This window comes from Olea europaea, chromosome 3 (genome assembly GCF_002742605.1).
Source record: "Olea europaea var. sylvestris chromosome 3, O_europaea_v1, whole genome shotgun sequence".
NCBI classification, from domain to species: Eukaryota; Viridiplantae; Streptophyta; class Magnoliopsida; order Lamiales; family Oleaceae; genus Olea; species Olea europaea.
The window spans coordinates 21864263-21968983 of record NC_036239.1 but is presented as its reverse complement, the minus strand read 5'-3'; the positions used below and the strand labels follow the sequence as shown (position 1 = coordinate 21968983).

The following is a 104721-nucleotide window of genomic DNA, read 5'->3' as shown; positions in this document are numbered from 1 at the left end:
TGTATTCTCCCCTTATGTTTAGTGAAGTTCGTCGTCTCTGCCCATGTGCTAAAGTGCCAATCCACGTAAATTCTTTGTATTTTATCTCCTTTACATTTTGCCTCGAACTCAATATGGGGTATCCACACAACAATCTAGGTTTCAAAGTTTTATAATTCTTTCGTATTAAACCATTTCATCTAAAAAGTTTAAACTTTGAGAAAAGTAAATTGTCTTCTAACACACACTTCGCAAGCATGCCACATTCATTTTTCTTCAAAATCGCACAATTTTAAAAGATGGTTGGATGGTAAGACTTGAAAACTTATGTCTATGCAAGTGAAACTGATTTTTATGCTGTTCCCTCGAAAATTTTCAGGATCTCGCGAGAGCCTTTGTTCAGGTTCTTGGTAATGAAAAAGCAAGCAAGCAAATATTTAACATCTCCGGTGAGAAATATGTTACCTTTGATGGATTAGCTAAGGCATGCGCTAAGGTTAGTCTGACTAATAAATATATTCCTGAAAGAAGAGAGTGTCTTGTGGCTTACTGGCAACGAAGTCATTGTCTATATGTTTCTAACAGGCCGCTGGATTCCCTGAGCCTGAGATAATTCACTACAACCCCAAGGAGTTCGATTTTGGTAAAAAGAAACCATTTCCTTTCCGTGACCAGGTAAATTTGTGTTATAAGCCTATTGAAGATCAGATATCAAAACACATTTTAATGGTGATCAAATATTGAGAGACAAATTTCATTCTGTTAAAAATTTCCTTGTTTATTTTCATATGTAAAATCTTAAATTTTCTTAATGTAAATGCAGCATTTCTTTACATCAATTGAAAAGGCAAAGAGTGTGCTGGGGTGGAAACCAGAATTCAACTTGGTGGAAGGTCTTGCAGATTCTTACAACCTAGACTTTGGTCAGGGGACATTTAGGAAAGAAGCTGATTTCGAGACAGACGATATTATTCTTGGAAAAAGTCTTGTTCTCCAGAGTTAGGTCATTGGTTTCTCTTCTATTGATTTTATCCTTTCTTTTATCATGGTCGTGCTCTTTCGCAAGTTCAATATTTATTTGTATATGCAAATTTGTGTTCCCTTCTTTTCCTTTGTTTTTCTTGCATTTTTTATTTTTTGATCTAGTGATTCTTCGTGCATTCTTGAGATTAATGCTAATTCCTCGGCTTAACAATACTAGTCAATGTCTTGAAACACAGATAATACTAGTCAACTTCATTGGAAACCAAGAAAATCAATTGAAAAGCAGTTCAATTATGAGTTAAACCGTTCATTAATTAACCTATATATAAGTTACAAATATGACACACTTTTTGGACACCTTCGAATCTGTTGTAAATACTTTTACGATGGTTCAAGAGCCGGTGTAAATATATGTAAATAATAAGTTACGAGTAGCTTTTTAAATGGTTTGAAATACTTTCAGGGTGACAAGTTAAAAAAAAAATGCCTCCATATCGGGAAGAAGTAAGATTAAATATCACAATGAGATATGTGCTATCGTTAAATATGTTCATGTAAAATTTTACATCGGTTAGATCCAAAATAATAATAATAATAAACAAACGAGATCTTGAACTTATAAATTGAATTACTTGGGAACTTCAAGCAGAATCACCATAAATGGAATCAAAACTTTACAATGCATCAATGGTATTACTACATGATGAGTTGTCTGACGTCCCTTAAAAATATAGAATTAAAATATTAAATTTAATTAGACCGAAATAAATGAGCAAAGACCGCAAATCCTCATTTAAATTAAACTACAATAAGTCCAATTGATTACATTATATATTGTTTCATAGAGTTAAGAATCAATATCTTTATTTCATTCTTATACTTTGTTGATTCATCTACTTTAAGGAATGTTAGACAATGAAAATAAAGTTGAAGATTGGGAGTCCATAACCTAATCAAGAAATTGTAAAGTTTTAGTAAGTAGTTGAGCCTCTTTGATAGAATTTATTTGAGAATAATGAGTTATTGAATAGTATTTTTTTAGAAAATCTGTGGTTAAAAAATAAGAAAAACTTTATTGGTTTGTGTGTAGAATATTTTATTGTGTGAATATATGGTGGAGAATGATCATGCAGCAAACAATTTAAATTTTTAAAGGGTGAAATATATGGGCTAATTATCCCACCATTTAAATTTTAATAATTCTATGAAGCCAAGTTGGTGCTAAACTCTTAGTCGAGATGTCAATTAAGCTGCTTGTTTGTTTAATTTTTCTTCAACATGATGATGCTTAGTTGACTTTTAACCTTGTTATGGAAAAAGAGTTATTGTTTGAATTATTTTACTTGTACAATCTTTGTGTACGTCATGGTTAATATTGTGTGAGGTGTAAAAAATCGAGGTTGTTGATTGTTCTTGTTAAAATCAATGGCAATATAATGTACTACATCACACAATATTAAACAAACAAAAAAAAAATCGTTTACCATGAATGTACACCAAACAAAACCGATTTTGTTTACACATTATTCCCTTTTCTTTTTTTATTCTTTTTTTTTTAATCAAGGTGTCCGCCTTCGACGACTATTCCTTAGGTCTGTGATCCGGCCCCCTCTTCACACAGACCAGTTAAACCGTGGGATGTGCCTCCAACTAACCAGGGTCCGAACACCTCTCCAACTGGACTGTCAAAGTGCCTAGTGAGCCAACTCATGTTGCGTCTTGCCTTCCAAGACACTCCTGCCTTCCAGTATGTGCCTTGCCTTCCAAGAGCCCTAAGAATCAAACCCACGATCTCTGATCTGCCAGTTTTGAGAGAATCCGTCCTTTGCCAGTGGAGAAGTGTCCCGGGGGGCATTACACATTACTCCCTTTTGAATAGGAGGAATGCATTATGTTAAAAAACTGCATTAGAATATATAGTGGAATTTTTATTAAATTCAAAAAATTACTTAAAAGTAAATAAGTAAGTTTTAAATTTTTAGGTTCAAAATAAGTAATTTTTAATTGTAAAGGACAAATATGTAACTTTTTAAAACACGTTTGAGTTTGCTTGCATATGACTTCTGTTACACCCCTAACTGAACCACTTCGAAAAGTCCACCACCACATCATACGAGGTGTGGAACGCTCATCCGAAATGGTTCCGAAGTGACTTCACCAATGGAGATGATCTGCTATCACTATACGAGGCATAGGTAATCCTGCAGGACTGACTGAAACGCCCTCTCCCCCTGAATTCGAGGCGAAATGAACCCTAGGGACCTCGGCCAGGAGATCTATCGCAAATTTCAGAATGAGATCTTTGTCAAGATCTTTTCTGCCCCAAGGTTTAAAGTGATTTGACGTCTCCATGAGACTAGTTGATGTGACCTATCAACTTTATGTCAACTCAATCTATAGACGCGGCTGATTGACGCCTATGAGCAGACGCCTCATACCGTTCAGATATAAACACGTGTCTCACATCCAACGGCTCTCCTCACCTATAAATACCCAAGGCTTGGCAAGAGGTGAAGGTAATGAAACTCTTTCTACTTAACACTCCATAGCAAGCAAACATATATTCTCCTCCCCACTATTTTGCACAACATTGGTACTGTTCGGATCACCTGAGCCTAACATGACCGTCAGAGTGTATACGGCCGCCGTCGCCCCCGCTGGTTCTGGCCGTGTGCATCTGACCGTGCGTTGATTGTGCGCAAGGAGAAATACGTGGAGTGGCTATCGGTTGGCCACGTGGAGGGTCCAATTTTCGAGATCAACAGATTGGCGCCATCTGTGGGAACTTCCCGTTCAAAGTTCTGCATTATCCAACGGAGAAAACACCAGAAAACTAGCGACTTACCCTGAAAATGGCACTTTGTTGAAAAAGAACATAGTCGAGTTATATCCCAAATTCTCATCACCATGAAGACGACAACCCCATAAGAAAGGCCTCTGAAGAGAAGGTGCTCCATAACAATGTCACTCACCAGAGACCCCATCACCGGCGTCACCGAGGTGAAAGAACAGCCGTGCTCATTGAAAGGATGGGTCAAATAGCGGCAGGCATGAGAGACATCGCAGCTCAGAATATGACTCTGCATGAATTTCTCATGCAAGCCCAAGGTCAACAGAGCTATCAAATACCCCAAGGATCTTACCCACTGCAGGAAGCCCCTGTATCTCGTTCCCGAGGCCATATAAGCCGACACAAAGAATGCCCCCTCGAAAGAGAAGTGGGCGCAGAAGCCACATCTTATGTGCAAGGAAGCCAGCCAGCAAAACCACAGCTAGGGGACAATTCCCCTCAAGAATATGAAGAATAAAGGTCAGTAAGCGTCTTCGACCGAATAGGATAGGATCCTAGTAATAGGGCCCGCTCAGTGCGAAGATCAATTCGGCAAGACCAGGAATAAGAACAGGTGCCTCCTCCTAGAAATAGGAGGGATAGAAGGGATCTAGTCGATTGGGAAAGCCGAGGAGAAGCACCTCCACCTCCCCAGGATATTCAGGATGATGAAGGGTCAGATGGGCTCTGTCGATCTTATGAAATCGATGACGATGATGATAACATCCCTTTTTCAAGGGAGATCCGAAGCTTCCCAATGCCGACGAACTCCATGCCCTCTAAGATCCCCAAGTATGAAGGAAAGGAGGACCCGGAGTAGCACCTCACCAAGTACATGACACAGATGAGCCTCAGGGGAACCTCACCTACTTTGAAATGTAGAGCCTTCCACTTAACACTGGGTGGAGCTGCTGAAGTATAGTATAGCAGACTTCCTCCCCTGAGCATTAGGAGTTGGCCAGATTTGAAGAAGGCATTTTTAAACCAATACCTCTCATGCAGGGAATGAGAGACCCCAGTGCAACTCCTGCAAGATATGAGGCAAGTCCCTGGAGAGATGCTGAAAAGCTATCTCGCCAGGTTTACAGACGAAATCACATACTGCGAACAGGTTACTGACAAAGAAGCCCTTTCGGCTCTGAAAGGCGGCCTCAACATGAACACTTTGTTCTGGAGGGACGTGCGCAGCAAGAATCCTGCCACCTATGACGAGCTGGTGGAAATGATGAAAGTGGAAATCGTCAGTGAGGAAATGATTAATCACCGAAACCGTGCCGCGCAATGACTCCCTCCGCCTCAGGGCAGGTAGGTCGAGGACCCGCAGCGCACCTTGTCACTCAGCAATGGACTCAAGCAAGTCATACAATAGCTCCCACCTCTAGACAAGCACTGGCTTCCGCCACATTGAATGCAGTGCCGGTATTGGCATACGAGAATGCTCCTGGAGAAGTAGGACCATCAGAAAGAGCTGATAGTAAGAAGAAGAAGAAGAAGCGATCAAACAAGCCTTTTGGAAGGGGCAAGGTTCTGCACTTTCCAACAACTCTATGGGCATGACACTAGTGAGTGCCGAGACGCTAATCAACACTCGGATCGAAACAACCCACATCCTTCCAGCAGGAGCGAATATCCTTGCAGATCCGCCTCCCTGAACAGGAGAGAGAGGGCATAGAGAACAATCACCCCAGAAAAGAGAATCAAGGGACCGAGAACAGTCTAGACAGAGAGATCAGGCCCCATTCTCTGGGAGCCAAGTCGTCAGGGAGATCGACACAATCATTGGGGGACCTCACATCGGTGGCAACATCAGGAACGCCCAAAGGAATTATACAAGGGAAGTAAAAGACTCGCCAATAATTACCTACATTGTCAACGAGTCACAAGCGGCCAACAAGATGGCCTCAATCACCTTCTCCCAGGAAGATACAGAAGGAATTCACCACCCCCATAGTGATGCATTGGTTGTAAGAGCCGTAGTGGCTAGAAACAGACTCAAGCGCATGCTCGTCGACAATGGAAGTTCGGTGAACAACTGTTCGGCTCCATCTTCGACAAAATGCAAATTGAACATGGGTTGATCCCCATGACCGACCCACTATTTGGATTTACTGGAGACAACATCGTCCTACGAGGGTGGATCACTCTGCCCGTCGAGATGGGTTCAGCACCCCTAGTGGCTCAACACTTCATGGAATTCTTAGTGGTAGACCACAGATCGGCCTATCATGGAGTATTGGGCAGACCCGCTTTGAAAGATCTTTGGGCCGTCACATCCATCCACTACTTGTGTATGGAATTCCCAACTGAACATGGGATTGCTACGGTCCGAGGCGACCAGGTGGGTTTCAGAGCATGTTACTTGAACTCTTTGAGAAAGTCGGAGCCCCGAACTGTTAACGTGATCATAACTGAAGTTGCCAATGAAGCCAGTATGGACGTGGAAATGCTCGACACCCCTGAACAAGGGCATACCTCCGAACAGGAGGAAGACATTAACATGGAAGAGGCCCCTGAACAAGGACACCTTCTTGTTGAGTTAGATCCCCGGATAATTGACTCTGAACCAAATGCAACCCCAATAGAAGAACTAGAAACTTTCTCCGCCAACCCAGAGGACCCTAGTCAGGTCTTGCGAATAGGAAAGGCACTGCCCCCTGAAACAAAAGAGCAGATGATAAGTTTCCTGAAAAGGAACTTGGATGTCTTCGCTTGAAAGCATGAGGATATGGTGGGAATAGATCCAATGATCAGTTGCCACTATCTTAACATCAACTCCTCCTATGTCCCTCATCGGCAGAAAAGACTTTCCCTCAACCCAGAAAGGTACGAGGCTCTCAAAGACGAAGTAGGCAAGCTTAGCCGCAGTGGTTTCATAAGGGAAGCCATCTACCCGAATTGGATATCCAACCCGGCCCTGGTGAAAAAGCCCAGCGGGAAGTGGAGGATGTGCGTAGACTTCACCAACTTGAATAAGGCGTGCCCTAAAGACAGCTTCCCACTTCCAAGAATAGACCAACTTGTGGATTCCACTGCTGGACGTGAACTATTGAGCTTCATGGATGCATATTCAGGGTACAATCAGATACACATGTTCCGACCTGATGAGGAAGCTACATCATTCATCACAGACAGAAGACTACTGCTACAAAGTCATGCCCTTTAGATTGAAAAATGTCGGATCCACATATCAGAGACTGGTCAACATGATGTTTGCCGAACTCATTAGCAAAACCATGAAGATCTACGTGGACGGCATGCTAGTCAAAAGCCTCCAGGCAAGCGAACACGTAAGTCACCTCGACAAAACCTTTCAGATACTTAGAAAATATAAGATGAAGTTGAATCCCCTCAAGTGCACCTTTGGGTGGCTTCGGGTCAGTTCTTGGGGTATATTGTTAACCAAAGCGGAATTGAAGTCAATCCAGTAAAGATAACAGTCTTGCCAGAAATGAGGTCACCTTAGAAACCAAAGGAGGTCCAAAGCCTCAATGGTCGAATAGCCGCACTCAGTTGTTTCATCTCCAGGGCCACTGATAAGAGCTTACCCTTCTTCAAGGTGCTTAAGCAAGGAAAGAGATTTCAATGGACGTCTGAGTGCGAAGAAGCCTTCCACGCGTTGAAAAAACACCTTGGAGAGGCGTCCCTTTATTCAAAACCTCAACCCGAAGAGTCTCTGCTGCTGTCTTTGGCAGTATCGGACGTGGTGGTCAGCGTTGTCCTAGTCAGAGAAGAAAATGAACGATAGTTGCCAGTGTACTACGTCAGCAAAGCACTCCTCCTAGCTGAAACACGGTACCTAGATGTGGAGAAATTGACACTTGCCCTCATCACAGCCTCAAGGAAACTGAGGCCATACTTCCAGTCCCACTCGATCGACGTTCTCACCAATTTCCCATTGAAACAAGTGCTGCAAAGGACAAACGCATCAGGACGCCTGCTAAAATGGGCAATCGAGCTCAGCGAGTTCGACATACTGTTCCGACCTTGACATGCCATCAAGGGCTAGGCTCTTGTAGATTTTGTGGTTGAGTTCGTGAAAACTCCGAAAATCGAGGCAATAATGGAACCAGCTGAGCCCCCAACATGGAAACTATTCGTAGATGGATCCTCAGGAGAGGCGGGCTCCGGGGCAGGAATTGTCTTGGAAAGCCCGGAGGGTCACAAGCTAAATTGCACAGTAAGGTTCGGCTTCAAAGCCTCGAACAATACTGCCGAATATGAAGCCCTTCTAACAGGCCTTAGACTGGCAAGAGAAATACAGGTCAGAAGGCTCGTAGCCAACAACGATTCTCAACTGATAGTGAATCAGGTCAGTGGAAGCTTTGCGGCCAAAAACAACAGCATGGTTGCATACTTGAAATTGGTTCTGGACCTAGTCCCTCAGTTTGAAAGGTTCGAACTGATTCAAGTCCCACGTCTAGAGAATACACATACAGACGCCCTTTCAAAATTGGCCAGCAGCTAGGATTCTGAACTATTAAAGGTCGTCCCTATTGAACACTTGTCGAAGTCGAGGTACTTTGGATAGTAGGCACCCCATTATGGATGTTGCCCATCATCCCCTATATAAAGGATCAAACACTACCTGCTTCTCGAAGCGAGGCGAGGAAGTTGAGGAGAAGGGCTACGCACTTCGTCCTGAAAGAGGATATGCTCTACAAAAGAGCCTTCGCCTCACCACTTCTCCGATGTGTGGGAGGCGAAGAGGCCACATATATACTTAGGGAAATCCATGAGTGAATCTGCGGAAATCACTCTGGAGGAGCGGCCCTGGCATACAAAGTTCTCTGTCAAGGCTACTTTTGGCCAATCCTGAAAAGGGATGCTTGCCAGTTTGTCCAATAATGTGACAAGTGCCAGCACTTCTCGAATATTCAAAGACAGCCTTCTCAGAACCTCTCCGTAGTAACCAGCCCATGGCCATTCGCCAAGTGGGGTATCGACTTCATTGGTCAACTCCCTAAAGGAAGAGGAAGCGCAACCTTCACCATTGTCACCATTGACTACTTCACCAAATGGGTCAAAGCTAACCTCTTGCGAAGATCAACGAGACAAATACTACAAAATTCATCTGGAAGAATATCATTTGCAGGTTCGATATTCCCCACTCCTTAGTGTCCGACAATGGGAAACAATTCGACAATAGGAAAATGCGAGAATTGTGCGACGAATTGGGGATAAAAAAGAATTTCTCAACGCCTCATCACTATCAAGAAAATGGACAAGTTGAGGTAGTAAACAAAACCATCAAGCATACCCTGAAAAGGAAGTTTGATACCTCAAAGAGGGCTTGGGTCGATGAACTTCCCCACGTCCTCTAGGCCATGTGAACCACAAGTCGAACTGCAATTGGGAAAACACCATTCTCAATGACCTACAGGGCCGAGGCCATGAGCCCGGTCGAGGTCGTGGTCCCATCGCACCGTCGAATACATTTCAATGAGATCGGTAACGACAAGGCTCGAGTGAACGAACTCCACCTCCTTGAAGAAAGGAGGGATACCTCCTAGGTGAATTTGGCAAAGTATCATAGGAAGATGACCCGCTATTATAACTCCAAGGTCAGAAATCGAACTCTTCGCCTGGTAGACCTCGTCCTCATAAGGGTCTTCTAATCATCAAAGCTAATCGGGTCAGGAGTGTTTGGACCGAACTGGGAGGGTCCTTACCGCATCCGCAGGGAATCCCGACCTGGCACTTTCGAAATTGAAGACAAGGCAGAGAAAGCACTACCTCATCAATGGAACATTGAACACCTAAGAAAATATTATCAGTGATGAGTTTTTGTTTCGATCCGATCTCAATGTTGTCTAATAAGTGTATGTCCCGATCCTATTTCATTTATAATTTTCCTATCTTACTGAGCGCTGAAAATGCCTCGGTAATGGGTAATGTAACTTTTTTAAGTATTGATACTTCAGTTCTTTGTCACATCGGTTAGCAAATTGTTACCTCAGTTCCTCAATATGTTTACTTGAGTGATCCCATCTCCTGTCATTAACTGATTATTGTTAAGAAGCACTTGATTATTACTTAAGTGATCCGATCTTCTGACTATTTTTAAGAGGCGCTTGATGATTACTTAAGTGATCCGATGTTCTGATTATTGTTAAGAGGCGCTTAGCCTTAAGTGATTGTCATTCATATATGTATAAACAGATCAATACGATAAGAAAGTAGAAGCAACAACACTTAGTAAAAAAATTTCATTTCATTCACCTCAAATTTACAGAAGAGGCCGAAGCCATTACAAAATAAGCCCTACTCTACAGGAGGCCCTTCCCCGCCCGCCTCGGGGGCTACTGGAGTATCCTCGACAAGCCTATTAGGCTGGCCTCCAGTAGGTCCCCAAAACTCTACCTGTAAAGAGGAGATGTCCAAAGTAGGGTGAACCTCTTTCAATCGACCCAATATGCCTTGGGCACTCCAGGAGGCCCAAAAATTTGCAAAGTCGTTGTACAGAGGATGCTCCTCGAAGTGGTCAATGAAATTTTGAATAGCCACTTCCCCTGCTGACTTCAGTTCCTCCTTCAAGGAGGTAATTTCCTCAGATTGGGCCTCCACCCTCTGCCTCAGCTTCGCCCTTTGTTTGTTGGAGGCCCCCAGAGCCTCCGTGGCGAGCCGGTGGTGCTCATTGGCGTGATCCACTCTTCGGGTCATGGCTGCCACTTGACACTTCACCTCGTAAAGCTCCTTCTTCAGCCACTTTGTGTCCCCTTTGGCAGTCGTCAACTGGGCCTCAGCTTCCTTTCTCCCTTTCTCTTCCTCCGTGGCCTTGGCCCGGGCCTCCCTCACCGCGTCCCCATATTGCATCGCCTCCTCGAGGCATTTGGCGAGGTCCTCCCTATTGGCATTGAGGTCTTTCACCAAGCCTTCGAGCTGGATGCTGGTGCTCAGAGCCTGGGCCACGCAGGCACTGTTAGCTGCCACTAAGTCCTCGGCTATGCAAAAGGTGGTATGGTCCCTCAATTCTTCGATCCAGTACTTATTGTGGACCACTACCACTGCAGCCGTTTCCGGGGAGAGAGCCTCCAGCACTTCCTTTACTGTCTCCTCGGAGTTCGTGCCCAAGAAGTCCACCTCCTTTGAGGGACGGGCTCTCTTCCTCTTAGGCTGCCCCGGCACCTGGACGAGAGGAACAACAGCAACTGGTGCCTTGGCCGGGGTAGGGAAAGCCTCTAGTGGCGTGGATGTCTTCTTCAGATGGCCACCCCGATAGGAATTGTGGTTTGCCTCAGAACAAAGGGTGGCCTCGTCACCGTTGGCCGCTTTGAAGGGGCAGCAGGTTTTTTGCCCTTACAAACCAAATTGGCCTCGGGATCCTCGGGCACCTCCTCCTCCGTTGGGGGCGGGAGCCCATTGCTGGTATCCACTAAGTCCTCCATTTGCTTCTTATAGGAGGAGGAGGAGGTCTTCAAGGCCCTCGCCTCGGCCATCATCTTTTGTATTGTTTTGAAGTCGGGCTGGAGAGGCATCTTCTTATTGAAGTTATCTACAAGAAATAAGTAAATTAGTACAACTGTAAACGACTCGGAAGTACTGAAAGGTATTCACTTCGAGATATTACCTTGTGAGGCCATCAGGTCATTCGTCACAAAATGGAGGTTCTTTCTGATCAGCCGATGGAACGACCTCTTCTTCGGAAGCAACTGATAGATGACGCAGATGATCTTGAAGTCGTCGAAGGACAGCTCACACCGAGGAAGAGTGCCTTCAAAAAATGAACATAAATGTTAGTTATAATCTGAATCGAAGAGAAATAAACAAGAAATACAACTACAATACTCACTAAGAGACGAGTACTTCGTGGGGACCGTAAGAGGTGCCAGGGGGTCCCCCTCCATCGTGTCCCATCTCCCGATAGTCCAGCACCACGAGCTCTTCCACTCCTTGATGGAGCTCGACAGATCGAGCACAAATGGAGTGTGGAAACCCCAAGAGGTCAGGTAATACCAGCCCCTGGTCTTATCCCCCCGACTGTTACTTTTGGAATATAGAGGGTCTGAAAAATGGAAAAGGACATCTCCACTCTTAGTGATGCCTCTTTCCATAACATCCAGGAGCCCACCATTTGGCTCCAGGAGTTCGGGTTCAGTTGGGTCGGTGCTAAGCCATAAGACCTAAGCACCATCCGAAAAAATGGGTGAATTGGAAGTCTAAGACCGACCCTAGGGATCGCCTCGCTTATCGCCACGCACCCTGGCCTAGGGTAGCATGCCCTCTCTTCAGGCTCGAGTAGGATCAGGTCTACACTATCGGGTATCCTATATTCAGTTCTAAGTCTTTCTAGGTCGGCCCCCTTTAGCTTGGAGGGGTAATCCGACGCCCCCAATGCACGGAGGTATCTACTGGGCTATCCGGCCTCTTCCAAATGTTCTCCCTCCCAAGTATCGCTTCGACTACTTCAGAGGAGGTCACCACAATTGGCTCGTCTATCCGTACTAACTCCAGCCCCATCCCTGAACTAGCACTACCCTCAGAAGCCATTTTTTAGAAAGGAAATGTCTCAAAATATTTACTGAAACTTACGAGTTTGAGTGTTCCCCAGCTGGAAATGGTCAAAAAGTGGTGTGTGGTCGTCGGAAAATCAAATTTCTCGTCGAAAATGCTTGAAGAATGCCGGAAATCGCAAAGAGGTTTGAGAGCAATGGGATTTTCTATTTTCGCAAGAGTAAAAAACTCTGAAAACGCTCAAGTCCGCTTTTTATAGAGCGCTCCAACTATTCTCCACCGTTAAATTCAAATATAATCAATCTTGGCCGCCCGTCGCATCATCAATCTAGGCCGTTGAAATGAAATGCCAAATTTGATCTACGTCTAAAATTTTACTGTGACCCTCACGCTCGCATATAACGCGTTACCTCGGTCACCACCAGTCATCAACAATAAGTAGCTGCATCAGCCTTTTAGGAGAATGGGCGCTGCATCCAACTGTCACCTTAGAAATACGCAGCAACTGTCAAATCATTTAACGTCAAATACGCCCACCTCGAGTCGAGCTCCTCACCCAACTTTACAAAGTTTAGGCGCACCTGACGCGGAGTCCCTTGTGGGTCATCGCCTTAGTCGCTGCGTTTTCTCCTAAACTTTACAAAGTTTTAGCCATCTTCCAACGCGTCGTCCCTTGTGGGTCAGCGCACCGGTGGCAGATGAACTCCTCACTCAACTTTACAAAGTTTAGGAGCACCTGGCGTGGAGTCCCCTGTAGGTCATCGCCTCGGTCGTTGCGTTCCCTCCTAAGCTTTACAAAGTTTTAGCCATCTCCTAATGCGTCGTCCCCTGTGGGTCAGCGCACCGGTGGCAGATGAGCTCCTCACTCAACTTTATAAAGTTTAGGCGCACCTGATGCGGAGTCCCCTATGGATCATCGCCTCTGTCGCTGCGTTCCCTCCTAAGTTTTACAAAGTTTTAGCCATCTCCCAACGCGTCGTCCCCTGTGGGTCAGCGCACCGGTGGCAAATGAGCCCTTCACTCAATTTTACAAAGTTTAGGCGCACCTGGCGCGGAGTCCCCTGTGGGTCATCGCCTCGATCGCTGCGTTGACCATCTCCCCACGCATTGTCCAACTCGTCAGCACCTCGACCTCACATAAATTTTTTCCCTCACTCATTGGCGAAGATTTAGCGCATCTGCCTAGGATCAACGCTTCGGTGAACACAGAAAATCAACCCTCAAGTTATCACAAGTCACGGTCCCCATCCCGAGGCGCACATACTCAATCGGGAAGACAAGTCCACCCATAATATAAATATTCGTACTTGGACTTGGGGGATCACTGTTACGCCCCTAACTAAACCATTTCGGAAAGTCCACCACCACATCATACGAGGTGTGGAACGCTCATCCGAAATAGTTTCGAAGTGACTTCACCAATGGAAACGATCTGCTATCACACTACGAGGCATAGGTAATTCTGCAGGACTGATCGAAGCGCCCTCGCCCTCGCCCCCTGAATCCGAGGTAAAATAAACCCCGGGGACCTCTGCCAGGGGATCCACCGCCAATTTCAGAATGAGATCTTTATCAAGATCTTTTTTACCCCTAAGGTTTAAAGTGATTTGATATCTCCATGAGGCTAGTTGATGTGACCTATCAACTTTATGTCAACTCAACTCGGGAGAAGTAACCACCTGCCCACACTCTATAGACGCGGTTGATTGACGCTTATGAGCAGACGTCTCATACTGTTCAGATGTACACACGTGTTTCACATCCAACGATTCTCCTCACCTATAAATACTCAAGGTTTGGCAAGAGGCGAAGGTAATGAAACTCTTTCTACTTAGCACTCCATAGCAAGCAAACATATATTCTCCTCCCCACTATGTTGCATAACCTTGGTACTGTTCCGATCACCTGAGCCTAACTTGACCGTTGGAGTGTGTACGGCCGCCGTCGCCCCCGCTGGTTCCGGTCGTGTGCATCTGACCGTGCGTTGATTGTGCGTAGGAAGGAATACGTGGAGTAACTATCGATTGACCACGTGGAGGGTCCAATTTCAAGGTCAACAACTTCTTTGAGTCGATCTAATTAGTTTTAAGAAAGATATTTGTTACCATATAAATAGTTCGTGTTCAATAAAGCTTCAAAAAGTAATTCGTATTTTACATTCAAAATAATTACTTATAAGTAAACTTTTTAAGCTTTAGCCACACGCTCTCTTCTGGTCGTTGCTCTCCCGCCATTTTTCTCATCTCCATTCCCCATTCCAAGTGCGCTCTCTCACTTTGTTCTTTGGTTGATTTTTCTCCGCTGCTCCCTCCCTCTTAAAGGTAACTTCTTTCGAACTTAAATTATTATGGTGTTTTGGCTACAAGATCAGTAGGAATTTTCATTTCGTTTTATAGAACTTCGAATTTTTTTTACATGTAATGGATTTGATATACTTGTTTCATTCCAGACTACATGGTGGTACAATTATTGTTATTTCTTTATTTGTTAACTTAATTGTTTATTTGCAATGAAAATTAAACTTTAGGTTGGATTCCTTGATTAGAAATTCACATTATCTATCCCAAGTACTTGTATAGATTCAAATCCTACTGTATATCCCTCGAATGTATTACGGGGTCATACCATATTCAACAATATAATTTTCCTTATCACTCATGTTGTAATTATTTCTATGATTTCCACTCCTAAATTAGCCTCAGTTTCTCTTTCACGTGTACTATATAAGTCTTGTGAACATTCATTCAAAGTTAATGAGAATTATTTCATTCACATATCAACTGTAACAGAATGTGTGTAGTGAACATTCATTCAAAGTTAATGAGAATTATTTCATTCACATATCAACTGTAACAGAATGTGTGTATATTTTGTATATTGTACTCTGTTAATAGCTCATTTTCAATTCGATTGGGCTTCTCCTATTGGTTTAATAGAGCTGAGTGGTTCTATGATTATGGATCTATTACTAGTTTTTAATATTTTATTGCATTATTTATTAATTCAATTAATCCCATTATGTATTTATTTATCCCATTAGTTAAATTCTAGGTTTCATACTCTATTAATTTCTCTATTGGGATAGTTGAATTGAATAGGTCTGTCTTTGCTTTGGTACAGTAACTCTGTTCCTTAATTAGTATTATTCAACAGAGAAGGTCCTTCCAACTCTGTTTGGGAATAACTAAATAGGTTTTAATGGCTAACCCTACCACTTTTGATACATAGAACTTTATAGCACCCCTTTTTTAACCACCTAGTGTTTTTGCTACAATTGAACTTGATAAAATGAAGAAGAGGATGTGTAGAAATTTTTATTTCTTTTTATAGAACTTTGAATTTTTTACATGTAATGAATTTCATGCACTTGTTATTCAAGATGATGTTATGGTGGTTTATTGTGTTTATTTGTCAATTTAATTAACTGAGTTAATTGTTTATTTGCCCTGAAAGTAAATTTTAAGTTTAGAGAATTAGAATATTACACTCTCTCCCCTAAGTACTTGTATGTATTAGTATAAGAACTTTACTATTTGTACACTGATTTTTGACACTTTGCTTAACAATTGCATTGTTGTCAAGTGTCAGTTGGATGAAAAAATTGTTTGAAATTTAAATTGTCCAATAGGATAATGATACGTGATAAAATGTAAACTAAAGTGTACACCATAATGTACATGTAGCAAGGTTCTTAGTATAAAGTGTTATAGGAGATTAGAGTCTTACTGTATATAATCAAATACGTGTGTATATTGTATAATGAATGCATTAACAAAGCAAGTCAGAAACTCCTTCAATTTCTCTTGTTCCCTTTCCCAATGTTCATTAACCCTTGTCCAATCCATCTTTGTTGTACTCTCGCTCTCCCTTACTCCCTTCTGAAGTTTCTCTATTTCTTTCGTTGTTTTCGCTTCTCTGATTAGAGGTTGTATGGTGGTTTGATGGCCTCCTGTAATTTTTTAATATCGTGCTGCTTCATTAATAACATACAATAGTATATTCACAAACACAATTTCTATAGGCAAGAATGAGAATTTGGAAGTAGAATTCATGAAATCTGGAAATATAAGATATAATACCTACTGTTACATTCGAACAATGACAATGGATGTGAGATTTAAATTTTTTTTTTCTATTTTGGTCATTCGGTAAAATTTATGACATCACTAAATAATTTTGTTATATACATATTATATACTCATAATATTGAGCTACCGTTTCATTAGACCCATGCTACACAACTGCACTCCTATAGTGTACAGAATAAAGCGATTTGTACGTCAATGTTTGTACATCATGGTTGACATCATACTTTGTGTTAAGATTTGATTGATGAAAAACCTGTTTTTTTTTCTTAATTTCAAATTATGTGTTGTCACGTGGAAGAGTGTAAAATCATGTGTACACTATGATGTACACCAAGCATGAATATTGTTACAGAATGTTGCTATGACTAACTTTTTTTAGCAACCACCGTAGGTGTTATGTCGAAGGTAGGGGTGTAGGAGACGAGCCATTTCAAAAAACCTATTGTGATGGTTTCTTCTCTTTAAGCAAGTTTTTATCTCGAATTTGTTATCTTCTTAATCTTTAATTATAATCCTCTAAGATACATATGGAGAAGAAAGCAGGAAAAGAATTAGAAGCAGCAAGTACATGAAATGGCGGTGAAGTATATATTTCACAATGTTCCTATTTTCAAATTACGTGAAATTGCTATTTGTAGGAATTGGTTCAAATATTAAATGAAAAGGTGTGTAAAAATTGGAAAATGAAAAGGTGAGTAAAAATGGAAAATGAAAAGGTGTGACTACGTGTCAACTTCGACCAAATATTCGGACTCGGACTTGATTCGATGGTCAAATTAAAAAAGTAAATAGACTAACTTATTCTACTCGTCGAGTAGATCGTCGTGGTATATTTGGAATCTCGAAACCAATTCTGGATGAATGAGAGATTGCGGACCAAAGTTGAAAGAAATGAAGTGTTGCAATTTTTCGAAAGGTGCGGATTTTGGCCAACTGTTGCAACTTTTTTGAAATGATGCATGTTTTGGCCCACACTACTTTATTTGCACCATTTCTACATCTATAAATAGAATCCTATGGACATGAATTTAGACACACCAATTGCATTGAGCATTCATTCTCCTCTTGCAATTCTCTTCTTTCTAATTCTATAGCATTTCATACATTTCCTTTGTGGAGGGAAAATTCTGTCAAAAGTTCGTTGGTTTCTTATGGTTTGAAGTGCTGCTACCATAAGTTGTGAATCCATTGTATCTTGGGAGATAAGTGTCATTCACCGTGAGCACCGTAATGGGGTAATTTGTCTTAAGGAAAGAGATAATGTCTCGCCTTGAATTATTCTCTATTTCTACTCCTTCTTAATCTTTGTTTTGCGTAATTTTTATAGCGAAACTCTGTCCAAATTTTCATTCATATAAATTGTGTTTTGATCACACTCTTGCGGGTTAAAACTGGTCAAACAAATATATCAAAAACCAACCCTTACATAACTCTTTTTATAAGTTGTCTCCAATAATCTTAAGACAAAATTGTGTGTCTTTGTGGTTGGTTGTGGACAAACATTACTTTGTTTGAATAGTGCTTTGTGTACTATTCCTCTACCGATATTATCACCATTTTGTTAAACTTCTGTTTGTGTAACAGAAATGACTACCATCGGGACTTCGTCAAGTCAAAATGGTTCCAATAATGTGGTACCACCCGTGGCCATACCGTTGCATAATACTACTATCCTACATAGGGCAAAGTCGAAAAAATGCAGGAGTAGACTTCAAGAGGTGGCAACAAAAGATGTTGTTTTATCTCACCACTCTTAATTTGGCTAAATTTCTAAAGGAAACTGTACCGGCTGTACAAGAAGGAAAAAATAATCGTGAATTGATTATTGCTTCGGATGCATAGAAACACTCTGACTTCCTATGCAAGAACTATATCCTAAACGCGTTGGATAATACACTATATGGGGTGTATAGTTCAAAGGAATCAGCTAAGGAAATATGGGATTTTTTGGAGACAAAATACAAAATTGAGGATGCCGAAACAAAGAAGTTCATTGTTGGCAAATTTTTGGACTACAAGATGGTGGATTCCAAAATCGTAATTAGTCAAGTGCGAGAGATTCAAGTCTTGTTACATGACATCCACGCCAAGAAAATGGAATTGAGTGAATCATTCCAAGTGGCTGCCATTATTGAGAAACTCCCTCCTATGTGAAGAGATTTCAAAAATTACCTCAAGCACAAACACAAGGAAATGAACTTGAAAAAATTGATTGTGCACTTGAGGATTAAAGAGGACAATCGAAAAATCGAACAGAGGTCGGTTGATCAAGATGGTGCAAATTTTGTTGAAATGGAATCAAATGCGACAAATAAGAAACGAATTGCTCCTAATTATGCACCGTGAAGAGACAATTCCAAGAAGGCTAAGAAATTCAAAGGGAATTGTTACAACTGTGGCAAGGCTGGACATCGTTCAAACGAATGTCGAAAGCAAAAGAAAAATGCTTAAGCCCACATAGTTGCAAATAACACTTTATCCGATGGACTGCAAGAAATGAGTTTATCTGCAGTAGTGTCTGAATGCAACATGATTGGAAATACTAGAGAATGATGGATTGACATCGGCGCTACTCGCCATGTGTGTGCGGACAAGGGGATGTTCTCCAACTATCAAGAATTGAATGGAGAACAACTATACATGGAAAATTCTGCAAGTTCTAAAGTTGAAGGACAAGGCAAAGTCACTTTGAAAATGACATCCAGGAAAGAACTCGTCCTCAACAATGTCCTTCATGTGCTGGATATAAGAAAGAATTTAGTGTTAGGGTCTCTACTTAGCAAGAATAGTTTTAAACTTGTATTTGTATCTGATAAATTTGTATTGTCTAAAAATGAGATTTATGTAGGGAAATGATACATGCGTGATGAAATGTTCAAGTTGAACGTTCTTACAATTGTACCGAAGCAAGTCGTTATGAATAAAACTATAAATTCTGTTTACTTGTTTGAGCCTTCATGTTTGTGGCATAGTTGATTAGGACATGTGAATTACAAATCATTGCTCAAACTAATGAATCAAAGTTTAATTTCGGCGCATAAAATCCATCCTAATCATAAATGTGAAATATGTGTTGAAGTAAAATTGGCTAAAACAGCGTTTCATTCAATATAAATGAACACAATCCCTCTTGAATTGATCCATAGCGATATATGCGATCTAAAATTTGTACAAACTCGAGGTGGTAAGAAATACTTTGTGACATTTATTGATAATTGTACAAAGTTTTGCTATGTCTTTCTTTTGAGAAGTAAAGACGAAGCCTTAGATGCATTCAAAACCTATAAGGCTGAAGTTGAAACACAACTTGAAAAATGAATAAAAAATATTCGTAGTGATAGAGAAGGTGAATATGGGGCACCGTTTGAAGACTTTTATTCTGAACATGGAATTGTTCATCAAACAACAACACCTTACTCTCCTCAATCAAATGGTGTTGCAGAGCACAAAAATCGAACACTTAAAGAAATGATGAATGCCATATTAATAAGTTCGGATTTACCATAGAACATATGGGGGGAGGCTATTTTAACGACAAATAGTCTTCTTAATAAAATACCTCTTAAGAAAATGGAAGAGACACCATATGAACTATGGAAATGCTATCCTCCGTTCTACCAATACTTGAAAATGTGGAGGTGTTTGGCTAAGGTTGAGGTACCTAAGCCTAAACAAGTGAAAATCGGTCCTAAAACGATAGATTACATATTTATTGGATATGCCAATAATAGTAGTGCATATCGATTTCTTGTACACAAATTCGAAATACAAGACGTACACGAAGGGGCCATAATTAAATCAAGGAATGCGACATTCTTTGAAAATATTTTTCCTTGTAAAGATAAGGAAAATACGAGTTCTAACAAGAGAACATATGAAACTACCAATGAAACTTCAAATGAGGAAGAACCAAGACATAGTAAAAGGGCTAGGACTTCAAAGACATTTGGCCTAAATTTTCTAACATATATGGTAGAGGATGATCCAAAGACTTTCGATGAAGCAATGTCTACCGGAAGCACCGCATTGGAAAGAAGCTATTAATAATGAGATAGATTCTATAATGCAAAACCATACATGGGAGTTAGTTGATTTACCTCCCGGTAACAAGTCTTTAGAATGCAAATAGATATTCAAAAAGAAATTGAAAACTGATGGGATCCATTGATAAATATAAGGCTGGATTAGTTGCTAAAAGATACAGGTAAAAGGAAGGACTTGATTTCTTTGATACTTACTCACCTGTAACTAGAATCACGTCGATAAGGTTGTTAATTACAATTGTGGCAATACACAATTTTGAGATTCATCAAATAGATGTAAAAACAGCATTCCTAAATGGTGAGTTAGAAGATGAGATTTACACGGAGCAACCTGAAGGATTCGTTTCTCCAAACTAAAAACACAAAGTGTGTAAACTTGTTAAATCCTTGTATAGATTAAAATAGGCTCCTAAACAATGGCACCAAAAGTTTGACAAAACAATGTTGTCAAATGGATTCAAAATCAACGAATGTAACAAATGTATATATATTAAACATACACAGTATGCCTATGTAATTATTTGTCTATATATGGACGACATGTTAACAATGGACAATAGTCATGAAATGTTGCTTAACATCAAAAAAATGCTAACAAAGCATTTCGATATGAAAGATATGAGTGTGGCAGATGTAATCCTAGGGATTAAAATATCTAGAACACAGGATTAAATTGTACTTTCACAATCTCACTACATAGAAAAATTATTTAAGAAGTTTGACGTGTTTGAAGAAAGTCCTGCGAGAACTCCTCTTGATCCGAGTATGTGCTTAGTTAAGAATATGGGAGAAAGCATATCACAACTAAAGTATTCACAAATAATTGGCAGTCTCATGCATATTACAAACTGCACTCGATCGGATATTGCTTTTGCGGTGAATAAACTTAATAGATTTACAAGTAATCCAACCGTGATTATTGGAAGGCTTTGACGAGGGTTTTAAGGTACTTGAAGTATACCTTAACCTATGGATTACACTTCACAAAATATCATGTGGTACTAGAAGGATATTGTGATGCGAATTAGATATCCGATATGAAGGATTCCAAGTCCACTAGTGGTTATGTATTCACCATTGGTGGAGCTGATGTATCATGGAAATCAACAAAGCAAACGTGCATAGCTCGATCAACGATGAAATCTGAGTTTATTACTTTGGACAAAACTGGAGAAAAAGCAGAATGGCTTCGAAATTTCTTAGAAGATGTTCCATATCGGCTCAAGCCAGTACCCGTGATAAGTACACATTGTGATAGTCAATCAACAATCGGAAGGGCTCGAAGCAGCATGTATAATGGTAAGTCTAGACATATTCGCCGTAGACACAACCCCATTAAGCAACTGATCTCAAATGACGTTATCTCCATAGATTATGTGAAATCAAAGGAGAATATTGCAGATCCACTGATGAAAAGTTTGCCTAGAGATCAAATGTGTTGCCTATCGAGAGGAATGGGATTAAAGCCTACTACGTAAGAGTTTTTGCAATGGTAAACCTACCTTGTTGACTGGAGATCCCAAGATCTTGGTTCAAAGGAACAACTAAGTTGTGAAAATTCCATGAAACACTTAGGAAATTAGAATTCCTAACTCATTCCTATGATACTAAAGTGATTTCTGCAGAGTAAATAAAGGCTAAGATTATCTTTTAATGATTTCTATATCTTGATTAAGTCAAGTAGAGTAGGGTAGGGTAGAATACTCTTAATAGGAGGTCACCTATGTAAGTGTAAAGTGGGTCCGCTTCGATAAGAATTGTTTAGGGTTTGAATTCTTTAAACACTTGTGAAACCAAGAAGGCTTTAGGACCAAAATGAACCAAGTCATGAGAACTAAGTACAGAATAGGGAAGATATTTGTGTGAGTACTGTTGTCTTGACTTACACCAAAGGCTGAGTGGTTCAAGACCTATGGTTCACCAATTAGCCGAATAAGTCCAATAATATTTCACTAAGGGAGGTTTAAGGCCAGAAGCCACCATCCCTGATGCAGTATTTTTTCGCACCCTCTCTCTATATTGCATCATATCATCGAATTTGCATATAGGTACCCGAATTTTCATTCATGTGGGGGATTGTGGGAATTTGTTTAAATATTAAATGAAGAGGTGTGTAAAAATGGAAAATGAAAAGGTGTGATTACGTGTCAATTTCAATCAAATATTCGGACTTGATTCGATGGTCAAATTATAAAAGTAAATAGACCAACTTATTCTACTCATCGAGTAGATCGTCATGGTATATTTGGAATCTCAAAACCAATTCCGGATGAATGAGAAATTGCAAACCAAAGTTGGAAGAAATGAAGTGTTGCAACTTTTCAAAGAGTGCAGGTTTTGGCCAAGTGTTGTAACTTTTTTGAAATGATGCATGTTTTGGCCCACACTATTTCATTCGCACCCTTTCTACATCTATAAATATAATCCTATAGACATGATTTTGGACACACCAATTGCATTGAGCATTCATTCTCCTCTTGCAATTCTCTTCTTTCTAATTCTATAGCATTTCATACATTTCCTTTGTAGAGAAAAAATTCTATCAAAAGTTCGTCGGTTTCTTGTGGTTTGAAGTGCTGCTATCACAAGTTGTGAATTCATTGTATCTTGAGAGATAAGTGTCATTCACCGTGAGCACCGTAGTGGGGCAATTTGTCTTAAGGAAAGAGATAACGTCTCGCCTTAGATTATTCTCTATTTCTACTCCTTCTTAATCCTTGTTTTGCGTAATCTTTATACCGAAAGTCTATCCAAATTTTCATTCATATAAATTGTGTTTTGATCACGCTCTTGCGGGTTAAAACTGGTCAAACAAATATATCAAAAATCAACCCTTACATAACCCTTTTTATAAGTCGTCTCCAACACTATTTTCATTAACAATGTTCCTATTTTCAGATTATGTGAAATTGCTATTTAATTGAATTCGGATCATTTGTCATTCTAATGGGTCAGTCCTCCTGAATTTGAAGCCACAAAACTTGTTGCTCGGTCCTTCCTCATTTTCAGAAGTTTTTTATAGTACAATTGGTACGATATAAGTTATGTTTGGTGTAAAGGATTTCAATTCATAAATGGATCGATTGAAGAAACAAAGAGGTAAGCGCATATTTAATGGTGGCATAAAATTTGGTTTAATTTGGTATATACAAAATAACTTTTGCATTCTTATTTATATTCCAGTGGATTTAAATTCAAATTCTACTTCAATGGGAATATGTAAATCCATTTATACCTCTTTTGGATGTTAAAAAAAAATGTAAATTTACTTCTTTCCAACAAAACATTTAATTTGTATTTTCTTCTCATCTTTTCATTGGAGAAATTTTCAACAACTTCGGAGATTTAAATCATAATTTAGATCAATTTTACTACACGATTGGAGATGCTCTAACAAATAAAAGTTTTGCGAATATCCATTGTTAAATTGTAATCTACAACCTTATGAAAATTTGAAGCAAGAATCGTATATTTGCTGCTAACATTTATCCCGTCAAAACACTCAAGTTGACAAAGAAAAATAAGAACATTGTTGATTGTTCAAACTTCAAGGACTATTATCATACCAAATCAATAGGTTGAGGGGTCCGTGCACAAAAGAGAATAGGTGGGTTGGGGACTATTTATGCAAAAATAAAAAATAAAAATAAAAATCCCATATTTACTTCGTTCCTCTGTGTGTTATGCTTTCCAGCTCTCCTCGAAATGGATAAGATGACGTGATGAACAACAAAAGCACAATTGATTTCTCTGAAATAAAAAATGTGGTACAGCTAATGTCTGCAGTTATGGAAACATCAATGGATTGTACTTATCTTTTTTCCACTCAAATTTATAGATCACCAAAAACATGTGATGGACTCCAAAAAGTTGGATGCCTCTTTTGATAAAATTTATAAATTATTTATAAATAATAAATTTTCATTTTTAATCATACATTATGATGAACCTACAAATGCTATTTAATTAGAACATACTCTTTGTTTTTTTTTAAATATGTAAATCATAATAGAGAATATTTTTCAATTTAAAGAGCAAGTAATTTCAAGCATTCCAACAATCCTTTTTTTGTTTATGATTTTCAACAATCACTGATTGTTTTTCCCTTACTTTTCAATTAATACATAACACCTAAAATGTTAAATATAATATCAATAATTTAAGTAGGGGATTGTTAAATTTTGCAATTTTACGAGGGAAACATGATAAATACAAATAAAGAGCAAGTTTAGTTTTCAAAAGTAGGGAGTGTTGAAATAAAGAATCTCTTATGGTCTTATAGTTTATTTACAAGCATTGACTTTTTAAATAAAGAGCATCTCATTTTTAAATATTATTTTTAAAATGTTCTTATTCATCGCTCTTTCCATCTATTTATAAACGAGTAGTTTTGTTGACACATAAAAATTCAGCTCAAATCGAACGGCCTAAGGAATGAAGCCCAATTGGAGGATCCCCAAATCAGATAGCCCAAAGAACGAACCACAATCAAACAAATCAAGATGAAGGCCCAAATAGGGAGGCCGAAGAACGAGGTAACGCCATTGCCCAAGTTTGCAAGTCGCCCAAAATCTGAGCAAATTGAGTGCCATACAGTCGCCCAGAGCTGTTACTCTATTCTCGCCCAAATCTTCAAGTCGCCCAAGGTCTTAACAAACATAAAGTATTGTGGTTATCAAGAAGTGCAGTTATCAAAACAGTTATTAAAGCAACTCTATCACGTTCCACGATTCAAGAAATTCAATCGAAAGCGGTTGAACGACGAAGAGTAATGGCAGCAGTTAAAAAAGGCAGTTTTCATGACAAGTTGGCCATTACGAGGAAAGTGGGCAGTTATAGGACGATCAAGCAGTTTTTAGGCGGTTGATTACAAAGAGATCGTCCATGAAGTATAAAAGGGAGAAAAGACATAGAGTAAAAGACTGAATCCAAAACTCTCGAACAGAGAACATGTAATTTTAATTTCCTTAGTTTAGACTTAAACTTTTTTCAGTAACTTGTGTGCTTGCGGCCCTTGGAGGCACTTTGTTTTTAATTTCCAATTGTAAAGTCATCGACAATAAAAGAACACCCCTTTTTGGGATTTTGTCTCAAGAGGTTTGTCCCTTACACAATCGTCTGATCCCTTTTAATTGTTAGCGACTAACCCGCGCGAAACAAGTTTATAAATTCTGCTCAAACAGATGCTAAAGAATTTTGTGTAGTCCATTATTTGATATGTTGTTTAAATGTAGAGAAGTTCAATCGAAAGATTAAGCCCCCCGTTTGACCCCTTTTCTTTCAAATTTAATGTTTGAAATAGTATTTTTATTAGAGAATATGTGATTAAAAAGAAGTAAAAAAATTCGATTTACGTGTAATATTATTTTATGAAAAATTATGTGATTGAAAGTGAGAGTAAAAAGAAAAAAATTGAAAGAGAGAGGAGGCCAAACGGGGGCTTATAGCTATTAATTAAGTCCTTATTTGAGCCCCATTTTGAAGAAAAATTGTATTTTCGAATAATGTATTGATGTGAAATGTGTGGTTAATAAATAAAAAAAATTTTAAATTTACGTATAATAATATTTTATTAAAGAATATGTGATTGAAATTATATCAACACACACTGTTCAATACTATTTTTTTTATATATATATTTTTTCCAAATAATGGCACACAAACAAGGCTGAGTTTTATATTTGGATTATCACGTTGTCCAATATCTAAATAATATGACAGTCATGCAAGTTGATGTTAACGTGGGACAAAGCTGTAATCATAATATTTTAGTACTATGTTGAATACTGGTGCAGATAATGTTGACCTTCATTGCAATAGAAGAGTAGAAACTAAAAAATCACTTTTTTCAAGTATCACTCATGAAGAGAAATAGCTTCAAACTCACATTTGACTTATCTTGATTTATAATCTAATATATTTTATAATTTAAATATTTTAAAATTATTATTCGTACTTACTGAATTACAATAGACAACTGTCCATAGCTTGACAATCAAAGCATTTGTTTTACCAAACTGACAAGTATTCATTCTCCCAAGCAAACCAAAAAAATTCTCAAGTAACGTCCAAATTGATTGCATCGTACTTCATCGAAACTTCAAAATGGTGCAATTGAATAGTATTATATCACATTTTGCACCAAATTTGTTAAAAGTCCTTTTTACCCTTTTTCATTTAGCACCAGATGATATCAATGGTATTTATATCATTTTACATCATACATAAATTTAATAATAATATAATTTATTATTATTAAAATGAAACTACAACAATAGCCACATACATACGTCACCCAACGATTCAAAATGTTTCATAATATCGGGATTCAAAATGTAATACGTTATTTTTTAATAACATGATTTAATATTTTATTAGTTGTGGTATTTTTAGTAATGATGCTACATTTTAAAATTTTAAACGAAAAAATAATTATTTATGTAGTAAATTAAATAAATAATATTTTTCACTAATACAAATTGTTAAGAATAAAAAATTAAGAAACTGATTAACGCTGTTCATTTTGTGCAATTTTTGATGCCATGGGTTGAAGATGATTTTTAGTTTGATGCAACATGGTGTAAAATTTGATGCATGGTTGGAGATTGCCTATTCATGTATGATAGTCATTATAAGGAGAAATTAAGAAAAAATAATATTTTGAATAGTGATTTTTGTAAAAAAAAAATATATATATACATATGATTAAAAAATAAGAAAATATTTTGAATTTATGTGCAACCTATTTATTGTGTGTATGTTGATTAAAAACGAGGATGAAAAATGAGAAGTTTTGGAATAATAGTTGTCAAACAAGGGCTTAATATCCACCTTGATCAGTATCTATCGAATTGTTCGACAAATCTCGCCTTAGATTTATCAGACTTTCATCAGCTTGCATTATTTTCAGTTCTAACTATTTGTATTTTTGGTCACAATGCTCATCGATGGTAACTAAAAACTTTAGGTCACTGTTTGGTTTAAACAAAAATTAGAATTTTAATAAATTTCGATAAAGATTGATGAAATATGTGTTTGAAAAATTGTGGACCATGAAATATTTGGTTACAATTGACTTTGACTTAGATAAAGTATGGATTTTAATCCTTACTAAACTGGGGCTAAAAATTGAAAGATTAATTATTTTGTTGCTTCGCAAAAATTCTCTTTTAACATATGTATGTTTGGTTCAACTAAAAAATTCAATTATAATTTAAGTTAAAGTTAATAATTAATTCCAACCACATATTTTATGGTCTACAACTTTTTAATCACATATTTCATTCAAGTTTATCTAAATATACTAAAAATTTAATTTTAATTCCCATCAAATGAGAACTTACTATGATTCATAACCAATAGAGTCATCCTTAAACGTAGCACATTTAACAAATGGTTAGTCACAGTTTAAGTCATGAGGTTCATGAAATATTGGTAAGTTGCATGTGCGAAAAAAACTTTCACGTTCGATTTCAAAGATATTTGGTCGAAAATCGGGATATAATAATGTCAAAATGGGTTGGGCAATCGGGAAAGAGGTTGACACTGGATGGGCCATGTCGAGATTCACAATATGGCCGTCAACACGTGCAATGAAAAAAATTAGTTGAAAAAATAAATTAATAACACATAAGGCATATAAGCATGTCTCAACCTATTCTTTTGCTGTCCACCTTGGGACGGGTGTACGAAATAAGACATGAGCACAACCAGTCACGAAATCCAAATTGACCCAAGCTCACTAGCCAGCTATTATAAGTCTCTTTGGTATGAAGCACGAATACTCGTACCAAGGCAAATGCCCACATACGATAGTATTATATCATTTTTTGATACTAACACTCCTCGGATATTTATTGTGTCCCACTTTTTGTTACTTTTTTCTGATTTTAAAATCCTAGAATGACACTCAGATTATTTTTTCTTACAAACAAATATCACAGTTAATCATAAACAAGATACTTGACCAATTAAATAATGAAGAGAATCTTAAGATTATTTATTTACAATAAATAAGGTACCACTACCTCATCATTTCTACTTGTTGCCATCTCCAAAGTCCACCCAATAAAATTCATCTTTCAATTTTTAATTCCAAATTGATTCTCTATCTGTCTTTCTTGTGTTCGGGTTCTTAGAGCGTGTTAGTGCATAGGTTTGCAATGGTACAAACCGGAATGGTGCGAAAGCCATATGTCATGTGATTGTGATTTTTGTGTATTTTATATATTTATTTATAACTTGTTTGGCTCGGATTAAAATCTAATTTTAATCTAAATCAAAGTCAAACAATCAATATTAACCGCATCTTTCGTAAGTTCTACAACTTTTCGACCACGCATTTCAAAAACTTCTATTACAATTTACTAAAAAAATCTAATTTTAATCCGCACCAAACACCCTCTTAAAGCTCTCGAGGCTCGCATTTTTTCATTTATATTTATATTTATGATTTAATTTGAAATTGAATGTTTTATTCCACGATTCTTAGCTCCTGTTTCATCAGGCTTCTGGGGATTAGAAGTTGATTCATATCATGAAATATGTAATTAAAAAAAGTTTGAAATCTTAAAATATTAAAAAAAAAAAAAAAGTTTGCTTAATGGAAGCTTAGGGTGTGTTTGCAAGTCGTTTTTCGTTTTTTAGTTTTCGAAAATGCCCAAAACGTATTTGATCTGTCGTTTTTGAAAATGCTTTTCCTAAAATAAAGAAAAATTTATAACTGAAAACTTAAAACGATTTTTTTTTTCCATTTTAAGTATTTTCAGTTAAAAAACTCAAAATGCGGAAAACACTCAAAACATACCTTTTTTATTTTATTTTTACTCGGGAGATGCTCAGCGGTACTTTTAAAATAAAAATGTTGTAATCTGATATAGTGAAGCGTGATAATTTTAAAACCCACAAAACATTTTTCAATTTTCATTATTGTTTTTTTCGATGATCAAAATTTGGAAAAACTATTATTTTCTTTTTTATTGTCCAAATGATAGCAAAATACATCCAGGAGGATGAAGGATGGACTAACTATTTTCTTTACAATGATTCTTATAAATTTATTATTTGTTATTTTATTTTTGTAGCAAAACAAAAAAATAGTAAAATCACCATGTTCAAAATATATATTATCTGCTAATATATTAGCATAAAATTATTATGATTTACTAAATAATCAAATTAACTGAATAAGTGTAATAAAACAATTTATAAAAATTTTAAACCAAATGCATTTTCCAATTTTTTGTTTTAAGAAACCGTTTTTCAACATGACAAACCAAACACTTTTAATATAATTCGAAAATGGTCACCCAGAATAGAAAATTAAAAATGAATTCAAAACTGAAACTAGAAAACAAAAACGAAAACCAAATGCACCCTTAATTAATTTCTAATCTCAATTTTTTAAAAATCACTTTCAATCGCACATGCCCTATTTGACACTTGAAAGAGTCGGCCTTCCCTTACTATTTGAGCCCTGTAAATTTTTTGTTTAAAAAAAGAAAAAAACAATTATGAATGAGACATAGGGTTTACAGGATTAAACATGGCTTGATTTGGCTCGTAGATGTAGCAAAGTGTCCTATTCGACCCTAGCCTTGAATTGGACTTTTTCGAGTTATTTCAAGGATCGAACCTTTGACACCCCAAATAGGGTTGGCAACTGGATGAGTTCCCCATCCCCCGCCGTCGAGCATTTTGCTTCCTCGTATTCGTTTAAGGTGGGGCGGTCAAGGGGCAGAGCATAGGGTTGACAACGGTTTGGTTCGGTCAAAATCATCACTGAACCAACAATTTTTTTGTCATACCACAATCGTACCATAACTACATAAGTAGGTTCGGTTTGGCTCGACTCGGGCGGTTAATAATCACGAAAATAAATTATTTTTTATAGGTCCAGTCGTAAATTGGAAAAAACAATTTATGAAAAAGGTTAATAAAAACAAAAACACAATACTAAACCAATTTAACAAACAATATCAAAGTGAAAATGCAAACAATATCACAATTCCCAAATGCAGAATCCAAATTTAACAAACAATTTCTATTTATGTAGTATGGTGAAGGGCTACTAGATTACATTAGCTGCACTTAGCAGATCGATAATGAGCCAAAATTTTGGCTTGGATAGAATCATATAAAGAATAATGGAAAGCTCAATTGCTCAATTAATTTTTTTAAATGCGTAATTAGTTTGGGGCGGGGTGACGCCGTAAATACCATATCCATCCCACCCCAAATTAGGGCAAAATTTAAATACAATATCTACCATATTACGCCATCGGTTTATTTTTTTGGTCCCATTCGGTTCGATTAACCTCGATTTTTGATTTTGATAGTTCGAATTGCCATCCCTAGCAAGGCAAGGCGGTTGTTCCGTTTACGTATCCGTTTAGTTAATTTTATTTTTTTTTGTTTTTGATAATTCATTTTATGGTCCAGATTCATTCAAGTGAGATAATAATATAGTTATTAAATTTTTAAAAGTTTAATTATTCTAATATATTTGGTAAACTATTGTTTTTATTGTTTATCATATTCCTTAAATAATTTTAGTTGTTATCTTCTATATATATATTTAAACGGGGCGGGGCTCTATTACCCGTACTCTTCGGGGTCGAATTCTCTGCCTCGTACCCTTCTCAATTATTCGATTAAGCTGATAATTTGAGCCTTGTTTAGGATGGAGCCTCACGAGTATCGAGTTTGACGAGTACTTTTTTTATCCTTAATCCCAAACCAAAAGTGCCTAAACCTTAGAAAATAAACAAATCACGTTAAATTAAGCCTCTATTTGATTTGACTAAAAATTATTCTTTAAAATTTTTTAATAAAAAATAATGAAATATATTATTGAAAGTTGACAAAATTTACGATTAAAAATAAGTTCAGGGGAAATAAATTTTGAAAATTTGAGATCAAAATAGGGGATAGAATTTTGTCAAACAATCCCTAAAGAAAGAAATATTAGGAAAAAGAGAAAACAAAAGAAAAAGAGAAAAGATTCTTGGGTTTAGTCTTCCAATTTCTGACAGACAAAGACAAAAGCAAGAATACTCTTTAAACACTGCAAAAACTCTGACAATCACGTGATCTCTCCCCCCATGTTCATTCGATTTTGTACCTCAAAACCTACGCTTTCCTCTCTCTATCACACCAACACCACAATTTTTGAACCGTAGTAAGAAGTTTGGGGTTCTTTTTTCTCCCCAGATCTGCCTCTGCTGGTACAGGTCTGTAATTTCGATGATTTTTTCTTGTTTTCAACTCCATTTTCTGTTCTGAGTGTTTACTAATTTCCCTTTTACAATTTTTTTTCGTGTAGAGTTAGTGTGGGCTCGATAACATTTGGAATTTTAATGGGTCTTTTTCGGCCTTTTCTTTTCTTCCTCTTTTTTTTTTTTTATTTTAATTTTTAACATAGGCTTCTCATTTTCCTTTTGCCTGGGCCAACGTATATTTGCAGGGTCGCAGTGCTGAGCGTTTCTGCCCCTCTTGGCTTCGCCTCTTTATAGTTGTGTTATTATATTCTCACTTAAAGGTGTATATTTTGCTTCTTTCGTTAGGAAGTTGAAGAGAGTTATTTTCGTTCTTTTTTTTTTTCATTAAAGATTTTTTGATTCAACGTTTTTCTTGTGTTTCTTCTTGATTTTAAGTTTAGTTTTTGTAATAGTGGTTGTGCATTATGAATTGATGTGTAGTTATGAAATGTGTGCTCTAAATTCTGGATATTTGGGTTAATTAAATGAGTTATTGATGGTTTTGAGTTAAAGCTAAAATCAGTATACTACTTTTTTTTGACCTACTGTTGGGAAATTGTAGGAAAATGGGGGTTATTTCCCGCAAGATATTCCCAGCATGTGAGAGTATGTGTGTATGCTGCCCTGCCCTGAGGTCACGGTCACGCCACCCCGTCAAGCGTTACAAGAAATTGCTTGCTGAAATTTTTCCCAAATCCCCTGTGAGTATGCACATTTTATGGTTTTTTGTCAAATCTGGATGGTTAGGATGGATCTTACTAAAATATTGTGTTGTTTGGTACAATGTAAAATGAGAAAAAAATGCTAAAAATCTTGTTGATGGTGGTTTCTGATATTGTGTACCAAATGTGCCATAGATAATTTTCCCTGCATTAGTTTTAGAACACATTGCACACTTTATTCCTGAGCTTAATAATATAATGATAAAAACATTTTATATAAAGCAGCTTTCTCTTAGTAATTTTAAAGTTTATTTTATTTTATTTTATTTTTTTCTTTTCTTCTTAGTCTGATTGCAGCTTCACATTCTAAATTAAAAATTAGCGTTGGCATTTGGATTTCCCTATGTCCAGTGGGATCCGTGCAGGATTATTTGCTTTCGCATGTTCGTGATTTATGAAATCTCATCTCAAGTCTTTAGTCTGCCGTGCTGTGTGTAACAATCCAGGAACTTCGAATATTGTACAGGATTCACAAGTCCAATATTTAGTACCTTGAGCTATTTTCTTTTTCTCTGTTACGTTATTTGAAATTAAAGTAGTTTGAACTGAATACTGACGAATGAAAACAATTGTTTTGAAGGATTTTTTATACTTTATTACATTGGGTTTTCTTAAAACTGAATCATAAGAGGTGCATAATGGGGTGTCTACAATGCTGGGGGATATGCTCCTTTAGGTGAGCCTATAAATAGCTAATTACTTTTAACAGTAGGTACATGAACATGCATTTAGAATTTAACCTTGTGCATAACCTCACTATGAGATGTATTTGGAACTGCATACTGGTATAGTCAGCTGGTGAGCAGCCAAGAGTTTTAACTTTTCCTTTCACTCTATCTTGCAGGAGGGTCATCCAAATGAAAGGAAAATTGTGAAGCTATGTGAATATGCTGCCAAAAATCCTTTTCGGATCCCAAAGGTGGTTGCTTTTTGAATTTTGATGTTTAAACATTTACTTATGCATATAGTTAGCAAGTTTTTATGTATTTCATGGGTGAAATTAATATATGCTTCTAATGCTTTATTGCCATTTTCTGTTCACACTAGATTGCCCAATATCTTGAAGAAAGGTGTTACAAAGAGCTGCGAAATGGGCATATCAAAATTGTTAGAATTATTGCTGAGGCCTATAACAAATTGCTCTGCATGTGTAAGGAGCAGATGTAAGGAGTTAATTTTGTTCATGTGATCATGCTAATTTTATTAGTTTAACTACTAATCCATTGACATCAATGTATGAAAAGAAAACGTTACTATGTTAGTAATAATGCATTAATGTTTTGCTATCATATATTGCATATAGCTTCTCTTTGTGGGTCGAGTTTCGAGAGACAGAGTTTGCTAAATATTATACCAAGTTTATATTCCAATGATTATGTAGATCTTTTGTTCAAATTGAAGTTAAGTAAGATTTGATTGACTATGTTCTATTTCAAATAATACTGCCACTTTTCTTTTATGTTTGCAGAGCATATTTTGCTGTCAGTCTGTTCAATGTAGTTAGTGAACTTCTGGGTGACTCAAAGCAAGACAGTGTCTTGATAATTGGATGCCAAACTCTGACCGCATTAATTTACTGTCAGGTATTTCTAGGCTTGGGGATTTTGAATTTTTTTTACCAAGGATAATCAATAAATTTGAGATTTCCCGTGTATCTTGGTTTCATTGTATATACTGCAAGGAGTCATCATCGTATGATTAGGAAATGATTTGTTCTTGTTATTTTAAAAGACCTATCTTTTGAGGAGCCAGTCTTTCCCCTTTCCACCCCCTTTCTATCTTCATCGGTCTTTGGAAGGAATGAAATGAATCCATCTAATTTTTGTCATAATTACAAGAATTAAAAATGTTAGTTCCTATTTATATAATCATTACATTGCCTGTGCTATGTTGTCTTATTTGTGATTTGATCTATCTATAGGTAGATGGAACATACATGCGCAATATTGAAAATTTAGTTCACAGAGTGTGCATGTTGGCTCGTATGACTGATAATGAACACCAAAAGCGCAGCTTGAAGGCATCAAGCTTGCATTGCCTTTCAGCTATGGTAATTGCACAATTAAAGCTTGTTCATTGCTTTTGAATTTCTTACCTTCATGCCTGTTAATCCATCCAAATTTATTTTGGCTTTATTCGTATGTCTTTTTTGATAATAAAATTATGATTAACTTCGTTTCTGAAGATTGTCCCTCTTCACCTGTTGCATCATTTATGCTTCAACTTTGGTATTTTTTTAACCTAACTAGCTGGGTTTTTTCTTCTTCAGGTGTGGTTCATGGCTGAGTTCTCTCATATATTTGTTGATTTTGATGAGGTTGGTCTCTTTTATGGGCTATTTTCTTGCTTTGCCGATTTGCTCTAAAATTTTCTGTAATTTCCAGTTTAGAGTATCCAATTCTACGTATTTGTTTTCACGAGCAAAAGTTTTTGGTATGCATTGGGTCTTGCATCCTTATGTACTCCAAACACTTGATGATAATCCTGTTCCTCTCTTTTTCTTCTTTCATTAAAGATATTTATGAGACCTGCTTCTTTGATGCTTACAAATTGGTTCTGATGGCCAAGCAATAGAAATAATATTGTTGCTTAGGGGGCGTTTGGGAGCCATTTTTATGTAAAAATGCATTTTGAAATAGTAAATTGATGGGAAATGTGTGGTTGAAAAATAAGGAAAAGTTTTTGATTTACGTATAATATTATTTTAATGAAGAATGTGTAGTTGAAAAGAAGAGAGAGAAAAATGTATTTTGGAAAAAATGGGTACCAAACGGGGGCTTAGTTATGTATTTGAACATTCCAGTTGGAAACAAGCGAAACAACTCATTTAGTTCTTCTGCAGTTTGTTTTATCTAGTTAATGAATCAATTCACATGCATAATGTGGCAAGCTGTAGTTCAAGTGACTTGTAGTAATTTTGTTAATTGACGAGATTACCAAACAGTGGATATATATGCTTGGAGCACTTTCTTTGTTTAAAGATTTCTTGGTTTATCTACAGATATTAATGACAATTATATAGGCTAACAAATCTCTTATCTGTATTATGATTTCAGATAGTGCACGCTACTCTTGATAATTATGAGATGGACACACAAAACGAAGAAGATGAAAGGGGGAAGGCACATCATAATTGGGTGGATGAAGTGGTAAGATGGGAGGGAAGAGGTACTCACAGTGGTGGTGGTGAATTTAGCCCTAGCCACATGAATATCAGACCACGCCCTGAAAAGAAAGATCCTTCTCTCTTAACAAGGTTGAAGAATTTCAATGTTGATAAAGCCTCTGTTCAGGAATCATTCTTAGCCCCTTTTTGAGCTCCATTAAAATGAGATTTTGGAATAAAATGTGTTTTGGTATAGTAATTTTTTTTGGAGAATGGTTAAAAAATAAGGAACTAGTAATTTTTTTGGAGATTATGTGGTTTAAATAAATAAGGAAAAGTTTTGGGTTCGTGTATAACATTATTTTATGGGAGAATGTGTGGTTGAAAATGAGTTTTGGTAAAATGCATTTTTGGAAAAATGGAGCCCAAACAGGGGCATAGTAAATTAAAAGTTACTTTTGCCACATAGTTAATGGTATTTGGTTTAAGTTAAATTTGCCAGCAGCATTTGAAGTAATAGACTCTTGCTTGCTTGTTTCTCTAACATGTTTCTAATTACCGAGTGTCTGTACATCATATGTTTCAGAGAGGAAGTTGAGGCACCAAAAATATGGGCTAAAATATGCATCCAGAGAATGGTTGAACTGGGGAAGGAGAGCACAACAATGCGTAGAATATTTGATCCAATGTTTGTTTACTTTGATGCCGGGAGGCACTGGGTGCCTAAGCATGGGCTGGCCACTATTGTTCTGTCTGACATGTCCTACTTGATGGAAAACTCAGGTGATTTGCCCTTCCACTTGTTTGGCTGAGCTTCAAAAGAGAGAGTTTCTTTTTGAAGACAATTTTAGAAGTTACTTCTTTTACTAGCCAAACGTATTTTTCTAACTTGCTTTCTAGCAAGCGTACTTTCTGCAAGCAGGTCTTGACTTACTTTCTAGAAAAGTAACTTTTCTGCTTAGCCTAGCATGCCCGAATCGTTCATTACTTTTGTTATATTCAAAGATTGCATACACTGGCTTTGTAGAGATTTATTGTCTGCTGGGAATGTGTGAGATCTAGAAACCGAGTTTCTTATAGATTATAGGTTAAGTTGAGTAACTTCTATTTAGTGTAGTGGGGTTGGGATATTCTGAAGTAATTGTAAAGCAGTATTTATGGTACTTTACATTTTTCCTGGATGAAGTAGAATAATTCTAATTGTTGGTTTGCTGAGTTATTTAATAATATTATCACTGAATTTGTCAAGAAGCTTCCTTGAGCTAGGAATCTTTAATGTTTCTATTATCTCTATGGTGCGATACATGGTAGTTTCTTAAATTTGGATACACACACACACACACACACATACATACATCAGGCTCTTGAGACTGCCATCAATCTTTATTTGAATGTATAATTTAAAATGCTTGCTTAGTTAGAAAATTTTGGAGACTGATCTTACTAGGATTTACAGATGGTACTTTCTTTTACTTCAGGAACTCAGCAATTAATTTTAGCTGGTGTTGTTCGACATTTGGACCACAAGAATGTGGCGCACGATGCCCAGATTAAATCTCATGTCATCCTAACTGCTAGCACTTTGGCGCATCAAATTAGGTTGCAGACTGTGATTTCTGATATTGGGTTTGTCGGTGACCTCTGCAGACACTTGCGCAAGAGCCTTCAGGCGACAGCCGAGTCGGTTGGAGATCAGGAGCTAAACTTGAATGTTACATTGCAAGCGTCCATTGAAAACTGCTTGTTGGAAACTGCGAGAGGGGTAATAACTTGAGGATTAAGTGCATGCTTATTTGGGAGTATTTGATAACACTAGATAGTATCAAAGAACATAAAGAAGTTCAAAGATCTTGTTCATTGTTATGTCTAGTCATATCTAGTAAGTAATATTATTTTTCCATTCACGCTTAATTTGGATGATATTTTATTTGTAATTTTCAGATTGTTGATGTTCAGCCGCTGTTCGATATGATGTCTGTAACACTGGAGAAGCTTCCATCTGTTAAAGTTGTTGCCCGGGCAACATTGATGTCGTTGATAATTCTTTCCAATGTGATCTCTTTAGCTTCTGTATCTACACATTCACAGCAGGTGGGAAGCTCTAATTATTTATAGCGACTTCTGGATATTCTTCTGTACTTCTGTGCTTCAATTGATGAGAGAATTATATCAAACTTTACATGCAGTTAGTATATTTTGCTCAAAAAATTATTAATTGTGTGTTCAGGTTAGACCAAAAATTCCATATAATTTTTTCTTGAATTTTGTCCTTTAATTAGGTGTTCCCAGAGGCTCTTCTTGTTCAGCTGATGAAAGTGATGTTGCATCCTGATGTTGAAATACGCATTGGAGGACACCATATATTTTATATGCTTCTGTTTCCAAGTTTTATACAAGCAAGAAATGATCCTTCTAACCATCCAAGGAGGTGGCATTCAAAAAATGCATCGACGTTTGCCTCGATTACAGCTCTTCTTGAGAAACTTCGTGGAGAGAAGTATCAAAACAAAGTAAAAAGGGGTAGTGCACAAGATGATTATAATGAGGACACTGTTGAAGAAGAGTGGAAGCATGGGTGGTCTCACAAGAATTCTCCTAATATTCATACATTAAGCTCCATAGTTGACAGAACCACTGCTCCATCTTGCTTGAATCAAAATGTATAAATTTCTATTTTTTTCCATTTTGCCAAATATTTTTGTAATATTAGCATGTTTGGATAAGCTTAAAAAATTATTTATAAGTTAATGAGTTTCAAAATAATTAACTTTTATTAGTGGTGAAACATTAAGCTAGTTTCTTGAAAATATCCTTTTTTTTTTTACTTAAAAGTAAAGAAAAGATATGAGTTTCAAAATAATTAACTTTTATTATTGGTAAAACTAAGCTAGTTGCTTAAAATAACCTCTTTTTTTTTTTTTAATACTTAAATGTAAAGAAAAGATAGCGTTTTAAACATATTTGGAAACAAGAAAGTTAATTAAATGAACTTTCACATTTTTAAGCTTTGCCAAATAAAGTTAGTAGTAGTTAATCTCTTACATGACATGACTGGTGGATTGTTTCAGGGACAATCTTTTTTGAGGTGCAATGAGGACCAAATATTGCAACTGCTGTCTGCTCTGTGGATACAAGCCAATCTTCTTGATAATCTACCAGCAAATGTTGAAGCTATAGCTCATTCTTTCTGTTTGGTTCTTATTGCTTCGTGCCTCAAGGTAAAAGCTGAAATGTAGACACATTTTTGTTTTTATTCTTTTTCCTGCTGGGAATGAACGACAGAGGGCACACTAAATGAAATTAAGAGCCTGTTCGAGCCCCATTTTTTGCCAAATATGCATTTTGGAATAGAGATTCGATGGAGAATGCGTGGTTAAAAAATAAGGAAAAGTTTTGGGTTTGCGTGTAATATTATTTTATTGAAAAATGTGTGATTGAAAATGAGAGCGAAAAAAGTTATTAATATAATTAATGAAATGCACAAGTAGGGAAGAGAGAACTGGTATTATTAAAAATCGTCAGGGCAGCATCATGTTGGTGCTTGCATATATTTAATTGCTTTATTGCAATTTTCATGCTCAGCATTTCTCTTCATAAATAAAACCATGTTTTGTTAAGCTTGAAAGTTTACTTATAAGTAAATATGTAAATTGTAAAATAAATATTTTTTCTATTAATCAAAGTTGGAAATGTTATTAATTTGACACCAAAGTAAGAGTTACTTTTTAAATAACTTGTTTTTAGTAAGCAAAAGGTAAGTTATACATGCACATTTAACAAAACATTGCTTGAAAGAAACTTTTCCTTCTTAGCTTAGCCATGTGTTCTCTGTCTTTAAAAAACGAAAAGAAAGAAAATCAGAATTACTTAGTTTCTCTTCCATGGGATTGATATTTATGGGTGATATGTCATGGCATCTCCCTTTTTGCTGTGTTGCAGAACTCAAACAATATTCTGGTAGTCCGGTTCTTTCAACTTCCCCTTTCACTCAGAAGGATAGCATTGGACACCAACAATGGTATGGAAAATTGCTTCACTTACGAACTCTTAGATATGAAAGAGGTAAAATTTTACAGCTGACATTCTTTTCACAGGTTCCTTACCTCCAGCTTATCGGAGATTGCTTCATGTATTATCCACTGCGATGTTGATGTTTGCGGCAAAAATATATCATTTTGCCGACACAGATAAGTTGCGCAACTTATTGTTTCCGTGTGATGTAAGTATTTATTTATAATTTTTTCACTTTATGGACATTTTAAGCTTGTCTTGTAATTTGCAAAGAAGTCAATTGATGTTGTTTGGTTGTCACACCTTTTTACTTTGACTTGTGATTTTTAAACGATAAAGCAAAGAAAAAGTATCTTGTATCAATGTTTACCAAATTTTCTCATCTGTAACACACCAGAAGTATTTGGTGAATTATTGTGATGAACCAACATTAGACCCATTTTATAAACATTACCACTATTATTTTTTTCTCTATTACTATGAAATTATGAATATAACACTGATATGCATCATGAATGTTATATTATTAAACATATTCTGAAAGAGTGTAGGTATATTGTAACGCAATCCTAAACGACTTTCAGTAAATTGCTTTGTATGATTCTCACTTAAACTTTTATGTTCATTGGTTAGTTGATATTCATTTGCGCCAATTTTGGTTCGAACTTGTGCAGTTCATATTTACTAGAATTAATTCTGATTGGTTACAAACTTAGGTTGATCCGTATTTGGGTATTAAAGATGATTTCCAAGTATATCTCAAGCCTCAAAGTGATCTGGGCGAATATGGTTGTATTGCTGATAATCAAGAAGCTTCATCGATACTCACTGAATTGCAGAAAAACACCATTGAATCTGAAAAGTATGTTCTAGACATCATAGTTGGAAGTTTATCTAGCATTACGAAGGTATGTCTGTTTTATAGCCTGAGCTTTATTTTCTTCTGTGTGTTTTCCTCTTTCCCACGTCTCTCCTGGGGAAGAAATTACCTCCATCTGATAAATACAATTTTTTTGAAGCTTGAGGAAGAAGACCTTTCTCAGCAGCTATCAGAAGGATTCATGCCTGATGACACTTTCATGTTTGGCCCACAATCAATGCTCAACATGGATCATATCCAAAAAGTTGCTCAGTCAAAGGGTTCACCCTCATTTGACGGGGTATGCTGGTTTTTCGTTTTTGTTTTAGACATTTTATTAACTATCGGGTTTAAGGTGCTTTTTGTTGTCAAACATCTATTCTTACTTTTGGAGGATATTTATGACTTCTAAATGCTTCCAAAAGTAGTTCAAATAAAGGTAATTAGTGGTCAGGCGAAGATCAATTGAGAACAATTAGTGAAGAACATTTTGGAGCCTATAGTTACTTATTATGAAAGATGTTGTGGTTGATATGGAATTTGCCTCTTGTTGCAGGAGTTTTCTGCAAATTCATATGTTGAAGATGACTCTGTCAGTATATCTTCGGTTGCTGATATATCTAGCTTCATCCCAAAAGTGCCTGCTTACTCGTCTCCTTCGATGTCTCACATTGTCAGCATTGGACAATTACTTGAATCGGTGATTCCCCTCTCCTCTGTGTGCTTATAAGCCTGGCTGAAAAGAACCAAGTGGACGTATATACAAGAAATAAATAGTAGACCCAAGTGTTTGCTCAGAAGCATTAATTGAAAAAGATATCTGAGTACTCAAAATACGAAATTCCTTCCATTTCTCAGCTATTAATCATTTAGTCATATAGAATAATAAAACTACCACGTTCAATTGAGAAGCTTGTTTAGCTTTCTTTATAGTGAGATAATTGATGAATCTCTACATGCATTTACTATTTGCATGCTAAAAGCAATTTTTTTAGGCACTTGAGGTGGCTGGTCAAGTAGCTGGAACATCTGTCTCCACTTCACCACTACCATACAGTGCTATGACCAATCAGTGTGAAAGCCTCGGCATTGACACGAGAAAGAAGCTTTCTAATTGGTTGACCAGTGAAAATCGATGTGCCAAAGCAAGTGATGTTTTTCTTCCGCCCTTTCATGCAGATGGGATGTCAGCAATTGGAAAGGTGAGCTTATATGATTTTTTCCACTAGTAAGTCCTGAAAATATTCTTGGATAAAAATGAAGAATATGAGCTCAGCCTTTCTGATATTTTACTGGGATACTAATTTCATGTTGGGCGACTATGAAGCTGAATCACGTTGTTCATTTATCCCCTCAACTGGGGATCTGCTTGATTCCATATTTGTATTGTTTGGGGCCCCTAATATTCCTAGATATATAAAAGATTTTTAGGGGAACTTTTATGAGACATGGACTAAGAAGAGCGATACATTGTTGTATTCTAATATCTTCATAGTGAAAACTTGCTGGTTAAGTTGAGGGGGCGAAGCTCTCTGACATAGAGGGAGAACCAGTATAAATCTGTATTTTTGCTTTTGCTTGTTTGTTTCTTTTCTTGTTCTTCTAAAATAGGGATTAGGACTTGATTCCTAACACTCCGTAGTATTCATTACGTACCATGTGACCATTGTTTTTGATGGACAAACTATGTTTTTTGCAGATAAGCCGCAACGATCAACCTATTCCTAGTGCTACGGTACCAGCAAGCCCGTGGTTGGCTCTTAGGTTACCTCCAGCGAGCCCTTTCGACAACTTCCTTAGAGCAGCTCGTGGTTAGAGTATTCCGCAGCCAGTATCGTCAAAATCTAATCTTGTAAGTTTTACTTGTTATTTTGGGACAAGCAGTGATTAGGGAGCTTCAGTTGTAGAATTTAGCATTTGTGGTAAAAAAATGCCTGTTTGTATGAATACATTTGACTATCAGTTAGCCGTATCCTATGTTTTGAATTGTCTTTGTAAATGTAGTTCTTGATTGCTGCACATTGTAGTGTTCTACCTTTGTGGTCATCTCTACCTCTTGCAGTTAAACCCTAACTTTTCAGCAAATGTCACAAACGTCATTATTTAGTATTCTTACTTTTCAACGAATATCGTAACCTATTAGGTTACAATTTAGCACAATCATTTGGCATCAACAAATTCTTGTTGGTCGCATCTAGAAATAAATTTCGAGATCAGCCAACTTCAATGATCTTTCAGAAGGCGAGCACTATTGATTAGTTTGAGGTGAACGAAGAAGGTGAGCTGACAGTCTTCAAGTGCCCTCTAAAGATGAGGCAGGCCTTAAAGATAGTTATACGTACGATTGGAATGAAGAGATTCTTGTTTTACAAAGATAGTCGGGACTGGCTAATTCACTTGCTCAGAAGAATAAAGAGCACTCGAACCACTTCAAAGATCTTTATGCAGGATATGTACGAGTGGAAAGAAGAGATTCATGTTTTACAAAGATAGTCGGCCTAGCTAATACACTCGCTTAGAAGAAGAAAGAGCACTCGAGCCACTTCAAAGATCTTTAGGTTCGTGTTTTACAAAGATAGTCGGGCCTAGCTAATTCACTCGCTCGGAAGGAGAAAGAGCATGCGAACCACTTCAAAGATCTTTAGGTATATGTAAGAGTAGAAAGAAGAGATTCTTGTTTTACAAAGATAGTCGGGCTTAGCTAATTCACTCACTCGAAAGTTGAAAGAGCGCTTGAACGACTTCAAAGATCTTCTAGATGCAAGAATTATTTTAGGAGAATGATTGGGACAAGGGCGCAAGGTTGAAGCCTTTGTAATAATTTTATTGTTAATATTGTTATCCTCAATGTGAGAGCTATGTCCTGATATTAATTTATGTTCTATACATTATTAATTTTCATACAAATATTATACACAATGAGTGTCCTAGATATGCACTAATCACTCATTAAAAATTAGGATTATACTGCATGTACAAATTTTTTTTACAGACTCCCTTACTTACTTTTAACAATGGGGGTGGGGACCATAAGTCGACATTTTTTAAATTTACGTGGGATCGGCTAATTTTGTGAGAGTGGTGAGTACACCGTTTTATCAACAAGATTTTGTACAAATATTTTTATCCTAAAAATTATACGTGTGTAACACAAGTAAAGGGACGTGTTGAATTTACTAAAAAATTCAAATTTTTGGATAAGATCGTCGGAATGTAATTTTCCCCCCACTCAAAAATTATTTGATGCACAAGTCCAAGATTCTATTTTTGGATAAGCTCGTCGTAAGTTGCAAAAATTGACCTCCATTTGATGTTACTAGTAAAATTTTTCTGAAGCTTGCATCATAGAGAGAGATTCGTGCAATTGATGACTGCAAAATTATTCGTACAATTAATTTGTTCGTTGTAGAATTTAATATTTAGACTACATTATTTAAATGTCTAAATTGTTGAAGAGAAGAGAAATATATTTATTTATATTTTTTCTCTACCTTTACCTGTATGCCAAATTTATTTACGACATTTAATGACATTAGGGTCGCAGACTTCAAAACTTGTGGGGTGTACTAGGTAGAAAATGGAGGTCTCTTAGATAGACTTTACGATCCCATTATATAATCTACTACTCCTTTGAACTAAATCGTTTAAAAGTTTAAAGAAGTCTAGATTCTGTTAGACGATACAACATTATCGTTCGAACATATGCGGATCGTACTTGTAATGGTTTTCGAGGATCCCATATCACCACCTAGATTTATTCTTTCACGATATTTTTCTACGAGTATTGTTATTCATAGTCAGCGATTGTAGTAGTGAGTAGTGATGTAACATGAAAATTCCTACATGACATAATATGAGAATTGATTCATGATTATTTACTAGTTACAAAATAAGATTGCTTCTCAACATAATATGTTATATAGGATGACTACCGCAATCTTTGACTATGAATAATACCATTAATTTTCTATCGAAGTGAGCGGTGACAAACTTGACCCGTACCTTTCTTGTGTCAAGTTATAAGGTGAAAATTTGAAGAAAACAGTTTGAACAAGCCCTATATCTTTACGTGAATTTTGAGTAAGCCTTAATCAAGAACATTAGATAATCACCAAAATGAAAATCAGTTAAGGATTATAACATGGTAAAACTGTATCTACATTCTACCCAAATTCCCATGTTAGTTATGTGATCTAAACAAGTAGCTCGCCTGTTGACTTTTTACCATTTGCAAATCAATGAAATAATAGCCAATTATTTCAAAGCACAAGGAATATAAGTAAAAATGATACACAACATTAATGCATATCAAAATATAACATTGAAAATTAAGGTTTAAAATTAGGTTACAATCGTTCATCCCAACTAATTGTTTCGCTACCCACCACGAAGGAAGAAAACACAAAAATATATTGGAATACATCGCTAGATTTTAAGGAAAAATGAGAAAAAAATAAAAATTCGGCACCAAGAATGTGCCTCCTTCACATCAAGTTCTTGAAACCCTAGCTTTTTTGCGCTCTATCTTCTTGCATCTCTATTTCTCTAGTGTCTATTCCCCTTTTTCTTCTATTGCATTCCCCTTTGTGCATCCCCGTAAGAATTTGATATTGTTTGGTATGAAATTCCTCTCTATGGTCTTCTATTATGTACTATGAAATCCGCCTTAATTTGACCTAAAATAGGTCTATATATATACATTGCTTGAATCCATCTTGGAAGTCATCCTCTCGAAAGGACCAAAATACTAACACACAAAAAACAAAATCATGGACGGACTGCGGGTCGACTGTGGTAAGCAAACAACGGCCAAACTCACAGCAAACAGCTCTTCGTCTCGACTGCTATCGACCACGGTTTGCAAATTGCTTCTTCTGAGCAATCTATAACTTCAAAATATATTGTACAAATTGGACTAATTTTGTTCTTTAAACAGATGCAATCTTTATAATATGGGAGAACTAAGGTTTTTATCTTGAGTGAAAACAATCTATCTGCGAACATTACGCAACTAAGTATTCACTTATGTATATGAATAACTAGATAAATCCGACAAATAATTCATGTACTTGTTAAACACAAGAATCATCTAGGGAGAAGAACCTAATAATTGAGTATTCCACACATTTTTTGAAAGCCAATCCAAGAAACAAAGTTTTTATAATTACTTCTTTTTCTTTTTTTCTTTTCTTTTTCCTCCAGAAAACTAACTAATCTAGACAAGTTTAAACACAATCAAACATGCTTGTGAAAATATCGGGGGTCTTAACATTTGATACAGAATGAGGAACATGTAGAAGATATATGGTAAAAAAATAAATTACTTAAAATTTCTAAACATTTAAAACATCGATCAATTAGTAAAGGAACTTAAAAACCAATGGTAAAGAGGTATGTTATTAATTTCTTGAAAGTAACGCAAACCACACCAAAATGGAGACATTCTGCAAGTGTCTCCAATGCATAAACATAACTGAAAACATAAAAATAATTCAGATTATTTGCTGGAAATCACCCCAGTCAGAAACAATGTAGAGAGAGAGGATTGTTCAAGACAGATGATCTTCCATAGCCAATTCCTCAATCATGTTCATCTGATTGAGGGGATTGAAGGCTTGAATCTCAGCGCATTTGCATGAAATCATCAAGGATCCGTTAATAAACCCGTGATCAATCGAATGTGTAGGCAAATCCAGAGACTTGCGAGCAATGACAACAGAATTAATAACCTCGTCTGTCGGATGGAACACTGTAAGAACCTCAAATCCTCGGAGATCACAAGGATCCACCACCGGATAAAGAAAAGCGCGCGCCCCATGGGCACTTCTCAGCATCAGCAGCGCCCCCGGCTTCATGTACTTGACCAAATGCTCAATGACTCCAATTTTTTCCTCCTTGTCCATTCCTACAAGTGCTGCCAAAAACACGACGTCATAGTCCTTAAACGCATCTGTCACACTCATAACATCAGTAGTGTGGAATAACATCCTTTTCGACAGATCAGGATCGGATTCCACGAGGCGGGACGCCATGGAATTGGCCGATGGATCAATATCATAGTTGTGGAAAGTAGTCGAAGTCATGTGATAAGAAGCCAAGACAATTGAGGTAAGAGGGAGAGGACCTGATCCTAGGAATGCCACGCGGCTCGGGACATCCGAGCAGTGTTGGCTAAGGATGTTATACTCGAGACGACTCAACTTTAGGTAATTCGAGAAATAGGGAAAAATTTCAAGATGGTCAAGTGGGTTGTCAAAAGAACCTAAGATCGTCGAAAAATGTTTCTCCAGCAGCCCTTCAGCTTCCCCACACAGTCTAATGAGATTAGACCTCATTTCTTGAATTTTCTCACATAATTTGGTGACATCAATTGGATATGGTGGCATGCACGTGAGAACAAGATGTGTAAACAGCGTGTCGACATCTTTGGAGGGTTTAAGGCTGTCGAGTCTTGAGATTTTCTCGCACAAATCACTCACTTTCTGCACCAAGGGATCCTTCAGACAAACCATGTCGACACTATGAAGTTATTAGGTTTCAAGAATCCTCCCTCTCTCTCTAGAAAAATAGAGTAAATTGTTGAAAGCACACTCTGTTTCTTGGGATGAGAGAGCTGTTGCTCTCCACAGGATGCTATTTAACGGCGCTTGTGGGACCCTAAAAGGAGGCTGAAACTTGCAGCAATATTATTCATCAGCGCATTCATTATTTATTGATTAAAATTTGTTTTCTCGCCGGTTAACAACTTCCTCATTAAGAAGTTTTGTACAGCCAGGCATTTTGACGCCCTAATAATTTGTAGCGTCATCAATCTTAATTCCTTCAAAGCTTTTTAATTTTGACTTTCCTCTTAATTTATATTCTTAAGTTATGCTTGTACTTTTATCACAAATTAGTAGAATCTATAAGAGGAAAATATTCGAAAAATATATTTATATGTACTTATTATCTTCAATAATTGTTTCTAGATTTATTTTTTCATCAAATTAAGGTCAAACAAGTGGATTTTTCATGGTTGTGCTACTTGAAGTCTAGAGATTTTCTAATCATGCTATCACATCGAACCATCTTGTATAAAGATTATAAGTTTTCAAGAGAGGAAATTTAGTTTAGTTTCATTTCAAGTCAACATATAACCTCACACAAACACCACCCAATTTATTTTTTAATTAATTGTTTAAGTCTTGAAATCTATATAAATAGGTGATGGTAAAACTTGAATACATAAATAACATTTTGATTTGGATATTGACATTGCAAGGTTTTGAAGACTCGTTTCTCAAACTCGCCTCCAACTCTAAATTCAAATTCTTATGAGGAACAAAGAAAAAACCAAAGAAAGAAAATAATTGTTAATTAATTGTCTCTGGTGAAGATTTCTTGCTTAGAGTGTAGTTCCCACCAAATGTGAAAACGAGACAACAATAAATGGCATGAAGCATGCATGCATCAAGAATCTATTATACAGACCAAATATGCAACATACTTTCACACGGACTTTTCCAATGATTGGAAGTCAAAACAATTTAATTATAAGTATCTCTGTTTTTTTTCTTTTCCATTTATTTTAACATATCATATTCTCTAAATTTTTATGCTTTCACATGGTTCGGATTGTAATAAAATTAACTCAATTTCTTTAGAACTACACGCAACATGCTGGATTATTCATGAAGTAAACTATGCTCCGGTTGATTTAGACTAAAAAAAATCAGATTTTAGTAAATTTTGATAAAAATTGAAATGCTTTGTTGAAAAGTTTTGAATTCCATGAAATGTGTAATTAAAATGGTTTTTTAATTTATATTTTAATCTAACTTTTTCTGGAATATATAGAATTTCCATTGATGTTGATATGATATAAGCATCCTTGGATTCACACTTGTTTGACTATTGAATATGATTAATGCTATTTTGTCATTATTTTATGCTAAAAATATTATTTGCGTTCAAGAATTTGTAACGTAGCGGAAGCTTATAGAAAAGAACAAAAAATTCACGTAAAAGAATGACGAAAATTAAAAGCACTAATCTTCACAATCAATTCTCAACAATGGAATTGAATTCCAAATTCATTCGCTAAAACAAAATTATACCAAAACCGAAAAACGTGTTTTTGGAGGTCTACACAATGGAAATTGATCGAAAATAATCGTACATCGAGGACACTCCCAAAAAATTTTTAGTTTAAACTGATCCCCCTTCCTTTTTTTTTTTTTTATGAAATCTTCTCCTTTCTATACCGCATCAATTTGGCAATCCACTAATTATCTAAGACAAATGACTAACAACGGAGATCAAGTCCTATCATATGTTAGGTTGGTGACTGAAATTACGAGTCCCTAGATATGCGTAATTTTACTTGGCTTGGAAAGAAATCTATTTGTGTCCAAGTTAAACAAGGAAATGTAAGGATTTTTTCCTTTACACAATTGTAACCTAATTTTTATAGAATTTCTTATTAGGACTCTTCTAGGATTTTTATACATGACCTATAAATATAAGGCTTCTCTGTCAGTTTAGTCGAAACTATTATTGCTGTCATGTTATAATTCTTTCTATGTTGTCAGTTTATAATACATCGTTCCTCTGCGATTAAATTTCTTTGTTTATTTCTTTACTTTCAATCTTGTTTCTTGTTGTGATCTTTATTACTTCATATTGTGTCAATAATCACATTCATTACAATTCCTCCGGGTCCAACAAGTGGTATCATTGCGCATCTCCAAGGTTAAAATTGTAACATAATTTTGACAGAATTTATTATCTATTAGGACTTTCCTAGGGTTTTTATACGTGGTCTATGAATATAAGGCACTTTCGTTAGTTTAGTTGAAGCTGTTATTGCTGTCCTGTTGTAATTCTTTCCATATTGTCAATTTATATTACATCATTCCTCTGCGATTAATTCTCTCTGTTTATTTTTTTACTTTTAATCTTGTTTCCTCGTTGTGATTTTCATTACTTCATATTGTGTCATTAATCTCATTCATTACAATCCCTTCGAGTTCAATAAGTGGTATCAGAGTTTGGTTCTTCTTTTATGGATTGGTTGAGATTTTTCAGAGATGGCTACCCAGAAATATGACATTTCGCTGATAGATCGCAATATAAGATTTTCTCTGTGACATGTAAAGATGAGAGCTATTTTGGCACAATTCGATTTAGATGATGCTTTGCTGGGTTATGAGAATATGCCAGCAGATTGGACAACGAAGGAGAAACAATGGAGAGATTGGAAGCTCTATCGCAGATCTACCTTCATTTATCCAATAATATTCTATAGGATGTTTTGAAGGAGAAGACGACAGTTGTCGCTTTGTGGTTGAAATTGGAGCAGGTATGTATGACTAAAAGTCTTATCAGTAAACTGGCTCTAAAGTAGAAGCTCTATTCCCATCGCATGGTGGAAGGAGGGTTGTTGGAAGACCATATTGTCGGGATCTGGTCTTGATTCTGTTGTGTTTGTTGCCTGGCTCTTATGCGTCGTTTCGAGACACCATCTTGTACAGTCGAGGTACTTTGACTATAGACGATGTTTATGATGATTTGCATTCGAATGAGAAGTTAAATCATTTTGTTGAAACTACATCGATGGACGAGGAAGCTTTTGTATCTCATGGTGGTCAACGGAGGGGCATATTGAAGGTTGACAATAATTTGTTTTGCTTTAACTGCAGACGGAAGGGACATATCGGAAGGATTTCGGTAAGTTGCAGGCTAAAGATGATTTAGCTGCAAATCAAATAGCGCAACCTTTGACTTCAAACGAAACAAATGTTGTTGAGGATTTTTCAGACGACGGAGATGAGATGTTGACCATGACATCTGATGTCGAATTTAGGCTTGATGACGAGTGGGTTCTCGACTCGAAATTTTTGCATTATATGTGTTTCAATAGAAATTTCTTTCAGATATATGAGACTGTACAGCAGGGTGGAGATGTAATGGGAAACAACCAATCTTGTCACATTGTTGGGATCGATCGAGTCAGATTGAGGCTATGGGATAGGACATTCAGAACAATTGTGCAGGTTCGACATGTTTTTTACCTTAAAAGGAATCTTATCTTGCTGATTGCCTTAGATGCAAAATGTTATAAATTCTCTTATGGAGGTGGACCCTTGAGGGTCTAAAAGGGTGTTCGGGTTGTAATTGAGGGACGGAGATGGTCTCAGTTATACATATTGTAGGGAAGCGCAAAACCAGTTAAGAGATATTTGGGCAATTTTAGTATCGTGGCGAATATTTAGTTTGGTACAATACCTCTTGTGAGGGCTCTGGGTTGGTTCAAAACATTGTTCAAGGAAGCGTTGGTGATTCCGCTTTACCACCAACATCAGCAGTTGCACTGTGTTCAAATGATAGGGTTGGACCATGGAGCGTAGGTATAGTGTTGTCGGCAATGTTGTGATGCTTTCAGGATCTTTGAAGGTGATAGTTTTGGCAAGGGACTCTTGTGCGATTTCTGTTATAGGGTGTGCTTTGACCCTGTTTGGTAAACAGTAATTCCTTGGTGGAATTTTGGAAATTCGGGAGTAGGGTTCAGGTGTCACTTGTGGACGCCGTGCAAAGGACGATGGTTTATATGGAGAATTTTGGTTACTGCATTGAGGAGATTGACTAGTTCATTTCAATGCAGACGGGTTTATTTCTCAGGTGGAGAAATTTTGTAGAGCTCTGCTGGTTGTACCGAAATTTGAGTCAAGATACCCCCCATTCCCCAAAATTCCACAAAGGAATTAATGTTTACCAAACAGGGTTGAAGCACACCTTGAAGCAGAAACCATACAAAATGAGTGAACAGAAGGCCCATTGCTAGAACTGTCACCTTCAACATCCCCAAAAGCATTACAGACATCACTGACACCAGGGTACCTATACTCAATCGATCAAACCCTAACAACTGAACATAGTGCAATCGCTGAAATTGGTGGTAAAGTGGATCACCAACGCTCCCTTGAGTAATGCTCTGAACCAACCTAGAGCCCGTCACAAGAGATACTGTACCAAATTGAATATTCATCACGGTACTGACTTGTCCAGATGTCTCTTAACTAGTTCTGCGTTTCCTTGCGAGATGTACAATTGAGACCTTCTCCGTCCCTCTAGTACAACCCGAACATCCTTTCGAACCTTCAAGATTCCACCTCCACCAGAGAATTTACACCATTTTGTATCCAGAGTACTAAGCGAGATGGGATTCATTTTTAGGTTTGGAACATGTCGAACCTGATCAATCGTTCTAACTGTATCATCCTGTAGTTTAAATTTGACTCGAGTGATCCCAACAATACGGTAAGATTGGTTGTTTCCCATTACAACTCCACCTTGCTGAACAGTTTCATATGTTTGAAAGAAATTTCAATTGGAACACATATGATGTGAACATGCCAAATCAAGAATCTACTCGTCGTCAAGCTTAGATTATACGTCAGATACCACAATCAACATCACATCTCCGCCGTCTGAAAAATCCTCAACTACATTTATTTCATTTAAATTCAAAGGTTGCGCTTCATGATTTACAGCTAAATCACCTTTAACCTGCAACTTATCGTAATCCTTCCAAATATGTCCCTTACGTCTGTAGTAGAAGCAAAACAGATTGATGTTATTTTTCGATCTACCCCTCCGTTAACCACCATGAGATACAAGAGCTTCCTCATTCCTCGATGTAGCTCCAACCAAATGCTTCAACTTTCATTTGAGTGCAAAGCATCATAGACGTCGCCTGTAGTCAAAGTATCCCGACTATATAAAATGCTGTCCCAAAACGACGCATAAGAGCCAGGCAGCGAACACAGCAGGATCAATGCCAAATCATCTACATCGTACTTAATCTCCAACGTCTCCAGATCTATTTCCTTGAACATGACAATATGATCCTTTAGTGACTCTCATTTCGCCATGCGATGAGAATACAATTTCTGCTTTAGAACCAGTTTGCTCATGAGACTTTTAGTCATATATAACTGCTCCAATTTTAACTACAAAGTAGCCGCTATTTTCTCCTTCAAGACACCCCGCAGAATATTGTTGGATAAATGAAGATGAATCTATGATAAAGCCTTCCAATCCCTGTGTTGTTTCTTTTCCGTTGTCCAATTAGTTGACATCTTTTCAAAACCTAGTAGAGCATCATCCAAGTCTAACTGCGCTAGAATATCCCTCATCTTTACTTGTCACAAAGAAAACATTGTATTGCGATCTAACAGAGGAATATCATACTCCATGGTAGTCATCTCTAAAAAAAAACCTCAACCAATCCACAGAAGAATCAAGCTTTGATACCACTTGTTGGTCCCAAAAGCGACAAGGATTGAGATTAATGACGTTGTATGAAATAAGTAATAAGATCATAATGATGAAACAAGATTAAAAGTAAAGAAATAAACAAAGAGAGTTAATCGCAGAGTAATGATGTATATTAATTGACAATATGTAGAGAAATTACAAACACAGCAATAATGCTTAAACAAAACTCATAGAGAAGCCTTGTATTAATAGGCCACGTTCCAAACTTTAGAAGAATCCCAAAAGATAAGAAATCTGTTAAAATTAGGTTACAATTGTGTAAAGGAAAAAATCCTTACGTTTCCTTGTTTAACTTGGGCACAAATTGATTTCTTTCCAAGTCGAGTGAAATCACGCATCTCCAAGGACTCCTAATTTGAGTCACCAACCTAACATTATACAATCCCCAGTCGCAACCTGCAAGCCTCACTTCACAAGTTGAAGTGTTAAAGTCAATCGTTAATTAAAATTCGTAATGTTAAGTTCAGTTGTTAACTAAAATTTGTAATGAAAGGACTAGTATTTGAAGTTATTTAATTTGGGCATAGCAAGTAGACGTCTAAAGATGGTAAAAATGATAGGTTATGAGGACTTTGAGAAGGAAAAGGACTGAAAAACTTAGAAATAAACCAGTTGCAAAGCACATTGTGGAAGACAACGGCAATGTGGGGTTTGAGAATCACACACTGAACGTGTATCTTTTCATACAAATTGTGTTGTAACATAAAAAAGTGGGGGACTTTTAACCTTTTAAAATTAAAACTTTTAGTTCTCAGTTTTCCTTTGTTTTAATTTTAGTTTTAGTTTTTAATTTTCAGATTTTAATCCAAAATTAAAACCTTAATTTAAAATATAAGTTAGATTGGAGTTTTTTAATACTTTATAAGAGGGATATTTCATTGAAAAAACACTTCGAAATAATTATTTCTATACATTTCATTTTATACTTATATAGTTTTGACGACTTGATAAGGCTAATTCTTTATCTCACTATATTCATGCCCATATATAGAGAACTAGTTGTGAGCTATAAGAGTTTTATTCTTGAACCATGTAATGTTGAAAATATCCGTACGAAGGGGAGGCCACATAATTTTAGGATATTGTCTTTGACATGACTTTCTAAAGGCTTTCTATCTAAAATCTAATATATTTCTTTGCATTATTTTATTGTGGAATATTTAGTATATTGTTATTTAGTTTATTGTGTTAATTACAACATATATACATAAATCACTTATTTTCTCCAACAAATTGTCTTCTAAATTTCTAATTGATGTGTCTAGGCAGTTATGCCCATTTCAGACTATTTTAAATAATATAAATATATATGTACCGTTTTGTATAATTTTTGTTAATTTAGGTTGTCATATTTCGTGCATTTTACATTCAATTCCACAGGAAAGTCTTGTATTGTTTTTGGGTCCAATTATCCCCAAACAACCCTTCTTGTTATTTTTATTTCGTGTCGTGACCAAATCTATTTGGAAGATATCAAGAGTCTACACATCTATATAAAATCAACTTTTCTAACTCTATTTGAATTGTTTAAATGTTTATTTATAATTTACAATAATCACTTCATTTTTATTTATTTTTATTTGGATACGTAAAAAAATGATTTGCCAATTTTATTTGTATAGATATAAAAAATAAAGGTTTGCAAGTGGTAAGATTCCAAAATACAATGACTTCCAATTATTACCACAAAAGACGGTAAAGTATAGATGTTCATTGTTTTTAATTATTTATTTCATAAAGCATCATAAAGTGCACAATAACACTAGAATGGTGTCATAGTGAGAACACCTTGCAATTAACTTTCACTAGTTGTAAATGAATATGTGTAAGTTGATGGTATTAACCTAAAAATTTGTGTGTCTACGTACATGTAATAAAGCATCATTATAGACATCAAACATATTATTTGAGTAGAAACATCTAAGGAACTAATTATATAAACCATATAAAATATCTTGTTTGTTAGAAACTTTTCAAATTTTCTTGGGATTTACTTCTAGGATTTTGAGTAAATTTGACAATATGTATGCACTAAATCACTAGAAGTTTATATATTTTTATCAACTAATCAAAACCCTTTTAATCGTAAAAAAACTAATAAAGAATCATACATGATGTGAAAAAAAACATTATATGTGTTGTTTTTTATTTTTGGTAACAAAGTGAGTCTATAACGAGTGACAATGCAATAATAAGATCTTGTCTTGGATGAGTTTGTTAAGCTTTGGAGCTCGATCATTGAATCATTAAGCAAATCTAGGATAGCGAAAGTAAAGTGTGCAATTTTTCTCTTGTCAACTTATTTTCATCACGGTGATTACTGCAACGATAGACGTGAGAGCATAGTCTCACATTGAGACGAATATTTATAAATCTTGCATGTTCTTTTGTGTCTTTATGTCTTTTTTACAATTTTATTGCAACTGATGGTATATAATTAAAGTTTCTAATTCTCAATAGAGATACACTTATTTAATGATGAAGAAAAAGAATATGATACCAATCTAAAAAATGACTTTTTTAGATTTTGTTATGTTAAACTTCTCTCAATTTACAAAAGGTGCCTTTTAATGAACCCTAAAGATTACATTGAATTATGTTGACATTTTACACCATAAAAGCTACATTCTTCGCAATTTCAAATTCCCAAGGTACCATTGTGCTCTCCGAGGTATTTTATTATTCTTTGCCTTTCCCTTTTATTCAACGGTGCAGACAAGAAGCCATCATTCTCTTTGCTAGTGCTCTACTAGTGATTAAGCACTTGTCTATTTATGTTCTTATTATATGTGAAAATGTCTGTCTGAGGGAGTGCATTGTCTATCATGATTTAAAAAGGGGAGAGGGATTCTAATTCGTCCTTGATCTTGAGATAAAATTAATCTTTTTCATCTTGATTGAAAAGAATCTGCATGTGTTCCTTTGGAAATTCTCAAAAATGAAAATTAAGCATATATTGTTCTTGTTGCTGATTGAAAAGTTTAATTTATTAGAGACGTGATATATATATTTATTTGAATATATATTAATTTCAATAATTACAAGATTTTTAACTATATATGCGTCTAATGTGAGATCAATTCACTATTTGTATAACATAATTGAGTTGAATGTTATGCATAGAGCCGACTTGACCGTGAAACCATCTAGGCGACAGCCTCGACCTCGTATCGATGGAAGGCCCCAACATTTTGTATTTTTTTTATTTTAAAATTTCCCTCTCTTTTAAATAATGAATATGTTAATAAAAAAAGAGGAAAATCAAAATAAAATATAACTCAACCCTCACAGAATATCCAATTCACAAGGCCACCAATCAAAGATGTTTGTTCTTCTCCATTTTTTCTCGTTTCTTCAGCTCTTATTCAACCCCTAACCACCACCAATTTTTAGATTATATTCAAAGCAATGCATCTCTCAACTACAATTTGCATCAGAACATCAATGTTATACTTATTTTAAGGCGAGTTTATCTTGAAGAATGTTATGCTTTTAATTTTTAATTTTTATCTATTTATCAATTATATATGTGTTTAATAAATGTTAGAAGGTTTTTGTTTTCTTATGTATTTGTTTCTTCTCTATTATCAGACATTATGGTTTAGTTGAAGATTCTATTGAATGATCTAATATTAATCTGTGAGTTGACATTATATTTTTGTTCAAGACACACTACTGTTAAAAGTTTGTCCTTCTGTGCTTAACTGAACTTCTACTCATTTTCTTGTTTGATTTCATGAAATGCCAGAATTTTTCCCATCGAGAAAAGAAGTATTTATTATTATTATTATATTTTTTTAATCAAAAAATATTATTTTTGAGAAGTTACCCATTCAAAATTTTCTCCTGAGACCAAAAGTTAGTTGAGACGACTCTAGTTATGTATCATAAGAATTTGCCTCCCGACAGACTAGTTTTTGTAAAAGACTTGAAAGCACGATATGTACCATGACAACTTTATTTATTATAATTTTATGAAACTTTAAATCTCAAGAACTTGACAACTTAATTACTTTACTGTCAAGATCATTCAGTCAAATCACCAAGAGAATTATTAAATGCAAAACTTACTTTAATTCATTGGAAATGATTATTTATTACTGGATCTTGATTCCGAATCTTGAATCATAGAGATCAACTCGATGTCTTCATGTTTGGTTTCCTAATCTTTAATGTTGAATATTGTCTCTTTTGATTCTTGAATTCTTGTTCTTGACTTTACCTTCTTACTCCATAATCTTGATTGCTTCAATATCTTATTTATAGACAATTTACATATACAGACCCACACGACTACTTAATAAATCCAACATTACTTTATTTACTTCCCTCTCGAGTTTTTATTTTTAATGCTTTAATGGAAGTCATCCATCTTCACACAGAAAATCCCATTAACTTTTCAAAAGACAAAAGCCACACACCAAAAAAGTTTTAACATGTGGACCAATTTGGTCCATTCCACTCTGAAAGTAAAGCTTAATGCGACTAACCGACGACGAGAAATAACACACTTTTATATCATTGGTTTCCTTTAAAGATACTCTTTGGACTTCTAAGACAAAGGATAAGAAATTAATAGTGGTGTTTCATTGAAATGTGTGATGACAATGTAGGTCTTATGATTTGTTTGGTAAAGTTAATTATAAGTTAAACTCATGTTCATCATATTGCTATGTTATATTTTAATATTGTATAATAGACATTTTTAAAGTTTATTTGATTCATCGAAGTGGATACAATAATAAACTAATATCTTACAAATCTGTCCTTTTTAGTATTGCTAATGCTAGTCATACATACTATTAGTTTTTCCGAAGTAGAATTGAAAGCTTTCCAATTATGTTCTTCAATTCTTTACTCGGAAGTGGACAATTTTTCATTAAGCTCAACACCTAAATAAGCAAGTTTGAGTCAATGTTTAGAAATCGACTTGATATCTTACACAATATAAAACACCTAGACAAAATAGAATAGATTTTTGAGCAGAGCTCGAACTAATTTCTTTTTTTTTTTTTTTTAAAAAGGCTCTTAAAATTGTTTTAGATTTTTAATTCTATATATTTCATTCTCAAGTTTATCACAAATGAGCTTCAAACCATCTAATGTCAACTTTTGCTGGCTTTTCTCTTCATTGGCAAGGTCAAGTTGTATGTCCCCTCCTATGTTTCATTTCTTTTCAATATTATAAACATTAGCTGATGAAACGCCCCCAACAAACATTTCATCTGTTATGGAAATCTCAGGCCCAAGCACTTAAGGCGATGATCAGAAGTTGCCTATAGAGTTGAATGTGTTTTGATTACCCCACTTCAAGAGAATAAATACCTTTTTCTGTTAACACAGCTGAATAGTAAAAAATTCCGCTTCCATTAATGACAAGCGGGCATAAAAAAGCTACCATTCATCTTGGAGGCCATCCACCACTGCACGTTGCTTGGCCAAGATGAAGTCAAGCTCATGTGCTAACTACATGACGACATGTGTTGTGCCTCACAAGTCAATTCGGACAAAACCCTTTTGGCATTTTTAGCACTGGACAATACTAATAAATGAAAAGAAACTAAATTCTCGTCTACTGTGCCGTCCAAGTCTAATACAATGCATGAAATGTGCACTTTGTGTACTCTCTGTATCGACAACATTATGCAACTTGGGATAGGGTCAAAGAAGCACTAGAATAAGAACACGTCAATCAATAAGAATAATTTTTCTTTCATCTTTTCTACTCTACTATGGAGATGGCTCCCAGTTCAATTTGGCCAAGCAACTGGAAAGCAGTTATCATATCGAAAGAAAAAATATGTAAATTCAAGAACTTCCTTTTAAGCGTGTTTTGAGGAATAAGCATTAAACAAGAACACAACTTCACATATATTCCATATGCCTCCTGATCATTCAACACAATCAACTGAATTATGCGCATGGGGAAGGTTTAGATATCTAACCAACTCTACATGTCGCACCATCCACGACCAGAAATGGTACCTTTTACAGGCTTCAAGGAGAATGAGGAATTCTTCTCAATTGGTGATAATCTAGCCTCTATACAAGAATTTCCCTTCTCCAATTGGCACAAAATGCAGGATTGAATTGTCACGAGAAACATATTCAGTTTCGATACTGATTCCAAATAGTTTGTACACGTATCAGATTGCATCCTCTGTGCTCGTCCAGGACTCCATCCAGATAATATCCCCACTTACCACTGCCTGACCATCGCTCCTCATGGTTTCCTTCGACAGCTTTATAAGTGTAGGGTACAGGCACCTGCATGATTCACAACATCCTGTAAATGGTGGGATTCAAAGTATTTTAAAAATTTTGGATGACAGAAAAATGAATTTCATGAATGTTTCACAGATTAGAACTAATCACCCTTTTATCTCTTGTTTACATCAATGTTGAACTCGTCATGAAGTGGTCAGTCTATCAAAAATTCCAAAATTGCTGAGATAAAAAATAAGGGACAATTGCAGTAGAAGCCCCAAACCTTTGAAACACTAGCAGACTTTTTCCAAACCTTTGATTTGTTGTGGCCGTCACCCCTAACCTTTCCAAACGTTGCATGTGAGGTTCTTTCGGACGATTTTCATCCAAAATTCTGTTAGTTGACCAAAAAAATGATTTTGACCACATTTTAACAATTTTTAAAGGGGCAGAATGATAATTTTACATTAAAATCAAGAATCAAAAAATAAAATTGGGCTTCTTCTTCCCTAACCCACTCCAAATCCACCCCCACCCTTGTGTCACTGCTTCATATAGCATTTTTTCCATTCTCTCTCGTTCTTTCGGACGATTTTCATCCAAAATTCTGTTAGTTGACCAAAAAAATGATTTTGACCACATTTTAACAATTTTTAAAGGGGGCAGAATGATAATTTTACATTAAAATCAAGAATCAAAAAATAAAATTGGGCTTCTTCTTCCCTAACCCACTCCAAATCCACCCCCACCCTTGTGTCACTGCTTCATATAGCATTTTTTCCATTCTCTCTCACACACACACTAGAAATAAACTCACGTTATACATTTATATAAATCAATGCGCCACAAGAAACAGTTTTTCGATGATATGTTTTAGGATTCTTTGAACCAAGTCTTGCTATCAATAATGAAGCCAGTAGTTACAGTAAACCAGATAAAAATTCACCAAGTGGATAGAGATATAAATTGTCCTATATGTTGGATTCTACAAGATTTTAATTATGCATATACGGTTAACTAAGCCCAAGTCCCAAAATTTACTTCATCCTGTTTAGATGCACATTTTGTCCACGAATTTTTTTTTATCTATTTATCACATTTTCATCGTGAAAAATGAAAAAATGGGAATAATATGCAGCAAAGGGCACATCACAGTTCACATTTTTGTACCATCTTCTCCCATGGGTTTCTTGGTTTGTTGTTGGGTGGGGGTGAATTTGGGGTAGGTTAGGAAAGAAGAAGACCAATTTTATTTTTTGATTTTTTTATTTTAATGTAAAGTTATCATTCTGCCCCTTTACAGATTTTGGATAAAAATCGTTGAAAAGAACCTCACATGCAACGTTTGGAAATATCATGAGTGATGGCTACAACAAATCAAAGGTTTAGGAAAAATTTGTTAGTCTTTCAAAAGTTTGGAGCTTCTGCTGCAATTATCCCAAAAAATAATGATAGTGAAAATAGAGTTACAGCACCACTAACAAACCCTTGTCGCCAAAAAATTTGGCGCACGATACATGTAGGGTCGGGCAAAACTCCCGAATCGAACCAAGCGGTTCTTCTTAAATTAAATACCCGAACATGTATTTGAATCGAGAATCGACGGTTCAATTCGGTTCTCAGTTCTAAATTAAGAACCGAAGAACTTCCTAATTTTTAATTTATTTTTTGAATAAGCCAGATTATTTTATTTTTCTAAATAAATTTGCTAACTAATTAATTTAGCTTAAATTCAAAAATAAGATTTTCATATTTCTAATTTTCAGTCCAAGCTCAATTTAATCAAATTGACCTAAGTTTTAACCAAATCTATTATTCTACCATAGTGCAGTTTCTACTGTTTTGGGAAAATCGAATTGAAGCTCGACAGCGCCTCTATTAATTATTGTGAGCTGACTATCTTCCTCTTCCTGTGATTTTAACAATAAAAACTATGAAGAACTCAGCAAAAAGAGATGCAATAAGCACATAAAATTGGCCCACATTATTTTATAAACACTAAGATTAAACATGATATTAGTAAAATCAATGTAGCTTTGTAAATATTAAAAAAATTAATTATAATACAGGACGTGGCAACTGAATGGAGCCGAACCCGAACGATTTCATAATTAAATTTGGACTCGACGGTTCCACTCACTAAATACCCGAAAATTTCGGATTCAGTTCCGAACCAAACCGTGCCCAACCCTAGATACATGAATCATTCATCACTATTTCGTAAGATCTACTAAATCTACAACAACTAGGTTGGCGGAAGGATTAATAATAACCAAATGATATCTTACGCTACGTGGCGTATATTTGACAAATGACACTCAGTGCAAAAATTGTGAAAATCTGGACTGGTCAGACTTCGCAACTCTGAAGGTTGGCACCACATTAAACCTATATACAGGAAGTCTATCAATTGAGAAAACCTCAGAAATATAGAGGAAAATTGAAAAACTCTCTGAAGTTGCTCTTCTCGAACAACAGCCCCAAACGGCTACACATTTTTCGACGTAAAGCTTATATGTGTTCTAAATTAAGTATTTTAATACCTACAACTAAGAAAAAATAACTGAAATATTAATGACTAACAGCATAATTCTAACTTAGAGTTTCTCAGTCATTAAAGAGCAGCACAGAGGACTTGTAGGGTTCAAACCATTTTCCTTATCAGGTGGGAAGAGAATTTATCATGAAATGTTGAGCCGCCACATAAGCAACAAAAAGGTTAAAACAAAAACACAATATTATGGCAAGTGAGCAAATTGGAACAAAAGAATATAATAAAGATAGAAATGAAACCGTGAACACTATAAATTGATCTGACATAAGAGATACCCAGATTTACCTTTTCTTGTCTGATAGTGAATCGAGCTCCACCATTGATATAAAAGAGAATCCCCCCTCATCTGCAACCCTGAATCGAAAAGAAGCAACCAAAGAGTTGTTTTCCAGAATCCTGTGGATTGGGTAAACATAATGGGAAAAGGGAAAAATATAGAAACGTACTTGAATAGGTGAATTCACCAGCTCGATGTTCATGACTTTGGTGGCCTGTAATCCTAGTCATGGTTATAAATGAAAACTCGAAGGATTTTGGTAGTTTAAGCAGGAAGAATAAATGATCCTAAATACAATATGTAAAAGCCTGGTAGATATGGTTCAAACTAGTTTTGGTTCCCGCACATCTTACAGTTGATATCAAAAGAAAATGGAATGTTCATTCCCATTAATATTTCTCAAGCTTGGAGATTTTACTGTCATTGTAGAGATGCCCATCTATGCTAGGAACAAATCCTTTTTCCATCATTTCCTCCTTAATGATGTCGTAGGTTATCCGGTTAGGTATCAATCCTTTCTCTAACATCTCATTAAGAAATCGGTTTGCTTCTTCTAGCTTGCCTTTCTCACACAATCCCTTAATCAACACATTATATGTCACAACGTTTGGTGATTTTCCTTCTTTCTCCATTCTTCTCCTCACCGTCAAAGCTGCATTTGGGTTTCCTTCCCGGCAATAACCAGCCATCAGAGCGTTATATGTTACATGACTCGGAGTCAATCCCTTCTCAGACATTTCATCAAGAAGTCTAACTGCCTTTCTGGTTTCAGCATTCTTGCACATTGCATCGATCCGTATGTTATAGGTCACTACATCAGCTTTTATGATCTTCTCCCCCATTTCATCTAAAAGCTTATTTGCCATTTCTTTGTTTCCATTGAGATAATAACCACCAATCAAACAATTGTATGTTGAAACATTTGGAAAAACCATGCTCTCCGACATCATATCTCGTATGGCCATTGCTTCTTCCATTTTTCCTGCTTTACAGTAGGCATCAATCAATGTGTTAAATGTTAACACATTGACTGCCACCCCTTTTTCCACAATATCATCAAATAATTCCCTAGTTTCCTTCAGCATTCTCTTCTTTGAAAACCCATTCATGATTGCATTATAAGTAACAATGTTTGGCTCCAAACCGAAATCCACCATCTCATCCCTTAAACCAAGTGCTTCATCAACTTTGCCATCATCACAAAACCCATTAATCAATGAATTATAAGTAATCACGCCAGGCCTCAGCCCTTGCTGCTTCATTTCCTTGAATACCCTCACTCCTGCCACCAAATTATCATCCTTACAGAACCCATCAATAAGAGTATTATAAGTGATCTCATTTGGGCACACCCTCCTCTCCACCATTTCCTTCAATAAGGTGTCGGCTTTGTACATCTTCCCCGGCCCACCTCTCTTACAGTAACCGTCAATTAATGTATTATAGGTTACCACATTTGGCATCACCCCATGGACCTTCATATCCTCTACCACATCACCGGCTCTATTTAATCTCCCTGCCTTGCACAACCCATTTATCACAATATTAAACGTGATCAAGTTAAACTCAATCCTCCTCCTAATCATCATCTTATACACAAATTCCAAGCTTGCAACTCTACCCTCCTTCACCAACGAGCCCAACATTAAATTGCACGAATATACAGATAACTTAAACCCGTAATCCCCCGCCCTCTTAAACGCCTCCAACGCGTTATTGTACATTCCATTATTGGCGTAAGTCATTATCAACATATCCACAATAATACTATTAGCACATGAATTGTCGCTAAAATTTAAAAGGGTACTAAAAAATGCAGAATTTGAAACGATATTCGCTTGTTTCAAGAGTTTATGCAGTAAAGATCGGATCTTGGGGTACCTTTTATCATTTGCTAATAGAATGAAGAGTTTGATGTAGTCTTCCAGAGAGTGGGTTACCTTAAAAGCGTGTTGGGACCATTGCAAAAAAGCGAGAATGATATCCGAGGGGAAGTTGAACTCAAAGAGTTGTTGGAGAAACTGGGTTGGGTTGGCTGGTTGGATGAGTGGTTCGAGTTTGGACCATTGTTGGATAGTGATTAGCGAGGAGACTTGTGATCGAAAGTTTGGGTCGGAGAGGCACGGTGATGTTAGGGTCGGAGGGTGGGTAGGGACCGTGTGGAGATGGTATGAGAATGAAGATGCGGCATGTGGTGTCGGAGCACGGAGGCGGCGGAGGCGGTGCATGGAGGTAACGGTATGAAATTCAGACCCAGATACGACACAGTAGTGCTTGGAAAAAGAAGGCGAGACTGGCGACTGCAACTATTCAAAAGTGGGTTTTGCTGAGGCTTAAAAAAAGGGGAAAAAATCTAATTAGTGGCGGAAGGATTATAAGATTTTAGGGTAAATTGTAGCGAACGTCCCCATTTTTTTTCAGTTTGCACTTTCATCCATAATCTATTTTCTGAATAATTGCATCCCCAACCTTTGATTAATTAGCGACAAACGTCCAAATGGATGAATATCATCCAATTCTCCATTAGTCAACTTTCAAATTCAAAAATTAGAAATGGTAAAATGGTCATTTTCATTATTTTTAATTAAAATACTCACTACTTATGCTCCATTTGTATTGATAGATTATCCTCCATTCGCTTAACTTTCACTACTTCATCGAGTTTGGAGCATTTTCTCATTTGGATGGCTGCTCCAATGCACTATAGATCTTGAATATAGCTTTATTGTCCTTCATAGTTATTAGACCCAACCTGGTGGTCGATTTGAAAAAATTGTATGGTCAACATGTCAATGGTTCAACCGATAAGTCAACAGTTCAATTAATGGGTTATTATTAGACTTTAATTTTAATTATATTATATTTTTGAAATAAAAAGAAAACTAGTTCATATGCTTACTTGACCAATTAATTCAGTTGGATCGTACCAAGATTCAGTTCGGCGATTCCCGATCTGGACCGGTCGATCCGATCTAGTTTTAATAACTACGCTGTCTTCCACTATTGAGATTAACTCCCATTTTCCCATATCAATGAGAACTCTAGCAATTGAAATGGAAAGGTCGTTCCAAAATCACCAATATGTCTTGGTTTTCTTCAATGACAATTACAAGAAAGTCTATCGAAAATAACAATTTGTCAACTTTGAGGAGACATAATTTTCCTCATATCTTGCGATGCTTGATTGACCAATCTATAAGCTGGAGCCATTGTTGGCTGGATCTTTTAACTTTATACGAAATTTTATTTGAGAGAATTGGACTGTACTCCTCAATTAAAACCGTTGTTCATAGCACGTCAATGTTCTTTTTCTTGGTCAACATCTTCATAAATTTTTGGTAGGTGGGCATCTGGGCTATAGTTTCTACAAATGGAATGTTGATGTTCAATTTCCAGAAATTTTTCAAATTTGTCCCAATGAAATTTCTTAAGCGTGTAAACTAATAGAATGAAATTGCCCGTTATCATTTGCCGACTCTTTTTTAGCACTTGGCCTCTTCACCTAAGTTTCTAGGAGTTGGGCGCACTACATATGGTAATTGCATTCATCTACTTCTCCAGCTGACCTCATTGTTACTTGGAAGGGTATCTTATAATTGTTCTCTACTAGTATCTTTGTTATTTAGGCAATTTCCTTTCCAAAATCTTCAAAGAGACAGTATGACTTTGCAAGATAGTGTCATTCTGCAGCATGTATTGAGATTGTTGATTTGCCATTTGAATTATTGCTTCCTCATATTTTGCTTTCATATCTCGTGCTTCACTTGCATTCGGTTGATTCTAAATATATTGAGTTTTGTTGTAGGATAGTTTAGGATGATTTCGCCAGACTTGATTATAACTTGAGAATATGGGTTGTTATGCTGACATTAATTTTTTTTGTGGAAATTACCAAAATAGTCAATTTTTGACTTTGCATTTACAAAAATGTCACTTTTTTTTAGGCATTGCAAGAATATCAATTTTAGACATATTTGCCCCTCTAGATAATTTCAAATACCCTATATGTCCTAATTAAATGAGCTTTGACCAATGGAAGAAATTGTACCAAAATTAAATAAGATTTGACTCAATGGAAGAAATTGTACAAAAATCTGCCCTGTGAATTTGAAAAAAAGGGAAAAATTAGACCCAATACCAATGGAAAAAGTTGTAAAAAAATCTGCCCCATTTTTTATACCCTCGTTCATATTCTTTTCCTCTTTTCCTCTCTCTATGCTAGTGCATTCGAAAGATCCAAGAAGGTCGAAAGCCCACTTCTCTTTTAAGTCTAAGCTTGCCGTCGTCGACTCTTCATCCACGCCACTGCCTGCCTAGCCTTGCCCTACCGGTATAAAATCTAATTTGTATGTAATATGCGTTTAGATTTCAGTATTTTTTCTTTTTTTGCATCCAACAATTTCTTAAGTGAAGTGGGCTGAATTAGGGCTATTTTATTGAAGTTTCGAAAACCTGATTGAAAAGTTTAATTTATTAGAGACGTGATATATATATTTATTTGAATATATATTAATTTCAATAATTACAAGATTTTTAACTATATATGCGTTTAATGTGAGATCAATTCACTATTTGTATAACATAATTGAGTCGAATGTTATGCATAGAGCCGACTTGACCGTAAAACCATCTAGGCGACAGCCTCGACCTCGTATCGATGGAAAGCCCCAAAATTTTGTAGTTTTTATATTTTAAATTTTCCCTCTCTTTTAAATAATGAATATGTAAATAAAAAAAGAGGAAAAATCAAAATAAAATATAACTCAACACTCACAGAATATCCAATTCACATGGCCACCAATCAAAGATGTTTGTTCTTCTCCATTTTTTCTCGTTTCTTCAGCTCTTATTCAACCCCTAACCACCACCAATTTTTAGATTATATTCAAAGCAATGCATCTCTCAACTACAATTTGCATCAGAACATCAATGTTATACTTATTTTAAGGCGAGTTTATCTTGAAGAATGTTATGCTTTTAATTTTTAATTTTTATCTATTTATCAATTATATATGTGTTTAATAAATGTTAGAAGGTTTTTGTTTTCTTATGTATTTGTTTCTTCTCTATTATCAGACATTATGGTTTAGTTGAAGATTCTATTGAATGATCTAATATTAATCTGTGAGTTGACATTATATTTTTGTTCAAGACACACTACTGTTAAAAGTTTGTCCTTCTGTGCTTAACTGAACTTCTACTCATTTTCTTGTTTGATTTCATGAAATGCCAGAATTTTTCCCATCGAGAAAAGAAGTATTTATTATTATTATTATATTTTTTTAATCAAAAAATATTATTTTTGAGAAGTTACCCATTCAAAATTTTCTCCTGAGACCAAAAGTTAGTTGAGACGACTCTAGTTATGTATCATAAGAATTTGCCTCCCGACAGACTAGTTTTTGTAAAAGACTTGAAAGCACGATATGTACCATGACAACTTTATTTATTATAATTTTATGAAACTTTAAATCTCAAGAACTTGACAACTTAATTACTTTACTGTCAAGATCATTCAGTCAAATCACCAAGAGAATTATTAAATGCAAAACTTACTTTAATTCATTGGAAATGATTATTTATTACTGGATCTTGATTCCGAATCTTGAATCATAGAGATCAACTCGATGTCTTCATGTTTGGTTTCCTAATCTTTAATGTTGAATATTGTCTCTTTTGATTCTTGAATTCTTGTTCTTGACTTTACCTTCTTACTCCATAATCTTGATTGCTTCAATATCTTCTTCCCCATTGTTGATTTTGATTGTGGGTTTTGAATCTTTCTCTTCAATATGTTTTTTTTTTGTTATCATTGTGTTAACTGGATAACACATAGAATAAGAATCATACCTGAACTGAGAACCATAACCTATATATATCCATAAGTACTTCGTCCATTATGAAATACAGCTCCAATGGATCTAGTCTTTACACATATTTAGGTTTATACTTTATTTAGATACCCAAAACCCATAACTATAATTCTTTATTAGATCACTTTAATTGAACTTAGCCTTAATATAATATTTATAGACAATTTACATATACAGACCCACACGACTACTTAATAAATCCAACATTACTTTATTTACTTCCCTCTCGAGTTTTTATTTTTAATGCTTTAATGGAAGTCATCCATCTTCACACAGAAAATCCCATTAACTTTTCAAAAGACAAAAGCCACACACCAAAAAAGTTTTAACATGTGGACCAATTTGGTCCATTCCACTCTGAAAGTAAAGCTTAATGCGACTAACCGACGACGAGAAATAACACACTTTTATATCATTGGTTTCCTTTAAAGATACTCTTTGGACTTCTAAGACAAAGGATAAGAAATTAATAGTGGTGTTTCATTGAAATGTGTGATGACAATGTAGGTCTTATGATTTGTTTGGTAAAGTTAATTATAAGTTAAACTCATGTTCATCATATTGCTATGTTATATTTTAATATTGTATAATAGACATTTTTAAAGTTTATTTGATTCATCGAAGTGGATACAATAATAAACTAATATCTTACAAATCTGTCCTTTTTAGTATTGCTAATGCTAGTCATACATACTATTAGTTTTTCCGAAGTAGAATTGAAAGCTTTCCAATTATGTTCTTCAATTCTTTACTCGGAAGTGGACAATTTTTCATTAAGCTCAACACCTAAATAAGCAAGTTTGAGTCAATGTTTAGAAATCGACTTGATATCTTACACAATATAAAACACCTAGACAAAATAGAATAGATTTTTGAGCAGAGCTCGAACTAATTTCTTTTTTTTTTTTTTTTAAAAAGGCTCTTAAAATTGTTTTAGATTTTTAATTCTATATATTTCATTCTCAAGTTTATCACAAATGAGCTTCAAACCATCTAATGTCAACTTTTGCTGGCTTTTCTCTTCATTGGCAAGGTCAAGTTGTATGTCCCCTCCTATGTTTCATTTCTTTTCAATATTATAAACATTAGCTGATGAAACGCCCCCAACAAACATTTCATCTGTTATGGAAATCTCAGGCCCAAGCACTTAAGGCGATGATCAGAAGTTGCCTATAGAGTTGAATGTGTTTTGATTACCCCACTTCAAGAGAATAAATACCTTTTTCTGTTAACACAGCTGAATAGTAAAAAATTCCGCTTCCATTAATGACAAGCGGGCATAAAAAAGCTACCATTCATCTTGGAGGCCATCCACCACTGCACGTTGCTTGGCCAAGATGAAGTCAAGCTCATGTGCTAACTACATGACGACATGTGTTGTGCCTCACAAGTCAATTCGGACAAAACCCTTTTGGCATTTTTAGCACTGGACAATACTAATAAATGAAAAGAAACTAAATTCTCGTCTACTGTGCCGTCCAAGTCTAATACAATGCATGAAATGTGCACTTTGTGTACTCTCTGTATCGACAACATTATGCAACTTGGGATAGGGTCAAAGAAGCACTAGAATAAGAACACGTCAATCAATAAGAATAATTTTTCTTTCATCTTTTCTACTCTACTATGGAGATGGCTCCCAGTTCAATTTGGCCAAGCAACTGGAAAGCAGTTATCATATCGAAAGAAAAAATATGTAAATTCAAGAACTTCCTTTTAAGCGTGTTTTGAGGAATAAGCATTAAACAAGAACACAACTTCACATATATTCCATATGCCTCCTGATCATTCAACACAATCAACTGAATTATGCGCATGGGGAAGGTTTAGATATCTAACCAACTCTACATGTCGCACCATCCACGACCAGAAATGGTACCTTTTACAGGCTTCAAGGAGAATGAGGAATTCTTCTCAATTGGTGATAATCTAGCCTCTATACAAGAATTTCCCTTCTCCAATTGGCACAAAATGCAGGATTGAATTGTCACGAGAAACATATTCAGTTTCGATACTGATTCCAAATAGTTTGTACACGTATCAGATTGCATCCTCTGTGCTCGTCCAGGACTCCATCCAGATAATATCCCCACTTACCACTGCCTGACCATCGCTCCTCATGGTTTCCTTTGACAGCTTTATAAGTGTAGGGTACAGGCACCTGCATGATTCACAACATCCTGTAAATGGTGGGATTCAAAGTATTTTAAAAATTTTGGATGACAGAAAAATGAATTTCATGAATGTTTCACAGATTAGAACTAATCACCCTTTTATCTCTTGTTTACATCAATGTTGAACTCGTCATGAAGTGGTCAGTCTATCAAAAATTCCAAAATTGCTGAGATAAAAAATAAGGGACAATTGCAGTAGAAGCCCCAAACCTTTGAAACACTAGCAGACTTTTTCCAAACCTTTGATTTGTTGTGGCCGTCACCCCTAACCTTTCCAAACGTTGCATGTGAGGTTCTTTCGGACGATTTTCATCCAAAATTCTGTTAGTTGACCAAAAAAATGATTTTGACCACATTTTAACAATTTTTAAAGGGGGCAGAATGATAATTTTACATTAAAATCAAGAATCAAAAAATAAAATTGGGCTTCTTCTTCCCTAACCCACTCCAAATCCACCCCCACCCTTGTGTCACTGCTTCATATAGCATTTTTTCCATTCTCTCTCTCTCTCTCACACACACACTAGAAATAAACTCACGTTATACATTTATATAAATCAATGCGCCACAAGAAACAGTTTTTCGATGATATGTTTTAGGATTCTTTGAACCAAGTCTTGCTATCAATAATGAAGCCAGTAGTTACAGTAAACCAGATAAAAATTCACCAAGTGGATAGAGATATAAATTGTCCTATATGTTGGATTCTACAAGATTTTAATTATGCATATACGGTTAACTAAGCCCAAGTCCCAAAATTTACTTCATCCTGTTTAGATGCACATTTTGTCCACGAATTTTTTTTTATCTATTTATCACATTTTCATCGTGAAAAATGAAAAAATGGGAATAATATGCAGCAAAGGGCACATCACAGTTCACATTTTTGTACCATCTTCTCCCATGGGTTTCTTGGTTTGTTGTTGGGTGGGGGTGAATTTGGGGTAGGTTAGGAAAGAAGAAGACCAATTTTATTTTTTGATTTTTTTATTTTAATGTAAAGTTATCATTCTGCCCCTTTACAGATTTTGGATAAAAATCGTTGAAAAGAACCTCACATGCAACGTTTGGAAATATCATGAGTGATGGCTACAACAAATCAAAGGTTTAGGAAAAATTTGTTAGTCTTTCAAAAGTTTGGAGCTTCTGCTGCAATTATCCCAAAAAATAATGATAGTGAAAATAGAGTTACAGCACCACTAACAGACCCTTGTCGCCAAAAAATTTGGCGCACGATACATGTAGGGTCGGGCAAAACTCCCGAATCGAACCAAGCGGTTCTTCTTAAATTAAATACCCGAACATGTATTTGAATCGAGAATCGACGGTTCAGTTCGGTTCTCAGTTCTAAATTAAGAACCGAAGAACTTCCTAATTTTTAATTTATTTTTTGAATAAGCCAGATTATTTTATTTTTCTAAATAAATTTGCTAACTAATTAATTTAGCTTAAATTCAAAAATAAGATTTTCATATTTCTAATTTTCAGTCCAAGCTCAATTTAATCAAATTGACCTAAGTTTTAACCAAATCTATTATTCTACCATAGTGCAGTTTCTACTGTTTTGGGAAAATCGAATTGAAGCTCGACAGCGCCTCTATTAATTATTGTGAGCTGACTATCTTCCTCTTCCTGTGATTTTAACAATAAAAACTATGAAGAACTCAGCAAAAAGAGATGCAATAAGCACATAAAATTGGCCCACATTATTTTATAAACACTAAGATTAAACATGATATTAGTAAAATCAATGTAGCTTTGTAAATATTAAAAAAATTAATTATAATACAGGACGTGGCAACTGAATGGAGCCGAACCCGAACGATTTCATAATTAAATTTGGACTCGACGGTTCCACTCACTAAATACCCGAAAATTTCGGATTCAGTTCCGAACCAAACCGTGCCCAACCCTAGATACATGAATCATTCATCACTATTTCGTAAGATCTACTAAATCTACAACAACTAGGTTGGCGGAAGGATTAATAATAACCAAATGATATCTTACGCTACGTGGCGTATATTTGACAAATGACACTCAGTGCAAAAATTGTGAAAATCTGGACTGGTCAGACTTCGCAACTCTGAAGGTTGGCACCACATTAAACCTATATACAGGAAGTCTATCAATTGAGAAAACCTCAGAAATATAGAGGAAAATTGAAAAACTCTCTGAAGTTGCTCTTCTCGAACAACAGCCCCAAACGGCTACACATTTTTCGACGTAAAGCTTATATGTGTTCTAAATTAAGTATTTTAATACCTACAACTAAGAAAAAATAACTGAAATATTAATGACTAACAGCATAATTCTAACTTAGAGTTTCTCAGTCATTAAAGAGCAGCACAGAGGACTTGTAGGGTTCAAACCATTTTCCTTATCAGGTGGGAAGAGAATTTATCATGAAATGTTGAGCCGCCACATAAGCAACAAAAAGGTTAAAACAAAAACACAATATTATGGCAAGTGAGCAAATTGGAACAAAAGAATATAATAAAGATAGAAATGAAACCGTGAACACTATAAATTGATCTGACATAAGAGATACCCAGATTTACCTTTTCTTGTCTGATAGTGAATCGAGCTCCACCATTGATATAAAAGAGAATCCCCCCTCATCTGCAACCCTGAATCGAAAAGAAGCAACCAAAGAGTTGTTTTCCAGAATCCTGTGGATTGGGTAAACATAATGGGAAAAGGGAAAAATATAGAAACGTACTTGAATAGGTGAATTCACCAGCTCGATGTTCATGACTTTGGTGGCCTGTAATCCTAGTCATGGTTATAAATGAAAACTCGAAGGATTTTGGTAGTTTAAGCAGGAAGAATAAATGATCCTAAATACAATATGTAAAAGCCTGGTAGATATGGTTCAAACTAGTTTTGGTTCCCGCACATCTTACAGTTGATATCAAAAGAAAATGGAATGTTCATTCCCATTAATATTTCTCAAGCTTGGAGATTTTACTGTCATTGTAGAGATGCCCATCTATGCTAGGAACAAATCCTTTTTCCATCATTTCCTCCTTAATGATGTCGTAGGTTATCCGGTTAGGTATCAATCCTTTCTCTAACATCTCATTAAGAAATCGGTTTGCTTCTTCTAGCTTGCCTTTCTCACACAATCCCTTAATCAACACATTATATGTCACAACGTTTGGTGATTTTCCTTCTTTCTCCATTCTTCTCCTCACCGTCAAAGCTGCATTTGGGTTTCCTTCCCGGCAATAACCAGCCATCAGAGCGTTATATGTTACATGACTCGGAGTCAATCCCTTCTCAGACATTTCATCAAGAAGTCTAACTGCCTTTCTGGTTTCAGCATTCTTGCACATTGCATCGATCCGTATGTTATAGGTCACTACATCAGCTTTTATGATCTTCTCCCCCATTTCATCTAAAAGCTTATTTGCCATTTCTTTGTTTCCATTGAGATAATAACCACCAATCAAACAATTGTATGTTGAAACATTTGGAAAAACCATGCTCTCCGACATCATATCTCGTATGGCCATTGCTTCTTCCATTTTTCCTGCTTTACAGTAGGCATCAATCAATGTGTTAAATGTTAACACATTGACTGCCACCCCTTTTTCCACAATATCATCAAATAATTCCCTAGTTTCCTTCAGCATTCTCTTCTTTGAAAACCCATTCATGATTGCATTATAAGTAACAATGTTTGGCTCCAAACCGAAATCCACCATCTCATCCCTTAAACCAAGTGCTTCATCAACTTTGCCATCATCACAAAACCCATTAATCAATGAATTATAAGTAATCACGCCAGGCCTCAGCCCTTGCTGCTTCATTTCCTTGAATACCCTCACTCCTGCCACCAAATTATCATCCTTACAGAACCCATCAATAAGAGTATTATAAGTGATCTCATTTGGGCACACCCTCCTCTCCACCATTTCCTTCAATAAGGTGTCGGCTTTGTACATCTTCCCCGGCCCACCTCTCTTACAGTAACCGTCAATTAATGTATTATAGGTTACCACATTTGGCATCACCCCATGGACCTTCATATCCTCTACCACATCACCGGCTCTATTTAATCTCCCTGCCTTGCACAACCCATTTATCACAATATTAAACGTGATCAAGTTAAACTCAATCCTCCTCCTAATCATCATCTTATACACAAATTCCAAGCTTGCAACTCTACCCTCCTTCACCAACGAGCCCAACATTAAATTGCACGAATATACAGATAACTTAAACCCGTAATCCCCCGCCCTCTTAAACGCCTCCAACGCGTTATTGTACATTCCATTATTGGCGTAAGTCATTATCAACATATCCACAATAATACTATTAGCACATGAATTGTCGCTAAAATTTAAAAGGGTACTAAAAAATGCAGAATTTGAAACGATATTCGCTTGTTTCAAGAGTTTATGCAGTAAAGATCGGATCTTGGGGTACCTTTTATCATTTGCTAATAGAATGAAGAGTTTGATGTAGTCTTCCAGAGAGTGGGTTACCTTAAAAGCGTGTTGGGACCATTGCAAAAAAGCGAGAATGATATCCGAGGGGAAGTTGAACTCAAAGAGTTGTTGGAGAAACTGGGTTGGGTTGGCTGGTTGGATGAGTGGTTCGAGTTTGGACCATTGTTGGATAGTGATTAGCGAGGAGACTTGTGATCGAAAGTTTGGGTCGGAGAGGCACGGTGATGTTAGGGTCGGAGGGTGGGTAGGGACCGTGTGGAGATGGTATGAGAATGAAGATGCGGCATGTGGTGTCGGAGCACGGAGGCGGCGGAGGCGGTGCATGGAGGTAACGGTATGAAATTCAGACCCAGATACGACACAGTAGTGCTTGGAAAAAGAAGGCGAGACTGGCGACTGCAACTATTCAAAAGTGGGTTTTGCTGAGGCTTAAAAAAAGGGGAAAAAATCTAATTAGTGGAGGAAGGATTATAAGATTTTAGGGTAAATTGTAGCGAACGTCCCCATTTTTTTTTCAGTTTGCACTTTCATCCATAATCTATTTTCTGAATAATTGCATCCCCAACCTTTGATTAATTAGCGACAAACGTCCAAATGGATGAATATCATCCAATTCTCCATTAGTCAACTTTCAAATTCAAAAATTAGAAATGGTAAAATGGTCATTTTCATTATTTTTAATTAAAATACTCACTACTTATGCTCCATTTGTATTGATAGATTATCCTCCATTCGCTTAACTTTCACTACTTCATCGAGTTTGGAGCATTTTCTCATTTGGATGGCTGCTCCAATGCACTATAGATCTTGAATATAGCTTTATTGTCCTTCATAGTTATTAGACCCAACCTGGTGGTCGATTTGAAAAAATTGTATGGTCAACATGTCAATGGTTCAACCGATAAGTCAACAGTTCAATTAATGGGTTATTATTAGACTTTAATTTTAATTATATTATATTTTTGAAATAAAAAGAAAACTAGTTCATATGCTTACTTGACCAATTAATTCAGTTGGATCGTACCAAGATTCAGTTCGGCGATTCCCGATCTGGACCGGTCGATCCGATCTAGTTTTAATAACTACGCTGTCTTCCACTATTGAGATTAACTCCCATTTTCCCATATCAATGAGAACTCTAGCAATTGAAATGGAAAGGTCGTTCCAAAATCACCAATATGTCTTGGTTTTCTTCAATGACAATTACAAGAAAGTCTATCGAAAATAACAATTTGTCAACTTTGAGGAGACATAATTTTCCTCATATCTTGCGATGCTTGATTGACCAATCTATAAGCTGGAGCCATTGTTGGCTGGATCTTTTAACTTTATACGAAATTTTATTTGAGAGAATTGGACTGTACTCCTCAATTAAAACCGTTGTTCATAGCACGTCAATGTTCTTTTTCTTGGTCAACATCTTCATAAATTTTTGGTAGGTGGGCATCTGGGCTATAGTTTCTACAAATGGAATGTTGATGTTCAATTTCCAGAAATTTTTCAAATTTGTCCCAATGAAATTTCTTAAGCGTGTAAACTAATAGAATGAAATTGCCCGTTATCATTTGCCGACTCTTTTTTAGCACTTGGCCTCTTCACCTAAGTTTCTAGGAGTTGGGCGCACTACATATGGTAATTGCATTCATCTACTTCTCCAGCTGACCTCATTGTTACTTGGAAGGGTATCTTATAATTGTTCTCTACTAGTATCTTTGTTATTTAGGCAATTTCCTTTCCAAAATCTTCAAAGAGACAGTATGACTTTGCAAGATAGTGTCATTCTTCAGCATGTATTGAGATTGTTGATTTGCCATTTGAATTATTGCTTCCTCATATTTTGCTTTCATATCTCGTGCTTCACTTGCATTCGGTTGATTCTAAATATATTGAGTTTTGTTGTAGGATAGTTTAGGATGATTTCGCCAGACTTGATTATAACTTGAGAATATGGGTTGTTATGCTGACATTAATTTTTTTTGTGGAAATTACCAAAATAGTCAATTTTTGACTTTGCATTTACAAAAATGTCACTTTTTTTTAGGCATTGCAAGAATATCAATTTTAGACATATTTGCCCCTCTAGATAATTTCAAATACCCTATATGTCCTAATTAAATGAGCTTTGACCAATGGAAGAAATTGTACCAAAATTAAATAAGATTTGACTCAATGGAAGAAATTGTACAAAAATCTGCCCTGTGAATTTGAAAAAAAGGGAAAAATTAGACCCAATACCAATGGAAAAAGTTGTAAAAAAATCTGCCCCATTTTTTATACCCTCGTTCATATTCTTTTCCTCTTTTCCTCTCTCTATGCTAGTGCATTCGAAAGATCCAAGAAGGTCGAAAGCCCACTTCTCTTTTAAGTCTAAGCTTGCCGTCGTCGACTCTTCATCCACGCCACTGCCTGCCTAGCCTTGCCCTACCGGTATAAAATCTAATTTGTATGTAATATGCGTTTAGATTTCAGTATTTTTTCTTTTTTTGCATCCAACAATTTCTTAAGTGAAGTGGGCTGAATTAGGGCTATTTTATTGAAGTTTCGAAAACCATTATGAAGATTCTAACGAAAATGCAGTATCTAATTTCCAGTTTTAGAAAGAAACTGCATGGCGATGAATTTTTTTTTTTTATTTGGGTATTTTTCTGTAGTTTCAATTCAAAGGGGAAAATTAGAAATAGGAGATAAGTGGTGAGGATTTGATTTGAAATTCTTGTGGAAAGGCTAGAATGTGATGTAATGACTCCATTTCTCTTCCTCTTGAAGCCATTATATGAATCTGATGAGGTCATTATCAGTCAACTCCAAATTTTGCAAGTTCTGTAATTTGAGGAACAAAGTTGGAGTCTTGGCTTGTTTGGATCTTAAAGGTTCTTTCTGAAATACATAGAAACTCTATTTCAGAATGTGGTTTTTTTTTTTTTTTATCTTTTAAACATTTTCCTGGGAAGATGGGGCTTCCTCTCAAGTTTCTGCTTCATTTTTGCTGTTGTTCAGTAAGACAAAAACGCAAGAACTAATTTTTTTTTTTTTAATCTTTGGCCTTTATAAATGATTTAGTTTAATATTCCCAACCCTTTTCAGCTCAGGGAATTGACTCTTCATTTGGATTTCAAAATTTGAGAGTATTTTGAGGTTATGCCTTTTCATTTGACATCAAGGATTCTGCTTTCTATGGAGAAGATGATGCACTTTTACAATACCAATAGCATTAACTGGAATTGGAGTTTTGCATCTGTGGTTTAGCTTTAGGATTTTAATTTTTGTTATTATCACAGATTACAGAATGACAGAATAAAAAATGGCCAAAAATACAAAACCATTATATAGTTGTTGCACTATTTATAATTGGAGAATGTGTATGGCAATTGGACGAATTTAATACTATGAAAACAATATTATGTATTTTATGGATTCAATGAATTGGGTTTTGATTTGTCTTCCACTTTTCAATCAAGTATTGTAACTCAAACTCAAAGCAAAGGGAGCTTTTTAATAATTTATTGTTGATACTCTAGATAAAACTTAAACATATATGTATTATTTATTAATAACAATTCTTTACTTTGAGATTAAGATTAGTAATTTAGTATAATGACAGAAAGAAACGTGACTCATATCTCATTGGAGGTTTACAGTTTATTGGTACACATTTCAATTGTAAGAAATATAGGAATTTTAGATATTGTAGTGGGGCAATTTGAAGGTGTTTGACATAATTTGCAGGTGCGAAATGTATTAAATATATCGTCATGTTTAATTTAAATTTATCTTCAATAATTAATGTTATAGGTTAAGAAATTTTCTATTGAAGCTTACTTTTTTGGTGAATGATTTGGATAACGGCTTTCTGAGATCTTGTGGGTTGTGAGAGTTGGTACAATGTTACAATTACGTTTGTTAGCATAAATCTCTACATCCATTTATGTTTTCTTGTACATTTATATATTTTTTTCTTTGTGGAGTTTAATTTCATAGTTATCATATGTAGGATGCTATTGAAGCCTTGGTAGAAGAGGCACTGCCAAAGTCAACACCACGTCAGAACTCATCGAAGATAACCCGAGCAGCTGAAGTGCATAATTTGTCTGAAAAGGTTCTTTTTTATAGATAGAAATTTGTAGTTTTACTTTTTTTTCCCTTTTATGTTTCATTTTGGAGTTTGTATGTATATATTCTTGTAATGAATTCTGTGTTTGAAATTATGGGATGCATTTGGTAGAGGAGGAAGAGCACGATTAATGAAAAAATAAAGTTGTTGCAAAATCTAATTCCAAATTCAAACAAGGTAGAAACCATAAATTGTTTTATTTTCCTCTTTAGTGGATAGTTATAGTGTTGATTTCATTAAATCTAATGGGGTTTACTTTGTTATTTCCAAATGTTTATCTCTTGCAATTGTGTTAGACGAACAAGGCTTCAATGCTCGATGAAGCAATTGAGTACCTCAAGCAACTCCAACTTCAAGTACAGGTTTGCACTTTATTCTGTTTTGTGGAAAATAATAGAAAACGATAGAAGTCTTGCCTTGTGATAAAATGTTATTGTCAAAGCTTGGAAATTCAATATGTTTCAAGGATTATTGCTAAATTTTTGTAATTCATGTGAATTATTAAGTTACTATTCCATTTGCTTATGCTTTTGTAGTGCACATGTCGGTTTGATAATCTTATTGGTAGGCTATTCATGGTTTGATTAATTGGTGTTTAAGTGATTAATTGTCTTGTCACTGATCCACTTATGACATTTTTGGTTAAGCGATTAAAACCCCTTCACATTTGTTATTATCTGTCTTTCCATCTCTAAATATTTTGCATTGTTTTATTGTTATTATTTTTTGGGAATAAGACGGGTTGAAAATCTCGTGGATTAAGTTGAGGTTTGCTCTATGGGGTATGTTTTCCTATTTTTTGGGAATAAGATATGTTTTTGTATATGATTATTAATTTGCTAACTTTTTTCACTGAAGAGATTATTATCCGTTCACTTAAACATTTTAGGTTAGAACTGCATTCAAAGCTTGGAATAGTATGATCTGGTTTATTTGATTTAAAGTAAAATCCTTGTAAACAATCTTGCAAATCATCCTTTAGCTCCCTTTGTTGTTGACATATATTCATTTGGAGACAATATAAAGTATTTTTCACTTGAACTAAATTTTATTAGATAATGGTTTACCACGAAGATTATGTCTGCACATAGCTCAAATGCTAAAGTCTTGCAAATGTTAAATCTTTATTTGAAATTTCTTTTTTCTAATTCTTTGTTTCGATATATAAGAGGCTTCACTCATTTATATTTCAAACATCGAACACAAGTGCAAAGAGGGAAAGCTTGCTTACGGAGAGAGAGAGAGAGACGCATCTTTGAATTGTGAGAAGAGCGTTGTGGAGAGGAGCAGGTTGTTCCCAGTTTGAGGTTGCATGTGGGGTTTTCTTTGAATTATAAATTATTTTTAATAATAAATTACTTGTGCTGGCTGGTTCCTCAAAGATCCTGTTCGAAAAAACTCTAAATTGTCAACTTATAAGTTGGGGCTCACAAACATATAGTCAAAATCCATATAATCGTGGATCTCATAACTTTTAAGTTAAAAATTTAAAAATTGTCCACTTTATTCAATTTATAAGTCAACTTATTTTGATTTATATAATCTATGAATCTTAACTTTATACTTCCATGTATAGAAAGTATTTAAAAAAAATTAAATCAATTTTTATCGATATATTTCGCGTCATTTATATGTACCACCTAATTCTACTATACTCATTTATATTTGTTTATACATTATATTATTTATAATTACTTGTCAAACATATGCTAAAATAGCAACATTTTTTTCCTGACATGCTCCTAGTCTTCTTCATTTCTCATCTTTGTGGATACAAAAGTTTTCATTCAAAAAAGACTTACGGATACAAAACTCTGAAAATCAAATTTTAATTAAATTATGATAAATGATAATGAAATATTTGCTAAAAATATGATGAGATGTGTGGGTTTCATAAAATTCATAATTAAAATTAATTATTAACTTTAATTTAGAGTTTTATCAATTTTTTTAACTAAATCTTGTTGACAAAGATTTGTTGTTGTGGTTTTATATGTCTCACCTCTCGACAGTTGTGATGATTTCTGGTATAAGATGGTGGTGGTAGCAATAATAAGACAGTTTAAGTTACAATTTTAAATAATTATACACTCCTTATCATAATTTCATATCATCACTTATCAAAAACATTAGTGATTATTATTGCTGGGCTTTTGTTTGTATTGAACAGAGGACACGAATATCGAAACATCTTGTGCTTGTACAATTTTGTATTCCTCTTATGAAATTTAATTTTCATGGAATGTCGATGTATAACTTTATACATACATGGAAATATTTGGTGCAGGCAATTCCTGCGACTGCAAAAGTCGATTTTCTATTGTACGTTATAAAGAAGATTTGGTTTTTTATGATTTCATTTGGTTGAATATAAACTATCTTATGGTAGGATTTGGTTGCTCAATTTGATGGGATGCCTAGGATATATTAATAGTTATTTTCTTTCATTTCATTGATTGTCTTAAGTATTGTTGAGCTAAATGAGGTGTATAAAATGGTGTCATTGATTGTCTTAAGTATTCTTCAAATAGTTGAGGTGTATGACATTGTGTCCTACCTACTGTGACCTCTAAAATTGTTTCGTTGAAATCACTTGCACTTATGTCCTTTATTGTCTCATATTGAGTCTCTATTTATGGTCACTTATTTTAATTTGTTTCCTATTTTTTATAATAAGTACGTTACTAGTGTGTATGATATGTCTGCTTAGTGAACTGCATTTTGAGTAACTCACTCGGCCCATTCCATTTTCTTGTAGGTGTTGTTGTTGAGGTACCTGTTCGCGCCCCTGTACCAGAAGCAGGAGGCAGAGTTCCTACGACGAGACGACGCTCCGCTTGGCTGTGACGTCCCGCTCTTGCTACGAGGACTCCATACACGAGAGGGAGGGGAAAGAAAATAAAGAAGTAATTGTGAATAAAGTGCTGGGATAGCAGGACAATGATGTTGTTTTTGGTTTTGCCTTGTCATTGGAGGCGTGGAGGTGGTGAGCGATGTTGAGGGGAACAATTACTCACTCGTTTTTACGTTTATTCTAACATTTACGCTTGAATTACTCTGGGAATGTATGCTGGAATTTTGATGCGAGCCTAACATTTTGCGTTGTCCGTACATTATGACCATAATTCGTGTCTAATTTTGATGAAATTTTGTTCTACTGTTACAGGCAAGATAACTTGACCATGTGTTATATTACGTGAACATTATGAACGTAAGTTCACATGATAAGCGTTGTTTGTCACACTCATACATTAACTTGCTTGATAATTTTTCTCTTGCAATGTTCAATCTCGACTCTTCCCATCTATTGTACTTCGTCTAATGTGTTTCTTCGCTTTTTAAATACGTTCTCTACATTCTTCTAACACTGTGTTATCGTAGAAGTTAGTTTTTGAAACATGATCTCTGCATTCTTCTAATTTTTAAAGATGTCCAACTTTTAACTTGGTTTCTATTTTAATTGTTATCAGCATGCATTTAATTGTTTTCCTAAAGTGCTCTTCAGCTTCAAAGGATTTATTCCTGGCACTACATTGCTAACTGACAACATGTTTACGGTATAATTAAGCTATTTGCAAATGCTAATTTTGGTTTAAAATAAATGCTGTCTGTTATTTTTTTACATAATGATGCACATTTCTATTTGATTTTCCCTAGATAATGTCATGTACATCTAAAAGTTCTGCAATTGCGGCAAATTTGTTGCTTCATTTATGTCATTTCATTGGAGGATGACAGCTCATCAAGGTAACCCATTTTGTACTTAACACTCTTTCATGTTGGATCTTCTGTACTAAACGTACTAGTACTATAATGAAAAAATCGAAAAATGTCGTTATAACATTTACATTGTGAAAAAACCTGACAACTTGTTGCAATCTAAATGTATGGCATATTGTTGCAATATAAATTCAGCGGACGCCTAGGATCATATGCAATTCATATATATCGTTCTTCATATTTGTCAGTTATGACATATTTTGGCAACCCAACCCTTTACGGCAAGCTTAGGATCACATGCAATTCAAAGATAAGAACATCTTATTCGAAATTTACGGCATATTTCTACTACGTTAATGTACCATAAGCTTAGGATCATATGCAATTCAAAGATATGGTTCGTCATACTTGTAATTTATGGCAAGTGAGGGCAGCCCAAATTTACCACAACTTTAGGATCACATGCAATTCAAATATATTATTCTTCAGTCCACTGCAACGATGGTGGGTATATCGAGGTCCCACTGTGTCACATTAGGTAGCCGCCATTGTTATGTTAGAAATTTCCCGTAAGAGTAGGATTACATGCAATTTAAAGATAAATTTGTTTCAAATTTTTAATTCATGGCATATTTTTTAACATACGTTGCAGAGATATGAACTTGTACAGATAAAGATTGGGTACGAAAAATGAGGCTTGGGTGCACTTCCATGAGAAGCGACGAATAGTGAGAAAGCGTGTAACGTATATTTGAAATTTATGTACAACAATTCTCTATTTGCAATGAAGCCACTTGACTCGCACTACTACGGCATACGTCTGAACTTATTTCCAAATTTCTTGTTTGTATTTGTAATGTGCATGTGCCTTCGTAACCCTAAACATGGTTAACATCATAAGTCAATACAAGTGCCCAAAGCACGACAACCCTGGTGCAACTAGTTGACAACGGAGTTAATATCTATTTCGTTTTTGTTTCATTCATCGTGTAACATGTGCGTGAAGATGATGCCCCATTTTTGTGAGACACTACCATTACAACTATGGTACAAATATTAGATTTTTTTTTACAAACACATTTCAGCTGCAGGAATCTAGATTTAGTGAATTGTACAAAAGAATAAAGAGTTTTAAAGGTTCTACTAATTATGGGGAAATGGGGGATAAATGTACCCTAAATTTATTGAACCATCACGCCAATTGCTTTTCAAATGTACAAGGAGATTGAAATTGGTGGTTGGGTAGATGATAACCATAATTGCTACCCCCCTTCAAGTTACTTATAAATACAGTGTGACTACATTGTCATTCCTAGACAACTTAGTTGAATAGCGTTGTGAGAATTTCTGCCTCTCACAAACACATTTTGTTTCATCAATGCTATACTACATCAACATAATGAGTTCGTCCACAGGAAGCACCGAACCGTTCAACATGGACGAGCCATTTCTCCTGTTCCCTTGTCCCAACTTGGAAGATATTGGGAGTGATGTGGGCAACCACAGAACGATGTGCTCGATGTGGTGTTCGCGATCGACACTGGATACAAGGGGCAGTCCGACGACGACGAGTGGCTGGCATACATCCCACAAAATGAGGTCATTATCATCTCGTCTGACGAGTCAGGTGAAGATAATGGGGGAGAAAGTTCAGTAATCGACGACGAGTGAAATGCTGGCCATATAGTGTAATGAATAAGTAGTGTATAGTCCAGTCTTCTGTAGGGATGAATTTGGTTAACACAGAAACAAAATGTCTGCATGAACATGTCCCTAAGTTGTAATCCGGGTAGTGTATTTTGTGTAATCCGGTTCGGCCGAACTATCGAGAATTATAGATTCCTATCTGTTGGGAATGACAAATTAACTGTCGGGCTGTAGATCTATATTTTGCACCACGTTCAGCGGATGTTATGAAATTGTTTTTATCATGAGCTGAATTGACTCTACGGATTACGATGTTGCAAATTATAATAAATTTCGTAGGTATTGAAAATTACATTTTTAAATGGACAAAATAGGGAAGTGGTTTTGTGTCCTCCCTTCATGTATGTTGAACGATCGTAGAGTATGATTGGCTAATTGTACGTTGTCAAAGATATTCTGGCAAAACTTTTTACTTATGCTTATTCTAAATAATATGTATGCAAACACCGTTATTTGTGTTGATGTTAACAAATGGGATTCATCATGCACGTAATTTGTTAAACTAATTACAACGTTGCAATTTACAATTCATTTGGTCGGGGATTAAAAATCGTATATTGAATACTATGTGATTTGTACAAGGTTCTGCTTACTACCTTCAAGTATTTTGAAGAACCTTACAGTTGGAGGATTAACTGTACGTCTTTGAAGACATTGTGTCGAACATGTTACAATTATGTTTCCCGTTCACAGAATCTACAGTTTACCATGTACGTGAAGCTGATCTTGAATGTTGTGCACACTTTTGTCAACTGTTGAGAATGCAAAACACATCTGTCAGGATAGATATTTTACATGCTGGGATGTTGCGTACGTGATGAACAGAATAGTCGATTATGAAATTCGTATGTGCACAAAAGGACGTCAAATGTCCAGAAATGATAATTATCACAAATTTTATAAGATAACTTCATAATGTACAATGCAGTACGGAACGTTGAGCATACAACATCGATTACATTGAAAACTTTTAAGGAACTTGTGATACATTGGGGTTTGAACATGTGCTCCGATTATGACCAAGTCGAGCACAACGAGTGCATTTCCTGCTCGACCATGCAGACTCGTGTCTTGAACGCTTACGTCGAGTCGGTGGTCTACCTGGAGTGTGACATACGAGTGGTGGCAAAATAGGAGTAAATGTAATCAAGCTCGGAACAACCTAGTCCACTTCACGTCCAACAGGATATATAGTTTCGCCATAGGCACCCTTCCAGTATTCAGATGTGTAATAAGGGGAGTAAAGGTCATACATAGACTTTCTTCAAAAGCAAACAACACGAATTGCATGAGCACATGACTTACGATTTAGTTGGAACTCACGACACGTGCAGGTGTCTTTGAAAAAGTCAACTATGTTCATGTCATTGGATATTCCAACCTGAGTTAAGTTGTTTGTCAACAAATGGGCTCGAAGCCTAGTTCCACTTTCAAATGTCATCCGTAACTTGTTCTCCATCCTCGGCGTCAATATGGTACTGCATTCGATCACATTTTTTTGGCGTTCGTACAACCACTTCTGGATAGTACTCCAAATGTGTTTAACCAAGCAAGTTATCGGTAAAGAACGGGCTTGTCTCAACATGGAGTTCAAAGACTCCGCGTTGTTGTTCGTCATAATGTTGTAACGGTGGCCAATAAATAGTGCTCGGGACCAAAATGAATAACATGTACGCTCTAAGTACCTGTGCGCTCTTGCGCTCACTCTACTAATCTGTCCCATAAGTCTTTCAAAGTCCTCGACCCGATAAGTTGTAGCAGCTCGTTTGAATAAAAATATTGCACTTGCGTTACTGTACCGCTGTATTAGGTTCTTTTTGAGATGTCAGCTACAACAACCATGGTGAGACAACGAAAACAACTGAGTAATAGGTTTGTCAATGCTCTTTTTCCTATCTGAAACAAATACGAGATCTTCGGAGTTCTCTATATGCTCTTTCAAGTTGGATATAAACCACTTCCAGGATTTATTAGTTTCAGCATCCACGATTCCCCAAGCCAACGGATATATCTGTTTGTTACCATCTTGGGCAGTTGCCACTAGAAGTGTACCTTTGTATGGACCTTTCAAGTGACTACCATCAACACAAATAATGGGTCTCAGGTACTTCATGTAACCACGAATACTTGCACTAAAAGCTAGGAAGAAGTAATGAAACCTATTTTGAAAATCAGTTCAATGTGGGTTACTATCCTCGGGTTACTCTCTCCTACGACGAGGTAGTATAAAGATAATTTCTTGAAACTGGCTTCCAGTGTGCCGTGTAGCATAGTTAAGGCATGAAGCTTCCCCCTACGAGCTTTGTTGTAATTGATTTCACACCGAACTCACGTTCCATATCACGTGTAATAGCGATAGGGTCATACGATCGGTATGAAGTATCCAGTTTTCCCAAAATGTGCTCAGCAATTATAGAACTAATGGCATGCCGATGTGCATTACGACGAAAATCAAAGGAACATGTGTGTACGTTGATGAATTTACGAATCATGAAGATTGCAGATTGTTTGATAGTAGAAGCTTGTAGCATCCACTTGCAATTATCGTCCATACATACAACGGTTAACATTTTCATGCTTGACCTGCTCACTCAAAATTGGAACTTTTCTTACAAAGTAAGCACACGAATCTTCGAGTACAACTGTTTCTTGCTAAAGAATATTTACTTTTCGACGAGAACGATGATTGTAAAACACTCATCTGTGCTCGAATTTGTAGAATGTGATGACATTGGCTGGTCAATATCAGTAATAATAGCACCATCCGTACCATTTAACGGGTTGTCTAAGTGCTCAGCGAATGCTGCAACCTCGATATGGTCAATTGGAGGTTCGGGTGCTTCGGTGTTCGACACACTGTGCTGATGATTGAGCTCACCATGTTATAAATTTTGGGGACATTTCGTTCGGTCGAATAGGTTCCCGGCACATTTTGCTTCCCTAGCCATGTCAACACTCGAAAGCTCGATTTCCAAAATAGTGACGCAGAGTGCAGTTTTCATATGAACAGATATGTACCAATTTAGGTCCTCATCGTAGCGTATCTCTGTCGGAGGTATATTCAAATTCGGGACTTTGAACTTCAATTCGATTTCATTGTGGACTTCAACAATACCAAGTTTGTCCTTCAATCGTAACACAAGTTCTGCTACGGTAATGTTTTTCGGCGCTAAAATGGAAGTCGTTTTGTCCCTTTTCCACTTCCATTCGTCATCCACGTGAACAAAGTTCCCCCCATGCGACACGATGAATCTCAAAGCCTGAGCCATACCTGAAATGTTGGGACTACAAAAGTGAGAATTCTGCACATTCATATGTCGAAGGATTTAAGACCGTCAAATTGGCGCATTAGAATACTTTGATCCATGTAGTACCAAAAAGAAAAAGCTTTTCAGGTGTCGAAATCATCAATTGAATTTTCTGTCCATCCTGACAGTTACTAAATGTCGAGTTCGATAGTTAAAATGTCTAACCCGACGATTTCGACGAAACTGCTCAATAGTTGAACTACCATAAGTTTTAGGGAAGCTAAAAATCATGTGTTTGACTGTTCGAAAAATTTATTGCAAAACATTAATGGTGATAATCAATTCTCAACTACAACATCAATTGATCTTCCCACACATAAATTCAATGCTTCATTAAATATAGAATTAAATATGGAGTCCTTCACATTTTGTTGAGAATAATGGTATTTTTTTCCTTTCTAAAATATACCAAAATAAAACACATCAACGAATAAGAGATTAAAAATGGACAATTAATTATGACCATAGTCTATTGAATATTTGAAGTAGTCAAGTATGGCATGAAAAGATTTCTTTCCTACTACCTTACCTTCGAGATTGATCAATGACTTTCCTTGTTGCCTTGTTGATGATGGAAGGGAGATGATGATGAAGAAAAAGCTATTTCAAGTCCTACGTGTGTGTGTATTTTGTACAGATTCCACCTTTTTTTAATTAAAAATTCATATTTTATTATATAATATTTATTTCTTCAATGTTAACAATAAAGAACAATAAATAATCACATCACACCATTAATTGTATTCAAATCAAGCATTTGTTGCTCCTAAAAAGACTTCAAAGGGTAAGATGGACATTTTGTGGAGAAAAAATGACATTTTTGGAAAAAAGAAAAAATTGTGCAAGACAACATTTTTTGTACATTTTCAAATTTAGTGACATTTATGTAAATTTCCCTAATTTTTTTAGCATAAGCAGCTTGTTCAGTGATCTTGCACAAATTAATAAATATTGAAAAGTGATGTAGATGTAAAATAGTTCTAATTATAATAGATTGAAAGAGGGACTTCAGCACCGTGTTGACGTCAGAGGCAACATGTGACATTCCAAAATTTTGTTAATTTTCTCTTTTATGTATTAAGTCCTACCACCAAATTTTTGAAAAAAAAAATTATATATATATATATATATATTGTACAAGTATTTGTGATGTCAATCTAAAAACAATTTTGCAATCGTTTAAAAATATTGTATAGTTGCACATAAAGAGTTTGAATTTGAAATTCTTTAGCTAACTTAATAGATTCCCACATAAAATACATTTGATATTATCGTAGAATTATTTAATTTAACTCTAATTGCCAAAAATAATATAGTTTAACACTTGATATATAAGAATTAATGCTATAAAATATAATAAATCAGTTTCAAAAGTTAGATAAATTATTAATAAATTGTAAAAAATTTCGGATTTTCTTGATGATAGACCAGTCAAAACATGATCAAGTAACTAGTACAGAATCGTCTCGTCATATGAGAGTTGACAAAAATCTCTCGTATACGTATTGCCACACCCATCGTATATGTATTGCCACACCCACAATGCAAAACTATATGAACGAATTCTTATTACGTAATGACGTGCATGAACTCATACACGATTTACAATACTATTATTTCGTTCTCTCGTTCATGTTTTTTCTTACCTATCTCAACTTATTCGTGTTTTAACATTTTGGACCCAAATTCCACTATAGTATGAGCTCAACGGTAAAACTAGAGATGAGGATTGATACTTGGGAACCATATGCATAATCTTCAATCATCTCGGAGTTATAGTGGGCGGTGATGTAACCGCGTGTGGTAGAAGAAGATTAATTTTTTCTATGTTTTTTTTTATTCCAATTCCAATTAAGTAATGGATGGCTTTCTCAAATTGTTTATGGAATTCAATTAATTGTTGTTTATTATCAATTTAGTGTTATTTTTTGATGAAAACTGAAATATGTTATTTATTTATCTATGTGTTGAATTTATTTTTTTAACAGTCATGGAGAAATATTTTAAATGAAAATCCGTATGTTTGAGTAGAGAGCAAATTAATTTTGAAACGAGTGTTCAAAAAAAAAAAGATGGTCAAGAAGAATCAAATACTGGGAGTCAAAGGGATGTTTGGGATAAAATTGATTTAGCAGAACTACCTTCGGATCCTAGATTAAGAACTCCAATTGCGAATTACAATGTTAATGTTCAGGATGAAATCCGAAGAGCATACGTACAAAGGGGTCCAAGTGAGCCTCGAAATCACTTGTGTCCACAGAAAGAATTTGGAGGTTCGTCATTAAGACGATTTAAAATTTCATGGTTTAATGACTTTCCTGATTGGTTGTAATACAGTATAGCAAAAGATGCCCTATTTTACTTTTATTGTTGTCTTTTCAAACCAAATAGTAAAGCACATGGTGGTGGTGATTATTTTATTGGAGGGTTCTCAAACTGGAAAAAGAAAGGAAGGCTTTAAACTCATGTCGGGAAAAGTGGTAGTGCACACAACCGAGCGCGGATAAAGTATGAGGCTTTTGTGAATCTTAAAACAAAATATTGATTGTGTTCTCTCTAAACAATCGAAAAAACAAAAGATGAGTATCGAATTTGTTTGAATGCATCAATTGATTGTGTTCGATTGCTTCTACGACAAGGGCTTTCATTTCGTGTATATGATGAATCAGAAGATTCAAGAAATCATGGAAATTTTCTTGAATTTTTGTAGTGATTATGTGATCATAATAAAGAGATTAAGGATGTTTGTTTGAGTAATGCTCCCAAAAACCTTCAGTTAACATAACCTAAAATTCAAAAGGATATTGTGAGTGCTATTGCATTTGAAACACTTGATGTTATTATGAGGGATATTGGTCATAAGTTATTTCCATTCTTGTTGATGAATTTCGTGATGTATCAGTGAAGGAGTAAATGTTAATTTTTCTACATTATGTGAATCAGAAAGGACAAGTAATAGAACGTTTTATTGGAATTTAATATGTCTCTAGTACCACAGCTCTCTCACTTAAGGATTCTATTTATCACTTATTCTCTCGATTTAACTTAAGTATATCTAGTTTAAGAGGTCAAGGTTATGATGGGGCGAGCAACATGCAAGGTGAGTACAATGGTCTTAAATGACTTATTTTGAATCAGAATCCAAGTGCTTTTTATATACATTGTTTTGCTCATCAGCTATAACTAGCTCTTGAAAGTAGATAAAAAAAAAAAAATTAAAGTTAACAATTTATTTTAACAACATATTTTATGAGATCCACAATTTTTGTTAAATTTTCAATAAAATATTTCATGAATTTTATAAAAAATTACTAAAAATATGTTTTTTAGCTGCAACAAATATGGGCTTGATTTTATTTTTGTTTGCTATTATTTTCTGTTTTCCCATTTTAGCCCTTGTTTGAGCCCCATTTTGGGGAAAATATATTTTTGAATAATGACTTTTTGAAGAATGTACATTATAAGTTAAAAAAATAAATTTGATTTACATGTAAAATTATTTTATTGGAGAATACATGATTAAAAATGAATTTTGAAAAAAATAATTGTTAGTGGCTCAAACAAGGCCTTGGTTATGTTAAGGATGGAATTGTCTCTTTACAAGAACTAATTGCAAAAATGACTAAAAACCGTCAAGAAGGACTATATGTATGAATTAGTGAAAGTTTGGAGATGGGAGGGGGAAAGAAAATTGAATGTGGATGAAATTTATACAAATGAAAAGGTTGGAAACCCTGAGTGAAATTTTCCCCTTGTTTGAATTCTCACCAAACTTTACATAGGGGTGTTTGATAGGTACTTTTATGTAAAAATGCATTTTAGAATAGTAAATTGATGTGAAATGTGTGGTTAAAAAATAAAAATAATTTGATTTACGTGTAATATTATTTTAATAAAGAATATGTAGTTAAAAAGAAGAGAGAGAAACATGTATTTTGAAGAAAATAGCTGCTAAATGGGGCCATAATGTCACATTTCACTCACTGTATTTTAGTTTGCACCATATTACTCACTAAACTTTATAAAGTTGCACTCCATCGCTCATCGGGAAACTTCCGTCTATGCCGGATGCCTACGTGGATAACGGTTTTGCGCATGTGACTGTAAATAAATTTAACTCAGAATTAAATTCCGCGTAGTTAATTGTTATCTCCCCAACATGCTATTTTAATTTGAACGCCTGAGATGAAAACCATTTACAGGAAAATGAGTCCCAGAAACCATTATCGTCTCTCAAATCTTAGATCTATTTTTGCAAGTATTATTATTTTTTTTCACGCGAGATGCATTCAATATATTTGATGAAAATGGTGATGGGTTTATCACCATTGACGGACTGAAATCGTTCTTGGATTCAGTTGGGCTTAAGTTAGGGAGAACTGCAGAGGAGTGTATGAATATGATAATGAAGGTTGATGTAGATGGTGATGGTGTGGTGAATTTTGCAAAGTTCAAGCAGATGATGAAAGGGGGTGGATTTGCTAATTAATTTAATGTGTGTGCGTGCATGTTTTTCCTGAAACTTTTTATAGGTTATGTAAATATATTCATTCATAGAATCATAGCGCTGTGCTGTGCACCAAATTCAAGCATTCTTCATGTGAAACCATCATTCTCATTATTATTATTGTTGGCCTCGAAAATTGGACCTTTTACGTGGCCAACTGAGAGCTACTCAACGTATTTCTCCTTGCGCACAATCAACGTACGGTTAGACGCACAAGGTCGGGACCAGCGGGGGTGGCAGCGACTGTATACACTCCGACGGTCAAGTCAGGTCCAGGTGGTCGGAATAGTATCCAGGGGTTGTGCAAAATAATAAGGGGGAGGAGAAAATATATATGCTTTCTATGGTGTGCTTTGTAGTAAGAGTTTCATTACCTTTGCCTCTTGCCAACCATTGGGTATTTATAGGTGAGATGAACCGTTGGATGTGGGGCACGTGTATACATCTGACGGTATGAGGTGTCTGCTCATAGGCGTCAATTAGCCGCGTCTGTAGAGTGGGCGGGTACTTGCTTCTCCCGAGTTGAGTTGACATAAAGTTGATAAGTCACATCAACTAACCTCATGGAGACGTCAAATCAATTTAAACCTTAAAGGCAGAAAGGATCTTGGCAAAGATCTCCTTCTGAAATTGACGGCAAATCTTCTGATAGAGGTCCCCGGAGTGCATTTCGCCTCGACCTCAAGGGCGAGGATGCTTCGGTCAGTTCAGCAAGATCGCCTATGTCTCGCAGATTGGGGAGATCACTTTAAACCACTTCGGGCGGGTGTCTAGCAGACCAGAGTGTGTGGTGATGGACATTCCGAGATGATTCAGATAGGGTCGTAACAGTAGTCCCCCAAGTCCAGGTATGAATATTTATGTCATGGGTGGACTTACCTTCCCGACCGGATGTGTATGCCTTGGTACGTGGACCGTGACTTGTGGGAATTTTGGGCCGATCTTCTGCATTCGTCAAAGTGATGATCTTAGGCAGATGCTCTAAAGTTTCGGTACTGCGTAAGGGAAACAATTACTCATGTGAGACCGAAGTGCTGCAAGATAGGATGATGCGTAGAAAGAAGGTCAACGCAGCGACCGAGGCGATGACCTACAGTGGACTCGCTTCAGGTGCGTCTAAGCTTTGTAAAGTTGAGTGAGGAGTTATCTGCCACTGGTGCACTGACCTATAGGGGACGACGCGTTGGGAGATGGCTAAAACTCTATAAAGCTTAAGAGGGAACGTAGCGACCGAGACAATGACCCACAGGGGATTCCGCATCAGGTGCGTTTAAGCTTTGTAAAGCTGAATGAGAAGCTCATCTGCCACCGGTGCGCTGACCCACGGGGGATGACGCGTTGGGAGATGGCTAAAACTCTGTAAAGCTTAGAAGGGAACGCAGCGACCTAGACGATAATCCACAGGGGACTTCGCATCAGGTGCGTTTAAACTTTGTAAAGTTGAGTGAGGAGATCGACCCGAGGCGGGCATCTGACGTTAAATGATTTGACAGCTGTCGCGTATTTCCAAGGTGACAGTTGGGTGCCATGCCCATTCCCCTAAAAGGTTGCTGCGGCTACTTATTCTCGACGGCTGGTGGTGATCGAGGTGACGCGTTTTATACGAGCGTGAGGGTCACAGCAAGATCTTAGGCGTAGATCAAATATGGCGTTTCATTTCAACGGTCTAGATTGATGATGCGACGAACGGCCCAAATTGATTGCATTTGAATTCAACGGTGGAGATCAGCTGGAGCGTTCTATAAAAGGCAGACTTTGAGCGTCTTTGAAGCTTTTCATCCAAGTGCAAATGGAAAATTTACTTTGCTCTCAAATCATTCGCGATTTCCAATATTTTTCGAGCGTTTTCGGTGAGAAACATCAATTTTCGGCGACCTTACTCCATTTCCTGACCATTTCCGGCTGGGGAAACCTCTGAATTCATAAGTTTCAGTAACTTTTGGAACATTTATTTTCTAAAAAATGGCTTCTGAGGGAAGTTCTGGTTCGGGGAGGGGGCTAGAATTTGTGAGGATGGACGAGCCCATTGTGGCGATCTCCTCCGATATAGTCGAAGCGATACTTGGGGGGGAGAGTATGTGGAAGAGGCCGGATAGCCCGGTTGATACTTCTATGCACTGGGGGCGTCGGATTACCCATCCAGACTAAAGGAGGCCGACCTAGAGAGACTTAGGGTAAAATATAGGATTCCAGATAGCATAAATCTGATTCTCCCCGAGCTTGAAAAGAGGGCCTGCTACCCTAGGCCGGGGTGCTTGGCCATAAGTGAGGCGATCCTTAGAGCCGGCCTTAGGCTTCCAATTGACCCTTTTTTTAGGATGGTACTTAGGTCCTATGGATTAGCTTCGACCCAACTCAATCCGAACTCTTGGAGCCAAATGGTGGGCTCCTGGATGTTGTGAAAAGAGGCGTCACTTGGGATTGAGATGCCCTTCTCCGTCTTTCAGACCCTTTATATCCCTAAAGTAATAGCCAGGGGGATAAGACCAGGGGCTGGTATTACCTTACTTCATGGGGTTTCCATGCTCCATTCGTGTTCGATCTGTCGAGCTCCATCAAAGAGTGGAAGAGCTCATGGTGCTGAGCCGCAGGACAATGGGACATGATGGAGGGGGACCCCCTGGCACCTCTTACGGTCCCCACAAGTACTCGACACTCAGTGAGTATCGCAGTTGTGTTTCTTTATATTTCTCTTCGATTCGGATTGCGACTAACATTTGTATATCTCTTGAAGGTACTCTTCCTCGGTGCGAACTGTCTTCTAAAGACTTCAACACCATTTGCATCATCTATCAGCTGCCTCAGAAGAAGAGGTCATGCCATTGGCTGATCAGAAAAAATCAACACTTCGTTACACAAGACCTGATGGCATCCCAAGGTAACTGTCCCAAAGCCTTTACCCTTAAATATTTCTGAACTCTTTACACTTGTACTAATTCATCATTTGTTCCTTGCAGACAACTTCAACAAGAAGATGCCCATACGCCACGACTTTAAGACCATCCAAAAGATGATGGCAAAGGCACGGGCGCTGAAGGCATCCTGCTCTGCCTACAAGAAGCAAATGGAGGACCTGGTGGATGCAAGTAAAAGGCTCCAGCCTCCGACGGAGGAGGAGGTGCCAGAGGACCCCGAGGCCGACCTGTTGCGGAAGGGCAAAAAAAGTGTTGTCCCTTTAAAACGCCCAACTGTGGTGAGGCCACCCCCCATTCTGAAGTAGACTACAATCCCAACCGGGGTGGTCATTCCGGAGAAAAGGCCTGCACCAGCAGCGGCTGCTATTGCTCCGGCCACTTGCTGCCATGCCTATTGCCCAAGTGCCGGGGCAGTAGAGGATAAAGAAGGCCCATCCCTCTAAGGAGGTCGACTTTTTGGGCATCAACACGGAGGAGCCGATGAAAGAAGTGTTGGAGGCTCTTCCTCCAGAAACGGCTACGGTAGTGGTGGTCTACAACAAATACTGGTCCGAAGAGTGGAGGGACCACATCGCTTCCTGCACAGCCGAAAACCTGGTGGCGGCCAACAGTGCCTGCGTGGCCCAGGCTCTCAGCACAGCATCCAACTCGAGGGCTTGGTGAAGGATCTGAACGCTAAAAGAGAGGACCTCGACAAGCGCCTCGAGGAGGTAATGCAGTATGGGGACTCTGTGAGAGAGGCCCGAGCCAAGGCCACTGAAGAGGAGAAGGGACGGAAGGAGGCCGAGGCCCAGCTGACTGCCGCCAGAGCAGAATTGGAGCGGCTGAAGAAAGAGCTATATGAGGTGGAGTGCCAGGTGGCCGCCATGAGTCGGCAAGTGGATCGTGCCAACGAGTACCACCGACTCGCCACGGAGGCTCTGGAAGCCTCAAACAAAGAAAAGGTGGAGCTGAGGCAAAAGTCGGAGGCTCAATTTGAGGAGATCGCCTCCTTGAAGGAGGAGTTGAAGTCAGCAGGGGAGATGGCGGCTCAGAATTTCATTGACCACTTCGAAGAGCACCCCCTGTACGACGACTTCGCCAACTTTTAGGCCTCCTAGAGTGCCCAAGGCTTGCTGGGTCGATTGAAAGAAGTCCATCCCACTCTGGACATCTCTTCTTTGGAGGTAGAGTTCGGGGACCCAACTGGAAGCCGCCCTAATAGGCTTGCTGAAGAAGCTCCAGAGGCCCCGGAGGCGGTCGAGGCAGGAGCGATCTGAGAAGATCCTCCAGTAGAATAGGGCCAACTTTTTGTAATGGCTTTAACCTTTTTGTATTTCAAATTCAAGTAAATGAAATGAAATTTTTTGTTAAGTATTGGTGCTTCTGCTATCTTATTGTATTGATCTGTTTACCCTTGTATGAACATTCAAGACTAAGAGCCTCTTAACAATAACCAGTTAATAACAGAAGATCGGATCACTTAAGTTAATATAAAGCGAACCACTAAAATAAACATGAGTGCCTCTTAACGTTAATCAATTAACAATCTGAGATCGGTTCACTTAAGTACACATATTAAAGGACTGAGGAAACAATTTACTAATCGATGTGGCACAAAATCGAAGTTTCATTACTTTGAAAAATTACACCACACTTTACTAAGGCAATTTCAGCACTTAGTAAGCTAGGGAATTTACAATTGAGATCAGATCAAAACACCCATTCATTAGACAATATTGAGATTGGATCGGAACAAAGGCTCATCATTGATAGTACTTCCTCAAGTGTTCGATGTCTCATTGATGAGGTAGTGTCTTTCTTGCCATGTCTTCAATTTCGAAAGTGTCAGGTCGGGATTCTCTGCGGATGCGGTAAGGGCCCTCCCAGTTCGGTCCAAACACTCTGGACCCTGTTGGTTTTGAAGATTGGAAGACCCTTCTTAGGACGGGGTCTCCCAAGTGAAGAGTTCTATTTCTGACCTTGGAGTTATAATAGCGGGTCATCTTTCAATGATACTTTGCCAAGTTCACTTGGGAAGCATCCCTCATTTCTTCAAGGAGGTGGAGTTCGCCTATTCGAGTCTCGTCGTTGCTAATCTCATTGAAGTGTATCCAACAGTGTGATGGGATCCCGACCTCGATCGAGCTCATGGCCTCGACTTCGTAGGTCATTGAGAATGGTATTTTCCCTGTTGCAGTTCGGCTAGATGTTCTGATGGCCTAGAGGACGTGGGGGAGTTCGTCCACCCAAGCCCCTTTTGAGGTGTCAAGCTTCATTTTCAGGGTTTGTTTGATAGTCTTGTTCACTGCCTCAACTTGTCCATTTGCCTGAGGGTGATGAGGCGTTGAGAAGTCTTTCTTTATGCCTAGCTCGTCGCATAATTCTCGTATCTTCCTGTTGTTGAACTGTCTTCCATTGTCGGATACTAAGGAGTGGGGAATGTCGAACCTACAAATGATGTTCTTCCAGGCGAATTTAGTAGTGTTTGCCTCGGTGATCCTGGCAAGGGGTTCAGCCTTGACCCACTTAGTGAAGTAGTCAATGGCAACAATGGCAAAAGTTGCACTTCCTCTTCCTTTTGGGAGTGGACCAATGAAGTCAATGCCCCACTTGGCAAATGGCCAAGGGCTGGTTATTATGGAGAGGCTCTGAGAAGGCTGTCTTTGAATATTTGAGAAGCCCTGGCACTTGTCACATTTCTGGACAAACTGGCAAGCGTCCATTTTCAGGGTCGGCCAAAAGTAACTTTGACGGAGAACCTTGTGTGTCAAAGCCGTTCCTCCGGAGTGATTTCCATAGATTCCCTCATGGATTTCCCTGAGGATGTATGTGGCCTCTTCGCCTCCCACGCATCGGAGAAGTGGCGAGGCGAAGCCTTTCTTGTAAAGAGTTTCTTCTTGTAGGACGAAGTGTGCAGCCCTTCTTCTTAACTTCCGCGCCTCGCTTTTAGAAGCAGGCAGTGATTGATCCTTCAGATAGGCGATGATAGGCTGCACCCATAATGAGGTGTCTTCTATCCATAGTACCTCTTCACCTCCGGAAGTGGAGGGCTTTGATAAATGCTCAATAGGGACAACCTTTAGCAACTCTGAATCCTTACTACTGGCCAGTTTTGAAAGGGCGTCTGCATGTGTATTTTCTAGGCAGGGGTGCCTTCTATCCATAGTACCTCTTCACCTCCGGAAGTGGAGGGCTTTGATAAATGCTCAATAGGGACAACCTTTAGCAACTCTGAATCCTTGCTACTGGCCAGTTTTGAAAGGGCGTCTGCATGTGTATTTTCTAAGCGGGGGACTTGAGTCAGTTCGAACCTTTCAAAATGAGGAACTAGGTCCAGAACCAACTTCAAGTATGCAACCATGCTACCGTCCTTGGCCATGAAGTTCCCATTGACCTGATTCACTATAAGTTGAGAATCACTGCTCGCCAGGAGCCTTCTGACCTGCATCTCTTAAGCAAGTCTAAGACCTGCCAGAATGGCGTCGTATTTAGCAGCGTTATTCGAGGCTTCGAAGCCAAACCTTACTGCACAGTTTAGCTTGTAACCTTCCGGGCTTTCCAAGATGATCCCTGCCCCAGAGCCAGTCTCTCCTGAGGACCCATCTACGAACAATTTCCATGTGGGGGGCTCGACTGCTTCCATTGTCGCCTCCATTTCTGGGGCTTTGGTAAACTCAACCATAAAGTCTGTAAGAGTCTGGCCCTTGATGGCGTGTCGAGATCGGAACAATAGATCGAACTCACTGAGCTTGATTGCCCATTTTAGCAGGCATCCTGATGCGTCTATTTTCTGCATCACCTGCTTCAATGGGAAGTTGGTGAGAACTTTGATTGAGTGGGCCTGAAAGTATGATCTCAATTTTCTTGAGGCTGTGATAAGGGCGAGTGCTAGTTTCTCCATGTCTGGGTAGCGTGTTTCAGCTGGGAGAAGTGCTTTGCTGACATAGTACACTGGCAGCTGGCGCTCACTTTCTTTTCTGGCTAGGACAGTGCTGACTGCCATGTCCAAAACCGTTAAGTATAGCATAGTGACTCATGTGGTTGAGGTTTTGACAGGAGGGGTGCCTCTACGAGGTACTTTTTCAGCGCTTGGAAGGCTTCCTCACATTCAGAAGTCCATTGGAATTTCTTTCCTTGCTTAAGCACATTGAAGAAAGGCAAGCTTTTATCCGTGGCTCTGGAGATGAAGCGACTGAGTGTGGCTATCCGACCATTGAGGCTTTGGACCTCCTTTGGTTTCTGAGGTGATCTCATCTCTAGCAAGGCCATTATTTTCACTGGATTTGCTTCAATTCCCCTTTGATTGATAATATATCCCAAGAACTGACCCAAAGCCACTCCAAAGGTGCATTTGAGGAGATTCAACTTCATCTTATATTTTCTAAGTATCTGAAAAGTTTGGTCGAGGTGACTTACGTGTTCGGCTACCTAGAGGCTTTTGACTAACATGTCGTCCACGTAGACCTCCATGGTTTTGCCAATGAGTTCGGTAAACATCATGTTGACTAGCCTCTGATATGTTGCTCCGACATTCTTCAATCCGAAGGGCATGACTTTGTAGCAGTACAGACCTCTATCCGTAATAAACGACGTAGTTTCCTCATCAGGTTGGAACATGGGTATCTGGTTGTATCCTGAGTACGCGTCCATGAAGCTCAGCAGTTCGTGTCCAGCAGTGGAATCCACAAGTTGGTCTATCCTTAGAAGTGGGAAGCTGTCTTTAGGGTACGCCTTATTCAAGTTCGTGAAGTCTACGCATACCCTCCACTTTTCCTTGGGCTTTTTCACCAGGATCGGGTTGGATATCCACTTCGAGTAGATGGCTTCCCTTATGAAACCACTGCAGCTAAGTTTATTTACTTAGTCTTTCAGTGCCTCGTACCTCTCCGGATTGAGGGCACGTCTCTTCTGTCGATGGGGGGCACAAGAGGGGTTGATGTTAAGATGGTGGCAACTGATCCTTGGATCTATTCCTACCATGTCTTCATGCTTCCAAGCAAAGACATCCAAGTTCCTTTTCGGGAAGCTTATCATCTCTTCTTTTGCTTTGGGGGACAATGTCTTCTCTATACGCAAGACCTGACTGGGGTCTTCTGGGTTGGCGGAGAAAGTTTCTAATTCTTCCATTGGGGTTATATTTGGTTTAGAGTCAATTATTCGGGGATCTAACTCATCAAGAGGGTGCCCTTGTTCAGGGGCCTCTTCAATGTCGACATCTTCCTCTTATTCAGAGGTATGCCCTTGTTCAGGGGTGTCGAGCATTTCCACATCTGTACTGGTTTTAGTGAGAACCTCAGTTAGGATTACATTAACAGTTCGGGGCTCCGACTTTCGTAGCGAGTTTAAGTAGCATGCCCTGGAGCCCATCTGATCGCCTTGGACCATTGCAATCCCATGTTCAGTTGGGAATTTCATACACAAGTGGAGCGGGTCTGCCCAATACTCCATGATAGGTCGATTTGTGGTTTATCACTAAGAATTCCATGAAGCGTTGGGCCACTAGGGGTGCCGAACCCATCTCAACGAGCAGAGTGATCCGCTCTTGTGGGACGATGTTGTCCCCAGTAAATTCGAATAGTGGGTTGATCATGGGGATCAACCAATGTTCAAGCTGCATTTTGTCAAAAGTGGAGCCGAATAATATGTTCACCGAACTGCCATTGCCAACGAGCATGCGTTTGAGCCCATTTCTGGCTACTACGGCTCTCACAACCAGTGCATCGCAATGAGGATGGTGAACTCCTTGGGCATCTTCCTGGGAGAAGGTAATTGGGGCCATCCTGTTGGCCTCTTGGGACTCGTTGACAATGTAAGTGATCATTGGTGGGTCATTTGCTTCCCTTGTATAATTCCTTTAGGCATTCCTGGTGTTGCCACCGATATGGGGTCCCCCAATGATGGTGTCAATTTCCCTGATGATTTGGCCCCCAGAAAATGGGGCCTGATCTCTTTGCCTGGACTCTCCTTGGTCCCTTGATTCTCTTCTCCGGGGTGACTGCTCTCTGTGCCTTCGATCTCCCCTGTTCGAAGAGATAGATCTGTGAGGATATTCATTCCTCCTGGAGGGATGTGGGTCGGTCTGGTCTGGGTGTTGAGGAGCGTCTCTGCATTCGCTAGTGTCATGCCCATAGAGTTGATGGAAAGTGCAAAACCTTACCCTTCCAAGGGCCTATTTCCTCGCTTCTTCTTCTTTTTCTTGCTATCGTTTCTTCTAGATGGCCCCGCTTCGCCAAGAGCATTTTTATATGCCGATACCGACACTGCATTTAGTGTGACGGAAGCCAGTACCTATCCAAATGTGGGAGCTATCGTGTGTCCTGCTTGCGTTGCGGGTCCTCGACCTACCTGCCTTTGAGGTAGAGGGAGTCCCTGCGCGGCACGGTTTCGGTGATCAATCATTAATTCACTCACGATTTCAACTCTCATCATTTCCACGAGTTCGTCATAGGTAGAAGGATTCTTGCTGCGCACGTCCCTCCAGAACAAAGTGTTCAAATTGAAGCCGCCTTTCAGGGCTGAAAGAGCTTCTTTGTCAGTGACCTGTTTGCAGTATGTGATTTTGTCCATAAACCTGGCGAGATAGCTTTTCAGCGTCTCTCTAGGGGCCTGCGTTATGTCTTGCAGGCGTTGCACTGGGGCCGCTCCTTCTCTTCGCGAGAGGTATTGATTCAAGAATGCCTTCTTCAAATCTGGCCAACTTCTAATGCTTTAGGGAGGAAGCCTGCTGTACCACACTTCGACGGCTCCGCCTAGTGTTAAATGGAAGGCTCTGCATTTCAAAGCAGGCGAGGCTCCCCTGAGACTCATTTGTGTCATATACTTGGTGAGATGCTTCTCCGGGTCCCTCTTTCCTTCATATTTGGGGATCTTAGGAGGCATTAAATTTGCTGGCATTGGGAAACTTCAGATCTCCCTTGAGAAAGGGAGATTATCATCATCATCGTCAAAAGGGAGATTATCATCATCATCGTCAATCTCATAAAACCAACAGGGCCCATCTGACCCTTCATCATCTTGAATGTTCTGGGGAGGTGGAGGTACTTCTCCTCAACTCCCCAATCGACTAGGTTCCTCCTGTCCCTCCTATTTCTAGGAGGAGGAGGAGCCCGTTCTTGTTCCTGATCTGGCTGAACTGATCTTCTCACTGGGCTGACCCTATTGCTAGGATCCTCCCCTATCCGGTCGAAGATGCTTACCGACCTTTGTTCCTCATATTCTTGAGGAAGATTGTCCCCCAAGTGTGGTTCTGATAGCTAGTTCCCTTGCACATAAGATGTGGCTTCGGCGTCCACTTCTCTTTCAAAGTGGCGTTCTGTGTGCTGGCTCATATGGTCTTGGAACAAGATATAGGGGCTTCCTGTACCGGGTAAGATCCTTGGGGCATTTGATAGCCCCGATGACCCTGGACTTGCATGAGAAGTTCATGCATCGCCATATTCTGAGCTGCGATGTTCCTCATCCCCGCCGCTATCTGAGCCATCCCTTTAGTGAGCATGACTGTTCTTGCGCCTCGGCGACGCCGGTGATGGGGTCTCTGGTGAGTAACATTGTTATGGAGCACCTCCTTTTCAAAGGTCTCTCTTATGGGGTTGTCGTCTTCATGGCTATAAATCATCATATCTCCTTTTTCAAGGGTGATGAGAACTTAGATTATAACTCGACTTTGTTCTTTTTCAAGAAAGTGCCCTTTTCAGGGTTAGTCGCTAGTTTTCTGATGAATTCTCTGGCGAAGAATGCAGAACTTTGAACGGGAAGTGGTTCCCACAGACGGCGCCAATCTGTTGACCTCAAAAATTGGACCTTTTACGTGGCCAACCGAGAGTTACTCCACGTATTCCTCCCTGCGTACAATCAACGCACGGTCAGACACACACGGTCAGGACCAACGGGGGTGGTGGCGATCGTATACACTCTGACGGTCAAGTCAGGTCCAGGTGGTCGAAATAGTATCCAGGGGTTATGCAACATAATAAGGGGGAGGAGAAAATATATATGCTTACTATGGAGTGCTTTGTAGTAAAAGTTTCATTACCTTTCCCTCTTGCCAACCCTTGGGTATTTTTAGGTGGGATGAACCGTTGGATGTGGGGCACGTGTATACATCTGACGGTATGAGGTGTCTGCTCATAGGCGTCAATCAGCCTCGTCTGTAAAGTGGGCGGGTAATTGCTTCTCCCGAGTTGAGTTGACATAAAGTTGATAAGTCACATCAACTATCCTTATGGAAACGTCAAATCAATTTAAACCTTAAGGGCAGAAAAGATCTTGGCAAAGATCTCCTTTTAAAATTGGTGACGGATCTTCTGACAGAGGTCCCCGGAGTGCACTTCGCCTCAGCCTCAGGGGCGAGGGCGCTTCGGTCAGTTCAGCAGGATCGCCTATGTCTCGCAGATTGGGGAGATCACTTCGGAACCACTTCGGGTGGGTGTCTAGCAAACCGGAGTGTGTGGTGATGGACATTCCGAGGTGGTTCAAATAGGGGCATAACAATTATTATTATTATTATTATTTATTATTATTTTTTTATTTTTGGGTGGGCATAGGATACAATGGGAATTTCAACTTGATGAATATGAACTTCTCTTTCTGTTTATTATGTTGAAATCAATCTAACCAATCAGAAATTTAGTCATAGGAAATCCAATGTAGATCTCGCTTCACACTCAAACCAGTTTTTATGATAAAGTTTGGAAAATACATGAGTGTTCAGGTTGTCTTAGTTTGTTCGACGGGCTATAGTTGTGTATGTTGTCGCATATTGCTTATGGCTGGCTATATGGCTCTATTTCTACATCTAAATTTGAATTTAGGCCCTTGCTCATTGGGTAATTAGGATTAAAATTTACACCAGCTGATCGTATCAACTGTTTTCAGATTTCTACGCGAAAATTTTCACGACTCTCTTCCCCTTCGTTTCTCACTCTCTTGTGAAAAAACGCTACAAATCTTCAATTGGAATCACATTCCATTTGTCGTTAAAACCGCTGGGCCGACTTTCACCCTTTAATGGTTTTTATTTGTCAAGCGAGACGTTGCTCCACTCGAAATCCCCTTGCTCTTTCCTATCGAACAGAAAAGCACAAAATTAGAGATATAAATCTCTCGAGTCCAAAAGCATAAATCATCATATTAAACAAGCCTAAAATGATGGTGAAAAGTGCTTGAATTTGGTGAACAACACTATGAATGAATATATTTATATAGCCTATAAAAGTTTCAGGAAAAATACACACACACACATTAAATTAATGCAGCAGATCCACCCCCTTTTCATCATCTGCTTAAACTCTGCAAAATTCACCACACCATCTCCCTTGCCCAACTGAGGCCAAGACCGATTTCAGTCCATCAAAGATGATAATCCATTCACCATTTTCATCAAATACATTGAATGCATCTTGCATAACAAAAATACTTGCAACAACAAATCCAATGATTTTAACAACAAATATTACTAGGAACAACGAAGGTAGTAGAAGTGATATCAGAATAAAAGTTGGAAAAAAATTCTGAATTACCTCTATTAGTTCTCTCCATGTGAACGGACTGAGAAAATACCCTTGGCGGAACTTCAATTTCAGATCAATTTTCATTTGGGTTTAGGGTTCACGCGATTTGGAAATCTAAGATTTGAAAGATGAAAATGGTTTTTGCTATGGATCTGCTTTGCTGTATATGGTTTTCATCTCGTGTTTTCAGATTAAAATGGCGTGTTGGGAATATGGTAATTAATTACGTGACATTTAAATTCTGAGTTGTATTTGTTTAACGGTCATGTGTGCAAAACTGTCATCAACTTAGGCGCTTCGCATAGACGAAAGTTGCTCGGTGAGTGACGGAGTGCAACTTTATAAAGTTTGGTGAGTAAATAGGGTGCAAACTAAAATACAGTGAGTGAAATGTGACATTATGTAAAGTTCAGTGAGTATTCAAACAATTAGCTCTTTTAGTTTACATCATTAAAAGCTTAAACATTTTGAAAATAATAAAATAGAAAAGAAAAAGCATGACAAGGGTATTTTCGACAAAAAAGCAAAGCCAATATTCGTGCAGATTTTTACTTGAAACTAGTTACATATCCTTGAAGATATACAATATTTCTCTATTCCACATAATTGACTTAAATATCGTGGGACACGGGAAAACTCCTCTAATTGTGTGTGTCTGTGGGTAAATTTGCTGGACTTGGTTGAGAATTAGGCTTAGATGGGCCCAACAAAATAGTAAGTCTACTTATTCAAATGAAAAAGCCTCGCCCGACCCGACCCGACCCGACTCAA

The 104721-nt window shown here is 37.0% G+C and overlaps 5 protein-coding genes and 1 long non-coding RNA gene across 13 annotated transcripts; 3 read left to right on the top strand and 3 right to left on the bottom strand.

Moving 5' to 3' along the window:
* Positions 1–322: 322 nt before the first annotated feature.
* On the top strand, positions 323–1112 carry LOC111390279. Its single transcript, XR_002701883.1, has 3 exons — positions 323–475; positions 565–654; positions 803–1112. It is a non-coding gene; the product is annotated as an uncharacterized LOC111390279 (long non-coding RNA).
* Positions 1113–6518: 5406 nt separating this feature from the next.
* Positions 6519–7538, top strand: LOC111379983. Its single transcript, XM_023003431.1, has 4 exons — positions 6519–6767; positions 6922–7068; positions 7173–7246; positions 7319–7538. Exons 1-4 carry the CDS (start codon positions 6519–6521, stop codon positions 7536–7538), a joined length of 690 nt encoding a protein of 229 aa, XP_022859199.1.
* Positions 7539–31401: 23863 nt separating this feature from the next.
* Positions 31402–42398, top strand: LOC111390258. 4 transcript variants are annotated; one of them, XM_023015283.1, is made up of 22 exons: positions 31402–31606; positions 31699–31736; positions 31840–31914; positions 32196–32334; positions 33200–33274; positions 33403–33518; positions 33824–33938; positions 34277–34405; positions 34625–34672; positions 35412–35611; positions 36048–36244; positions 36940–37223; positions 37403–37552; positions 37741–38121; positions 38530–38679; positions 39401–39479; positions 39556–39680; positions 40189–40380; positions 40492–40632; positions 40888–41031; positions 41327–41533; positions 42031–42398. In XM_023015283.1, the coding sequence occupies exons 4-22, from the start codon at positions 32200–32202 to the stop codon at positions 42145–42147; spliced, it is 2985 nt and encodes a 994-aa protein (XP_022871051.1). In that variant the 5' UTR covers positions 31402–31606; positions 31699–31736; positions 31840–31914; positions 32196–32199; the 3' UTR covers positions 42148–42398. The 4 variants fall into 4 exon arrangements, with proteins under 4 accessions (XP_022871051.1, XP_022871057.1, XP_022871045.1 ...); XM_023015289.1 differs by lacking the exon at positions 31699–31736; XM_023015277.1 differs by lacking the exons at positions 31699–31736; positions 31840–31914.
* Positions 42399–45701: 3303 nt separating this feature from the next.
* Positions 45702–46950, bottom strand: LOC111390250 (nicotianamine synthase-like). Its single transcript, XM_023015265.1, has one exon. It carries the CDS (start codon positions 46841–46843, stop codon positions 45881–45883), a length of 963 nt encoding a protein of 320 aa, XP_022871033.1. The 5' UTR covers positions 46844–46950; the 3' UTR covers positions 45702–45880.
* Positions 46951–58427: 11477 nt separating this feature from the next.
* On the bottom strand, positions 58428–64033 carry LOC111390236 (pentatricopeptide repeat-containing protein At1g09820-like). Of its 3 annotated transcripts, XM_023015253.1 has the most exons (4): positions 61857–64033; positions 61696–61764; positions 59140–59250; positions 58428–58916 (listed from the first exon to the last, which is right to left on the bottom strand). In XM_023015253.1, exon 1 carries the CDS (start codon positions 63913–63915, stop codon positions 62077–62079), a length of 1839 nt encoding a protein of 612 aa, XP_022871021.1. In that variant the 5' UTR covers positions 63916–64033; the 3' UTR covers positions 58428–58916; positions 59140–59250; positions 61696–61764; positions 61857–62076. The 3 variants fall into 3 exon arrangements, with proteins under 3 accessions (XP_022871021.1, XP_022871013.1, XP_022871025.1); XM_023015245.1 differs by lacking the exon at positions 59140–59250; XM_023015257.1 differs by lacking the exons at positions 58428–58916; positions 59140–59250 and adding an exon at positions 59443–59463.
* A 5199-nt stretch (positions 64034–69232) lies between these two features.
* LOC111390221 (pentatricopeptide repeat-containing protein At1g09820-like) lies at positions 69233–74617 on the bottom strand. Of its 3 annotated transcripts, XM_023015239.1 has the most exons (4): positions 72457–74617; positions 72296–72364; positions 69945–70055; positions 69233–69721 (listed from the first exon to the last, which is right to left on the bottom strand). In XM_023015239.1, exon 1 carries the CDS (start codon positions 74513–74515, stop codon positions 72677–72679), a length of 1839 nt encoding a protein of 612 aa, XP_022871007.1. In that variant the 5' UTR covers positions 74516–74617; the 3' UTR covers positions 69233–69721; positions 69945–70055; positions 72296–72364; positions 72457–72676. The 3 variants fall into 3 exon arrangements, with proteins under 3 accessions (XP_022871007.1, XP_022870996.1, XP_022871001.1); XM_023015228.1 differs by lacking the exon at positions 69945–70055; XM_023015233.1 differs by lacking the exon at positions 69233–69721 and having other exon boundaries at positions 69731–70055.
* Between the last annotated feature and the right edge of the window lie 30104 nt (positions 74618–104721).

Bases quoted from the DNA above. Each gene is read 5' to 3' on its own strand.
- LOC111379983 (XM_023003431.1), top strand. From the start codon at position 6,519: ATGGTGGGAATAGATCCAATGATCAGTTGCCACTATCTTAACATCAAC. The intron at 6,768-6,921 runs GCGTGCCCTAAA...CATTCATCACAG, and splicing joins ACTTCACCAACTTGAATAAG to ACAGAAGACTACTGCTACAA. The intron at 7,247-7,318 runs GTCACCTTAGAA...TTTCATCTCCAG, and splicing joins ACAGTCTTGCCAGAAATGAG to GGCCACTGATAAGAGCTTAC.
- LOC111390258 (XM_023015277.1), top strand. From the start codon at position 32,200: ATGGGGGTTATTTCCCGCAAGATATTCCCAGCATGTGAGAGTATGTGT. The intron at 32,335-33,199 runs GTGAGTATGCAC...TCTATCTTGCAG, and splicing joins AAATTTTTCCCAAATCCCCT to GAGGGTCATCCAAATGAAAG. The intron at 37,553-37,740 runs GTGGGAAGCTCT...TCCTTTAATTAG, and splicing joins TATCTACACATTCACAGCAG to GTGTTCCCAGAGGCTCTTCT.
- LOC111390250 (XM_023015265.1), bottom strand. From the start codon at position 46,843: ATGGTTTGTCTGAAGGATCCCTTGGTGCAGAAAGTGAGTGATTTGTGC.
- LOC111390236 (XM_023015253.1), bottom strand. From the start codon at position 63,915: ATGCACCGCCTCCGCCGCCTCCGTGCTCCGACACCACATGCCGCATCT.
- LOC111390221 (XM_023015239.1), bottom strand. From the start codon at position 74,515: ATGCACCGCCTCCGCCGCCTCCGTGCTCCGACACCACATGCCGCATCT.